The sequence below is a fragment of the Anopheles moucheti genome, chromosome 2 (genome assembly GCF_943734755.1).
Source record: "Anopheles moucheti chromosome 2, idAnoMoucSN_F20_07, whole genome shotgun sequence".
Lineage (NCBI taxonomy): Eukaryota > Metazoa > Arthropoda > Insecta > Diptera > Culicidae > Anopheles > Anopheles moucheti.
Window position 1 is genome coordinate 86,044,321 of NC_069140.1, and position 144,179 is coordinate 86,188,499.

Genomic DNA, 144,179 nt, shown 5'->3' on the forward strand with positions numbered 1-144,179 from the left:
AGTTTCTGGCCAAGTACACGGTATACACGGAAGCAGTGAGAGTGAAGATACAGCGCACGGTTAATGTCTTATTCATCAAAAACGTTGACACATTTTTAATACGACCATAGCTGCCAGTTGGCGTGAGAGTTCCGGACCGTATGTGTCACTGCTAGTGACGTAAGTAAATGGCAATGAGGCAAAAACCGTGCCATGTGGAGCACAACGTTCGCCACGAAGGATGTACACAAATGCATCCATTTAGTGGGGTGGAAACAAAACCGTACCGAAGCAATCACTTTTGGCACGGAATTCGTGCGCCTTTAACGTCTGAGCGAGTTGAGATGTTGTGGGCTGATGCCTCATGTCGACCACGGTGAGGACAACTTGTCTTTACCCGCACTGCTGCAGTGAGTCCTCCCGCTGAAGTGTCTAGCAATTCTTCCAGATTCCATTCGGCCCGCCCTCCCCCCGAAACCCAAGAGCGTGGACAAGTAGCCGTCGTCATTCGTCAAAATGAAATGCTCAAGCATTGTTTCGTGCTGTCGCTTTGTTGGAGCATAAATTGACACGCATCACGCTAGGGACGGTTTGCGCTCCGGTCGTACGGCTGACGGGAAACGAAAGTAGAACGAAGGCAGGAAAAATACTCCGGGAGTATTACGTAAAACATTAGCCAGTTGTTTTCGGGATAAAATTCCAAACTCCCACTGGTGAGGGTGAAGCATAAACGTTGGACCGAAAGCGAGCGCCAGGTTCTCTTCATCAAGCGCATGATGGAGTACGGTATGGATGATCTCGTTTGCTGCGAAATTGCGTCAGGTTGGGAAAGAGCTTTCCGGTGGCTTCATTTTGTGGAGCGTTGTTACTGATACCGTTACCCTGGCAAATTTCTTCACCCATTCACGAAGGTTAAATGGAACCGGGGGCAAAATGGCGAGGTGGCTTCTTGTGCTTTAAGTGGTGCCCCTTTTTTTACACCTAATTTCATTGTGCTGGTTGTGGATGGGTTTTTATTATTCCCGGTCGCATCAATGCACATTCGAGGATTAATTCGTTACAGCTGCTGCAGTTCGAAGATGAGATTTTATGTTACTGTTTTTGTGATGGGATATATATTTTGTTGCCTAAAAACTTGTTCTTGACTTTTGTTAATTTATTCATTAATTTACAATGCATCGTTACACAATAAATCATTATTAAGTACTTTAATAGAGTTTTATGCATCTGATTGCATACTTTTTGGCGCAGAAAGTGTCTTATTGTCGTTTATCTCGCAACCTGTGCTAATAGTTGTGAGTTTAGCAAATATTTAGATTGATAATAAACAGTTAATCAAGTTAATTATAATTTTTATTGAATACAAGAAGCATTACAATGTGTTAACTTCAAAATTTATTCGATATTGATAGCGAGATAAAAAAAATCGATTTCTGTTAATTGTTGTTAACGGATTATTTTAATTAAAAATCAAGATTTTATTTAATTTTAAGAACGTAAAATGTGCAACGAATCATCTGAATGCAACGAATTAATCATTAAACGCTTAAAATAAGCATAAAAATATTGGTTGAATAAATAATATGATAAACTTCTGTTCTGTTATTATAATTAATGCACTACACCATTAAGTAACTTTAACTACTTAATTAGTTTAAAAACATAATTATTTATTTTATTATTCTGAAGCCGTCGTCTATTCACTGTAGCATTTCACAGCGCACTGACATTAATTTGACCCCACAATGACATTAATAGCTTTTACGTCTGCATTTATGCAATTAATGACAATAATACTTATTTGATGTTTTTAAACATTTAAACCATTTGTTTAGTAAAGTCAGAAAGTCTGTTTTTTGCGATGCTTAAATCTCTTACCCAAAAAAAGCCCAATAACAACTGTTTTTTGCGCCGAAAATAAAGGATTAGAAGTAAAATGATCGCTACTATCGTTCGCTAACACCACTCGCACGGCTTGTGTCGGCTGCAAAACGGGCTGCAAAGTGTTCAATCATCGTTTCGCTAACAAGTAAACAATTTTCTCATCAAACCCGATTCATTCCTCCTCACTGGCCAGGGTATCGGATTTTTGGCCCCCCCTCTCCAGCACCCGGAATAGAAAAGCGCATCGTCGAAAACCATTTCCCTTCAGCTAAGCCAACACTCCAATCATATTTATGCTGCTTTATTTTACCATCTCGACAATCGGGCACTAGGCGGCGCGTACCGTTTCACCATCATTTACCAGATTGTTGGCGCAAAGCTTTCCTTCGCTAGGGGATTTTTTTTTTCGTTCTCCTGCCTTATATTTGACTTTCTTTAGGAGTCGTTTTTATTCTCGGGCAGCCATCGTTCGTCGTTCGGTGGGGCCCATTCCCAAAAACCTTCATCCCAATTACGACCGGAACTCGGGGCAACGAAACGAAAAGAATACAGAAACCGAAAAAAAGGAACATCAGCCCTCTTCGATGGGCTTTTCTCGCATCATGAGCTCCACAACACATCCCTTCATCACTAGTTTAGTGGGCGAAAAGCTTCCGATTGCGCTGAGCACAGGGAAAGAAAGAAAGAAAAAACACACCCACAGCCCAAAAAGTGCTGAGATGCACAAAAGGAGGAAAAAATATCCAAAATTTGCGCATTTCAATTGCAAGGAAATCCGCCCGAAATGATGATGCACGGGTGGAGCAGTGGTGGAAGCAGTCCGCAAGCGACAAGTGAGCTTGAAATCCCAAACTTCTAAAGACCCCCAAGGATGGGGAAACCGCCAGCCCTGCCCCAGCGTGTGCGCCCCCCGGGGATGCGAGTCGAAGAACGGAAAATAATCAGAGACACATGCAATCCGGGTGAGAGGTTATCTGTAGACTCATAAATCTCACCATTACCGAGCACCGTCGTGACCGGGGGCGGGGGGTGGGGCCAAAAACGGAAATGTTCGGCCCCGGTGTTAGAGGATCGGTTGGCGTTCCTGTCTACACATACGTACCACATACACTCACACACACACACACACACCCGGGTCTCGGAGCATCCGGAAAATCAGTCAGCCGTACGTATATTTTAGCATTCCTCTACCCAAGAACTCAAAAGCAGAACAAAAAAAAAAAGGATCGCAGCACGCGCCCATACCCCAGAAAACCTGCTCGATGGGATTTTATTTTGGCAGCGAATATGCCCAGCCAGGAATTATCTCTTTATTGCCGTTGTACAAACATTTGAATAAATATCAGCGTCTGAAAAACGGCAGATAAAAATGGATTTGATTTTCTGCCCTTGCCATCCCCCACCTCTCTTTACGAAGTGCCGAAGCACGGGCTTAGAATGAAACCGGCGATCCGGTGATGTTGTGGAATGCCGGGAGAGAAAAAAAAATTGATTCGAAAAGGATTATGATGATTAACCGAAAATTCCACCGGGTCTTTCCTAGGTCTTGTCGGCATTTTCCGTCCCTCGGTTGGATTCTGCTTTTTTTTTTGCTTCTGTTGGAAGAAAAAATGAAATAAAGGCAAAGGAATAAAGGGAAAATCATACGCGTCACTATAAACCTCGCTCGACGTTATCCAGGCGAACAATAATGATAATAATAGCAATAAAAACAGATAACCGATGCAGAGCCATGATAAGGGAGCCACATCGTTTTCGGATGCTCCCTATACGCGCACCGAGATCATCCGGCCCTTTGTGTCCACCCCCCCATTGGGAAGGAAATGGAAACCGAAAATCATCCACTCGATTGGCATTGGCATTATCATTTTAATCTACAGTGACAGTTTCATCTGTGCCTTTCTGATGCTGATGCTGTTAAAATTATGCAGTTGCTTTGTTAAGCAAACGACTTGCGACGAACACAGCGAGCGCAACATAAAGAGAGAGAGAGGGAGAAAAAACCAACCAACCCACCACTCACTAGAACGATCGTACAATGGAGGCGCCCAGTCTTTTTCGCCTTGTAGCCCGGTGAAAGCGCTACATAACCGAGGGTCCCATTTGTAATCACATTATGGGTGGAGGGGCGGCATCAGGGTGGGTGTGGGCGGTGTGGTTTCGGTGTGAAAATTTCATTACGGCCTACACCAACGCCAACGCAGCCAGCGGTGGGCGAGGTGTTGGGATTTTCTTTGCCTTCCCATTGCCATTCAGCGGCGCGGTTTAAGCGCGGTAAGCATATGGCCACCGTGTTTACGCCGTCGTTGTCGCCGGAGTGACGAAGACGATTCCTCAAACCCCGGGAAAGTGTGACATACGTTGTTACGGTGGTGGGGCCCAGAACGTAGCGAGATGGAGGGGATGATTTTTTGAGGAAGGGAATGCTCGTGAAGGCGAATGTGTGCTATTATTATTTACACCACAATACACACACACGGCAACAAAGGCCGTACGGTGAACGAGCACGGCATGTCCTTAAAAGTGAATCTCTCCGACCTTTTGTGGGCTGATGATGGAGAGCCTTTATGTGATGGTGAGGATAAAAAAGACCACACGCACGCACACATGCATGGCACGAACAAAAACGGCGATGTACGCTGTGTATAATAATATGAAAATTTATGCGATAATAAATGTGCTGAAGATGGAAGATGACGTCGAGCTCATTTCATGATGCCCACCCGCGTTCCACCTCCCCCCCCGAATCTCGTTATCAGCTCTCGGCCGGGTGGGTTTCCGTACCATGGTGATGGGTTTTCCACGATCTTACACACATCTTTATTCCATCCGTTTTTGATGGGTGCATTTGCAGGGGCTGGCAAATTGTGGATTGATTTAAGATCTCCAGGGGCGCCGAAGGCATGAAGCGATCATGCGAAGTAATCGTACAATCAATGCGATATGGCAATGAATAGACTGAATTGCCTTCTTTTTTATTCCGGATCCACCGAAATTCCGGAGCCGTGCTTACGGAAGTCTTTTAAAAAGGTGTTGGCTATTATGAAGAAGAAAAACACAATTAGTCACAATCTATATTTGTATAGAAATAGGAAAGAATTTATAATTCTTTATCCATTAAGAATATATCAAACCAGAATAAAATCGTTAAATTACCCTTAAATAACCCTTAATTTCACGGATAATTTGAGTGCAAGTGAACTGAAATTTAGCAGTACTTAATTCACCCTTTTCATCAATTTTTCCATATTTTCATTGGGTCTTTGAGTCATGCCGACTTTCCCTTTATTTGTCACTTAATTAAACATGATATTTGTCATAGAATTAAGAGTGATAGACGATAGATGTACCTTATTCTAGTCTTCTAGTGAAGTGTTCTCGAAGGTGTCGATATTTAACATTAGTGACAACGAACCTTTTTCATCGCAATGGCTCCTGTGTGTTCGAGTGTTATGACAATTTAACAGTTCCGAGTGATTTAAACCATCCAACCGTCGGTTTGAACTTACATGTTTGAAAAGTCGATAAAATGAAAGAGATGGTCGTTATTGGTTCATATGATAAGTGATTTTCCCTAATTTAGAATAGTTTGAACTTGTAGCTACGTAAGGCAAAGTTGAGTTATGTTACATAACTTATGCAAGTTTATGCAAGTTATCAAGATGTGTATCTATGAATGGATTTCAGCAACATAGAACGAGCTTGGGTAACGTCAACCAGTCTATTCTTTCATCATCATCAGACTGTTATTTTCATTAACCCAGTTTTCAGTTCAGATGAGCACGATTTTATTCTTTTTTTTGTATTCATTTGCATATGCGATAAACAAAAGATCAATGCCTGACATTTTTGACTGTATTTACTGTATCCTAGCTGGATAGTCAGTTCTTCGTACGGAGGACTGGTCCTAATGCGGTTTTGTCTCTATTTAAATACTTTAATTGAATCGAGGCTAGAAAATCGAACAACATATTGAACAAAAAAAATGAATCAATTGAATCAAGAATTGAATTGAGTAAAATATACAGAAGAGAGCCGTCTATTGTCCATCGATCGCGGGATGGTGAATAGAATTTCCCGAATATTCGGATATAATATACGGAATGTGGACACTACTCGTTTATTAAACGTTACGATTAAAGGACACAAAATTATACGAAATTGGTACTTTGGAAACTTTTTGAATGAGTATTAATATTAAATATTAGCGTTCTTCTCTTTGCCTATAATGCACCAGTTCTATATTCGGACCCTGGATATTTGACGATCTTCTATAAATATTAACATAAGTTTTAATGTATCCAAACTGAAGAAATAATAATTTGAAATATTAGAAACATAACTACACAAAACGCTGCGCGGACAATAAATCGTGTCTAGTCGTGCAAAGCTTGCTGCCAAACCACTGCCGGCCACTAAGTATGTGAGAATGTTCTAATGAAGCTTCGGTACGATCTTCGCATCGTATCGCACGGATCAGGTTCGTGGATTTTCGGTAGAGAATTATCCAAAACGCCACACATTTAGCAGATAACCACCCTCCGGGCGTTGTGGTCAGCCGGTCCCGAAACCAGGAACGGAGCCTCGTGCCTCCGATTGGAAGATGGCGACCGAGTGATGTGCTGTCCGTGCCGTAAAAAGCCGCTCCCGGCAGGAGGCTATCGATACGCTTCCGGGACACAGTGCCCGTTCCATAAAGCGTGTGTGCTGCTGTGGTGTAGTATCGAGTATGTGCGCCATTTTGTCGGAAAGCGTTCGTTCTAAAGTAGCGCGTACCAGAAAACCAACACCGCCTTACTGGTGCTCGCCGTACCGTCGGATGGGACGAAAACCCGTACCGGGAACCAACGGTAAAGGCGTTCCGAAAATGGGGGCCGAAGTAATGGCGCACGTGAATGTCGTTAATTTATTTGATTTATGATTTCGCCATGAGCCGGTGAGACGATAGACAACGAGACCGGGCGGAGGGGTATATCTTCACCATCTCGTTTTCCACGGCACCCGGAGGACTCGGTCCCGTTGTGTTGTGTCTTATTGTTGTGCCGTAACATTGTTGTTGGCTCATCGTTACGTAGCGATGGAGTGGTGGAAAGTGCTGCTACACGCCATTACACCGTGTCCGATCGTTCCGATAGATGAAGACGACTGTTCACTTTCCACAATGTGGGGGAAAGCGAAGGAGAAGGTCCCGCAGTGTCTTTGAGCGTAGCATATTCCTTCACACTTTTTGTTCTTCGTCCATCAAACATTACATCCGCCCGGGCATCGTGTTTCGGGCATCGTTTCACGTTCCACCATAAACGAGATCATTATGCAAAATGGGAATCATCCGTGCGACAGTTCGCACATTGTCAGCTTTTGTCATCGTGCTGCCCCGCCAACCCAACTTAACCCCTTTTTTTTGTGGAATACATCCCGCCCGTCTGGTGTGGTGCATAAAATTAAAACAAAAGACCAAGGGGGCGGTATTCCGGTTGGCTAAGATTTACTGGTCACGATAAAGAAATTAAAGCGAACACTCTCCATTACTGCCCAGGCGTCGTTTTTAGTGTGTGTGTGCGTGTTTTTTACTCGCCCGTTTCGTGGTGGTTTATTATTGAATTCATTTGTGTGCCACAGTGGCCAAAAGTGACTGGCGGTGAAAGCAGTATGATGCGGTGGATCGTTTATTTTTTTTCTCTATTTTCCCTTTTTTAATGATCATCTGCGCCTTAAGATAGGCAAGCATATTTTAAAGCCCATCCGGAAGGTTTTCATTTTCCGCTCCGTTTCCTCACAGCTTTTTGGTCACAGCCGGAAAAAGATGGGTCGTTTTTTTTTGTAATGTGAATGTATGTGTGCAAGCCGAGGTCACTTAAAAACACCACTAAACGAGTTTTGCTTCGCCATGTTTTCGTCCATTTGTTTCGCCGGTTGGGACCCGGTTGTGGGGATACCGTTTACGACATTTGTCTCACCGTTAAAGTATTCCCATTTTCCACCTTCCTCACTGGGAACTGCCCGGGAAAAGCGTGATGGAAGCGCACCATGATCGTACTGATAAAAATATGCCGGAGCGAAACAGTGAAAATGAAAGTAATAAACATTAATGCACACACTCGATGATGCCCGAATGCGATATGGCCCCCCCCCCCCCCCCCCCCCCCCCCCCCCCCCCCCGGTCTCGGGCAGGGAGCGCAATGGTGTGGAAGAAGCGGGAAATTATACCTTTTTTATCGATGAAAAAGCACTTGAGCCATAATGTGGGAGTTCAGGCGTGTGTGTGTGAGTGCATGATCAAGATATTGCGCATTGTTCCTCGCCCGCGTGATGTAGCATGTGTGACACCGGACTGATATGCCCCGGGACTCGCTCGCCTCGCCTCGCCATTCAAATTTATTGCTGATTTTTCATGCTGCTATCCGGGTGGCACGGTACCGCCACTGATGCGGCGGTGTTGCGTGGGGACGCTTTTTCATTTGATATGCAAAAGAAGTAATTTCACATTCGCGCTGCCTGGGTTTTCCGGTGCGCCGGAAGCAATGAATTGATTTGCTGTGGTGTCGTAATTCTGTGCTTCTTTTTTGTTTGTTTAAGTATCTTCACCATCACCGATCGTATCCGTGGGAGGAAATGGGACTAGCGATGATTGGCAGTGAATGAAGATTACCCGAGTTGATTGCTCAACCGTTGATGATCTACGGAGGTGGCATTAACTGGGGGAAATGGTTTACACGTACGCTATCATCCTTTACCTTATCAATGGGAGCTTCAAATGCCATCTGAAAGCATATAATGTAGCTTATGTAGCAGTTGTGATGTTGTAGCAAAGATATACATTTTCATTCCATTCAATTTAATTAATTGAAGTAACAATAAAAACACAAGTAAAATAAATTGTGTAAATTGTAAAGGTCATTGGAAATAAACTGAGTTCAATAGCAGTGGCGGAACAAACGGTAGGTGGAGGAGGCGGTCGCTTAGGGCCTCCCCGTGATGGGTAGAAAATTCTAAATAAAAAGGTAAAACATTGATCAAAAATAACCATGGTTATAAAAAACATTTCTTTCCATTTGATAAATTAAATACACAGAAGAATATCGACTTTGTGACTTTGAAGTATAAACGAAATTGCACCAGGATCTCCAAATGTATAGTACCAGGAAAGCATAAACGGAAGCGGTAGCACCTTGTACAGCAATTTTGATTGAAAACCGCCGAAAGGTATGCAATATTTAAACACTAACTTTCCCGTTGGTGGAGAATTTTTTTTCGAAAACTACCAGTTTCCGAATTTATAGTACCAGGAGAGCATCCACGGAAGAGGTAGCTCCTGGTACTGCGCCGTAAGGTATGCAATGTTTAAACACTAACTTTCCATACAAACCAGCTGTTTTCAAATTTCCGACACCAGGAGAGCATGTTTTTCAAGAGGTAACACCTAGTACCAGCCGAGCAAGATGACGCGCAAGATGGCGCCCAACTTCGTACTTGCATGCAACAAACTTGTATGCAAACTTGCATGCAAGGTTGCATGCAAGTTCTTGTATGCAATTTCTTGCATGCAAACTTGCATGCAAGTTTGCATGCAAGTTTGTATGCAAGTTTGTTGCATGCAAGTACGAAGTTGGGCGCCATCTTGCTCGGCTGGTACATGCAAGTTTCTTGCATGCACCAAACTTGCATTGCAAGTTGGTTGCAAAGTTAGTGTATAAACATTGCATACCTTACGGCGCATTGCATTGCAAGTTGGTTGCAAAGTTAGTGTATAAACATTGCATACCTTCCGGCGCAGTACCAGGAGCTACCTCTTTCGTGCATGCTCTCCTGGTACTATACGTTCGTAAACTGGTAGTTTTCGAAGAAATTTTCCACAACCAACGGGAAAGTTAGTGTTTAAACTTTGCATACCTTTAGGCGGGAAAAATTACCAGATGCTACCTCTTCCGTGGATGCTCTTCTGGTACTATACATTCGGAAATCCTGGTGCAATTTCATTTATACTTTTAAGTCACAGAGTCGATATGCTTTTTGCATTTAATTTATCTGACTGTGCAAATAGACTTGCAGCGATTTTTCTAAGAGCGAAATTTCGCAAATTGAGCTAATTTATACGCGTGATGAAAACGACAAGCCGTTTTTTTATATATGAAATTAGCATCGCATTTCATCGAATAGCATCGCGAAATGTCTCACTGAGAAAAATCGCTACATGTCTATTTGCACGGTTATGTTTTCCATTTAATTTCATACGAAATGTAGCTAAATTTGTAGGCTAAAACCCTTTTTTTTAACATCGAATGTTTCCCTTTATGGTAATAATAGTTTCGATTTATTCATCACGTCGCGTAAATGATTTCTCCTCATTATACAGACAAAGCGCCACATTCTTGTTTTCGCTGATCATTAGCCACATCAAAACCCCATTCAACACATTCGCACTGTCGAGCGGTGCTGTTGTACATCCCCGAGTACAATTCATCGAACGAAGACGCAACACCGAATGCACAGCGCAAATTAGTACACCCTTCGCGCGCGGTGAGGTACCCAATTTTCGGAAAATTGCATCAATAATGACACAGCACTCTAAAGGCGATTAGCCACGCGGCCGACGCTACATGTGCCGCAAACCTCGAGTTGACTTATATTTGTCCGTGCTCGTGCAGTTGCCATTTCAAAGCGCGGGCGATTGTCATGGTGAGTGTTTATTAACGAGATGGCACTACTAACTTGCAAACGGCTGACTGATGCGATTTTCACCCAGCGTGGCGTGGGTGGCTTTGTTGTCATCCCGCCGGGATCTCGCGCTGTGTGTGCTCCGATTTCCCGACTAGCGCCCACGGATATGGCAGCGAAATGATAAATCGCCCACAGATAAAGTGTGCGCCCGGGCCCGGGAGGTTTGAAAAATCGTCCAACCACCGTTGGAACTTTGGCCCGATCGAACAAACGAACGTGCAACGATACGGCGTGCGGGTATCGCCATACGTGAGACGTCTTGCGCATCCAGCGTTGTTCCGCGCGCGGAAGTTTATGGTATGTCATTCTGCACAGTCTGACGATGACGATTTCCATAATCGTACCGCCGGTTTTATGATGGCGCATTCGTCTTCGTACCGGGGGCGCGCGCTTGCAAACGCGAAACGGTTCCGTTCGGCCCGGCACGACGCCAGCGAAGCCAAATTATTCTGTTGAGTTGGTTTTAATACGAGATTATAATTATACACGACGATCCGGCTCCGTACATGGGGCGCGAGTCGCCAACTGGAACTCGCCGTGCTACGAATCTCACCGTTTGCAGTAATTCTAATTAAATAATTAGACTCCTGCGGTGTTCCAGGGTGCCCTGAAGTTCGAATCCGTTCTAACCCGCTTCGCTCGGTACCGTCGGACGATTCGCATTGGTTTGGTGCCCTGCACAAACAATCTCCCCGGTTGCGGGTGCCGTCCGCCGGCGAGGGGCGAAAGACTTCCGCATTCGCGCTTGGCACACTTTTATTATTATACTACGCTTAATCACGTTATTTGAAAATAAATTGAAGAACTTATTTCTCGCCTCTCGTGGTACCGGCGATGTCAAATACACACACACACAGACATATACACACAAACAAACGAATACCACCCTGGCACCGTGGCCGTCCCTGCCGGGATGGTGAGTTTGAATCGCATCACGCGGTGCGCTTATAATGATGGTGACGATGACGATGACGGTGGTAGTTGGTAGGAACTTTGGCGCAGTCCCTCTGCCAACCCCAACAAACCCCCGGCCGGGGCAAAAACCCTAGCAGAAATAATACCGCAACGCCGCAAGATAAGTAATTGTGTGGCGAAAATGAAACATACCGGAGCACCGAATAGAGGCGGTACGGTACGGTTTTGATAAGCTGGGGCTAGGGCAGATGCATCATACAGGTCGGAATAGGTTTTGCGGATGGTGGTGGCACAATTTTGGGGCCCAACCCTTGCCGCGTAAACGAATGCGGGACAGGTTGGAAGCAAATGTTTGTCGCGATCGCGTATTAACATTTTCGGATGCCTCGGCCACGGCGACGACTTCACTTCATTAGAATGAATAATTGACTTTCGCTGTAAATTGTGGCCATTATTTATTTATTCATATCACGCTGCGAACCACGCTGGCGAGGAGAGGAGAGGTTGAAAGGGATGGAAGGGGGGGGGGGGGAGCACGAATGACATTTAAATTATGATTCATCGACTTGCCTGATTATTATTGTACTGGTTGGGTGCGAAAGTGCAGCAGAGTAATATAAATACGCAGCATCCCATCGGTCTAACACCGGTGCGCAACAGTGTTTTATTCGGTATGGCTAAATGGGTCTGTTGGGTGGCGGGGTGGATACATTATTTATGTTATCGTTGCATTTTCGGCCGGATAAGCAATCGTTCGTATGATTGATACGGCTTACTTATGAATTTTCCATTTTCCATTCGCGAGCAGACGCTTGTAACGGAGCGAAACACGCCGTTACATTGATCAGCTGAATATAGTGTATTAAACAATTTGATTAAACAGTGTGAGCAGAATATAAATTAGCTTAAGTTTTCGTCGTCAGTCTCTGTCAAACGAGACACTGTTGCAATTCATTTAAACTTGACATTACATTTCGATGTAGATAATACTTTATTAAACCTTACTAAAACAGGTTTTTCGTACATTGTTTATTAGAGTATTTCGATAGCTGCTGTTAAAGGGAAATGAGAAACATCAATCAATGTCTAGAAATAGCTTAACTTTGAGTTTTCGTTTTTCTTTAAGCTTCGTTCAGAGCAACGCAATCTGATAAACGATTTAAGAGGAGTTTCTAGGAATACAGCTTTCGAAAATGCTTATTTTATTTATAGATTTCGATTTCAATAATGATGATGCATAAAGGTATCTAAGACTAAATATAGTGACGATACTGTCCTAATAGACACCTTTCCGAAGAGTTTTAGGCCTAAGTTGCGAGATCTCATTAGGCAAAGTGTTTTCCGAAAAGTATTGCCTGCTTCGGTAGAACCCGAATTACGCAACAGAGTGCAAAGTAAATACAGGCTTATAGTGTCAGACCGATTTCCCGCTGGCGAGGTCAATGGATACGCTTTCACAATGAGACGAGCACATATTCCATGTTACGCTTCCTCGGCCATCTTGTTTCAGATTAGAGTTTTCTAAGTATTCCTATTATTTAGCTCCTGGAAGAAGACCATATTAGTGTTAAATAAAATAAAAATAAAATAATGTTAACACGAGTGGGAGCCTGATTCACGGGAAGTATTGTTACATTTTCCTGCGAGGCATGCCACAATAATAATTTTATGAGAAATTAAAATAATATGGTTAACTTTTATGAAGGAAATATAAGATAATAGAGCTTTATTGCAAAAAAAATGATAAATGGTGTACAGTTCTTTCCGCTTTGACCGTCAGTTTGCGAATCCTCACTCGTGACGCCGCGAGTCACTTATTAACCTTTCTTCTCCTTTTCTCTTACTCTTTCTACCTATTTCTGTTTTTCTCCTTCCCTACTCTTTCATACTTCCATGACTTCATTACACTTCTACTCTTCCATGGGTCGCTTCTTTGTTCATTCCCACATTTATATGCTTATTTTTAAACCTTATTGGAGACGTTATGGATTAAATAGCAAAAGAAAAATTATCCAAGAATAAATTTAGCTTTCTTCTTCCCAAAGTGAGCTTTCCCTTTATTTAACGAAACTTGACATGCGTTTGTTATGAATATTACACGACACTGTAGTGGTGTAAGCTGTATTAATAGAGACAGTAGTGTTCTAAACTGAAGGGCAAAAAGCTGAAGGCAAATTAAAAACTAATTTTTGGTTTGCTTACATTATACCATAACCAATATAACCTTTTTGACCATTTCATTGTGCAAGCAGCGATATTTATCATCATGTCTTCATGAATTCTATCCAACCAACTCCATCAAGGTTTTCGTTTCATTTCCATGGCAATGTCAGCAAGCTGTAATATTTTGACTCTAGTTATTACTAAAATAAAACTATATATGACTCGGGAAGCTACATCAGAAAGAGAGAAAAATGTGCATTAAACAACCAGCCAAGCAATAAACTGCGCACCATCGAAAACTTTGCAATATATTATCGTTTCAACCAACCACACCACATAAATCCCTTAATTGCTCCAATATTCTTCAAGACCGGGTTCAATTGGCGCAAATAGTCATGGCCCGTTTGTGTTTCGTTTCGCTGCAATTGAAACATAAATAATTCAACCTTAATAACAGCTTTGCATAACACTTCGAATGAATCGCCCAATTCATAACGCAACGTTATAATTTGATTGCTAACGCACACAGTGTTTTGCCAATTTTTGCCACCCCCTAATCGTGTAGTTGCCACTCGCCATGCAGATGATGGCACGATCACAACTTGATAGTCATCTTCTATCTGCTGCCGCGAGCACAAAAAGTACAAGAAGAAGAAACAAAAAAAAAAAAACACACACACACACACACACAGGCAAACAAAACCGTCCAAGTTTTGCTCTATTGTTCCGTACGGCGTTGTTATGATTACCTCGCCAAGTATCTACCAGAATTGTGGGAAAAAAGGAGAACCAAGCATGCCCCACGCACCAAATTACCATTTCCACGAACCATTCCCACCGTTCGAGGCCACGCAAAACGGTTTCGTGCGGCCTATACCTACTGTGTTATTTTATCATTTATTTATCAACGGTTAAAATAAGCTTGAAGTTGTGCGCAAGAAAATCCGCCACGTGCCCGGTGTTTGTAACAGATAGCGGGCGTGCGGCCCGCAGCCTTCAAGTGGCACACACATACACAAAGCACACCTGGTGCAAAGCGGAAGGAAAACTAATACCATGTTTTATTACCAACAATCTGGGCCGCCCTCCGCGTTCTGCCTCTCGGGTGAGTACGTATGGCATAACCTGCTAGGGGATGACTGACTCAATGGGGCTCGTCTTTGGCCACCCATAAACAGCTGAACCCAATCTGTTGCGATGCGCCGTGAGTTTTCCGGCTGCTAATGAAATAAAGTATTTATTTTTTCATTTACTTCCACACTCCCGCGGAATTGGATGGAGGTCGGAAATCGGGGGAAAAAAATAAGGTGTTTGTGCCGCACATTTGGGGAGGCTTGTTCCACCACCGTTTGGAATAAATATTCCAAATCCGGATGCGCGTAAGCGGGCACGCCCCGTGCATGTGTCGAGGTTTGGTGGGTTTAAAGTTATCTCTGGTTATGGCGCCGAATCGCCAGCACCAAGCAGGCCGTGAATAAATCAAAACACTCTTCCGGCTAACTCCGAAGTGCACAAAACCGGCTCACGCTTTTGCCCGGCCAGAGATTTAAGTTTTTTCCCCACGCCGTTTCTTTGTTTTGGGGATTGTTTTTTTTTTTTTTTCGTTGGCCGTGTGAGTTCTTCCGCTTCTGAGCTTTATCATTCGAATTAACGTCCACTCTGTTTGAGATTGTTTTTCTGTATGTTTGTGTGTGTGTGTACTAATAGAATTGTTTGTTGTTTTCTTTCTATTCTTACAGAGCGAACACCGAGACCGAGCGAATGGAAATAAAGGAAATCGTGGAAAATTGTGGCTTGAGGTTGGGATGAAACTAACGTAGCCATAAAATGAGAAAACCAACCACCGATGAATTCCGTCGGGGATTCGGAGATGAATCCAAAGGACCTGATGGGATCGTCGTCGTCCACGTTTTCCACTTCCCGCGCTTCCCGTGTATCTTCATTTTGCCTCTCTGTTTTTTTTTTTCGCTTCCTACAAGTGTGTTTAAGATGAAAAGCAACGAGTGAAGAGGACTGCGCACAGCGATCTGTTTTTTTTTCATCACAAGTAAATAGAGAACCTTAACAGCAGGAACGGACTGGAGGCTGGTGGAAAGATTTGTTTTCCATCTGGCTTTCATCCGAGCAAAAGCACCCGGAACCGTAACGATCCGTTTTCCCCGTCAAAGTCCCCCGGAACTGAAAACCCCCCCCTCCGGCGGGACTGTCCCGGGTGGCATTAATGATGAATGTGATACCGGTGTGGCGATCGAAAACCCCGAACCAAACGGAAACCGGCCATCCGGCTTTTTTTCCGGTTAGGATCTCCGGTGCCGTGATTTCTCGAAGATTTACCGGACCGGGCGAGAATCGCTGAAGACGGTGCGTGTTGGAACACTGGACCGGAAATAGCACGGTCTGCGATAAGAGTGGTGAACGATAGCGCAGCAGGCGCTGGACTAGTGTCCATTGCCGTCTTTTGCTTTCGAGTTTCCATTCGGGTTTGCTCGGAAGGGTGGGTTTATATGTGTGTGTCGAAAGATTGCATCCGGAAGCGGGCGAAACGAACGTACATTACCAAACTTCTGCAGCGTACACTCTGAAGTAGCATTTTTTTTCTAACGTTTTTCCTCTCGCTTTCTATTTGCCAGTGCTTTGAAGTGCATCTGAAGTGAAATTAGTGTCCACCGAGCTGTTTCGCAGCTTGCCGAGAGTGCTCGTTGAAGGGAAGTTAGCAGAAAATTGTGAAAATTCCAATTGCTCGATACGCGCGGCTAGGGCAGTATCGAGTGTGGTGCTGTGTGTATGTTTGAGTGAAAACGCGTTTTGTGTGTGTATGTGTTTGTGTGGCAAGATGAGAAAAAATTGTCCAACGCGGTGCAAGAAATCGCTCGAGTGAACCCCCAAACAGGAAAGGGGGGAGGGTTTTTTTGTTTTGTTTGCTCGCGCAGAAAAAAGGAAAACGTGTAAATTGTCCTGTGTGTCCCCTGTGTATAAAGCAGCATGAAGCGTCGCGTGACGATCGTGTACAATCCGGTGCAGCCGGGCACTCGTCACCAGCCGCATCATCAGCATCATCATCATCATCATCCCGCAACCCTGCATTCACCATCGGCGGGAACGTTCCCATCCGGTGGCATCCACTCGACAGCATTAGCATCCTCCTCATCAACGTCAGGTTCCGCATCCCAGCACACGATCAGCACCCTGTGTCTGTCCTGCATGGCAACCGCGCCCAATCCCGCGTCCGCCTACCGCTACACGCCCTCCTCCATCCCTGCACCATCCGCAACAGCGTCCTTTCCGTGCCAACGGTGCTGCTCGATATCATCCATTTTGAAATCGTCGCCGGCGTCATCAGCGACGCCGTTGAGTGCCTCAGAAAAAGCAGCACAGATAGAAGATGCTCTTAATAATAACCACCACCATCAACATCACAACCACCACCATCATCAGCAGCAGCACCAAACCCACCAGCATCACAAACCATCGACGGACGGATGTTGTGCGGGCACGACCGAATGCACCGCCCAGCGACATCCGGCGAAACCGGCGGCCTCGCCCGAGGGCTGGTGCATGTACCTGGCCGTCGGGCTAATTGCGGCCCTGTGCTATCTGAACGGCATTCAGGGTGACTTCGTGCACGACGACATACCCGCCATCACGCTCAACAAGGACGTGCTCGGGATCGGGCCGGTCGCGCAGGTGTTCCGCAACGACTTCTGGGGCACGCCGATGGCCGACCTAAGCAGCCATAAATCATACCGTCCGCTGACCACGCTGACGTTTCGGTAAGTTTGATTAATTATTTTCGCACTCCATACTCCCACCGCGCTAGGCGCGACGCGAACCCTAATCTTCCCCGACCGGGGCCCCTTGGACGGCCGGGTTGGAAGAAATGGGTAGTTTTGAAGTTTTCCGATTCCGCCCCGTGCTGGGGCGGAAAAAATTGGTACGATGAATGGAAAAAGTTTGCAAAGCAGAGAAGGAAAAAAAAGGAGCACCGATCCCTTGATACTTCATGTAGACATAAGCATGTGAGTGAAAATGGAACGGCAAGAAAAAAAAATGTATTTTTGGGTTATAATGTTAAACCCGACTCTTTATGCCTTTCCCCGTTAAGAGACGAACCCGGGAGAGGAGTCGCTGTGGGAACAGAAGGAGAATTCGAAAGAAAGATCAAATAATTTTTCTGACCTGGCGCTGGCAGGTTGTCTGGAGTGGTTTAAAATAATTTCAACTTGAAGGTTGCGTAGTTTCCCCACCACCCGCCTTTCGGGCGTGGAAGGGTTTTGGCAATTGTTTGACCTTTGCTCGGTGGTTCCATTTATCAAAACTTTGGGCGACACTGAAGCTGTAAGCTTGCTTTTGGAGTTGGTTGGTTGTTTTTATTGAAAAAGATAAGAAATTCATCTTTTAAAGCGAGCTCGGTTTGGTTCCTTTTACTTTCTTTAAAGTTAATTTTGAGCGAGGTATATGGGAAGCGTGACAACACAGTACAAGCTCCATTCGATTTGATATCAAATCAAAGGAATGAGTTTTCAAATCGGACATGTATGGCAACAATCTGTAAAAGTCGAAACTGACACAACTGACAGAAAAAAAGTTGATACAACTGTCATCCAATGTTATGCAATGTTTTGACGTTATCTGTCAATTAGTATGACATGTCACATGTATTGTGTATCTGTCATTATTTGTTGAAAATGGCGATTTATAAGATAGAGAGTAATTTCGAACGCAGAATTCATCTGAAATTTTGTGTTTTGAACAAAATAAAAAGCTTATGGCAAACATGTTTGTTTCACAAAACTCGAGCCTACGTGTGGTATAAAGCCTTTGCAGAGGATCTAGACGAAGTCGTTGATTTATCCCGATCCGGCCTTTCATCTATCTTTGAGTATTTTAGTAAAATGTAATATTATGCAACTAATTGGAAAACTTATTCCCAGAAGCGACTGCATGTTCTGGTCGATGGTATAAATAATCCTATTGCCTTTAAATGAACAGAAAAAGCATACCGTTTTAATCAATTTAATCTTTGTAATAAAGTAACACTCTATGTTAATCCAATTAATACCAATTATTAATTTTATAAACAAATTCCATGATTATATGGTTATGATCATATTTTCTTTCTCCCTAAATATCCTACAAAGCTGACATTTAACAGCAAGTCTAAAAGCTCATTCAACCTATTGCATCCTGGTCACGGCACCATAAACGTTACAGCTAAAATCGATACGTTTCTGTTGAATTTTAACAAATAAAGCACTTTCAACCAGTGATTGGAATACAAAATGTCGAAACGAGGCGGCATTTAAAAGGTGGAATCAATTTAAACATCGATGCCATTTGCAACACTTCAACTACATGCCGCCTTTCAGCACACGAATCAATCTTTGGGTTGGGTTTGAAATCAAAATGCAAGACGGTTGGTGCTGTGAACAAGGAAAAGCTCTTCCATTTCCATGCCAAACGTGTGGCACACTGTGTGTGTGGCCCTCACACTCTCACACCCGTGCAAGCCACACGTCACACGGACGGGGGTTCGAGTATGTGGCTTTGATTGCACTTGAACCAATCATAAAACATGCTTGCTGGTCGTTGCAAATATCCTTGACAAATAAGTAAACATTTTTATGAGCCATTTGACCGCCCAGCCGCTTAGACTCATGCTGCGTGCCGGTGTAGGAGTTCGTTCCGTTTTGCCCCGAAGGATTGCCGACTACACATCCTCGCCCTCCATCCCTGTCAATGGGATATGATGAGGTTGCACAATTTCCTGCCAGCATTCATTCAACTTTGGGTGTTCTTTTCTGTGTATGTGTGTGTGTGCGCTTGCTTTGGTTAGTGGATAAGGCAACGAGTCGACATCGTCACGATTCGATTTGATTTGATCTGATTGCGATCTTGGTAAGTGGGTACCACCGGTCGGACAATCACACCGGCAAAAGGCAACGAGTGGTGTTCGGTTCCGGAACTTCCCAGTCCGAAACCGACTGGGCGTTTGTAAGGGTAAGCATTTTTTTCACACTTTCAGTACCATTTTCACCCGGGGATGATGGTTGGGTAGCGCATCACATCTCGACCTGGGAAAGTTATGCTATATGTGGTCTGGTATGCCGTCATATGCAGTTTTGCAGAAAAGAAAAAAAAAACCGAGCAGCAGATCGTCCGACGGAGTGGACGGGGCATTGTTTGCGTGAAGATTCTGCACGTAGCTTCCCGGACGTTCTGTTTGGGAAAAGGTGGATCGTTTCACCTCAGCGCTCAGCTTTCACCAAGCAGGGGGCGCCTGCAGGGATCCGGTGTTCCATCCATCTCAGTGGACGCCCGGGTATGGAATTTCTTGCCGCATCATGGACCGGGGGGTGCTTCTTTTTTTTCTTCTATCGTACCACCATAGTTCACGTACATTCTTGCCTCGGCATGGAAGGAAGATGAGAAATTTGAGCAATGGTAACGCAATATTTACCATAAATCTCACATCCTGCACATCCATGCCATTGGGCAACACGTGAGCTTTGTAGCCCGGTCGGATCACAGCATTGCAATGTGGGTGCAGTCCACATTCAACCACACGAAATCGAATATGCTCGGCGTTTGAGGGCGCGTAGGATGGGTTTAATAATAGAGCAATTTTGAATTAATGTTGAGCTACTGCATGAGGTAGATTTCACGCTCGTATAGTAACAGTTTCAACAAAATTAAACGCATTGTTAGAGCAGCACATTATTGAAATGGAAATAATTATTCGGACAAAGCGCTATTCAAACTGGTGCAATTGTACTTCAAGTTCAGTTATAAAATTTACAGCAAAAAGGATCAGCTTACCGGGAAAGTTTCATAACGAATTCCGGACAGAAGTATATTGCTTATCTTTGCTCACGTGCCACTTCGCCGGTTGAGGTACCGAGAGCAAGAGATTAGTTCGAGAGACTAATTGGATTATGAGTTTTACTCTGGTCAATAAAAGACTCCCACCCCATTTGCAGTGCCGCAGGGTAAAAAACAATAAGACCTCACTCGTGTAAGCCTCAAAGAACAAGACAGATCATTAATAGAAACATCCGTGCAAACTACCCGTACGCTCGAACTTGTTCACATCACCATCACGACGTGGAATTGAGGCGTCGAGAGACGTTCACCTTCAACGCTTCTTCGCTCTTGAACTCTTGAAAATAAAACCCGCATATCAGTACCGTTTATTTACCGGTTTTAAACATTCCGCTCGATTTCTTTACGATAATTATTTTGGACCCGGGAGCACCGGGAGTGCGCGGCATAAAGGCGGCAAATAATGCCTAGACGAGCATTATTCGCCAGAACCACCCCGAAAGGGGGGCCACACTATTTCTGAAGGGCCTTTTTTGGGTGAAGCCGCCCGAAAAAGGGCTGGCTGGTTTAATTACCAAATCCAAACATGGGGCTCGGTTCGCAATAATGAAACTTTCTGCACCCCGAAAATGGCCACGTCTCATCGAAAACGACGGCAAACCCTTTCGGGTTGTTGGGAAAAGTGGAGCAAAAAAAAAAAGCAACAGAGGAAACAGAAGGAACAGTGAGCGTAACTGGATTTCATCGGCCTCGTACGAATGTTGGCTCACACTAGTGAAAAGGTGATTTTGGCGTGCTGAAGGCATAAAGGAGGTTTGTTGGGAAAAAGCGCAACCGGCGTCGAAAATGGATGAAAAGGGGATTTCCTCACTGCCGGGCGATCCGGCGTCGTCGTATGTGTCATTTTAGCCGTTTCATTAGGTTTTGATAACGCAACCGTTTTCGGTTGGCCAGTTTGACGGGTTGGAGAGGATCCGGAAGGGTGCTGGTGCTGGCAAATAACAACAAGCAACTTCCCTTCCAGTTTTCTCACCCTGGTCTATCCAGAATGCCACCGGGAAGCGTACGCAACAGCCCTCAGTATGCACGTTCCGCTCGTGTGCTCGTGGGGTCAAACATTTTCGCATAATTTATAAATATGCATGAAAGCTTTCACGGGGTTTTGGGAATACTTTCGCACGGTGGCATCATTCGCACGGTGGTGCGTTTAATGCTGAACTTTTGCACTGCTGACAGGGGAGTGAGAAAAGTTCGGCGGTTCGTTGATATAGACGCTGGGTCACTGTTAGACAAGGCTGCCCTTTTGCCTGGCGTGTACAACCAGAAAATGCCCGTGAAACGTGTTACCGTGCCGAAAGCCACCAGCAAGGGTGGGCGCACTGGGTGGATGAGTGGCACATGCATGAGCAGGCCCCATTTATTCCGATCGGTCGAAAAGTGAATAGCGTGGTCAAAAATTATTATAATGAATGACTGACAGAACCGGCTGGCACAGAACGGCGGGTCTGTGTGCGATGAAGCCAGCTGCATAAATCAATACAAGTGCACTTGTTTTAATGCAAATGAGCACACTATGTTGTGCCGCGTCGCAGGTGGAGGTGTTGGATGTTTAATAAACTTCGGCGAAATTGTGGAGCAATCAAGACAGAGAATTTGCAACTCTTGAGTAACGTCAATGTAGCAATTCTGGTATAAATCTTTTACAAAGATGTTGATTGGCGCTAAGAAGCTCTTGAAGATGGCTGAAAGACTCTATATAGATACTTGTAAATTTAAAAATTAAATGCTGGATGGATATTTGTTAACTTAAATACTCTCTTTTCAAGATTGTTTCTTTTCATTACTTTTTCTAAATTATTTATGTTTTGAAGTGTGTGATGTAAAGCAATTTCATTAAGTAAGGATTTGTACGAAGTTTAACAATTGTTGACGAAAGTTTTACCTCGAACCAAACGGAGGCGTGTTTTGTGGAGCTTATAAAGATTTTAAAACCTTATTTGCAGTTAACTTTCGAACTTTGAAGTATCGTCTCTTGATCAATGGTTAATAGAAATAACACGATTGCAACATTTTCGAATATTTTTTTAAGAATTATAGAATCTATTTTTAAAAAAATATTTCTAGATCCTTAATGTAAAAGGACGCAGTGGGCTACAATTAGCAATGAAGCTATGTGTAGAAGGAATTTGGCCTTTTTATAGACGACTTCCTGCAGCGTCTCCCGTTATTAATGCAACGTCTTCAAATATTTTTACATAACATGCGATCGAATAGGGCATTAGAACATGTTGCGTAACAGAAGTCACCCAGCTATGTTCCTAACAACATTCTAAAGCTGTGGGAATTTGCCTTCATTTTATAGTAACTAATTGACCACTTCGACGAACGAAGGAGGAACTACGCCTCTCATATATGCCTCTGAGACATGGACTTTGTCTAAAACTGTTGGCGTTCGAAAGGAAGATGCTCATAAGAATTTTTGGCTCCGTCTATAAAGAGGAGCCGCTACACTGATGAAATCTATGCGCTGTACGGCGAACTCACTGTCGTACAGCAGATTAGACTCGCCAGGTTCCGGTGGGCTGGTCACGTCATGAGAATGACACCGGCCGACCCAGCCGGAAAAGTCCGTCTAGGTCGTCCATATGGCCAGAGGAAACGTTTTAGGTCCAAATTGAGATGGAGTGATGGCGTTGATGTGTTCGCCAAAAAGACCAGGATAATGAATTGGCAGATGAAGGTGCAGGCCAAAACCGCGAAGCGGTTGTAGCGACGAATAAGACACAAGACAAGAATTGACATTTACACACATGATCGATCAATCACCTTCGATTGCTGCTGTCATAGATATAGGATTTATCAAGTTATTGTTAGTAGTTTCATATTGTCAAGCGAACAAATGTGGCTAGAATTTTTATTATATAAGAGTACATATTAGCGAGGATTAATGTATTTATAGAGCTTTTAGGGAGCGATGGAATTCGTGGGCAAATTTTGGAATTATGTGGAAGTCCTACGTGAGTCCTAGATAGTGGAGAGTGTTTTTTAGTAAAACTATTTAAAACGTCTGTAGAAATAAAACAAAGCTCGTCTTAGTAAGCTCTGTTCATTACTCCATGTTGAGCGTTTAATACCAGCTCGGAAATGTGAACTTTTTGTATATAAACATCGTATAATATACTTTGAATCTTGATAAATCTTCTCGAAATTCTCTGCTAAAGCAGCCACAATAAATCGGAAATAATTCTCCCATCCCGTTTTTATAAACTCTCTTTCAGTGTCTTTAGTTTTAACTTTGGCACCATATAAAGTGACCCATCTGCGTTAAGTTCTCTTTTACCGTCCGCACACAGCTGGCAAGGCTTAACCGATGGCATCTCTTAATTACACCCATCAAAGCCCGGTGGGACAGGAAAGTGTCCATAAAAAGTGGGCCTCAGTTTTGATCTCTATAACCCGGCTCAAACCGGTTCCGGTTACGGGAACCGTCTACCCCTCCGGACGTCTTGGGGTGGTTTTTCTTTTACGACCGTTTGTGATCCTTTTTTTTTTTGGTTGTTGTTGCGAGGAGCACCCACTCGAAAGGTACCCCAGCGCCAGTATCGACCTGCTGACAGTAACTTACCGGAGTGCAGCCAACTTTTGTCCCTCGTGTGGCGTACCGACCGATTCGATTAGGGATGATGGAATGATGGGTTTTTTTTTTGGTTTGGTCTCGCTTCTTCTAGATGAGCCAGCCCGGCCGGAGGGCAAATGCATCAATGCGGGTCGGGTCTGCAGTGGAACCGGGCGTGGAACGTGTTGAAAGTCGGCAAAAAAAAAAAAACCACCCCGCACCGAAAGTGTCCATATTTGTGTCAGCGCTCTCTTATTGATAGCTCTCCGTTTAAGAGCGTTCGAGATGTTATCGGGAAGTACGTCTCGTATAAACACATACATACACCCACACACACACACACACATTCGGCAAACGGAGGTCACTTTGCGAAACGGAGATGGCTTCTTGATGCAATTTCATTTTTAAGGATCTTACGTGTCCCACCATTACGCTCTTTCGTTTGCCCAACCCCCAGATGATCGATCGAAAATCGATCTACTCCGTTTCCCGCTGGTAAGCTGAACCCGGAAATAGGTTTGCTGGCAGTTTCGTGTGAGTGCGCCTGGCCGTTCGGAACGGAGTGCCTTTTCGGCATCCGGTGCACATCCGGGTGGTTGTCCGGGGGCTTGATGTATCGGTTTGCTAGATCGACTGCTTGGTCCTGCCTTCCCACGAGCAATCCTATCCGGGTTTTCGCTTCTCTACCATGTCCCTGTGTCCCTCTGTGTATGTGTGTGTGTCCGGGTTTCCATGCACGTCACCCTGCCTTTTCAATGTGTGATGATTTATTGAAGGCATTTGAAATTCTAATGTAAATTGAAAATCTGCCCCTTCCTACCGGAGGGCGTTCTCCTCGATGCCATGCCAGCAGCAGATCGGAATGTCTGCACCGTTTTTCACCGGGCACACGATGACACGATGAGACGATTGAGCGAAAGCCTGATGATATTGCAATCATTGCTGCCACCCTGCAGCGGGCTCCGATGTGATGGGCTTGTCCCTGCACTGCACTTTATCCGCCCATGTTTTCACCGAAGCTCCCATATCTTTGTTCTAGTGTCACCGTCATTTTTATCTCCCTCTCCGGTGCACAGTGTGTGTGTGTGTGTGTGTGTGGACGTGGTGTGTTTGTTCATTTGGCAAGCTTCTATCCGGTGCGAAGTTCACATCCGTGCGGGAGACAGAACTCTCCGTGTGCAGCAGAATGCAATTTTCCATGAGCTTAATAATGCTCTCAAGATGATACTATTACGAGCAGCTTAATGCTGTTACCATTTCGGTCAGCCCGTCGGTGGCAACGTCGTGTTCGTGAGCAGGGCAAACTTTTCCCCCTCCCCGCCTTCGACTTAAGCCAACTTTGGCGCTTGGTGATATTGGATGTTACCCAATTCGGCCGGGTATTCTCTCACACACCGTGCAAAACAAAGAAAAGCAACGAATAGTAACATCACAAACCGAATTTCCCGAAAGCACACGGTATCACACACAGGGACACATTCGGACGGGTGCATCAAATATCGAACCGGGTCTCGATGGGAGCAACGATGGGAAACACAAAAAAGAGCCCCCTTTACACACACATACACAATATCCTCCCATACCGGACGATCTTCTGTCACACAAGAATCGAAAATCAACCGACGAAAAACTTGCCCGGAAGTTGTCCATTCCGGTGGGAAATGGAGAATGAATACGATTCGATTACTTGATGATTCCGTTTTTTTTTTTGCGTGCTTTCGTACCAATATTCGTTCGGATAACAAGCGAAACCCGGCTATCGACCCGACCCGGGGTGCGACCAGTCTGCATCCACAGTTCCGGCAACGAGTCTCGCTATGATTGCGCCCTGCGTTAGTGTTCCGTGGGAGCGAAGGAAGAAGAAAGTTCGACTATCTTGGTGTGCATCGATAAGTCTTTTGGCTTCGATGCGGGGAACACCGAGGCAGTGCCATTGATTATTATAGTTTTGCAAAACAGCACCCAAAACTGTACGCTGTGCTGTGCGAATCGAAACGCTGAAACCAAAAACCATCCTTCGGTTCGGTAGTGCATAAAAAAGAAAATAAAAAAAAGCATTTTCACACCCACCCCTCGTTGGGGATCGTTTTGCATACGAAAACAATACACTTGGAAATAGTTTCGGGGTGGGTTACTTTATACATTTATTGCTGATGGGATTGGAATGGTAAGCGGCATGGCAATGGGTAACTCTTATTACGCTGGATGGGCTTTCCGATTTCGGGAAATTGAGGGAAGTTTTTGCGCGTGAAACTACCCAGTAAGCAGATTCTTATCAGTGGCTTAAGGGAGGGAAGTTTTGTTTTATGTGATATGGAAAGTTTGGAGAATAGTTCGAGAGTCATTGTCGAGAGATGCATTTCGGTATTACTGAGCTGATGGAAAATATGCCAGGTCAGGATGGCCGGGAATTCGGGGCATGAAAATACAATCACTAACCTTTTTTTCTGACTTAAAATAAAGCTAAACTAATTACTATTAGCAGGAGTAAACGTGATCTAGCTTAGAGGTTCCAACAATTCCAACAGCTAGTGATGCGAAAATCCACTCAAATTTAAGATTCAATCCAAAAGGATGCGGTTTTCCCATGCAAATCCTTTTGGTTATTATTGGAAGATCAGCCAGGACATATATGTTATAGACTAAACTTAATATCTACTAGTTAAACAGTAAAGGGTGGGACATTTCCTTGCCTCAAAATTAGGATGCACCTTATCCCGGATGAACTCGGTAGAAGTAACTGCTTCCTTCATGAGTCCTGCATGATCCTATCCTCTTTTTTTCAGGTGGGCCATCTCAAGCGTCCTTTGGTCGGAAATAAACTTAAATAGTGCCGATCATAGATAGTCAGTCTTCCCTGCGTTATCGCACTTGAGAGCTGATGTCTCAGATAAATATTTTTCGTATTTATTATTGGCGTATCAGAGCAAATACCTTTTTAGGAAAAACGCCCAGTTGCGTTGAACTTTTGAGGCAACTTCACCCTATCAGTCTTGCGTTGATGAATGTTGAACGTTGAAATTTGATCAAAATGTTAATGAACAGTACTGACAAAACTTGCTTCCCGAAAACCCCGAAAATGGATCCGAAATTATCCTATTACAGATGCCGTCTTGAACTCAACCGGATCTGGAAAGAACTGAATTTGAATCTCAATACGATCATGAAAAATCATTCTCATGAAAGATTTGAATCTGAACACTTGTTCTGTTTCCTATTCCCAGATTCTGAATATGATCCAGATGAAGATACGAAATGAATCTGAATATCCCTGAACTCAGGATCCAAAAAAAATGCTAGGTAGTTGAATAAACCCAGATTGATCTGATCAGGAAGCGAAGTCCAGAACTCGATCTCGATCAAGATACGATTTTTTAGAACAATTTTCACGAAAGCATTTTACAGTGAAGGAACATGCGGAATATTATGTTCAATTATTACTTTATATCATAGCTCTACAGAGTGCACGCAAAATCAAGTGCGAAATATTGACATATTCGTTGTATTCTTCTTATAACATTTATATTCCAATTTGAAATTGAACTTTTCAAGCTGCTATTATTTAAGATGCTGACTAAAAAAGGTGAATCAGGACTATCCATCTACAAACGGACGTCTTTTTTGAGTTTATTTCAGCTCTGGACCGTTGACAACAAGTCCAGCTTTGGTTCTCTTTAGCTAGGAAATTATGATTAAATTTAAAAGTCCGGTTATAATTTTTTGGTCAGGTTAACATTTATTCTAATTGTTTTGTACCGTGATCGTGCACGTAAAATAAATGGTAGACTTAAAATGTCTTTGACCCTACGTTGTGTATATTTATCCGTTTTTCAATTTACAAAATGCTTAGATAGCGAGTTGGAGCGAATCGAATAAGACACGTGCTCATATCCAACTCAAAAACTCTTCTTCTTCTTTTTACTCTCCTCCTTTCTCTCTAATCTGACATCTTCTAAACGCCAGGTTGGACATTTGACATTTGACGTTTCGGTGTCAAACACTAATAATAAAGTTTCTTCTTCCTCCTTCTGCAACTGTCATGTGCCAGCTGTAGTTGAGGATGATCCATTCTAATATCCAAATAATCGACGTTCTGATGTACTCTTCATCGAGAGCATTTGATTAGCCGATTGAGAACGTTGCGCAATACCTTTACTCTTTCGAATTCGATGCGCGAGTATTATAATTTTTCGGTACTGTTTTAAGTAGTTTAAAATAGCAAAATTTCGCTTATTGAAAAGTTTCCGGTGTGATTCAATTTCAGTTTACGATTCATGTTTCAATGAACGTTTTAAACAGCAAACAGTGAACCACTTCTAGTTTATTTCATTTTCTTTTCCTCGCTATCGTAAACTTCTCTTTAAATAAACAAAGCCGAGCAGGAAAGAAGAAAAAACCCAGCCCGTCCACACTTCAGCCCGTGGCTTCGTGGTGGCAAGGCAAAGGGAAATATTTCCCAAGCACACACCACCGGCAACCCAAACTGTCTCGCTTCACCATAAAATTTCGATCGTAAAACAGTAGCGAAAAACTTTTGCAATAACTTTGTGTAAGGTAGTAAACAAACAATAATAAGCGCACTTCCGGCGCTGATGAATCCTTCCACCGAACTAGTCGAACGGATGAACGGTTCGCTTTTGTAGGGGCGGTTTTTTTTTCTCATCCCTCCTCATCCGCTTGTAGCGTACAAGTGGCGTTAGTTTTGTGTTGGTTTTTTTTATTTTGTTGTTTTTTGTTGAAGGATTTCATTTTTGCTATTTTTTGAACAATTTTTCTACTCCATTCTACGGTTGTTTGTTTTTTTTCGTTTTTGCTTCTTCACAAGCAATCGAGTAGTGAGTGGGGAGAATTGTTTTAGCTCCATCATCATTCGTCAGATGCGAGAGTTACACCATTCCATTCCGACGGACCGTCTGTTAGTCGTCGCGGTCTCATTCCGGGTAAGGAAAACCACTTCGACGCAAACATTGTCAACAAAAATCAACAAGGCAACAACAAGGATTGCAGTTCGGCAAAAGGGGGGTGGAAAAAGTTGCAACCATTTTGTTTTTTTTTTTTTGCACCGTTCCGTACTGCAGCTATGGTTGAACTTTGAATTTAAAGTAAGTTTATTTTATTTCATCTCTCCCATTCCCAAACAAACCACGTCCTCGCCCGTCCCTTATCGGGCGCATCCCCAACGTTCCCGGGGGATGATACGGTTGGCATCCGCATCATGGCAGCAATTCATTAGATCGGTTTGATAGATTCTAGCTGTGTTTTCTGTTCCGTTTCGCTTCGGCGTTTCATTCGTGCTTCCCACCGGACGGGATGGTTATCGCTTTCTTCCGTTCCGATCGGTGTGGAGTTGAAATTTATTTTCCATTACATTTCATCACGGCAGTGCCGGGGTTGATTCGCTATCACTACAATTTGTTGTTTGAGCTTTGCTCCTTTTGACCCATCCGCCTGTTTAGCGGAAGCCCTTCTGTGCCTGGTTGGCTGTGATGGTTCCTTTTTTTTTTCTTCGCCCTTCATTCAGCCTGTACATCTTTTGTTACTGCCAACGAGCATGATTTAGTGAGAGCACACAGAAAACATCCCTTCAACGACATTCAGCAACCATTCCGTGTATTTGCGGCGTTGCTTTCCGCTGTGCAGCGAGTACCGTCTCCGGTTCATCGCTTCCGCCGCGCCGCATGACATCTAGACCCCTCCGAATACATTCAACATCCCCATACAGCGCGCCACGAGCAAAACCTCAAACGAGTCCACCCCTTCTCGGTGGGTTCATGTCGAACGGAACCGTCGTCTTCGGAGGTTTCAACTGCGTGTTTACCCTGAATTTAGTTCGTTGCGATTATTTATTCTGTCATCCGTTGTTTGCCATTTTATTCTCACTGCCACCGGCACACGGTACGGGGCGCGTTTCGCGGTACCCGAAAACCGACAACCCACCCGACCAGCAGTTTGTTTGTTGACGAAGCGCTCTAGCGCGCCCGTTGGTTTGGCGGTCCCGAGCCGGGGCCAAACTACGAGGACGGAAAGGGGTTTTTGGGTAGCGGGGGGAGCTATGCTTCAGCACACCCGAATACAGTGCGCCGGCACGGGCAGGCAAAAACGAAAGCAAACCGAAAATGCGTCGCCCCCGGTACTACCCGGGTGCCACTTGTCGATTGCATGATGAAAAGCGTACCGGCGGCCATCCATCCGGTTTGTTTACCGTTCGCACCAGGCTAGCAATAAACAAAAACTGATCCCCACCGACGGTGGAGGTGGACGGGACATGTCCTTTTGTTTGGACTGTAAAATACCGTGGCACGGTTTTCTGCATGTGAGAGCACCGGTACGTACGCGTCCACGGGGCGCATCCGTACGCAATCCGTAGCAATTGTCTTTCAGTGAGTGAAAACGGTTCGCAGTTCAGCTTCGGTGCTGGGGAAGCACACACGCCGATGGCGAAGAAAGAAGCACGCCAAGAAGGAAGCACGAAAGCACTAAACCATTGCCCGGACTCGAAAAGCACCAGGCGTCTCCATGTTGCTGCACCGGTGAGTGGAATATTTTTCGAGGCGAATAATTTATTTATCGCATTACGGTTGGCAGTAAAATTAGTCGTTGCATGTCGTGGCGCAGTTTTGCGCGTTTGCCACAGCAGCAGCGAAGCAGGAAACTAGGGACAACAATTCCTGGATTTTTGTTGTGCCGGTTCGGTTCGTAGTTATCGATATTAAAGCATGATGGAGACGCCTGGTGTTTGGTGGAGATGGCGTGAGTCGAATCGAATGAATGATGGTTTTCAAGCAGGAAATTTGACAGGACTTTTGTCAAAACCGTTTTACCGATTTCAATGAGCTAACATGGCAAGTAAGGGACGCTGGTGGAAAGTAAATGTCCAAACAGATGCAAAATATTACCCCATTTTCTTACGCAACCGGATTGAGGCAGTAGGGAAGGAGGTTTTCATGATAAAGAAACTCCCAGCCCTGCACAGCCTACTACAACATCAAAAAAGCCAAGCAAAGAGTCCTGGCATGCCCCAAACTCCTCGGATTGAGAATCAACACACAAAAAAAAAAACGTGACAAAACAGCGTATGAAACAGTTTCGGTGGAATTCCGGCATTGTTGCCGTGTCCGTTTGCCCTGTCACTGATTTATGAGTCAAAGGCTGGGAATTAATTTGTCATAAAACAAATTAGACGCTGTACAAATTTATTGACAGGAAACAGCAGCCCGGGCTTCCCACGGGCTTACTGGAGAGGTTTATTGATTTCACGTTTTTTTCGTCGTTCTTTCCCTTTGGCCGAAATGTACGTGACCATGAAGACATGCTCGGAAGTGTGGAAAGGAAAACGGTGTATTCGGGGTGGTACGGATTATTAATTGCTGCAGTTACGGGTTGTTTTATCAATTTTTCGTTTTCGTGCGCACAAGTTTGATTGGTTCGCTTCGCAAGACACTTTATTTTAGGGGTGTTGTTTTCTGGAGCGGTTTATGTATACCTGTGTTGTGCTGTAAAAGGTTTAAGTGGAACTAAAATTCTGCTTCATCCATTATATACGAGGGAATTGCAAAATGTTACTGCACATGGCATGAACATTTGTAGTCCATTTAGGAATGCCTCAAAATGGGGAGCCAGTGTACCTTTTTCATTTCTTCATTTTCCGATAGCCAGGTCCCTTCAAGATAAAATATTATTTTGCCATAACAAAGAACCCTTAATTACTTTATTAAAATCTTGTGTTTACAGGGTAATCGATTCTCATTTTTCATTATATTACTAGTCATACCATTTGAGAATCCAAGAAAGTGCTTGTGAAAAATTAATGATTCTTTTATTTAATAAAATCACATGTATTTGACATACGCATACACACCTTTAGTAATTTATACATGAAAAAGCAAACAAAGTGGTTAATAAAGAGTTAAATAAGTGTGAAGACCATGCTTATACCGGATGGGGTAAGCGGAATCTTTTAAAGAAATGTCTAGTCTTCCCACCGTTCGGTTTGCAACTGTTTTCTTTATATTTTTCAGGTTCAATGAAATTTACATTTACATGAGTTCATTTTGCTGTATCTTGTGAGTTCCTTACACTGCTCTAGATGAGTTATCAAGGTAATTAGATATGCCAAACCAAAGGTTTATAATTCCTGCAGCTCATTAGCCCGTGTTACTTATAATAAATTTAATTGAATATAAAATTTCTTGAAGCAATACGGCCTGGCCGTTCCTGAATAAATAAAAAAAAATTGGATCGAACAGTGCGCTGTTTATTTTTTTTAAATTGCGGTGGGTTTTTCGAATCCATTTCAAACGTGCTTTGCACGCAATCAAATTATTACTAAAATTACCCATTGAAGTACTACTGGAATTAAAAGCACTTTTAAACCATAGTCCATTGCAGCGATGGCTTGATTGGGTCTATGTTACTTGCATTCAATTCGATTAGTTTTAGTATGATAAATTTACTTTAGTTTGATAAATACAGCTTTATGAAAAATAATACTCTGTGATGTAAAAGCTATAAAAAAATCTTCATAGAACACTCATGCCAAATTGAATGAATTGCATGTGAATGTTCCAGCAAATGAACATTTGTTTCGGGTTTGTCCATGTGACCATAAAGCAACCATGACAAATAAAACATATTTCACAAATTGAAAGCAAACGGACCTGGTCACACTGAAAATGCCTCATTCAACCGATAAATTGTCTGTGCATCACACGCACACATACACACGAGCAGGAAGGTTGTAACAAAAAGGGTGCGAATGGCCGGCTGTTGACTGGAAACCCTCATCAAGTGGAACGAGTTGCAATTTAAACCACAAACGCTCACGCACACACACAAACCCACGAACGGTCATCGGAATGCACCAAAAATTTCATCCACAATTTTATGCAAGCAACGAAACAAAAAAATAACGTATCTATTCAGTTGATTACTTGTACCAAAAACAGAAAAAAACAAAAAAAACCCAAGCCGCCCGTGAACGAAACTATAGTTTAAAAAATAAAATAATGCAACAAACGGTAGCAACGGATATGCGCAAAAATTAAACCCCAAAACGGCGACAGAATTGGAATGGAAAAAGAAACAAAAATAATAAAGCCAACGTGAGACACATTGAAACCAGATGGCACACAAGACGAATCCCGAGCGGACACAATACGGATGGCATCCCCGTTCATAGCCACCCACCATGCATGCCCATATTCACCGCCCATCACAAAAAATGTGTATGGTTTTATTTTTATGTTTTCGGACGAGTTTATACGCGCGCGCTAGCCGAGGCGTGGTCACGCGGAAAAAAAATTGTTAAACATAAAACAAAAAAACTGGCTCCAGTTGGGCCCAAAACAAAAAGCAAAGCAAAAAAAAACGAACATGGGCTCACAAGCAAAATCATACAATGTGTCAGCGCGTCACTATGTCGCGGGCGTGTGGCGTACCCCGGTTTCCCCCCATTCATGCCACCGCCTTTTGCGCTGGCAGGTTTTTATTATTTATTATTCCGGTTTCAGCATTATCGAATAATAATGATGTTAATGTTCAAAACATAAATTTTCGTTTATTTTCCGCCCAGTTTATCAATAACCCATTTTCGGCGTGTGCGTTTCCCCCTGCGCGCGCGCGCGCCCGATTTTTCGTGTCGACATTTTTTTTTGCTGCGCTCACTTCCTTTTGCTTTTCGTGTTTTTTTGCTGTTGTCGTTGTCAACTCGTGTTTGCTGCACCACACCATAACCATACCCGGGCATACGCTTAATGGGATGACGTGCTGGCGTGTTGAGCTGTGGGAAATATTTGGCTGGAAAACGCGCGCGCTTCGGCGAGCTTTTCCGTCCCGTGGGTCGGCGGAAAATCCCCGAAAATGACCATAGCCGTAGGGCCGTGTTTTGGGGTGGTGGGAGGGAGGGGGTGGGGGGGGGGGGGTAAAATGTTTAATCGTAGCATTTCGGAAAATGGCGCACAAAAACGCCACCCCAATGCAACGGACGGCGGTACCCTTTTTTTTCGTGGGGTGGGAGGGTGCAAAACCCACTGCCTGACCTTTTTTGCCCTGAGGTGACGCCCTGGGTGCGGGAGAGCGAAGCAACCGGGGTGGGACCAGGTGGGAGGTGTTTTAATGAAAGACCATGAGCGTATAAATCAGCGGTCACCATAAACGCCATAAAGCTGTCAGTGCAAGTGGCCGCATTTAGGGGCGAAAAACCGTTGGTGCCGGCACCGAATGCGAGCGAAAGTAAATGAACGATCAGGTCATGATGGTGCATCCGGGAAGCGTCAGTCGCAGCACACCAACGGTGGGAGCAAACGAAACAAGAAAAAAAAACATGCCACCAATGGGTGCTTCTTAATTTCGCACCCACCCCCACCTCCCGGCGCCACCGAAAAAGCATCGAGTTGGCCCGAAAGTTTTCCCCGGGAAAATGCCGGGATGACGGTGCACATTTGCCTCGATGACGTTGTTGTCACGTTATCGGTGTGCGGTGAGCAAAGCGTTTTTCTCACCCTCACCTAGTTGTGGGGTGGCCATGGGGCCAGGGGGTGGTAAAAGTTTCTCAATGTTTTCCAGCGCAAAAGTCGCTCGATATGCAGTTCGCGATGGTGGCGTCATGGCGCGAGAAAAAGCCAACGTTCGCTCGGAAAACCTTCGAATGCGTCGTTGATCGTTAATAGATTCATTAACGATAACATCATCGATCGAAACGCTCAACCACGGCTCGTTTCGTTGCCGCTTCCTTATTTGCCACCGAACGCACCGTACCCGGTTCCGGAACGCATTACGCGGGTGTTGGCGGAAGGTTCGGAAGGTTCGAGAGTCTGGTGCTGGTAAGCAGCAAACGGTTTGGCTGGTAAAGACGAAAAACAAATTCAGATTCCCGGGGTGCCGGGAGTCGGTGTTAATTACAGCCCAAAAGTAAAAATCATTATCATTAGCGCCGAGACTCGGGCACACGATGGCGTGGGAAATGCGCTACCAGCGCCAGTGTGCCTTTCCCGCCCTCTGAATTACCTTCACTTCCTCCCCCCTGCCTGGGGGCATTTGGGTATGGGGGGGAGGGGCAAGTGCAAAGAAATGACCTTAATTATAGTTACTATTCAAATCAGCGCCAAGCAAACACAGACCGGCCAGAACGGCTCGGGTGTTTGGGGCATGCGAGTTGGGAAATGTGTTTATCGGTGACACAGGATGGTTTCGTGGAAAATTAGATGCACGTAGCGCCGGCGGGTTGGTTCGGTAGAGCAAAGACCATCGGTGTAATCGTTGGTTGTTGGTTCTCGGAAGTTCTTTGGGTTCTCTCACTTCCCTAATGGACCAAGAGCAGGCCACCAATGCACGTTGGGCATGTGGTGGAATAAAAACTTCAAAAACTTTAGCGGGCAAACAAATTGTGCTTGTTTATTATGTTTAATTATACTAGGAACTATTTTCACCAGTGCACAAACCAGTCCAAAATTATATTAATTATTACTTGTGGCTCTTCAATGTACGAAACTTTCTGAATCGGGGACCATTTTTGGCTAAAACTTCTGATGCTAATGGAAAATTTTCTGCTTGATGTTGAATACTTGTTTAATGAAGCGAGGAGATGAATGAGATTTGCTTTAATTGATTGAAATTTATATTGGAATAGTTTGCGAATGTAAATTATAATAAGATATTTTCTACCCAATGTTGTACCAAGTACTGGGCGCCTCCATTTTATTCGCTTTATACATATTGATGCTTACCAAGAGAGTACAAGAGTAGGCTTGGAGAATTTGTTTTTGTGGTTAACTGAACAAAAACCAGTTATCCTTATATTGAATTAATCCTTATATTGATTTGCATTATATTGAAATTTTTAATTAACTAAGTAATTAATTAATCAATTAATTAATTAATTAATTGAATATATAATATTTATATAATATAAATAGACTGAGAAAATGTTATTTTGAATGATTTTAACAGCACATTTTGTGCTCAAGAAGGTTTATACGAACACCAATTTGTTTAAACTTTGTAAAAAGGCCTTTGTATCATCTTTGTACTCAAATGGCTTTTTAATCAAGAATTATAATTAAAATTTATAAATAAATATATTGTTTTTGTCAGTATTGGTTTAACAATTTCCCAATGTGCAACGCTAAGGAAAATCGAAAAAAAAACAACAACGTTAGATATATCTAATGAGGCTTCGAGAAAGGAAGAAGCTGTATAGAAGAGCATGGCTTCTCACCTCCGGGGGAACCAACACTGCCCCTGCTGTACGATAAGTGATTATGAGCCCAAGTAAAGAAGAGCTGTAGGCAAAAAAAAATCTCCCAACAAAGCGACCGAGCGGCTCATTAGGATGGACACGAACATCAAACGCATGTCAGCTGCCGGGCGCAGAAGTCTCACGACCAAACGCGGCGAATGTGCGGAAGCGCGTACGCTGATACGCATCTGCTGTAGTTGTGTGGGAGCGCTAGCATCCATCTAATTTTACACTCTATTGAGACATTTCAATCAAAATGTTATGATTACGAGCACAAACGGCCATGGCGCGGTGTCATGAAGTCGAGTGTTTGACGGTTGTAAAATGAAGTCATAATAATTGGTGGCACTGGGGCAGGGACTGTGTGTTCGATTCAAGTGCTTCAGCAGATGAATCAGTGAGGAAGCGGATAGCAATCTGATTATTTTTGTTAGTCCAATTAAATTTCGCTGCTGTTTAGCGTGGAATTCTGCCGTTTGTTATTGAAACATTCAAACGATTCCGTCCTGTATTTCCCAATTTCCACCGTTTGCAATTTCAAATGAAAGCCATTGCCTACGTGCATTATAATTAATTCATCAATTTTCAAACACTTCACAATGCTGAAACACTTCACTGTTCCGCTCGGCCCGGGCCGCAGCTTATCGTTCCACGTTGCATGAAATATAATCAACCAGTAATTTAGCGAACAGTAAGCATAATGGGGTTGTGGTTTCCTCAACAAGCTACTGCTAATGCTGCCAGTCGGCACGGTAAGCCGAGATGCATGCTGGATCGAAATAATCCACTCAGACGCCCGACGGCTAAACGCAAGACGGGCAGCAACCATGCGCACACTCCAACACACGCACACGCTGAAAGCATTTCGAAAATTCGGTCATACTATTGTGGAAGAGCACACTCGAAGGTTCTGATTGACTTTGATTATTCGACCGACCTTGCGTTACGTACCCGTCGACCGGTGGAACCTCCGCACGGGCAAGGATTGTCCAAATGGAATTATTAAGAGCAAGTTTCACAAACCCGACCACCAACTTTCTCCTTCATTTACGTGCCGGCGTGTGTGTGTGTGTGTTTGTAAGTGTGTTACAGCGCGGAATTTAATTAATATTGAAGCTTATGAGAGAGCGGCCGTTCCGTCTTGCCAGCGCAACGGTTCCTGTGAAAAGTCAAAGTCGAAACAACTTCGCAATGGAGAATGCACTGTAACCCGGTTTGCCCGTACAGGGAAACTTTGACTTGCCCAAAACAACCGATCCACGGCGGCATGTATCAACGTACCCATTTGCCAAACGCGTGTATGCCATGCGGGTCTCACTGCATGAAGGGAAAAGCAGAAATAGTTGATGAAAAACATTGTTATAACCATTCCGGGGGTAAAGGTAAGTTGTGAATTCCCCATTGGCAAAATGTTATGAATTCCTCCGCAGATTAATAAGCTTTTATGCGTAAGCTTAAACATGTAGAGTTTAATAGGAAGATATAGAGAGAAGAGCTTGATAATAACAAACTTATAAGTCGTAAATAAGTTTTTGCATCACTTAATTTTAACGCTTAATATTGATATATTAATAATAATACGGCGAAAGCCGTCATTATGGAAATATAAATAAATAATATTAACAAATGTCAGTAAGAGAAATCATCCAAACTAGAGTGCAGATTTGTGACTGTTAAGATTATGTTGAGAATTATTGAGTATTATCATGGGAACTGCCGCTTTAAAACGTTACACCGTGTTGGTATTTGAATAGCTATTTGAACCCAGTGTCATGTCTCATGAGACGTAGAGTTCAACTCCTGTATATAAACGCGGGTATGAGAAAGTCAGGAAAAGAAAGATTTCGATCAAAGCAATCATTTATTGTAATAAATAGACTTGAAAATTTTCCAAATGAATCCTACACAATGCACAATGCCAAGGTCTGTGTAGGATAGAGGTCGAGTAATAGCCAAGATAGAGGTTCGCCATTTTGGATTTCATTTGACGTTTGGACGCCCGTGTAAGATGTATAATATGCTACCCCACACTTAGTGTTTCAATGTATTAGTGACACCTTTTCTTTGCGACTAGTAGGCTTGTTTTCAATATCGCGAACTATCACGTTGTGCTTCGTCTTAACGACGAATTTTCCTTCGTTTTAATTGCGTTTCAAGTCCAAAAAGAAAACTGGTGACGGTGTTATGTAAGAGTGTGTAGCCACCATCATATATAAATATATATTTACGTTCATTGTGTTTTCCAAAATGCCTGCAACGTGTTCAGTGTCAAGCTGTAAAAATAGCCACTCTACGATTAAAGAAAGAATCAAGATCATGCTTCACAAATTTCCAACCAATTTCTTCTTACTATGACCGGCCCGTTTAATCAACACAACTACACACAAAATATTTGAATGGAAAAGGGCGTCCAAACGTCAGATAACGTGTAACGAACTTTTGGCTACTTGTCAAATCGCTCTATATTACTAAACCTCTTTCCTACACAGACCTTGGCACAATGCTTTAAATATAAATAGCAAAGTATAGAAAAACTTACCCTGAATTTACCCTAACCATGAATGCATAAACTATTTTTCATTTTCTTGGAATTAGTTTAAAGCTAATTTTTTCTTTCCATATTTTCCTTCCGGAAAAACGTTCCACATTTTCCTTCCGGAAAAAGATGGAAGATTTTAGAATTTTTTTAAATCTTTAATATGTAATTACTACTAAAACTGAGAAATCAATGCCATTACATTAATTGCGGCATATGTTCTTTTCATTAAGCATAAAAACAATCCGTTTTCCACGCTATTGTGTGTGTAGCATTTCCCCTCAACACTTCATTAAATGCTCATTTTGGGTAAGGCTCCAGCAACTGGCCACCAACAATTTATGGTTCATTATTGCAATGGATTCAATCACGGGCCTCGGTAACCATTCGTCCATCCACACTCAATCCATCGGTCGGCCATATTTTACACCAGTAACCAATTCGCTCGACTCACAATTAGGTGTGTCTAGCGGAGGGGGGAAAGCGAATAGTTTTGCCATCCCGCCGGAAGGAAAATCGGCAGCCTGGTAGCTGGCACCGGCGCATATACAGCGGCCACAAATCTTGATCTACGAGACTGGCCCGGGGTCTGGACGGTTGGCACACGAATGCCATCAATCAGTGCCGGTCCTCGGGAATGCAGTGATTTAGATTGTCATCCACCTTGGTGCGCCGGAAGCAGGACAATCTCCCGGTGGAGGGAGGGCAGTTTCTTCATCCCCTCCCTCTCACCATGTCAGGCCTTTTCCGGAAGGAAATTCATAACGTGTAAACATAAATCTAGATAGCAATTAAGTTGGCAATAAAATCAAAACGATAACGGGCAACGTTCGAAGCGTCGTGTGCACCGAACGCTCCGGAGAACGAGTCAGAGAGATGACGATGTGTGTGTTTGGATGTTTGTGATTGTGTGACAAAAGTGGGCAACAGTGGGGTAGGGTTTTGGTTGAATCGATCTGTGCGTACGGGTGAATAAATAAAGACTTTTCAGCTTCACCGACGTTCCGGCAGTGCCCCCTGGGGAGGGGAAATAGTGTAAAGAATAGTTGCACACGATGGAAGGACGGTGGGAAGGGGAAGCATTACAAGGGGAAGGTGCCGGTCCGGAAGTCCGGAACCGGACGCACACGCTGTGTGCTGTGCTGTGCTAAATACCGACCGGGACCGATTATGTGCAGCTGAAGCCGGTGTGATGCCCGGAAACCGAACCCCTTCATGTGCCATAAATTGTGCCTTTTGCCCGGAATCGGTAAGCCATTTGCGGTCATGTAGACTAAATCGGTTAATGTTTCAGCTTTACGGCTGCGGCCTGCGAACCAAACAATGGTCGATTGTTCGGTGGGGTTTGGCGAGCGTTACCGATACCGATCGAGCGCACGTGATGGCGATAAGGTAGAAAACCATTTAGTGGCAGCATTTCCTTCGCACAGTAACTTTTCCACACCACACCCGGGGCGGCTGCGGCTGGGGTGGGATGGATGGGAAAGGCTCGTTGGCGTTGGTGAGAACAACATCCGTTTCCCGCAATTCGATTTATGTGCCCGTTTGTGAATGTGTGTATGTGTGTACGAATGGCGGTACGAATCGGTCGCGTATTCCAAGAAACCAGACGGTTGCAGTTGCAATTGTTATTGCTTTGGCATCGTCCTCGCCAGGTGGCGCTCGGCCGTGGCCGGCCAGTATAACATTTCTCTCGCGCTGGGTTTTGTTTGCACTACCCCCCCGAGGTAGCGGTATTTGACTTGTGTCATAATTCTCGAAACAGGCGAACGCTTGTTTGGCTTATTTATTGAATTCTAACGCTTTGCAACGCTTCGCCAGTAGCAATATTGCGGTGCGGTGCAGATTGATTAAAGTGGACCACCGGCCAACGTACACCGGGAAGCACTGTTGGTTGGCGTTGTTGCTGCGCTATTAATTACCCTTGATTGATTTCCTTTCTGGGCTGCAGTTTTGAGCTGCTGACTCCAGCCAAGAAGTCGACGGTTTCACTCTACGCAAATAGAAGCTGTTTGTGATTGTGTTGCAAAGTTTGTGCACGCTAATGGATGAGTTGTTTGTGTAGATCGATGATGGGTTTTAAGAAAATGGCTCTATAATACTATTACCTACTTCCGTATGGTGACGATAAACGCCTGAATGTATGCAATACCGCTGAAAGCGCTATGTTTAATTCGTTGGTAGCTCACGGAGCTTTTCGCAATGTGCCATAGTGGTTGTATAAGTAATCCTTAAAGGATGCGGACATGTGACGAATTTAACTGCAGGGGTATAAAGGGAGTGAGGATTTATTTGCTAATGTCCAATTATTTTGGGTGTTAAATATGAAAGCAATCATAAACATACCAATCGAATGAACTAATAAACTAATAACGAATAACTAGTAAAGAATAAATAACTAATCAAAATGAGACAACAGTATGTGATTGATTGGGTATGAAAGAGTAACCACTTGAAGTGAAGAGGCATTCTTTCCTTTTTTTCAAACCGATGTAAAATCAGCAAAAAAAACATAATAACCGTCTGAATTCATATGAACACAAGGTTCAGGAATTGAATAATATTTTTTAAAGGTATAATAACCAATGTTTTGATAAAATCAAAAACAATATTTTCTACTTAAGACCTAATTTTGTCAGCAAAAAAATCAACAATGGGAATGTTGGCATTTAGGTAATAGACATGCAGACATAGATTAAGATACATAAATTAAGGCGTACATATTTTTAAACTCTCGAAAAACAAAATGGAGTAATCCTTATCATGCTTTTTTAAAGAAATATTTGTTAAATTGCTACCATAAAGATTTCAACCCTTCTAACCATGTTATATGAATCAGCGTCTAACATCCTTCTAACCAAGTTATATTAGTAATGGTAAAAGATGTATAAAATTGATTTTATTTGTCATATAATGAATATCGAAATCGCAACCAAAACATGATACAAGTACACCGAGTGTGGTTTTGAAAAAAGAGGAGAAAACCCTTTTTAGGTAAATTCTGCTTGTCCCCAATGCTGCTTAAAGCCACTAAACCAGATAAAATGTTGAGCCATTGCATACTTGTAGGCGTTATAGTGTAAAGTGAAGTTTATTATCATTTCGCAGCACATTTGTTTGAATCTAATTGTCTAAAGTAAGTTGAAAGCAAGAAAAAAACTTCTTCAAGTAAAGAAAACATTATTATAAAGTTCAATATCATAAAAACTTGCAAATTGCAAATGTTTCACCCATTGGACGATTTGCATCATTTCCTTCCCATCACATTTTCATTGTTTAACATTCACCCACAGCACGTGCTAATGTTGCTTGTCTTGTGATTCCACTTTTTCTCTCCTCCCTTTTCCAACACAGCCTCAACTATCTGACCTTCGGCCTGCGATCGGTATGGTTTCATGCGACAAACGTGGCCCTGCATGCTGCCGCCACGATGCTCTTCACCCGCGTCTGCCTAACGATAGCGGGACTGCGGCGAAACTTTGCCATACTGGCCGGCGTCCTGTTTGCCGTCCACCCAATCCACACCGAGGCGGTAAGTACGGAACCTCATTGGCACTGGGCACCATTTTTTTCCCCATCGTTTCGTCTCTTCTTCCCACCTTTTTGTTTTTTTTTTGTTGCCCTGTGACTGGCGAGACACAGCACTGCCAGCAGGGAATGAAATTCCCTTTCGTTCGGTTCGCTTGCATGTTTTGCGTGTGTCCCAACCGCAAAGTGTACAATCCGACCCGGAAGTGCAAAAACGAACCGAAACTTCCGGGGCAACTGATATTCTTGTTTCTCACCGCAACACCGTCCGTTTGCCGTCAAAAACCACCGGGCCTCTGATCAGTGTCTGGTGTGCTGGTCAAATTGGAAGGGGATGGCCACTGTGGCCACCGTGATGGCTTCCAGACAAGTTGGGCCTCGGGTGTCGGAAGCAGAAGCGGATGCGATTTTGCACCCCAATGAGAACAGGGGGGATCTCGGGATGCCGCAAGGCAAACAGAGGGCCATGACACACGGACCCCGAAACGATCCGCAATGGGAAATTGAATCAACAGCAGCGAATGCAAATTCGGAACCCCGGACAAAGACGGCACACCGACGGGCGATGCAAAACTGCGAAAGAAAATGGTGGAAAAAGTGTGACCACCTTCGACATCCCGGAGAAGAAACAAGACTGGGAACCGAACTAACATCACGGACTGAGTCGATGTTGTTGCAGCGAAGCCGTAGCGTCGATGGGTGGAAGTACAAGCCACAGCAAAAATATGTGTACGTATAAAAACCCATCAGTACAAATGGATAATAGAGCGAGCCGTTGGCTGCTTGGCCACCGAGCCCACGAGATGGTCGCCCGGCAGCAGGGTATAAAAATAAAGTTTCACCGTACCGTGGCAACGCTGGAAAGTGGAAAATATTTTGCACCAGCGTCGCATCGCGAAAGTGAATGAAATATTTCGCTGCACCCGCCGGGAAAATCCTTTCGACCGGACGGTGCAGACGGGCGCTGGAATTGTGGATTTGGTTCGGTGTATTTTGTTTCGCTTTGGTTTTTCCCGTTTTACACACGGCCCGCTCATTTCCCCGTTCCATATGGTGAACAAATGAAAAATTGTCGCTCGCAGCTGTCCGATGCTGTCCGAACAGGGTTTGTGCTTGTTCTCAGAATGTTTTACCCTCGCTGTTCCCGGACTCCTTTCCCGAGGGGTCTGCGCTTGGGAAGGCACACCAAAGAAACGCAACTGACCAAGCAATGGTTTGACACCGTCAAACACAGATAGAACGAGCGGCGGAACAAAAAAAAACAAGAATGAGGTGACATTTTGCAAACGAACAGGTTCGATACAGGCCGGCCATGTTGCTGCGTTCCTCTGGGTCGCTTGGACGAATGAAGCTTTCCTGCTGGACGGTGGTGCTAATCAACGAAAAGGGTTCCATCCAACAGCTGCAGAAGCAATGCCACCAATTTGCGTTTGCTTCGTTAGGAAGCGTTTGTTTGTTTTTCGGTTTGGGGTTTTTTTGTTTGTTTGCTGTATTTGTTTGGACCAGCAATTTTGATGAGTGCAGAATAGTTTCCCGCTGTGGTTGGCAAAACTTGCCGAATTCTAATTTAAAGTTGTCGGTTTTTAAATGGCGGAAGCGGAAAGGATTACTACGGTGGATGAATTCCAAATGTGAAATTTGTTTCTTTCTGTCATGTATTTAATATTTAATATTTGCTCTTGTACAAAGGTGGATCAAATTAAATAATTGTAATGTAATGAAAATAACGTATCCTAGTCAGTAGGTGTGGGCCACGAGAGCTGACAAAAACTTGACAAAAACTTGACAAAATGCTGACAAAATTTTGCAGCGCTTGCTAAGTAAGGCATTATGTTAGCATTATTAAATAAGATTAAATAAATAATATTTTATTTTGCATTTAAAGTACATAAGCTTGATTTTTGAATTGCAATTGTAATTGATGAATTGTAATTTATATTTTATCATTATTCCTCAAATCTTTTAATATTTACGCAAAATATGAAAATATGAAATCAGTTATTTCTGTGTTAGCAACTGTCGAAAGCTGCCTCGTTCATGTGGATATTGTTGTCAATTTACTTTGTCAAAGAGCACAATTGTGTGCGCGGCAACGGTATAGTGGGTTTTCGAAGAAGACCGGCTTATTTTGTCACTTGACAAATTTGTCAGCATTTTGTCAACTCGCGTGGCCCTGCACCTAATGAATAAAAATGACTGCCTGGATACATAAAAAGGTATTGCTGTTCGATTTTTCACCCTCTGCAAATCTTTCTTTGCATGTGTTGGGGTTATTGTTGCGGTGCATGTGAGGGTCTCACTCACTTAGCTCATTTGTGTGAGTTAGTGAACCTTTTCCGCTCTGTTGGATGAGGTACTTATTTGAAATTATAATCTTTATGACTAGAATAGTCAAGATCGACAAAATATCTCGCACTTGATCGACAGCCAATACACGATTCGGTGTGGCGTGAACGAGCAGTCAAATCTGTCTTGGTATTAGTGCTCTGCGTAAGAATTAAAAAAGAATATTCACAAACTGATCCTCATCAAAAATAGGGACCTCACGAAAGCGTCTCACAAATGAGCGTCAGAGCAAATGAGGCGGCTCATGATACCCACCTCACCCAATGAGAAAAAAGGGACCCTTTTTTGTCAGCTTTCAAATGAGCCTCACTAAAGCTGAGGTGATTCTTGACATCACCTCACACAATGAGAAAAAGGGGACCCTTTTTTCTCAGCTTTCAAGGCTGAGGCTCACAAAAGCTGAGGCAGTTGACGACATCACCTCACACAGTGAGCAAATGAGGGACCTCTTTTCTCAGCTCATTCAATTGAGGATTTTGATCAGCTCTGCTCATCAAAATGAGGTAGTTGGTCACAACACTAGTTGGGGTATTCGAGCAGAGATGACGAATCTTTTTTGAGTAGAAAAGATCGACCAACTTTGATGGACAACACAAATTTAATACCATTTTTGATACTATTAGACCAAAGGTTGTTTTGAGAAATAAAGTAATTATTCTGAGCTATACATTACATTTCGCCCACTCATAGAACGTTCTTTTATTTAACTATCTATGATTATCTACATCAATACAAGCGCGTTGACTAAGGCCAGAAAGTAGATCAATAACAATCGCTCTAAGTCTTCGATGGATATTTTAATCGCATGGATGTGACTATTCCTGTCTAGAAGATAAACAACTATCATGGCAAACTGGGATAGCAATATCCTTGAACTTGGTGCGGAAGAAGTGTTCCGAGTAATGCTAAGCTGAGGATCGAAAGTTTCCATAGCCCCATTGCTATCGATAGAAATGCATATTCTAGTAGTCTGCCAACGGAAGCCCTAATAGAACTTTCAACGAGACAAACTACTTTGCATGCCACTACACCAAACCAAAAAACTAACAAGCTCTTTTCCAATTGCCCTTGCTCGTGCACTTGAGCTGATCGCCCTCTCCAACACACACACACCCCGTCTCTTAAGCCAATAAATAATAGAAACTTTTTCCATCTCTTTGATCCGCTTTCCTGATTGAACCGAGCCCCGACATCGATCCCGCCTGGGATGCATCGGTGCAGGCCAGATTGGAACCAGATTTAGATCGATTTCCGCAGAAAAGGGGTAGAACACGCAACGGCACCTTGACAGACGATGTGCTCTTAAAATCGAGCTTACCAGCAAAACGAGTTCCTCCTACCGGGCTCCTACCGAGGCCGATGGCTTCTTACGAGATGGTGCGCTTGTCGAAGTAAATCAAGCGCACACTTTTCACCCACCCCGGTACGGTTGGGGAAAATCGATAGCTTAAAACTATCACCCATTCCGGAGCATCCTTTGACACTTACCACACGCTGTCAGACATTGTCCATCCCTTCCCAAGCGCCATTTGCCCGCCCGAGCCCGCCCGGTTCTCCATCAACCGTCAAAGATGGTTGGCGATTATCTTCAACACGAGATGGAACGTGCGAAAAAGGGATGGATAGGGCGAGGGGCCCGACTGTCGTACCATCCAGACTGCTGATGTCGCTTTCGGACAAGATTCCACATTTTGCACGATGTCTTCGATGCCACTCGGCTCGCAGGTCCTTGGGAATTGAGGTTCTGGTTAATAGCTACAAACAGACCGTGACCGTGCCAGACACACGGGCAGATGGTTCTACGGCCATGCCGCTTACTCTCGGTGGGAGCACCAAAATCGATAGCTTAAATTGACAAGTTAAATACCACGGCACGTTTGCCCGATGTCCGAACCCTTAGCGGCAAGGGCACGTTCGCCGGGAACCATCATGAAGGAATTTGTTTTCCTTCATGTCCACGGCTTTGACTGTCCCGGTGCGGATGTGTACGGGTATCTGGTTCCCCAAGCGTTTCATCCATTCGGGCCATTCTCCGGGGCCGTTGTCGGTCGACGTCAATGAGCAACGATTACGATGGTGACGATGATCGTTAACCGGAAAGAAGGTATTCCATCCGGAGTCCGCAGGGGTTTCCCTTGTGACACCGCGATGTGGTTACAGATACTAGACGACTGTTCTTCTCTGGTGCGGAAAAAGTTTACCGCTTCTGGCGGAAAGTCATCATATGACTTCCTATTCAGTTGTTCTCCGCTCCGACAGGTAACGTCCGCCGGCGCGGAGGTGAGACAATTTATGAATACATCGTTAGATCGGTGTCCAAACAGAAACCCCGGGTTGCAATTTGAGTGCTTGGGGATATCGCCAGGCCACCCGTGGGCCAAGAATCAATATTTTATTCCCACCCCCCTCGCGTTCCAATATATTTCCCACGGAAGTGGACGATCCACCAGCACGCCCGTTTACAACGTCGTTCCATTTTTACGACTCGCCTGAATCGGCAATTAATCGGTCAATCGTTGTCATTAGTGATAAAGGCGCCCGCTGATGAGGGTGCGCGCGCCCCGAAGGTGTACGGGGATCGATTTTATTTTTCCTCCGACGTTTTCGTACCTTTCGGCCCCGGGTTTGAATCGTGTCTGGCGAAGACACGGCCACACCGAAACACGGCGAACGAACCAACTGATCAAAGCTTGAATTTGGGGCACACGGTGTAGTGAATGCAGCGTTTAAAGGAAACTTTCGCACGAAACCAAGCCCCGGGGTTTGGTGAAGCGTGTAGAAAATGGTGTTCTGTGGGCGCTTTTCCGTTGGCTTTCCATCGTAGCATGCAAAATTATGAACGGACATTGATGCCGCAACATCAAAGGAACCGTTTTTTCTTTTTGTTTTCCTTTCGCCAAACGCCAATCAACCGTATGTTTTCGATCGTGATTGACAGCGTTTGGCGTGTTGGATATTTTCCCTTTTTGATATTGCTGGCGTTCCTTCTTGGTGGTAATTGAATTGGCTGTAAAGTTTATCGCTGATTTCTTAGAAACGCATGGTCTAACATTTATTGATCATCAAACAGGTGTGGGAAAAAAGCGGGACAATTATTTTAATTAATTTTTTTTTTGTCGTGCTAATTAATCAATTATGTTACGCAGTCGGTGTTAACGATTGCTTTTCCATACTGTTGTTTGAATTGTCGATTTTAAACGTTGGTTTACATCAGCATGGTTTAATTGACGAATCAGGGTACAACTGATACCCTGACTACCACGGACTGTGTATTAATTTCACGTCCTGCTATGCGATGCTACATGATGTGGCGTTTATTATTACACTATATAACAGTTTTGACGGGATTTTCTTTAAATTATGAAGCATATACATAAGCTACTCTGTTGGGTTATTCTGATTTAAATTCATGGTCCTTAATGAGTCTTGGTACTGAACGAATTACTCTGAATATCTGTATCTGAGAGATTTATGACTCCACGAATAATAATTTCCCACAGATTCTGGATTCCTGAGATGTTTATTCAATATATTTGAATGCTCAAACATACATGAAGCGTTAAAGATTATGAAATAAAGCATTAGCTTATGCAGGTTTATGCATTTTTGATTCTTGAAAACTAAGTTCAACACTGATTAAATTAAGTCACCTAAGTACTACTTGAACTGACTTTGTTTTGCTAGTAACTATTCTTGTTCATGATTAGTAAATACCGTAGATTTGTTTATAATTCGTGAGGGTGGCCTTACAGAAGTCGAAAATCCTGGAGAATCATTTAAATTAATGAAGATTCCTGAAGACGCATGAATATTTTGAGAGACAATGCTGATGATTTAAATTATTGTTCACTGCGAATTTATATGTAAGACATTTCTGAAATGATTCTTTGGACAAACAACTTGTTCCAATAGATCTATTTCTAGCCTTGATCAAGCAAGTCCTACATTTCGGTGTAATATAGGTATATTCGATACAATGTTTCTTCAAAATTCTGGAGCATGTCTGAGAATTTTATTTGAGAAAAGAATCGAAAGAGCTTTCTTGAGACACTGTCATGTGTCATGAGGTCCTCATGATCCCTGGCCGGTTTGAGTGTTGTGTTTGTAAAGAGGACAACTTTCGGAAGTAGTCCTATATGGCACATAACTGTATAGCTCACACTGTAACTCTCAACGTCCAGAAAAAGTTGGACATCATAGTAATAAGGCCTTCAAACAGCCTCTAAATGATTAGTAGATAACGAAGCTCTCATGCAGCACCGGACAACCATTTCGTGCATTATGACTTCAAGTCTTTAAAATTAAAACACACGAAGCATTAAAGTATGCTGCTCTTTCAAAGCCTCAATAAAACGATCAACTTCAATTAAAAAAAACACACACACCCTCAAAAAATATCATGCCGAGAGCGTGGCCTCCATTTGACGGTTCAGGTTCAGCCCACCAGCAGTGCTCGTGACGTTACAGCAAACCGCGCCGCTATTCTTTCTCATCTAGCAGCGTTTGTTTTGCTCTGTTTTTGCAATTAATTTCATTGTTTTCTTTCGCTTCTATTAAAAGCAACTTTCCTTCGGCCATCCTTCCCGTTCCAGTCACGCTATTGAGTGTGGGGGGCTCCATGACGCAATCATTGCTGTGGCGATATTTTTAAACGCCACCGTGTCACCGTTTCGCTGGCCTGCGATTTGGCTTTAACTTTCACTTCCCGCGCTTCTCGCTGGGATCTTCCCTGCCGGGCGCCTCCACCAACCAGTCCGGTGGCAGGCTGAAAACCAATTCCATTTTATTATCAGTGCCGCTGCTTTTTGGGCAGACGGAAGAGATGTTCTCATCATGCTTCGGGCAAATCTCAAATTTTATGTCTTAACATTTTCAGTCCCCCACCCGTGGCACAGCATGGACTAACTAACCGACCGTTGGGTTTTTTTTCTCTTCTTTCACTCGCTGTTTTTTTTTTTGCAGGTGACGGGCATCGTGGGACGTGCCGATGTGCTGGCGTGTATATTCTTCCTAATTTCGCTGCTGGTTTACCACGGGTAAGTATTGCCGCCAGTTATGACGTGCCTCGTTTTGACCGTCGTTCCGGGGTCGTCCTGGTTTTGCGGCGTAAAAATGGTGTTCTCGCTTCTCGGTATGAAGAAGTGCTTTAACCTACCCGCCGTTCCGATGGAGATGGAACCGTCGATGCCCGAAAAAGTCGTAGTCCACACAAATCCACTCATGAAAAGCCTGCAGAAGCGCTTACGATTTACTGGTGCTCTAGCCAACGAAAATCATAAACGTCCAATTCAACGAAACGATTCTCACCGGATAGCTTTCCGCAACTTGCGCGCATCAGACATGGGGCTGGACAGAAAGAAAAAACACAGTTCTATACATAAGTTTGGAGCTCGTTTTTTTTTTTGTTGTTGTTATATGCGTGTGCCAGGAACTACCGAACACTAATCCCGACCGCTTCCCTGCTGCCTCCCCCTCAAAACGAATCCCCCCCGCCCCGGTGCGTATGTCAAAAAGAGGTCAAGCATATATTTGTATGCTGCGCAGCGTCTGACCATTCCCTGGACAGTCGTCCTGGGCCAAAACTTCTTCCATCTTCGTTCCTGTTCTGTTCACTTTTACCCTACGTTGTGTTTTATTATCTTTTAACAATGAACAGTCTTTGTGTTGGCTCGAAAGCCAGGACTTCCTCGAAGGGCTCGAAGGCCAGGTCTTCCTCGTTGGGCTAGAAGCCAAGGTCTTCCTCGATGGGCTCGAAGGCCAGGTCTTCCTCGATGGGCCTAAAGCCAGGCCTTTTCGAAAGGCCTAAAGACACGGTCTTCCTCGATGGGCTCGAAGGCCAGGTCTTCCTCGATGGGCCTAAAGCCGGATGATGAGGCTGTGAGAGCCGTCGTGCTGAGGCTGCGAGAGCCAACGTGGTGAGGCTGCGAGAGCCAACGTGTTGAAGCTGCGAGAGCTAACGTGGTGAGGCTGCGAGAGCCGACGTGGTGAGGCTGCGAGAGCCGAACGTTGTGAGGCTGCGAGAGCCGACGTGGTGAGGCTGCGAGAGCCGACGTGGTGGGGCTGCAAGAGCCGACTTGTTGAAGCTGCGAGAGCTAACGTGGTGAGTTTGCGAGAGCGGATGGAACTGTCCTTAGTCCTTGCGCGTTCACTAATAACTGACTTAACCCAGCGCAGGATCCCCTTTTATACCCTGTTTTTCGGGTGCGAACGGATCACTCTCGGGAAGCATCTTACGCTCTGGTAGCAAAATGTTGTGCTTGCTACAGTAAGCCGTGCGCTAGGCGGAATTTCTTGGAAATTTGGTTTCTGATACAACATACCGGCCGCCTTGAAATACCCAGTTTTCAACTAATTATCCTTAGCGCACTCCAATGAGCAAATCTTTGATACTGCCCTTTTTATGACACCAGTTGGTGTGCGTAGCGTTGCCACGCGGTTGACTTCATCCGCTCCTGGATGTAGTTCCAAGATTCGAGCCAATGGCCATTGCACAGCGGGTAAATGCTCATCTTTGATGATAACTACATCTCCTACATTCAAACGCTGTTCATCTCGTTTAGCGCGGTGGTTAATGTTGAGCGTTTTCAAGTATTCTTGTTTCCATCGTTGCCAAAGAGATTGTGAATATCGCTGGAGAAGTTGGTATCTACTTAATCGATTAATAGGAATTTCAGTTAACTGATGTTCAGGCAACACTCGCAAATTACCCTGCGTTAAGAAATGCGCTGGCGTCAAACATGCCAAGTCGTTTGGATCCTCTGATAAAGGTAGTAATGGTCGCGAGTTTAGGCAGCCTTCTATTTTTATCAACACGGTGTTCAACTCTTCTGAAGTTAATAACGCTGTGCCTAGTTGACGAACAAGCTGAGTTTTTACTGCTTTGACAGCGGCTTCCCACAAACCACCGATGTTAGGTGCACGTGGTGGTATAAGATGCCATTGAATACCTTCGTTGGACAAGTGTGATGCAATCTGCTGAGAAGGCTGGTCTTGATGCAGCATCTGATATATGACATTTAACTCATTTCTAGCCCCGATGAAATTAGTTCCATTATCCGAATAGATGTGTAATGGTTTTCCTCTTCGATACACAAATATGTCAAGCGCCATTAGGAAGGTAGGAGTGCTTAAGTCATGCGCCAATTCGAAGTGAACCGCCTTTGTGCTGAAACATACGAACACACAGACATAACATTTTCGAGCCGCTGCTTTTCGATGAAGTGGTTTAAGCAAGAATGGACCACAGTAATCCAGTCCTGTACTAGTGAAAGCACTGGAAGGTGTAACACGTCCAATCGGAAGCTGTCCTTCTGGTTGAAGAATGGGTTGCGGATTTGCTCTAGAGCAACGGTAACAGCTCCGTATGGCACTGCGAATAGCTCGTTTACCGTTGAGTGGCCAATACTCATCTCGAACAACAGCCAATGTTCCAGATACGCCCAGATGCATGGATTTGCGATGTGTGTGTGCTAGAAGCATTCGTGTGAAGGGATGAAAACCAGGAATGACGATTTGATGTTGAATATCGTATGACGCTCCAGACTGTCGCAAACGTCCGCCAACTCGAATCAATCCGTTTTCGTCAATAAATGGACTGAGTAGTTTTAACTTTGAGGAACGAGGGATTAAAATACCCTTTTTTAAGCATTTGAGTTCGTCAGGAAAGATTTCAGTTTGAACGAGCTTAACTAACACCATTTTTGCCTTACGCAATTCACTGACGGATAAAGATTTACTTGTCAGCTTGCTTTGAGGATTGCGAGAATTGTTCATGAACCTTAAACAGAACCCAATAACTCGTACTAACGTTGAAAACGATGAGAAACGTTGAAATATCTCATTAGGTTCTTTGGCTTGTGACGCCAATGTTATGACGCAGGCTTTCCTTTCATCTTCGACTTGCTTGGTAGCAGAAAAAACATTCTGAGGCCAACATGACGTTGGTTCCTTTAACCAAAAGGGACCGTTTTTCCAGAGGTCGCTTTCAACGAGTTCGTTTGCAGACATACCACGAGATACAAGATCAGCTGGGTTGTCCTTACCAGCTACATGTTGCCATCTTCCGTCTTGTGTTAGCTCTTGTATTTCAGCGACTCGATTTGCCACAAAGGTTTTCCATGTTCTCGGTGGCGACTGTAGCCACTGAAGTGTCACAGTAGAATCAGACCAAAAAACACTTCTATTAATCGGCATTAACAATGCCTTTTTGGCTTTATCAAACAATCGAGCAGCAAGCAGCGCAGCACATAATTCCAACCGAGCAATTGTAAGAGGCTTTAGGGGTGATACTCTGGATTTTGACACTAGTAGACTTACCGCTGTTTTGCCATTGATGTCTTCTGTTCTGATGTATAGACATGCTCCATACGCCGCCTCGGATGCATCAGCGAAGCAATGTAAATCTACTTGTTGGTACTGCGCGATAAATGCAAATCTTGGAATGGTTAACTTCAGTATACTTGGCAATTGATCACAAAATGCAATCCATAACTTTTGTAAGTGATCGAGAATTTGCTCATCCCAATCCGACGTTGATACCCAAAGAGCTTGCATTAAAATCTTTGCTTTAACGATGACTGGAGCTATGAACCCTAAAGGATCGTATAGTTTAGCTATTGCAGATAATATGTTTCGTTTCGTGTAGGGTTCAGCCTTAATAGTTGCAGAAACGTTGAAACCGAAAACATCAGCCTGTGGTTCCCAACGAATTCCAAGTGTGTTGATGCTCTCATCTTCGTCGAAAACCTTTGCAGATTTTGTTCCCAACAACTCTGTAGGAAGATCATCCAAAACAGGAAGCGAGTTCGAGCACCATTTCCGGAATTTGAATCCACCTTTACGAAGAAGTACATTTAGTTCATCGCGTAATTGAATGGCTTCTTCAATATCATCAGCTCCTGCTATCAAATCATCGACGTATAGCTGCCGTTTGATGGCATTGGCAGCTAGTGGGAAGGCTTCACCTTCGTCTTCTGCGAGCTTTAGGAGCGTTCTTGTGGCGAGATAAGAAGATGGTGCCAGGCCGTACGTAACTGTGTCAAGCTGATAGCTTTGAATGGGTTGGTCAGTTTTGAAACGCCATAAAATTTGCTGTAATGATTTATCGTCAGGATGTACTGATACCTGACGGTACATTTTTTCGATGTCTGCTATTAAAGCAATCGGAAATTTACGAAAGCGTATTACCAAACTCAACAAATCGTCCTGTACTACCGGACCAACTAATAATGCATCGTTGAGAGACTTGCCAGTAGTAGTAACTGCCGAACCATCGAATACAACTCGTAACTTTGTAGTAGTGGAAGCTTCTTTGATGACCGGATGATGTGGAAGATAATACGTTGTTGTCGAATCAGGCTTTTCATTTGTAACTAAACTCATATGGCCAAGTGAAATATATTCTTCCATAAAGCTGTTGTATTGAATTCTTAGCTGTTCATTCCCTTGGAGTTTACGTTCTAATGAAGCAAATCGTCGTAGCGCTGCTGTCTTCGAGTGCCCAATCATCTGCTGATATTCGGGATGCTTTGGTAGCTTTACAATATATCGCCCATGGATATCACGTGTAGTTGTGTCTTTATAGTAATCTTCACACCTTTGCTCGTTTCGTGTGAGCATGTTCTTTTCTTGCAATTCTTCTATTTGCCAAAAACGTTCCATCTGTTGCTGGATGTTTGGAACTACTGCCAAATTACAAGAAGCATGCTGAACTTCTGTGGATTGATTTCTTGTTGCCAAACCAGTGACAATCCAGCCAAAGACGGTTTCTATCATTGCCATGTTCGAATGTGGTATGTTGAATCGCCCAGACTTTAACAAGTTGTAAAACAGACTTGCGCCAATAATCATGTCGATTCGACCAGGAGTATTGTAATGAGGATCTGCAAGCGCTAGCTGGGTTGGAATATCCCAATCGACCGCTGAGTATGGAACCGATGGAGTGTCATAGGTTACTCTTGAGACCACGGTAAAGTCTAAGACCGTTTTGAACGTCTCACATCTCGATTCTATTGCTGCAGTTATTTCATGTCGTGCACTCGATAGCGTTCCATTGATACCTCCAATAGATATCTTAACTGGCCTGCGAGAAGCACGTAAGTGCTGGCACACTTGTTCTGAAATAACGCTTATTTGCGAACCACTGTCTAGAAGTGCTCGCACAGGGTATTTCTCTCCATTTAGGCCGATAACATTTAACATTACTGTAGATAACAAAACGTGTGTAAAACCTGGTCGGTTGGTCTGAGTGGACGAGGCGTTAATGGTAACAATGGGCTGCTGGACATCAGATGATCGTAAAGGCTTGTCATTCTCTTGTAAACCGGTGTGTAAAAGCGTATTATGATTTTGACCACATATCTTGCAAACGTATTTCGAGGTACATTTCTTGCTTTGATGGCCTTCGCTAAGGCAATTGAAACATAGACGTTTCTGGTTGACCATATTGCGACGATCTTGTACATTAAGAGTGTTAAACTTTGTACACTGATAAATTTTATGAGCTTGGCCACAGGACGCGCATTTCGTTACACTTGTGGATGCTGTGTTAACGAATGCCTTACGTTCTTGAGGGAATCTTTTACGTTCCCCGATCATTGATGTTAACGGCTGTGCGTTTATTCCCAAGCTTTCATACATGGTCGAACGTCGTTTGATAAACTCGATCATTTTAGTGAGCGTTGGTTGCTCTTCGGGGGCAATAGATTCTTCCCATGCCTTAAGAGTGGCTTTATCAAGCTTATCACTCAGAATTTCCACCAAAATGGTACTCTTTTTGTCAATTGTTTCTCCCAATTGTTGAAGGATTTGTAAATGTAATTGAAAATCATTTACCAGTTTTCGAAGAGCTTCGTCACTCGCCTGACTAACTCTTGAAATTTGCAACAAGGCACGAACATGTCGCTTCTTCAACAAAACCTTGTTGGAATAACGTTCAACGAGCGTTTTCCAAGCAATTTCATAGCCATCCGTCGTGATAGCGATGGCCTGTATCAAACTCGCAGCTTCTCCTTTTAAGGAGGCCTTTAAATAATGAAACTTCTGTATTTCATTAATTTTATCCGAAGTATGAATAAGGGAGTTGAAACTATCATGAAAGGTTAACCACTTTTTATAGTCTCCATCAAACTCCTCCAGCTTAATGGATGGCAATTTTACTCCTTTCAGATTACATGGCACTTCTTCCTTAGATTTTTCTTCTTCTGTCTTGTGCTGCATGGGAATTACTTGAGACAAAATGGCTTTAGTTTTGAAGAATAATTCTTCCATCTCTGAGGTGGTCATATTAACTTTTGTCTGTAATTCGCTTGTTATAGGCAACGCACATAGTTCGTCAACAGCAGACTCAAATAACTCGAATACCTTGTCTAGTCTAATCAGACGATCGCCTACTTGATGCTTTTGATCTTCACTATAGCCTTTAGCGAAGCTCTCTATGTTACGGAGTGAAATTACATACCTTTCCAATCTGTTGGTCTTCGTGCGAATGCGGGTTTCTTCACTCATTGTGATGCCTTGTTCTTATTCACTCTTAACGTCGACTGAAGGTTTGTGTTTCACTATTATTCCGTAGTTTGGTTGCTTCACTGGCGATACGAAATTGAGTCACTTTTTAGCGAATACTTTTCGATACGTATTCTGAGCACTACGCGAATGTTTTTTTCCGACACGTATTCTGATCACTACGCAGTTGCTTGTCCAATACGTATCCTGGTCACTACGCACCAAATGTTCTGTTCACTTTTACCCTACGTTGTGTTTTATTATCTTTTAACAATGAACAGTCTTTGTGTTGGCTCGAAAGCCAGGACTTCCTCGAAGGGCTCGAAGGCCAGGTCTTCCTCGTTGGGCTAGAAGCCAAGGTCTTCCTCGATGGGCTCGAAGGCCAGGTCTTCCTCGATGGGCCTAAAGCCAGGCCTTTTCGAAAGGCCTAAAGACACGGTCTTCCTCGATGGGCTCGAAGGCCAGGTCTTCCTCGATGGGCCTAAAGCCGGATGATGAGGCTGTGAGAGCCGTCGTGCTGAGGCTGCGAGAGCCAACGTGGTGAGGCTGCGAGAGCCAACGTGTTGAAGCTGCGAGAGCTAACGTGGTGAGGCTGCGAGAGCCGACGTGGTGAGGCTGCGAGAGCCGAACGTTGTGAGGCTGCGAGAGCCGACGTGGTGAGGCTGCGAGAGCCGACGTGGTGGGGCTGCAAGAGCCGACTTGTTGAAGCTGCGAGAGCTAACGTGGTGAGTTTGCGAGAGCGGATGGAACTGTCCTTAGTCCTTGCGCGTTCACTAATAACTGACTTAACCCAGCGCAGGATCCCCTTTTATACCCTGTTTTTCGGGTGCGAACGGATCACTCTCGGGAAGCATCTTACGCTCTGGTAGCAAAATGTTGTGCTTGCTACAGTAAGCCGTGCGCTAGGCGGAATTTCTTGGAAATTTGGTTTCTGATACAACAGTTCCGTTTGGCTTCATGCTAGATTAACACAGCACCACCAGCACCGGTGGTGCAGTATGTCCGTGCGGAGTTTTGGGAAAGGGAGAACTCCCATCCACCGACACGATGAAGAGATAAAGATGTTATTGGACCAGCGCACTGGCAAGGCAAGCACTGTTTGGACCAAGGTGTTAAAAGTTTTCCGTATATGTTCCTTTCTTCCTCTTGTTTGCTGCATTGAGCAACTTTTGCGGCAACGGCTCGGACGTCTGGACAGATGAAACCTGACGTGCCGCGAGTTGAAGAAGAGTTGATGAAGGTGTTGATACAAATCCCAAAATAAGATGCACATGTACAAAGGCATTAGAGCTGCTAATCCCTGACTGGGTTTTTCCCCATTTTTTTTTTTCGTGGTCGTGATAATGGTTGTGGCAAGAGTTTCATCACAGACTTCAATTAATAATTTGCTCGTTTTGTTCGTTCCAAGAAGCCATTTTGTTCTTAGAACATCGTTTACATACGCTTGAACGGCTTCAGCGTATATCCAATTTTCCACTTAGTGTGTTGTAGCTTCAAAATCACGAGAATTACCCAAAAACCTTCCGACATGTCGTTTGCAGGCGGGCACTAGGATAAGGATTTTGGGAAAAAAAAACCATTCGCACAATGCCAGAGCGACCCCCCCGGGGGGCCAAGTTAAATCCTTTGGCACCTTCTAAAAGCTTTTTCCCTCTGCGAATCATTACGTCAGTGGATAAAGTTCTATTACGCTCCGTTCTGAAAAGCCTCCTTGGTGGGGGTGGTTAAGGTCCTCGGTGGTTTTCGAATTTTAATGGGCCACTTTTTTGGCTTTCCCTTTTTTTTGTGGCGAAGTCGTACACCAAGCGTGCCGCTTTTTCCGACGAAAGGTCCATCGAATGAAACTTAAATTCATACGCATTTAGCATAATTGCTCAATTGGCAGCATTTGGTGTGTCCTCCACCCCAAACAAAAAATCTTCTACCACGTTCAACTCTAACCCAAAGCCGACGATCTCCACCGTGAGGGTGAGTGGGTTCGATGGTGAATAATAAAAAAAGGCAAAAGTAGAACCAACAAAAAAAAATACACACACAAACAGCAGAGTAAGGCCTCCCGGCTCGGTACACGCAACACTTTGATCTAAATCGTTTGCGATGAAAGGTGGCCCACGTGTGTTGTGCCGTACGGTTTTGAAGTGTTTCGGAATGTTTCCATCAACTTTAATTGCGTGGTGCGTGGTACGTACGTGAGTTGCAGCGGTCTTTCCGTGACAAAAAGAGGGAAGCAAATGGATTGAAGGGGGCCAAAACTTTTACTGATAGGTCATCATAATTCAACCAATTAGTGTGTGTGTATGTGTTTGACCGTACGCCATCGCTCACAGGCACAGGGAGTGGAGCAAGCGCAAAAAAAGCGGCTCATTCGCACAACTCTTCACCGAAGGATTTGCGAAAGTGATTCTAGGTGGCTAGGCCAAAAGCAAACCTTTTTCCCAATTCCTGCCCTTTTCCATCCCCGTTCTGTGAATATGAATAATTCACGAGGGTGAGAAATCGACATTTTAATTTCTTCATGTGAAACGGCACGGAGCCGTGCTACTGGAAAAAAGAGCTTTTGCCAGACCGAGCTGGTAGATTTTATGGTTGCATTCGTTCAGGTGCACACCCCCATTTTGAGCAGGTGTTGACCTTTTTTGGACAAGAAAACCTAGAAGAGTGTGTGTGTGTGTAAGTGTGTTTTGATTTTTGAGGTCCTTAAGTTGAAGGTTTGTTTAAGGTCTTGGTCGAAAGTGGCACCGAATGCTACGGCTTGCGTCTGTTAGTTTGTTTTTGTTTTGTTTCTAATTAAAAACGAACAACGATGAATTTGTGGGCCCCAATGGTACGAACGGACGCGGGTGCGGTGGGGGGGGGAGGGGGGGTTTAAAAGAAAAGCAAAAACAACAGCTGGTGCTGGTCACCACAGCAAAGGAAAAACAATTGTAAAAACACCATCTGCCGCCTGCACGAGTGGTACTTCTTTAATGTTGCAACATTCGCAGCCCTTCATTTTGGTCGATGGTCGAGGAACAGTCTTGTTCTTCCTTTTAATTTTAGCTTTTTTTTTTCTTATCACATCTTCCCCTCGTTCAACTTGAGAAGTTTTCCGCTATTACATCATGACAGCGTTTTTGTTTGTGCATTGTTTAAGAATGGTTAGCTCAATAAGCAGCAGCAGCAACTCGACGAAGACGAAGAAAGAAATGGTGTACAAAGTAGTGAAAACAACAACAGCACAAAAGAACGTTAAAAGAAACTTGACTGGTGAACCAGTATGGTTAGTGTTTTAAGAAAATGAGACAACACTCCGGAAAACTTGCATCCCTCTTGCAAGTCTGCCTCGACTCCACGCGCGGCAACCGTGCCATGACTGTTGCAAATGACGAAGAGTGAACTTTTACCTCGCACCAGCGCTTGTGTCTACCAACTAAAAGCAACCACCACCACCAAGGGCGTGCGTGGAATGTGTTGAAGCTTTTTCCTGCCCTGTCGATGCACCACCACACTGCAGGCTGAAGCGCATTCAAACCCAGCGAAGCAAACGCTCCGTAGCGGATGAGAGCTACTTACCGAAGAAGTATGACAATGCACCCAGCTTCCCTTTTTGCTTGGTTTTCCACCGTGCAGCAGCGGAATATTCATCACGAATGGAAAAGACAAAACCTCAATCGGATCGGTTGGCACACGGAAGGACGGCCCTGTTTCACGGATTACAAGTTGCCGGTCCCGTCCGTCCACGGAAGGGGGATCTTCCTTCCTGTTGTCTTGTTAGTTTAATTTTTCGTTGTGGCTTTACGGGTAAAATTCGCGGGGGCTTACTTTCATTATTTAACATTTTCCGCCAGCAGCTTAAGCGCCGTGAGCTAGTTTTGTGGAGTTGGCCAGTTTTTTTTATGTTTTTTTTCGTTTTGGTTTTTTTTTCTATGACGAGCAGTTCCATCAGCAGAGTGAAATGGAACGCAACATAATTAACTTGACGATTAAAATGTAATTTACTGCTGGGAATCAATTAAAAAAGTGCCGGCGAGTCGCAATAAAACGGGGACTAAAGTAATTATCGAACCATTGTATTGGGTACCAAAGTAAACATTCATCATGTGCTGCTGGCCAGCTGGTGTTTCAGCAGCGCGCAACATTTATTTTACTATTTGCATGGTTTATTTCAATTTCGCTGTACCTTAAAGTTGAAACAGCAGAATGACAGTGACATCCTATGACAGCTAATACTTAATGGTTCATTTAAGCGAATACTGTTGTTTCACTTGTAATATTTTGATTTAAGGAACACGAGTTCTTACTAACTAAGTGATAAGAGCAATTCAAATCGATTGGTGTATATTGAGTTCCAACCATTAAGTTGACTCATTTGTAAGCTCACAAAGGTAACTTAAATCTTCACCCAACTCACTCACTGTTACTTATCTCACTTGTGAGTTTTACAACTCACGATCAATTAAAATGTTTGTGAGTTGATTACCAAATCCTGCTATTGTACGGCAGTGGGCTGTACCAACTCACTGCACCTATACGATGATGGTCGGGTATAGTGATGTGATTATTTAAGAGTTTAATAACTTTCTATAAGAACATTGCATCGATATTGGATATCATAATTATTATAATACTAATAAGCCTCCATAACGATATCATAACTTATAGGCCTGCAAAGTTCCTGGCTGCACGGGTTCAGCCGGTTGTCTGAATAAGAGTTTATATGACTATATGACTTTATATTTGAATGGTTTAATTGGCAAACAGAGAAATAAACACTACAGATTTTTCCTGTCAATGTCACACACTATTATTCGCAAAGAAAAGTAAATGATGTATTATGAAGTATAATGATAACACTTCATCGTGCAAAAATTCCGTCTGACAAAATAGATGCTCTTACTTGGCGTCAACGAAAAAACACAACAATACCAGTGCCATTCCCAACCAGCCAATATCGATCCCTTATCTGATCCCAATAGGATCCCAACAAGCAAAACAACATGCTTTCTCACACTGCCTAACAAACATTCGATCCTGTCATAGCGCGAAAACACATTGGTTGAGGTCTAATCCCAACAAAATCCCTATAAAATTCCATTTGGACCCAACCCCTATAGAACCCCAATCTAGAATCTCAAACTGATCGAATCCTTTTAGGATCCCATCCCAATCGGATCAAATCCCTTTAGAATCCCAATAGGATCGAATCCTTTTAGAATCCCAAAAGGTACCAATTCCTTTAGAATCCTTCAATGGATCCGATCGAATCCTTCAAGGGATCGGATCTTCGAATCTTCCAAATCTCAAATCTTCCCAACACTAATCGGGTGACTCTCGTACCTATACGGCACTGGGTGGTTGATTTGGGTGCATCTTAATTTGGGCTTCAACCATTCATTTGGATGACCCAAATAGGGATGACCCAAACTCTCTACGGTTTGGGTCGTTCGGTGTCATTCTCATGACAGTCTGCCACATTGTCCTTCCACACGTTCGGCGCCAAAAAAACCCTTCTGTGCATCTTCCTCTCGATCGCGGCTAAAATGGATTCGTCAAGTTTTGAACAAAGTCCATTTCTTACAGACGTATGACAGAATATAAATAAATAATCATATAATTCTTTTATAAAAGTAATTTCTTAAACATGTCCTATTGTCGCGTGGTCTATTTACAGCCGTTGCCATGAACCCGACATGAACTCGATATGGCTCAGCATTGTGCTCGGTGGGTTGAGCATGCTGGCGAAGGAGACGGGCATTACCGTGTTTCTGCTAAACGTCGCGTACGACACGTACCGCAACTGGCCAGCCCTCAAGCGCACCGTCCAGGATATGCGCTGGAGCGAGGAAACGCATCAGTTCGGCCGCCGGGTGTCGCGTGTGCTGCTCTCGATGGGTGTCCTGCTAGCGGTACGGTTAGCCCTGCTGCAGGGTTCGTTACCACGGTTCTCGCAGCAGGACAACCCGACCGCCTTCCATCCGAACCTTTACGTGCGGTAAGTAAAGTGAGCGCGAGTATCGCTTCCATCCCCCCCTGTGTTCCAGTGTTCTAATCAGATCGAAACTCATTTCGTTACAGTTTGCTTACGTTCTGCTACCTGGCCGCCTTCAACTGGTGGCTGCTGCTGTGTCCTTCCACGCTCAGCCACGACTGGCAGATGGGTTCGATACCGCTCGTTACCACGGCCAGCGATCCTCGAAATTTGCTCACATTCATTGCGTTTGGGGCGGTGCTGCTGTTTGCTTGTCGCGGGCTTATGGATTGCGAGGTAATTAAAACATATCAATTATTTATTGCTTTCTCTCGAAGCCGGTCCATCCGTTGGGTCGATGCTGGTCGATTTCGTCATTCCACCATGCAATCCACTCATCATCCCAAAAGGGGTAACTTTACAGCAGCAATCGATACTGGCACGGATCAGCCGAAAAACCCCGTACATCAAATACAAATGCTGTGATGTTTGAGTTTAGAATGCGATGGGTTTCCGTCCGACAACACCCAGCCTTGCTTGTGGTACATATTTTTCGGATTCATTCCATTTCGACCGATGTCTGTCATAATGGCAAATGAAAAACAAAAAAAAAAGAATCGAAACGTGTCTTCCGTACCGCTGCTTACTCGATTGCTGTGCCCATTGCATAGTTGTAGGCGCAAAGCTAACGAGCACGCCGGGGATGCAACGGATGATGCGATCGTCCCGGCGTCTGTTTCGACATGATTCATATTGCATGCAGGGGAAAATTGTATTTGCCCACCGGTTTTGTGCGTTTTGCATGTTGGTGATGCTTTTTTTTTCGTCTGTGTCTTACCGGCGTCCTATCCACTCTTTATTATTATCCCAACGAGCAAGTGCACGTATTCGTTGGGCTGCACATACCCTCGCCCGATAGTGGCAACCGATTGCAATCAACTGTGCAAATATTGTATCATGTGCGGAACGCGCTGTTCCCGTTTTCGATTTCAACACACGATTGCAGCGCGCACTATAAGCGAAAAGTAAAGCGAATAGCACCCAACAAAAAAAAAAACACCAAACCCAATAGAGGACCCATCGGCATGCCGGGGCGATGGATAACGCGCTTCCCTGCACGTTAAACCGTGCCCGGGAAAATTGTGCCCGCTTCTGTGTGTGAGGATGGTGGAAAATCCGGTTCAAATCAAACCACCGTACAAACAAGCTTCGCTTCAGCATCAGCCGGCACACGATTGATTGATGTAATGCATCGATTATTTATTGATCACTGCAAGCTGCTTATTGACGTTAATTGCCCGGCACGGTTGGACGGAGAACTCCATTTGCAAGCTCATCACGTTTTTCAGCGAGCATGCACCGCCAACGGGATTGAGGTCTCGACTGTGAAGTTTATATTGTATGCATTTGGTTCTCTGATGGAAGAGTTTTTTTTTGTTGTCCTCATTTTAGGTCCTATAGATTTTTATCTGCACTTTTGCTTCCATCGACGTTATACATGATTGCATTTTTCGTTAAAATGTTGTCAGCTGAAGCTTTCATTGGCACACGTAATGCTCATGTGATTAGGAACGGGACAAATATTTCTGAATACTAAAATAGTTCTGATCCTACTCTACTACTAATACTACTAATATTACTAATACTACGAATACTAACATAATGATGCAATGGAAAATTGTAGTAGATGAAAAGAAGTCTGATTTTATAGACATGCTACATAGAGTAATACTCGATTCGAGTTTAATACTTACACATACCGACCTTATAATTATTGGAAACTTAATGTCAATATACAATTCGCACAGGTTGACAGACATTTTAATCTTCAGCCCCTAAAAGGGCCCTTCATCCCGACAGTACTCGAGCAAAGCAATTTCATTTTGCTTCAAATATTTTTGTGCAGCGCCTAAAAGTATGCAATAAAAAGCACATTAAGCTTTTTAATCGTGTTATCCAAAATAATTCAACGAGATTGTTATGAAATACTTCAAAGGCAGTACTGTTCGATGTGCACTGTATAGAAAATCGTTTGTCTATAAACGTTACTCTTTCAACATAATGTTTTCTTCTCATTTAATCATCTTTAAATTTGTTAATTAAGAATAACTATTCAGTCGTACTTATTTTTTAACTGCTTGAGGCATCGATTAATTCAGTTAAAAGATTTGTCACATTTTTATATTTGCCACAATGGCGTAAAACAAAATGTCACAAAACCCCATGGGAACGACGGTCTCGGGACAGAGTATAAAGTAGCGTAAGGGATTAAAGGTGGAGAGCTTCGGTATTATCCGGCAAGAGACCCGCAATTAACAGGAACTTTATCTTACTGTCGAGAGAATCTAGTTCCAGTAGTTGACAACGGCTAGTAAAAGAATGCGTAAATCACTTCTGTACCCTTTCGATTCGATCCACCTGTGTTGAGCATCGGTTTCCCGCTTAACTTGTCGATGTGAGAATTATCCTTTTTTAGCTTCTTCAGTTAAAATAACGAAATAAATATATTTTAGCCTGAAATATAAGGAATCGTTCCTCAGGCTTTTATCTCATCGTTTATTGACTGATTTACGCGATCAGTTAAAGTGCCATTTTTCTTAAAGCTCATTAGTCACAGGAGAGAGACGAAGTGAGAGAAAGTAAGATCATGCGAAATTCAAGGCCAAAATGCTGTTGAAGGATACTGCTAAACGCGAGGAAATCTTAAGCTCGATAACCGATAATGTCACCAGGCGGGTGATAAGACCGCGGGTCGTACTTCCGCAAAGAAAAGAGGAGCGCAAGCTTGGCTTCATCTCACTGAAACGAAGTGACATTTTCCCTGAATTCCTAGACCACGGCTCTTTCCACCCGATGATGGTATTTCAAAATTCAATTCCTACACCGGTTTTCTGTGCCAATGCGAGGACGGCCAGAGATTGGCACGCTGATTGGCACGCGGTTCGTATCGTGTTTTCCACGGAAGCCCAGTCGGGCGTGAAGTGCGAATGTGCCGTGACTCGATACAGTCAATCTCGGCATCCACTCAGCTCATTAGAACAAATGGGCTTCATTTTCCAATCGTTCATTCTTAATTTCGGCCAGCCGGCAAGATTCGTCGATGGGTTCTCCAGCCCTACCAGCCCCGCTCGTACGCTCGAGGCCTAATGTAACGCCCAACGGTAACGCGGAACAAAGGAGGGATGACGAACGCAAAAAAAAACGGAACACTCGAAAATGAAATAAAGACCTTGATGATGTAAGTGATCGGGAGACGCCGAATGGTAGCGATATCCTTGCCCCAGATGCCCACCAAGCTGCTCTGCCTCCGAGCTATCGTTGATTTATCTCTCGTTTAGGTTGAGATTTTTCTTATCCTCCCCGCGTTGGTAGCGTGCCGAAGCAGCGTTCTGCTTCATCTAATTTCCTTGATCCAAACACATGAACACATCGTACTGCCACGGGGAGCAACTGCACGGCAAAAGCAGCTGGTGGCGTGACGCGTTGGCCATTACCTAGTGAGACCACTTCACAAGGCCCCATACCACACTCAAACCGAGCGCACTTATTCGTCTTGTGTCGGCACCTTTTTCCGGCGGGCAAACCGAGGCTGTGGGTTGGGTGCAAGGTACCGCCGGAACCACATCAAATTATTCTGTTTTAATGCCTTCGCCAGAAAACATCAGTTTCAGGCCTCGTCCGTATCTTTAACCTCGTTTCGGACGACTGTGAGTGCCTGGTCCGTTTTCGGCAACTATCGGCAATACGATTAACTGCAGGCACAATGGACGAAATGGAAGATGTTGTGGTAAAAATAAAGGACTTTACTTAAACCATTATTATATTACCTCAATACCGCAATCGGATAACTTAAAAGTATTAATATTAAAAGTAAAGATTTCAATTGAAATCTGTGTTTCAACTGGATTCAGACAGATTTTTATAAAATTCATATTTATTTATTCATATTTGTTAAAAATTGCCTACCAAAGCTACCATCTTTAAATGCAAATAAAAATGGCCATGCGTAATAAATATAAATCAACCTAATATTACTATCCACCTTGAAGCGTATGTGTCACTGCTTCCATTGCAGTCACTCAAATGTCCTGTCCCTGTGTGCTCGTTCGCACACGCGATGATGATGTGCGCAACCGTATCACAAATACTTCACCGCGGCAACGCGGCTGTTATGTGTTATCAATCAATCAGGACAACTCTCTTTCGGTGAGCCCGGCCTTGCCTTGCGGGTGTTAGACGGCCCCTCGCAAGCTTGCCCGCTCGCTTGTTAGTATTGTTATTTGCGGCTGTTGATTGATGAGACGCAACGATCAACACCAAACAAGCAACGGCAAATGACGGAACGTGCGGAAAACCGCGTTCGGTGTGTGTGTCAGTGTGTTGCGCAGGGAACCCAGGGAAAGTGTTGCGAGCGTTTGTGAGCGAAAGAAATCTGACTCCTTACCGCGCGGCTTTCGAGCGTTCGGGCCGCGATTGTAGTGGCAGCAGCAGTAAATTGATAAGTGAATTAGATAAATGACGTTTTATGTAACTTTTACGTATTTTTATTTTTGTTGGTTGGTCCACGGTGCTTACCATAACCCACCCTGGAGAACCCACTGGTATACGGGGGAATCGGGTGTTTTTTTTTTGTTTCGTTGTTCGGTGTGAAGTGTGCCATAAATTTTGCGACCGGTTCCAAGTTTCGGCCCTGTCTGTGACCGGGAGTCAAGTTGTAGCGAGCTTCGCCCTCGGTTCCCAGGGTTTTAGCTTGATTGACAGGCCTCGGTGGCTGGGTATTGGTTTTCGGATCCGCTTCCGCTCGACAGTTGCAATCGGGATTACGTCAGCTATAAATTGTTGTTTTCGGTGACGACACCGACATATGATCACCGAAATAAACGTACAACCCTGTCACAAAAGGCGAAAGGCCCGACCAGCAGCCGTCGTCGTACGGGAGGTCTCGTCGATGCCTGATGTTATCGAGTACAATCTAACGACAGGCGAACCGAAATCATGACAGCTTAAGATAAATGATGTACTCCCGAGCCGTGACCAGAATCTCCCGGCAGCACCCGGGCGTTGGGAGGGAAAGAGGGATGGTTGTGAGGGGTGGCAGAAAAGGGAACGATACAGATACAAGGAAAATATGTCTTGCTTCACGCCATTCGGTCAAACGATAAGCTTTGTGAGGTTGCGAAATGTATAAGCCCAAGCACACAAATAAGCCGAACGAATAACGAGCCATCTTGCGTGAATGAAGGAATTGAGTCAATTCTTGGGCACAGCGGTGTCAATAATAATGCTCCGTAGTACGGTTGCCTATTTGCTATTTCCATGAAGATGATGCATCTACTGTCGATGAGCAATAGGTCTATTGCTTTATTATTCCGTAACGTGGTAAGCTCTTTTTATTATTATGAAGTTCTCCGAAATGAAACTTCAACATCGAAGAATTGTTTCTAGCGTTGCTTCTTTCGGTTGCCACTCAATGGCACAGTGCTGGGCAGTCTTGTCCGTCACAAACATCACACACATCGTGATCGTCCACTTGGTACATGGTGATGGCACTCAGCTCTGGAGAAGTAAACAACACAAAAAGCCACACCAGGTCAGTGTACAATGCAGTGGGAAGTTATGCAAACGTCACTTACTTGGATCGTAATAATCATGCACTAGCACGTAAGCCGGACGTTTCAGTGTCACCTTCGTCCGTCGGAACGCAGTAACCTTAAAACAGTTCCGCTCCGTACCCATGTTGTTGTAGTACACGACCACAGACGTTCCACCGAAGCGTATTTCGATTTTCTAAAATAGCAGCAAGGCGGTGAGAAATATTGTGAGTTCTATCCCAAGGTCTGTGTAGGAAAGAGGTCTAAGTAATATAGAGCGATTTGACAAGCAGCACAAAAGTTCGTTACACGTGATTTGACGTTTGGTCGCCCTTTTCCATTCAAATGTTTTGTGTGTGGTTGTGTTGATTAATCGGGCCGGTCATAGCAACAAGATTTTTGTGTCGCTGTTTTTCAGTTTTATTTCGGAATAAGATCTGCAGATCTTATTGGCGATTGGTGTTAGGTATGATTGGTGTTCAGGCCAGGTGAGAAGGCAGAGAATTGGATTTTGTAAAGCGATCATTTGGCAACGAGTAGGTGAGGCTCTTCACATATGAGGACGAGGATGAGCCTCATCATATCTCACGATTCACAGTACTGCGTGAAAGTCCGCGATCAACCCTTGGTTTCAGAACACTAATAGGTGATGACCACACATCACTTTATAAAACTTATCAACAGTTTGCTGTTTTAACTAAAGGCAAGCAAAACGAAGGAAAACTTTAACGACCAAGCTAATTGTGAAACTTTGCGATATAGTAAACAAGTAGTGTTACGATCCCGATTAATCAGACGTTTGGGCAAGCGTCTGACGTGAGAAAGTTAATTGGGTCATGAGCGACCGTGACATAGGAAGTGCCCAGTGAGATCCTCAAAAGCATATGGAAATAAAAATGAGATCCCGATTAATCAGACGTTTGGGCAAGCGTCTGACGTGAGAAAGTTAATTGGGTTATGAGAGAACGTGACATTGGATGTGCCCAGTGAGATCCTCAAAAGCATGTGGAAATAAAAATGAGATCCCGATTAATCAGACGTTTGGGCAAGCGTCTGACGTGAGAAAGCTAATTGGGTCATGAGCGAACGTGATATTGGAAGTGTCCAGTGAGATCCCCAAAAGCATTTGGAAATAAAAATGAGATCCTCGCCAGAGGATATAAAAGGAGCCTAACTTTGTGGCTCAAGTTCTTGCTCGCTTTGTTCTTACACCTCTTGGTCTGCAGACAAGACAAGAAACCCCATTTGTGAACCCCAACGGATCTTTTCAGCGCCAAGAATATTTTGAAAGATATAAATTTCGACAAACTCCAAAAAACACAACGTAGGACATCTCCCGGACGGAACAAGTAGGCTAGACGCAAGAAATCTTACGCGGGCGACCAAACGTCAAATGAAATCCAAAATGGCGAACCCCTGTCTTGGCTATTATTTGACCTCTATCCTACACCAGACCTTGGTTCTATCGCTCGTGTTCGCTCTTACCTGAATGGGATTATACCTGGTGGTGTCGATGATACGTTCCCGCTCGGTGGTGTAGCCGCTCGGGAAGTTCACCTCCACCAGCGCCATGTTGGAACGGCCATCCGACAGCTTCGGAATGAAGCTGGAGCACACTTCAAGCTCTAGCCGCTTTCCGGCATTGGAAAGCGATTGTTTCAGCGTCAGCTTAAAACTGTTTTCCAAATTCCGCAAATCAACGCTGTACTCGTAAGCCACCTGCAGCAACCCGAACCCGATGCCGGCCACGTTAATTTGCAGCTGCAGCGAATCATCAACGCCTTCGGCGTGCTGAAGTTTTCCAATGTCCTGCGAGTTGACGCGAAACTCCTTCTGCCGCCCGGAGTGTACGAGCTGTACGGAGTAATCGTTCCGCGCGGGTGAAATCTTTTCCGCCAGCTTGGTCAGTGCCTTCAGGCCGACGAACGTGTCCTGCGTGCGCGGGAAGCTGCCCGGCGTGTAGCGCTGCTTCACCAGCCAGCGCATGATGGACGTACCGTCGACATACTTTTCCGCCTGCACGAAGGACAGCAGTGCGTAGGCGGTCGTTTCGATGCCGTTGGCGCTCCGCTGCCAGTATCGCTCCGTACCGTTCTGCTGCACCGAGGACATTCCGATGAGTTTCTCTAGAAATCGGTCCCGTGCGGTGTGACCCTGCAGCATCAGCGCGTACGTGGCGATGGCCAGATCGTACGAATCTTCAATATTGTCCAACGCGCCGGTCACATACTTGATGCCTTTCGCAATGGCTGCCGCATGCTTGGTGGCAGCATTCGGGTGCTCCAGGAAGGATATTAGCACGAAAGACGTTAGCGCTATTCCCTGGCGCAGTCCGCCCTGCATGTCTTTGTGGAAAATGGGTCCCACCTCGTCGAAGCGGCCCGTGGCGTGCTGGCGCGCGGCAAGCCAATCGTACGTTTTCATCACCATGTCCGGTTCGATCTCGGCAATGTGCTTGGCAGCCGTGGCGAGCGTTTTTCCAACGAACGCGGTCAAAAACACAGCGCCACCACTTTTCTCCCAAAGCCCAAAAGATCCGTCCGGCTGGCGGAACCGCATCTGGTTCTGATAGCCAGCCTTGAGCAGTCCCGTCGCCTTTTCGGTGAGCCGTTTGTCGGCAGACCCGATCGAGGTCGTGTAGTCGAGCACCTGGACGATCGGTACGAGCCGCATCATGTTCTGCTCACCGCACCCAGTCGGTACGGACAGCAGACTCTCCAGGTTGTCCATGACCGAGGTGAGAATGTTGGCTGCGGTTGCGAAAAATTAGTCTTAATTCCCGGTGGGCTGTTAGCTGCAGCTGTCTACTCACGTGTAAGAATGAAGTCAATCTTCTTGTGGCCCGGGTCTGCCTTCAGGTCAAAGTCTAGATTTATGGTGAAAGATTGATTGTGGTAGGTATTGTGGCAGAAGAATCGGGACACCATTTCGCGCTTCACCAAACTATCCGGAATGACCCGAACGACGCTTTCGATCGTATCCGTAGCAGGATCGATTGAAGCCTTCACTCGCACAGTCATCTCACCCAGTTTGCGAGCTTTTACTGGGAATGAAACGACGACTCCGGTGCCTGACGATACTAGAACCGACTTCGTGTGGCTTGTGTCTACGAACAAAAAGAAAAAAAACGGAAAGAAATGTATACAGGGTAACCCGCAATTCTTTGACAATTTCCCATCAATTTTTGAATTCGTCCCGAGATTTTTTGACAGTTTCCCATATATTTTTGAATTTGTTCCGCAGTTTTTTTATTGGGGCGGTCCGGTGATGTTTAGGTATCGGCGCCGGTCTTCACACGACAGGACCAGTTCAAAATCCCGTTTAGATCAATTTTCTGTACGCTGGACAGACTATCCGGCTACGGATATGTAGAGACGAAGAAAGCCAGAAATTATAGGCCTAGGCCTCTTGAGGTTCTTGTGCCCGGTACACAAGAAGGAGAGATGTTGAAGGTGAATCAAGCATTTAACCAGGCAGCTCCTCCGCAGCGGTCGATTTTCTCTAAACTTTTATCACCTCAAAGATGAGCTACGGAGGGCAACGGTTTCCCATTAATGCATCTGAACCTGTGACCTTCTCTCCCTTATCTGTGGTTCAAAACAATTGCAGAATGCTGCTGTTGGTTGTTGGTTGCTGCTGATGGTTAAACGAAAGAACATTTATTTAAAATAGCATTCAAAACTATTTGTGAAACCGTCAAAAAACCTCAGAAGGCATCCAAAAATATATGGGAAACCGTCAATAAACCTCGAGACGAATTTAAAAATATATAGGACGCATTCAAAAATTGATGGGACGGATTCAAAAATTGATGGGACGGATTCAAAAATACCTGAGACGCTATCAAAAAAACCTTGGAAAACTGTCAAATTGTGGGAAAATGTGGGTTACCCTATAGTTGGAATAGCTCCGAGCTCAACCGAAAAAAACAGCTTACCGTCCGCTGGTTGTCCTACGAATTCCGTCTGATTGTCAACATTGTACAGTGTAATCGATGCTTCATGTTTTTGAGGAAAGTTGCTAAAAATGATAAACTGCAACTCCACCATTTCACCCCGCTTAATGGAGTACGGTAGGTGTGGTACGATGTAAAACTTCTGCACCGTAGCCAGTTCCAGTGGTTGTTTGATGATGCCCAAACCATACACGGGATGTACCGAGAAGCCCGTTAGCAGCCAAGCGGTGGTCGTGTCGGGGACGATCTCCTGCATCGTGGCGCTTCCTTCGGCACCCAGTTGCGTGGTTTTCCACAACCAAGACTCAACGAAGTTGGTTCGAAAAGAGTCCAATTTGTTCGCAACTCCTGTGCGACTGATGATCCATCCATCTCGTAACAAATTTTCACTTGCTGCAACGAAAGGTTCCTTTTAGTGGTTTTAATTTTGTTTGAGGCAAAGCTAGATTCCCGTAAAGCCATACCTCCCTCGAAGCGAATATGTTCCATGGTGCGAGCAAACAGGGCCATGCTCTGAAAATAATGGAGATCATTCAATCAATCTATTGCTAAAATACTTACTTAAATCCCTGAGCAGAATTCAGTACTGACGTGAAAGAAGTCGAAATCATTCGTTCGCTTGGTGTAGAACTCGCTGAAGATCTCAAGAACATCGCTCCACACAATATCGTGTGTCGTGCCGTACTGGAGCAGACTCTTATCATACGCCGCTAGTGCCACGTAAGCTCCTCCACGACCGTTCATGTTGAGTTGCAGTTCCTCACCAGGCCTCACTTTAGTTTTATCAATTTTAAGGTCAAACTGTGCTGTGCAGAACAATGGGTAAAACATAAACAAATGACCCATATTGGCTAAACACTTACTAAACCCATACTAACGTTGTTAAGGAGATCCTGAAAGTCCGCCTCTAAAACATCGTACAGGACGACATTTTTCACCACTGTCGCAACAAAAATTTTAGACCTCGGCATCATATCGTCCGTCGATGCTATGCGAAGCGTGTACGGGGTGACAGCGTTGGGCTGAATGAAGCCAGAACTTACGATCTTTCCTTTCGTCACCACGTAGTAGAGGAAGAAGGCCATCTCTTCGTTGCACGTCACCGTCAAGTCAAGGGATTTGCCCAGCTTCACTCTAAAAACGATACAAAAATTACATTTCGTCGACATTTTGCAAACAAAAAAGGCAAAACCACTTACTCTGATGCTAGTTCCAGTTTCAGGAATGCTTTTCCCGCGTCGCGTCTACTGATCGTCTCGAAAAACAACAACTCACCATCGATTTTTACCTGTTGGCGATTGATGGAAGCTTTCAAACACTGATAACACGATCGTACACTTCACGCTCGATTGCAAACCACTCACGGTGATGTCGATCAGCTGTGCGGATGCGTCAGGCTGCAGCGTTAGTTTAATCGCACCCGCGTCGTCGCTCGTGTAAACCGTCTCCGAATCAGCAACCGTTCCTTCCGCCGTCACGCTGGCAGCAATTCTTCGGGCGGGTTGTCCGTCCCGGTACAGCAATCGCAGCACGCAATCAAGCGGCTCTCCGGCACGGAATTCGGGCAGCGCTTTCTCGAGCTCCACCCGGTACTGATGTTTGTAGACAGCTATTCGTTGTTCTTTGGTAATCGACTTACCTGGAAAACACAAAAAAAAAAACCGGGGGGATCTATTCTGGCGCTGTTCCCGGGCTCGGGATGTTACCTGTTTCGTCCTGGGTAAAGGTGACGTTCACACGCACATCCTGGGAGTCCTCGAACACGTGCAAGTATTCGTTAAATCGAAGCTCTACCTGCGCCTTACCGTACACGTTCACCGTCTTCCGTTGATCGAGTTTGTCGTCTTCCAGGTAGAGCGAAACGGTAGCGACACCCTTTACCGGTTTCCCCACGTAATACCACGCGAAAATCGTTAGATCGAGCCGCTGATCCTTCTCCAGCGGGATGCCGTTCGGTCGAAGCTCCACATCGAACAACGCCAGCGCGTACTCCTGCACCTCGAACGTTTTGTAAGCCACCGCGTGTGGCCCAACGTGGACGGTGATGGTGTAGCGCCCCACCAGCGGTACGGTGGCGACCTGCAGCGCCGCCTCGAACACGCCCACGTGCAGTTTGGCCGTGGCCCACCGGCGAATGACGTTTCCCTGCGGGTCACGCACGGTGATGCGGGCGGTATCGGTGCCGGCCGGCGGTTTCAGCTCCCCGTCCAGCACTATCGCACGGAACTGCACCGCGTCACCGGGCTTGTAGATGGGTTTGTTCAGCTGTATGAAGCCCGTAAATGGGTTGCTAAGATGCATCAAATCCGCTGCCGTGTGCAGCTTAAAGCCGTTCTCTCCATCGATGGCAATTTTATAACTGCCGTGCGGTAGATTATTGGGCAGCTGAAGCGAAATGTGGTGTGTTGATTGGACAGCATGTCCGGGTACGCTAATCACACTGACTTACCGGGAAGTTTATTGCTGTGTTTGCGAGAGGTTGCAAACGAACGGATTTCCTAAGGCGGAGCAGCTTTTCTCCGGTGGTGGTTGATGTGCCATCGAGCTGGACGATCACACTCAGCTCGTTCTTACTTGCTTCAAAATTGCTCACAATCAGGGTATAGTTTTGACCCGACCGGACAAAGTTTGGACCGATGATAAGAATTCTGCCCAAAAAGTGGAAAAATACGCTCACCTTTTATCAACTTCCTTTAGAGCTTTCCGCATCCGGTCTTACCCTTGACAAAAATTAATCAACACTCCTATTACCAACAGGCGCAATGCCGTCTTGAGTCGCTTCATCTTAAAGCGAAGCTTCAGCACCAGAAGGCAGCGTTCGTTTCAGCCAGCTGCCAACGCGAGACTAAAACCGCATGCATTTGCAAAACGAATGTTGAATAATGCTCCCGGCTCATTATCACTCGGGGGAATCCCAATCCGCACGCCGGCTGAGACGGTGATAAGAAAAAATTCCACCGAACTAAAAACACACAACACGCTGATAATCGGTTGCTCCGTTTCGGTTGGTAGACAATGTTTGAAAATCAAAACAAATGTTACAAATGTGGATTATGTATAATCGGTGCGATAGGCAATGTTTACCATTACCATTATGGGTGGTGGTTAATTAATCTGCGTCCTCTCCGATAATGTTTTTTTTTAAAAAAAGAAGCCGGCACCGTTTTACACTGACCTCATACTGTTCTCTTTTCCTGCGAAGAGGAAAAGTTCTTCCTTGTTGTGGTTGAAGTGTTTATTTTTGTTTTGTTTAAAATGATTATAGCAATCAACATTGCGATGTTGATGACTCCAAGATCGTGAGCGCCAGCCCTCTTGCGCGGATATTACTCATCCCGGGGCGCACTGGCGTGTGCCGCTGTTGATAGCGAACAAGCGCTTACCATTATCAAGTAACGGCGACCTTCGTGACTTCGAGTTTGAGTGTTTCACGTGCGGCCACTAGGATGGGTAATTGTCGAGGTCTTGTTGAGATTGCGGTTCGGCATTGGGAATCACCAGCCGTCAATCTTGACCTTGCTGCTCCAAATGACCCTCCAAATGACCTCAATGCCGATTTGTTAAAGTTAATGCCGCCAGGGAGTAGGTACCACCCCTCCTATCAGCTTTAACCTTTTTTTGTTAAGCTTTGAGTTGCCCCTGAGTGTACCTCGATTCACAGCATTCAGTGAACCGTCCGCTCATTATGCTTATTGAAAGTTATTTAGAACAACAGACGATTAATTCAACGAATTAGTCATATGGTGCAGTTTAAATCTAATCATAATATTTATTATTATCGTCTTTCGACAAATCAACTTAAAATAACCAAAACCAGTGGAGGATCAATCCCCTTGGAGGCCCAGGGCGGAATTTTTAAAGGGGGGCCTATAATTTTGCTACGACATTATCGGTGTTAGGGAGGTGTACTTCAAACATGATTTAACAAAACCAGCAAAGTCTCGGAAAGAAAGCTCCTTTGCGTACATCTCAGAGTTCTGTTGCGTAGCCCTGTAAACGGGCCTAGTAAGCTAGTCTCTATATATAAACGTTTGTATGCGCTGAGGAGAATCATAACGCCACTACTTGGATAACATTTTCTACGATTAACGTACATTTACGATTCCTGATTAGTCCAACGCCTTCTACGATTTTTCGCCCAAGGTACAGTTTTCAATCGGTTTACTTTACGGTAACAATCAGAGAAATTTCTTAGAAACCAGTTTTGCTCATGTTGATGTTTTAGGCGATGAATAACACAATTGTTTTCAGATTTGCAAAATGGAAAGCATGATTTTCAAGAGGTGACACCTGCAGTGTGGAATAAATTTGCCCATCACTATTGCATTGCATACTATCAAACCCGTGAAAGCGATCGCTAGTGTAAGGAAGATGGATGAAACGGAAAGCATCCTTCATCTCGCTCAAACTTTCCATTAGCTGGTATGAAATTCCATACAAAACCAGCTGTTTTCAGATTTCCGATACCAGGAGAGCATCCACGGAAGAGGTAGCACATAGTACAGCAATTTTTCTCGAAACCCGCCGAAAGGTATGCAATGTTTAAACACTAACTTTCCCGTTGGTGGAGAAAAATTTCTTCGAAAACTACCAATTTTCGAATGTATTGTACCAGGAGAGCATCCACGGAAGAGGTAGCACCTAGTACAGCAAAACCGCCGAAAGGTATGCAATGTTTAAACACTAACTTTCCCATTGGTCGAGAAAATTTTCTTCGAAAAGTACCAGTTTTTGAATGTATAATGCCAGGCGAGCATGCACGGAAGAGGTAGCTCCTGGTACTGCGCCGTAAGGTATGCAATGTTTATACACTAACTTTGCAACCAACTTGCAGTGCAAGTTGGGTGCATGCAAGAAACTTGCATGTACCAGCCGGGCAAGATGGCGCCCAAGTTCGTACTTGCATACAATTTCTTGCATGCAAACTTGCATGCAATATTGCATGCAAGTTCTGTCATGCAATTTCTTGCATGCAAACTTGCATGCAAGTTCTTGTATGCAACATTGTATGCAAACTTGCATGCAATATTGCATACAAGAACTTGCATGCAGGAACTTGCATGCAAGTTTGCATGCAAACTTGTATGCAATATTGCATGCAAACTTGCATGCAAGAAATTGCATACCAGAACTTGCATGCAATATTGCATGCAAGTTTGTTGCATGCAAGTACGAAGTTGGGCGCCATCTTGCTCGGCTGGTACATGCAAGTTTCTTGTATGCACCCAACTTGCACTGCAAGTTGGTTGCAAAGTTGGTGTATAAACATTGCATACCTTACGGCGCAGTACCAGGAGCTACCTCTTCCGTGCATGCTCGCCTGGTATTAAACATTCAAAAACTGGTACTTTTCGAAGAAATTTTTCTCGACTAACGGGAAAATTAGCGTTCTTGGTCCTGGTGCAATTTCGCTTATACTTTTAAGGCACAAAGTCGATATTCTTCTGCATTTAATTTATCACATAGAAACAAATGTTTTATATTACCAAGGAAGATGTTTTTGATCAATGTTTTACCTTTTTAATTTAATTTTGTGCTTCAAATTAACTCTGCTGTTAAATTTCCAAAAATCGCACAATCGGCACACATTTTTTGGGGCCTCCAACACGGCGAGGCCCTAGGCGACCGCCTACTCCGCCTACCGTTTGATCCGCCGCTGACCAAAACAATCTCTTACAAACAGTATTCCTCGATCATTTTTCTTTAAAGCAATAAATTAAGAAATAATTATTGCCTTAAACCTTTACTTTCTATTAGGCAATTTTAATCTACAATTGACAAATTTTATTTCGAAAATTTGATTTCTGTTCGGACCGGTAGAAAGAGCCTCCGACTGAACAGGACACTAGCACACCTTTTGATTTAGTGTTCGAATGACAAACTTTATTTTCAACTCTTTTGTGCTTATATGATTGTTTAGCTTACATTTTAGCTTAATTTTAGCGCGCTCCAATTTCCTGTATACATTACTCGGTCGCACAAACGATTTATGTTATGTTTATTATGTTTAGTTATGGTTTATTTATGTTTATCATTTTAGTGACCCGGGTTTCCAGGGTTTTCGTGGTCAGTTTGTCAACTCGAACTTGGTCATTGTCGGGTTAAGTTTCTTCTTGTTTGGTGAACCGTTAAACTACGAGCGAGTTCCATTTTTAAATCCGGCTTGTTAGCAACACTGATGGATGTAAAATATTCATATTTGTTATTTTATTTTATATTTTATTTATATTTATTTTTTTATAAATATATTTTATAAGAAACAATGTTTGATGTTTCATTGCAATGAAATTGTTTCACTGAGACAAAGCAACACATCAAGCAAACCCTTCCTTCAAACCTACAACCTACGATTCGCTCAAACTCCATTCTTCGATTGATGCATAACCTCCTGTGCCGATGGACCGGAGCCATTGATGTGCTTCTTGTTACGCAAACAGTGCCACTCAGTTCATTATCCTCATTGATGCTGACTTCGTTAGGAAAGTGGCCGGAAAGTTTTCGAGGTGGCCCACATTCCACTACAAAACCTACCTTCTTCCTGCGGCACCAACGCACCCATTCGCTTTGGCACTGTTGGTTAGTTCGGTTGGTCCGGAAAGCGGATCGGCCGATGCGCCCCCCAAACCAAACCGATTCGTTCGTGCGTTAGAGGATGCGTAAAAATATCTGTCAGCACTCTTCATCACGTAATTCAATTGGCTGGTAAGAGAGGAAAAAAAATAAGCAAGCAACAAAATGGCCACCCCGGAGTCCCGGGACATTCTGGGGTGGGAAGGGTGGTCAGTACGGTGCGATAACTGAATAAACACTTTGCTAACGAAAGAAAAAAAAGCAACATTTCTTGTGTTCGGTTGGTTTTTTTGTTTTCCCCCGCTCACACGTGCAAGAGGCCGCCTCCAAAAGTGCTATAGAGCATCCAATTGTCTTGCGGCATATTTCATGGTTCTTAGAAAGTGTCCCTTTGTGTGTACGTGTGTGTGTGGGAATGAGGGTGATGTGTACCGCAACTACAAAGAAGGCATAACATATGGATGCGAGTGTGCAGCTCCCCGTACGGAAGATTTCGGGAAGTTGTTACGGTTCCATTTAAGTTCGCGTATACAGTTCTCCAACTGCGTCGGTTGCTACAGTGGCCGAGAGCGCCAAAAAATGGTCTTTGATCTACCGAACAGCCACAAAATGGACTGCTTGAAGTAGGATGACTTTATTGCTGCTGCTGGACGGACAAAGCCGGGCCATGCTTTGACCGACGGAAAATGAAAGCAAACGCGCGTGGCCCTGGGGTCCACCCCAATGACGTCTTGCAAGATACGTCGGGGGGATAGAAAAAACAAAACGAGGGAAATGAAAGTTGAAAGCAAAAGTGAACATCTTATCTATCAATCTCATAAAAACACTCGAATCATTGCTCGGTTATTGCTTTTCTTCGCCATTTTGCTACAACCTCCGTAATGGGCGTTCGTGTAGTTCGGGTCCGGGGGCGAGGTGAAGCTTCATGTAGCTACGACTAATAAAGTAGATGTACGTACGTACACTGCACGATAATAAATACCCTCTCAATACGTTATCTTCATCTTGCCATTTAGAGGACCCCGAGCGACGAAGCAACGGAGGCCCCGTACGCAATTTTATTCAATGAAGTTATACCGGGTGGAGTCGACATGGGTGGGCGTCCATAGAAATACACGCTCACACACACACACACTCATATGAGCGGTTGCCTGAAAATGGTCGTTCCGAAACCGCAACCCAACCTTCATTCACCCAGTTGAAGAATGTGCCCTGCGCGAAACCGGGGCGGGTTTTGTCTCTTACATGCGGGGCACAAAGCGGCACACGAAGGGACGACCGAGCAATACCATAAATAGACGAAATGAAATTAGTCGAGGATAACATCGAGAAGGATACTTAGTAATTTCCTTCGTGCAGTTCGAAGGATTCGCAACCCCGCAATCAATTCCCTTTTTATCGGTACTGCCCTGCAGGAAAAAAATAATACATATCTACGGTGTATCTGCACTGGCTCTACACCGAAAACTTTTGCACCCTCCGGGGTATCCTCTGAGGGTGTGGTTCGATACGGCAAACGGATGCTACCCCGAACCCCCCAAACAGGAGGCCGATTCTGTCTCGCAGGGATAGAAATTAATTTTTCACACTCCTTTGCACCTTTTCCTGTGCTCGAGCCGAAGGGTGAGGGTTTCACCTTTTTCACAGGAACTACGGTAATCGTAAAATTGAAGCCCTTGGCCGACTGATGTGTAAAGTTTTTCCCCGGGAATTTTCCCTACCGGTCCCAGGCAGGTAGGCGGCATCCACCAGGATAGGCATTTCGGGGTTGTGGTGTAACGGAGCTAACGAAGCGGTCGGTTCGGTACGATAGGTGTTCGTCGACAAATCGGTCACAGCGGATGGAACAGAAAGGGGTCTGACTGGATGAGGATGACCTGCCGAAGCATTTGAAAGCGTCCGGAAAGCTCCAGTGCGAGTGGTTATGTTATGTGGGATGTACCACAGATCGGTGTTTTATTAGCTAACGATTGTGGTTTGCGCCGGAAAGCTGTAAAAGATGTGCTCGTGAATTGGTCAAGAAAGCGAGGGATAAAATAAATATTAAACTTGCAATTAAAGCAAGAGCGTTCCTTTAAATGGTGTGAGTGGTGTGTGTGTGTGGGAATTTTAAGCACAGATCATTTCCAGCGAAGGATTATAAGCATGATAAGAAACATTGGCCATGCTTTCCAGCCTTTAGCTTTTAAGTTTTAATGAAGTTGTTTAATAGGGGTCACTCAATCAAATTAGGTTCAATGTGACTATAATATGGTATTCGAAGACAAATAGTAGACTGAACATTAATAGTAATACTCCTGGTTATTCCTGGTCAGACTGTTTATGCGCTGTTAAGTGTGTTTTCAAACTTCTTAATTAAATCATTTTCAGGATTTATAGCAACAAATCATCTCGTTACCAGTATTGAGATGACAAAGACTTCACTTATCCTAAATTAACCTTATGACTTCCAGAAAAACGATGCTTCACCAATCCTTTCCATCGTTCTTGAGCTGTTTGGACAGTTTTGTTGTTCATTCCGAAACAAATCGATTTTAAGCATGAAGATTATTACGAAATATTTAGCCAAGTACCCAATTCCGTGGAGTTAATGTTTAAGCTATCTGAAACAGATAGGAGTACAACATCATCATTGTAAGTAGGCTGTATAAAAGAACAGTCAAGAAAATCCGTAAACAGAACATGAAGAAAAGAAAAACAGAAAAGTTAAAGAGGTGTAAGTAAAGGAATATAAAAAATAAGAAAAAGAAGAAGAAGAAGAAGAAAAAGAAGAGGAAGAAGAAAAAGAAAGGCGAAAGGAAGACGAAAAACAAGAAAAGAAACGATGGGAAGAAGAAAAGAGAAGAAAAGACGAATATGATGATGATGATACAATAGATGTCCAAGAATTGGAGGAAGAATAAGAATTGTAAGACTATTAGTGTCCTCAGTCAAGTAATTGCAGCACATCAAATTGGAAAATATTCGATGAAGTATTTTAGTGTAATGGCATGCATTCGTTGTAATTTCTCTATGATTTTCTGTGAGAAAAATTAGGCGAGAACACGTGTTTTTCCATCTCCATGTTCAAGAGATTCATACTACATTTATATTAGATATTATTTTTTCAGTTAGCGAGCTATTAGTTATCATTGTGTTAAGAAAAATGTTCAAACTTTCTTTAAAAGAACTTTTTACCACGAGCTGTTATCTTCGTTTTAATATTCTAAACAAGATAGCGAGAGTGCTCGCTTCGGAGTAAAGTAATCAGACTAAATGTTTTCGTGCAATCAATGTAATGAAAAAGACCTCTTAACTGGCAACTGAATAATTCAGCCACCGATGGCGAACCAAGGGGTGTTTGGCCGCTATAAAATAGCTCAATAAACAGTTGCTCTAGGGCAACGATTTACCATTTCCCGCACAGTGCAATGTGACGCGGTCGAGTAGCATCGGCAGTACGCCGGCCAGGACCTTTACCGCACCGCAATTAATTAGGAGCAAAACTAGCGAACAGGGTAAACATTCAGCCACCTTTATCGATGGTGCGCCACGTGTTGCCCCCCCCCCCCCCTCCCTCCCCCAAAAAGGACGACACTTAATTGAAACTTTCTCCAGCGCGTGACCCAGCGGGCACGAGATGCCGAAAGGGGCGAAAATGCGTGCACTGCACAATAAATAATTGATTCGAAAGGAGCACTTCGTTAAGGGCAGTTCGACATTCTTCCGCCAGCAGCAAGTTCCGGTGGCCGATGGGTTGGGCTGGGAAATTCTATTGAGAAGGGAAGGGGGCTATGGGTTTTCTTTTATTACCGTGTTATTACAAGGTTGCTTTTCACCTTCGGCCCACCAAACATTCGGTGGGAATCGTCACGCAGTCGGGGGCAGGTTGGCACGTTTCTCCATCGGCGAAATCTCGCATCATGGTGCATGGTGGAATAGTTCGACCAGTGCGCTAACAACCAGTGTTGAGAGTTTGGCAAGTTTGGTGGGCGCTTGTGGCCCATACGGTGCGTTTCGGTCTTGCACTCAAAATATCCTTACCCCGTCACTGTGCCTCGTGGCTGCTCCCTCAGACATGGTTGGCCGGCCCGCGGTAAGGTTATGAATAAATTAAACAAAGTTTTAGTGAAACTTTTCCTTCGCACGCTGGGCGCCCAGCATGGCGTCAGCAGTCGGTGTAATAGTGTGGACCTGGCAGTGAAACGTGGCAAACATGCTCCACCCACCGGAGGTGAAAAACGCCGGGCACGCAAACAGCGCGGACGGTTCTGTTTTCCAATTCACCAGCCATCATTACTCTATTATGGTTTCGTCGAATGACTCGCTGCGTGCCTGGACGGATGATGGGGTATGTGGTTGATGTACGTGCGTGTTTGCGTTTTTACGTATCCGACGACCTCCTCTTCCATCTTCGGCCATGATTCGGCCATGGTTCGGGACTGCTCAGATGGGCGAAAAACTTTCCTATCTCATTCGTATTCATTAGGTAATACATATATATATATATATCGAAAGCTACTGAATTGAGCGGTGGGTTTAACTCCGGAAAGCCTCCCCATGAAGACGCCAGCGGGTTTTTTTCCCCCGCTTTCGGAAGGTGAAAGTCACTCTGGAGTCTAACCAAAAATTGACTGCTTTCGTGTAATTCTACCGCCAAACGAAAGCTGTTACAGACAGACTTGAAAAATAAAACTGTTCCTCCCATCGCAGTCAAAGCTCTTTTATGGGTGAGCCAGGAAAAAAAACACATCCCCCGAACACGTTTCGCTCGATCGGTTTTAGGTTTAGGAAGAAATGAGGACAGAGAGAAAGAGAGAGAGAGAGAAGTCGAAAAAGAAACGACGTAAAAATAGCTGACTCGACCCGCATACCCGACAGACGCTAAGCAGTATGCGTGTGCCTTTACCGACTGGCGTCTATGGGGGAAAACAGCACTGATTTTCGCAGCTTTTCGTGGCCATGGTGGAAATAAAGAAAAAAAGTCCTGCCACTGTAAGATATCCAGCTTCCGGGCTTCGATATTTTCCACAAAACCACACCCAACCATTCGATGGCCATTTTCCTTTTCCCTGTTTTGTTCTCTGCCCGTTCCATCCTGGCGCTGGCGAAACTGACTCCGTCTAGTTCCACGCTGCCCGTGTTCCGTTTACATTCGTTCACGGTGGGAAATGTGCCTTTTTTTTTTTTGTTGCTTTACTCTACAGTTTGTTATTTTCTCCTTCTATTTCGCAGCATCAACGTCACGTGCCGGCGGTATTAGGGTTTCTATTATTAGTGCTACCGTTTCTGCCCGCCACCAACCTAGTCGTAACGGTGGGCTTCGTCGTCGCGGAGCGAGTTCTCTACATTCCAAGGTAAGTGTTTGAGGTTTGTGTTTACAGTTTTTTGCTTTGCTTTTGTTGCTTCACTACCGCCCGCACTCACTCACTTCTTGCCGGGTAGATTGGGAAATAACTCCACGGTGCAAACGATGCACCAGACACGGACGCTACCATAAAGAATGGAACACCTTATCGCACAGCGTGCCAGCATGGTCTGTTTGAGCTTCAAAGGAAAAAGGGAAAAGCACCAACAACAACGAAAAAGAGAAACGCATTTCCTGTGCGGTTACTTCGTGTAATTCTTTTACCATCTCTTTTGCCGTTAGGTAGGATTTTTTTCTTTGGCCATGGCAAAAAAGAAGCAAGCTTCAAACCCAAGCACACACCACTTTATCACACGTGCAGTAAGCGTATTAGTGGAGGTAGGAAATAAAAAAAGAAAGGCTCAAAGTTTCAAATCGTACCAATTACCCAACCGGGCGGACGAAGCGAAGAGCGTCCAAACTTTAATTGAGCCGAGCTCGGCACAGGTTGGCTGTAGGGAAATTCTTCCCGCACGTAAAGCTTTTACCTTGAATGAGTTCATGAAAAGGAATATAAGTTTGTCCCTATTTTGGGCATAGTTTATAATCAGTACGTGGTTTGACACTGATTTACAGCGAGCTGATATCAAATCTGCTTCGTTGAAGTGGTGGTCCTTTGCACACCTGGTGCGGAGGCGTACATTGGGATGAATATATATTATCTTTGTGTTTGCTGAAACAGTTTAAGCCGATTACAACAGCTTTGTATTTATGTTGCGTGTACTTTAATTTACTTTGAACATATTACCTCGTTGGAAAGAAGTATAAGTGTACCTTCCAAAAAATGATTAGTTAAAGAACATTCTAATTGAAATTATCAGATTTTTAATCAAAATTGATACAAGAAGTCCAGCAAATTTTATATGGATCAGCGGCGGATCAAACGGTAGGCGAAGTGGTCGGCCTCAACAAATTTGTGCCGATTGTGCGATTTTTGGAAATTTAACAGCAGCGTTAATTTATAGCAAAAAAATTAATTGCAAAAGTAAAAAATTGTTCAAAAATAGCTTCCTTGGTTGTTTTAAACATTTGTTTCTATGTGATAAATTGAATGCAGAGGAATATCGATTTTGTGACTTTAAATGTATAGTACCAGGAGAGCATAAACGGAAGCGGTAGCACGTTGTACAGCAATTTTGCTCAAAAACCGCCTAAAGGTATGCAATGTTTAAACACTAACTTTCCCGTTGGTCGCGAATTATTTCTTCAAAAACTACCAGTTTTCGAAAGTATAGTACCAGGAGAGCATACCACGGAAGAGGTAGCACCTGGTAATTTTGCCCGCCTAAAGGTATGCAATGTTTATACACCAATTTTCCATACAAACCAGCTGTTTCCAGATTGCCGATACCAGAAGAGCATGTTTTTTAAGAGGTAACACCTGGTACCAGTATGTTGCACAACACATGTTGCACAACACATGTTGCGCAACATATGTTGCACAGCATCTGGCATGCAAGATATGTCGCGCAACATATGTTGCGCAACATCTGACATGCAACATCTGGCATGCAACATCTTACATGCAACAACTTGGGATTGCAACTACCGGCTTGCTCGATTGGTACCAGGTGTTACCTCTTGAAAAACATGCTCTCCTGGTATCGGAAATCGGAAAACAGCTGGTTTGTATGGACAGTTAGTGTATAAACATTGCATACCTTTAGGCGGTTTTCGAGCAAAATTGCTGTACCAGGTGCTACCTCTTCCGTGGATGCTCTCCTGGTACTATACATTCGGAAATCCTGGTGTAATTTCGTTTATACTTTAAGATCACACAGTCGATATTCTTCTCTGCATTTAATTTAATTCAATGATTAAATAAATCTTCTTTTTGCCTTACATTTAACAGATATTTTCAGTATTAAATGGCTGTTTAATTAATTATTTATTTTATTAAATTTATTTATTTACTAACTATAGATAAATGAAATAGATATCAAACTAAAACAAATAGAAAATCAAACAACAGACGAAATGTTTTCCCGGAAACCATTTGTAACTATTTACATACTTCAAAAGCACCATTACTTGTAACTGAGTACAGATCATTAAGAATAAATGGCTCGCCCATCGCTTGTATCGTGTAACTACAGCTCATCCTTCCGTTACTTTCTTTCATCTATCACCCAACCAACGCAGCATGGGCTGCCTGATTCTGGTGGTGTACGGTGCCCAGCGACTCTGGGAACGTTCGGACCGTCTGCGTAGACCGATCCTGCTGCTTGCAATCGTGCTTCTGGCGGCCGGCTGTCTCAAAACCATCGCCCGTAACCAGGACTGGAGTTCGCGCGAAGCATTGCTGCGGTATGTACACACTCACATACATGCACACACTTCCCACAGCCACAGGCACAAAATCAATTAAACGCATACACCCGCTGCGAAAAGCGCTCCCATTTATGCTTCTGTTTCTCTTCCGTTTTTTTTTTGTTTTTGGATCGCCCGTCACGATGTTCCACAGCTCGGGCCTGAAAACGTTACCGCACAACGCCAAAATGCACTACAATTTCGGCAATTTCCTGCGGGACTCGTCGCAACCCGAACCGGCGATCGCTCATTACCGGGAGGCGCTGCGGCTGTGGCCAACGTACGCGAGCGCACACAACAACATCGGCACGCTCATGCCGCAGTTCGCCACGGCCGAGTATCACTTCCGGGAGGCTATCAAATATGCATCCGAGCACATTAACGCGCACTACAATCTAGGCCAATTATACAGGTGAGTGGGAAAAGCGGTCCGCCGTCTCGGTGCGTCACGGTGACGATCCGACTGCCACGGTGCTGCGGTGATCGATCGAGTTCGTCCGAGCTTGGTCTGTGGTTAGCTCCGTTTTGCGGGACACGTTACGCAAATGGGGAAGTTCGGTGAAAGTATGTGTTTTACCAGCATGAAATGGGTTTTTGTTTCTGTTGCTTCCGTTATGTGTGTGTTTTTTTTTTTGCTCTCTGTCGCCTTTGTGCGAACAGTGACAACGCCAACGACATCCAATTTGTCTCCGTTGTCTCCTCTGTTGCGATGCATCTTTTCCACACGTTTCACGCACGACCAACGCTAGTGAGTGCCATGGGTACAGAAATTTAATTAGGGAATTGGGATTACGGTACATTAAATGTTATTTCTACTGCTTCTTCATCATTTGCTCGGCCCGTTCGGCTATGGCATACATACATCCGTGCGGTGGGGGTTGGATCTCAATCGCCATTCCGCCCTTCACACTCGATGAAAGCTCGTACGGAAGTTGGCAATATTCCAAACTCAAAAAAAAAAATATAAACCATCAATTATTCTATCGAAAAGAAGTTAAAGTATCACAAATGAATACGTTTGGGAATTGTTTACGCATTCTTTTTAATAGTATAATCTAATCTTATTTCATATTACAGTGTTACTCAATCGAAATCAAAATGGTCGCCATGTCACCGGCAATTTTCATGTCATCTGTCTGACGCAACATTGATGACGCAACATTGATAGTGACAGTGTTGAAATTGTTAGCGACAGTTTTCAGATCGATTGAGAAACACTGCAAAAGAACTTTTATATTTCAATATATTTTTTATATGGAAAAAAATGTCAAGGGAAGTCAAATTCTATTTTATAATATCTTTCTGCAAGTGTATTTATCTAAACCTGTCACAAATTGACAATCGACCAAAAGGGAATCGTTGTTTCATGAAGGCTGGTTTGGTCATTTGAGATTTGCCGACACTACGCTGGGTAGCAAATCGCTTTACTGCTCCCCCCCATGGTGGGGTCAACCTTTTTTCTCGCCTCAATTTATAAGATTCAATTAATTTTCCTGTTCAACCAATTGCTTGCTCGGCACTCAATACAACCCCCCTCCCCACTGCGAGTGTGAGCCGTGGGAAACGGGGTTTTCTCTTCGCAACGCAGGCTTCGTTAGCAACCAAGTGCTAAAAGTGTGGATGGCACTTAAAACCCTGTTTGCTAGCGACACAACGAACACAGAGTGGCGGACGAAAATGGAACAAGAGAAGAAGAATAAAAAAGAAACACCATCCGCTAAGAAACCACCATCCGGGCCTTGGGGTGCCTTGTGTGCCGGGGGCCAGCTGTAATTGTGATGGAGAAAATTAAAAGCACGATCACGGGACCGCACCGGCTCAAAACCCCATCTGGAGGCCTTTCGTGCAGGATCCGGCGACTGGGCCCCCGTTTGTGCGCCGTTTGCAAACTGCTGCTGCAAAGCTTCGCCCCGTTACCCGGCCACCGCGCTACTGTTTCTTCAATTATACTTTAATCCTATCGTTTGCTTAAATCTCCCCGATCACCTCGGCGCTAGTGGAGCGCCCGAAAGTGTTCGCGTTTCGTGCACATCTTGCGGAAGTCGGCTACAAAATGTTGTTCTTTCGCTGCCGTGCACTATGGGACGGTCAGTGGACAGATGGCAGAACACTAATTTAATGTGTAGTGTATTGAAATGTTATTGCGTTTGAATTATGTTTACTTTCTGATAGTGCTTTGTTTGTATAAAATCTCGATAGATGAGCTATTTATTGCCAACTTCAAGAAATTACTCACAATAGCAATAATTTTTGGTGAAAATGGCACTCCTTGACAGCAACCATGGCATTGTTTCGTAGAGCAAGCGAAAGCTCTAAGTAAAAGAAATATTTCCCCCACCCAAGAAACATCTTCTCCCGGACCTCTGCGAGCTACTTTAGCTAGCATCGTCATCCCTATTTCCACGAATCCTTCCTTACGGGATCAACTCGTAGTTCTTCCCGGCGAGCAAAAGTGGCTCACTTACACACCCTGGCTCGAAAAGCTTCGCCCGGATGCGGGCGGTCCCACTTCGCCTTATCACGATCACGTCCTTTTCATGGCGCTCCGAACAATCGAAAGACGCCAACCCTCGATGGCGTGGTGTTCGGGACCAGGTGTTCTGCTACTTAAAAGATTAGTACCAGCTTAGAAATTATAATTGCTCCCTCGGTGTGTTTGCATTAATTCTTCCATCCCAAGTGTTTTTCCGCGTACGGTTCGCACGCCCTCCCGCATTGCCACCACCCGTATCGTTGCAACATCTCGAAACATTATCTGCGTGGCGCTTTTGCCTGTTTTGTCTGGTGGCGTGTGTGTTATAACTTCGCCTCTTTCAGTCCACCCCCCCAGCCACGGATGCGTGTCAATCCTGCCGGCACGCTTTTCAGTAACTGCCGTACATGACCTCAACAAATAGACACTTTTATGCATCGGTGCAGTGGAGTGGAGCTACTTTCATGCCGAAGTGAAATGAAACGAGAGGGTATCTGTGTAATATGATCTGGCTGGTGTTATGCCCGAGATGAGCCACTTGTGGGCAGCCTTCCACAGGGTGGCAGATAGATGTGTCGTCTTTTGAATGATAACCGCAGGTAATGTACGTGTAAATGTCGAATCTGTGTTAAAGGACAAGTGCTGGTGGCTTCGTGGAGCATAGAACAAGAGAAGAGTTATTTAAAAGTTACCAACCCGTGCGGCTCATTGGCTGTTACAATGATAAGCTGTTGTTAGTACAAAGTTGCGATTGATACTCCATCAACTGTGCAACTACAGTTTAAAAGTTCAGTAGTGGATGTTGGCAATATTTCAAGTAATAAGGCACCATTATAAAACTGGTTAACAAATTTTCTAATGTTTATTTGCCCACTTTGAATCTAAACTTCATTAAAATTTACTGTTAAAATGATATCTATTTCTAATCCAGAATTCTGGACGTCACTGTGATAAAGCAACGTGGTACGACCCGCTTCTGGGTGAAGGTTTTCAAGAAGGATGTAAGAGAGCCACTTCTACCCACGGGGAAAAACTACGCGTATAGAATACCTAACAGAACCCGTTTGCCAACTGGTTCTGGTTCGCTTTAACTTGAGGGTTTTCTGGGATTATTTTCACCATAAGCCAAATATGTCGCCTGTAAGACATCTTAAGTGAAGCCGCTCGACAGCATGATGGTAACGTCGCCGATCTTCACACGAACGGACCGGTCCAAAATCCCATCGGGGACACAGGCCTGACTATCCAGTTGCGGGAAAATAAAGTCACAGAAAGCTCAACATGGCCAGACCTCTTGAGGTTGTTGTGCCAATAGAGAAGAAGAAAAAGGCATCTCAAGGACTCCAGCTCAATCAGAATAATATTTGCCAGTCTAGATTGTATGTTCATTGTCCTTGTCTATACAAAACTGTCACAAGTATCGCGAAAGCTACATTTAACAGGTGGGCTGATAAATGTTTGGCCTAACACATTTATCGCGCTAGAAGATTTTTATCCAAATCATATTTCGTTTGTACCAACCTTCAGACGAGTTCTGTCAACATTTGACAGCACTCGGACCATAACCTAGTGAGCTAGAGCAATTTGTGTGTCGCAGCTTTTGTGCTTTAAGTAATCATGGAAAAGAAGAAATTTCGCGTAATGATAAAGTATTGCTTTTCGAAGGGTAAAAATACAGTTGAAGTTGGTTTGATGAAAGAGTCTTTGGACACTGTTCCACCAAAATCAATCATCAAATATTGGTATGCTAAATAAAAAAGTGGTGAAATGTGCGCTGAGGACGGTGAACACAGCGGAGGCCCAAAAGAGGTGGTTACAGACACAAACATTAAAAAAAAATCACAAGATAATTAAAAGCAACCATAATGTGAAGTTGATCGAGATAGCTGACACTCTAACAATGTCTAAGGAACGTGTTGAACATATCGTTCACGAGTATTTGGATATGAGAAAGCTCTGTGCAAAATGGCTGCCGCGCGAGCTCACATTCGGAAAAAAAACGAGTTGATGATTCGGATCAGTGTTTGGAGCTGTTTAAGCGAAATAAATCCGAGTTTTTGCATCAATCTGTTATCATGGACAAGTCTTGGCTTCTCCATTTCACTCCAAAGTCCAATGGACAGTCATCCGAGTGGACTGGACGCGATGAACCTGCTCCAAAGCGGGTGAAAACGCAACAATCAGCTGGCAAGGTTATGGCGTCAATTTTATGGGATTCACAAGGAATAATCTTCATCGACTATCTTGAAAAAGGAAAAACCATTAATTGCGACTATTATATCAAGTTATTGGAGCGTTTGAAGGACGAAATCGCCAAAAAACGGTCGCATTTGAAGAAAAAAAAAGATTTGTTTCATCAAGACAACTCACCGTGCCACAAATCAGTGAAAACAATGGCAAATATTCATGAATTAGACGACGAATTGCCTCACCACTCATCGTATTCCCCAGATATAGCTCCCAGTGACAATTTCCATTTCTCAGATCGCAAAAGGATGCTCGCTGGGAAGAAATTTTCGTCAAATGAAGAGGTGATCGCCGAAACAAAGGCATTTTCTGAGGCAAGGGGCAAATGCTACTACAAAAAGGGTATCCAAAAATGGAAAATCGGCTATAATCGGTGTAACACCCTTGAAGGGATGTATGTTGAATACAAAAAAATAATTTGGCAAAAAAAAATTATTTTACTGTCATAGGCCAAACAATTATCAGCCCATCTGTTACACTAACCTCAATTATGCTTAGACCCACTTTCATAATAAAATGGCAAACATGCTAAAAGACCCCCGTAGCATCGGTTGGAACCTATAGACGACTATTTTTATATCCTCCACAGTCCTCTGCATTGTAGTTTGTTGACAGGAATAAATCCACGACAAATTTGTAATCTAAAGTAAAGAATTTTGGCTTCTCACATCAATATTTTCACCCTCTTCTTCCAATCATTTAAAATTTGTGGCTCAAATATCAAAGCTCCTACTTTGAAGGACCATTAAAGAGATCAACCGTTGCGTTTAGGAAATTTTGGAATAGTTAACTGAATATTCCATCGGACTTGATCTGTAAAAATTACAAAGTCCTAAAATCGCCCTACGTAGTTCTCCATAAATAAATTAATATATTCTCTCATAATACGTGATGATGCTTGGAATCACAATTCATTAAGATAAATCCTATTATATCCTATTTTTCCTATATTAACTTTCTACGACTTTTAAAAAGTGAATATGGAATTCCAACAAAAAAGACTTGAAAATCATCAAAAAATAAGTAAATGTTCAGAAGAACCTTAATAACTACTTCTTATAGGAGGTCATTTGGGACATTGATAATATATAAATGATTACAACCCAGTACATAGTATAGTATACTTTGTACAGGATTACTTTAGATTCTTTTTCGAAACCGTTGTGATCAAGTGATATACTTGAAGACTTGAAGAAACTTGTACAACCCAGAGACATATTAGCTGCTTTGGCTGATAGTAAATTTGTTTAAACTAGCTAATCGGCCCGGTTACAGGGCTATGCAACAGAATTCCGTTATGTACGCAAACTCAAAGATGTTTAAAAAGAGGTTTCCTTCCCAATTGGTGGAAGTTGTTAATTTTATTTTATTTAGTTTAATAACTCAAATTTCTCACCTCGAGCCACTGCCTGTATATGCCTTAAGTCTAGTAGGCATTCGCATTCATGTACCACTGATTACCCAAGTTTTTTCTGACTTTTTCCTCACATACAGTATATTTGAGTAGTAGTGTATTTGGTAGCGGCGCAATTCGACAGGACCGGTACAAAATTACATACGGGCCAATCCAGGAACAACTATCCAGGTTACGGTTAAATCAAGTTAAAAAAGCCCAGAATTAGCAGGCCTGGATTTCTTGATCTTCCGCTCAGTATGTGTAATGGATTATTGAAGCACAGGCGATCTGCCAAAAACAAATATTATCCTACAAAACTCTTCTTGTCTCGTAAAAACTCCAAATATGGACGGCAACAATTCTGCAATCGCAAACCCGAAATATCCGAAACCCGATGGAAGGCTGTTCTATTGGCTGATGTGGTTTGAACTGACGATTGTTGCCTATGATTTTACCGAGATTTTCATTCAAAAGAACTTTTCTATTTGCATTTGATGGCGTTTTAGCCATTGGGATTTGAGTCCACAAAATTCTGCGTCTTCAGACTCCTGGTTGCCTGGTTTGATAAATTTTTCTCTATTTAAACAGTAAACAACATAGCACAACAACAGCAAATGTTCCTGAAACACTCTCGCATTTCTGTTAGTAAAAAACATCGAATCAAACAGTGAAACAGCTTTTTTAACAACTTTATAAGTTGCTGTAAAACATGGTATTATTTTCTATGCTGCTATTTTCGTGTATTCAACGACCATTTCTGGTCTTCTGTGATTTGGAAGCGTTGGGGCGGCCCGGTGGCTTGTTGGTAGCGACGCCGGTCTTCACAGGAACGAACCGGGACCAAAATCCCCATCCAGGACCAATCCCCCATACTTTGAACTTAATATTCAGCTACGGGTAAACAAAGACGCAGAAAGCCAGAAATGGCAGGCCCAGACCTCTTCAGATTGTTGTGCCGATAGAAGAAGAAGTAGTGAGTGCTGCGTGCGGGGGTACGGCTCGAATAGGGTTTTTGTACCAGTTTTGTTGGTTAAGAAACCATTCACCCTGTATCACCTACCAAAATTTAAATCTTTTTGACAATTAAACAATTAAAAACATTTTTAAATAGCGCGTCTGTGGACCTCAATATGTGTAAAAAACTTCCATTTGGTAAATCCATAGTATACATGGAAAAATATATTGTTGGCGAGAGAATCATAGAAGGCGTTGAACGAAGAGATGTGAAATCAAAAATGATCCATGGATGTGGGAAATAATGTTACCATGGAAACGTTATGCGTCGCCTCCAACTAAAATTTGTATAGCGATCTCTCCCGTTTTGAAGGTATCTTTCATCTTTAATTTGTTTATTTTATATTAATGTTTACCAAGGAAAAAAAAACTACATTCAATGTCTATTTTTAGCAAAGACTTTTTTTATTTTTATCAGTTTACCACACCGTCTAATGTAAAAAAAACAACCGAGGAAAATCTTTTCCCGTGCAGATTGTGCAGTGCATTTCATGCAAATTGTAACCAAACGCCAAATAAACTACAAAATTAAAAATTCATGTCGCTCCAGGAACAGTCACTGGCAAGTGTTGTCAACACCAAATTAACCCAAACCGGAGCTGACAAAACCCCTGGCAACAGTTTGCAAGTCGTTGCCGGTTGTAACAGCGGTCTAGCAACAGCAGCAGCAGCAGCAAAAAAAAAAACACTGCAAGCGCTGCTAGCATAAAAGTTCCCGTTGCCAAACATCGTGCAAACGCTTCGAGAGCGCTGTCTTTCGCGTACCGAATTACAGAAAGCCGGTGGCGACGTTCGCGCACTGCCATTCGTGTGCTGGCCGAAAGTTTATTCATGCGACGCTCGCTAGTACGCCAGTTTTATTCGCGAAGTACGCAGAAAAGGTAGCGTTGTGTCGGGGCGCGTGTGTTTGATGGTAAATAGTTTACACTTGCGAAACGAATGCCGCCCCGCAATGGTCGTCTATTTTCCCTTTTTTATTCAGTAAAACTTTCATGAGTGGTACGTGTGTGTTTTTTTTTCTTGTTTGTTCCTATTCGCCGCTCTGTTGCGTGTCGTTTTTGCGTGCGCGTTGGATCGTTGAAACGTCGCGCTAACGCCCGTGCGAACTTTCGGAACTTTGCTGTGTCGAAGAAAGCCACCCCGTTCCGTTTTGGGTCGGTATGTCATCAAAATTAACGACAGGATGACAGTGCTGACAAAACAGAAGAAACCCCTCCAAAGCGCGCGCGGACGTACCGTACTAAAAACAGGAACAGCTTACATCATCATCCTCACGATAATGATCGCCGTCATTATTGGCTTTTCGAATTCCAACACCCACCCTCCCGCCACGAACGTGCGCCCTCCTTTCGACTGCTTTAATGGGGATAAAATCTTCCAAACACGCTTTATTTTCGGGTGAGGGAAATAAATAAACCAGTGAGCACAGCGATGAAGGGAAAGCGAAATAAAAGCACATCCCAATGAACGTGAGCGGTCGAGAAAGGCCACAGTGTAGCCAGCGTGGTACTTCGTTGGTTTGCTTTTGATTTTAGCTCAATTTGTATGAACTTACGGTTAGCCGCCGGTGAAGTGAAGCAGTTAAATGGATACAAGGACTCACCACTCGCCCCATCACACACACCAAAGTAAAGACCAGTACCAGAAACAGATGAAAAGGATTATAAAATATTCATCTACCCGGCCAGCGCCCAGTACCGTGAGGTGGAACTTGTTACGAATGGTTTTGCAGCACCTTCTATCCGTTTCGGAGTGCGAAAGATAGCGAAAAAAACAAGGATGTTTTCCTTGTAATTTGGCCGACTGCCATTAACCGTGCCCGTACCCGTTGCGCCCGCATTCGATGAAAGGTCCGTTTCCTTTCCGATTTTTATCGAGCTACCAGAGCAGCACCTTTTTCCCCCCTTTTTTTTCCGTGCCATTTCTAATCAATTTTCTTCCCTTTGCATCCGATTTTGCTTTTCTTCCGTCCGTTACGTGCCACGCTACAGAAAATCGAACCGAACGACCGATGCCATCCGGATGCTGGAACGCTGCATTCAGCTGGAACCACTCTTTACCGCGGCTTACCTGGAGCTGGTGAAGCTGTACGGTGGACAACCGGCGGCTGCCGGTCGGCTGCTTGCGCGGGTTGTACGGCTCAATCCCTACAATGCGGACCTCCGCCGGCAGTACGGCGACTGGCTGATGGAGCAAAGTACGTGTAAATTATTTATCCTGCCCAACCTGCCCTCTTTCCCTCTCTTTGACGCCGTTGCGGCCATTTGTTATTTGTTCCCGGGGTTTTCCTTTCCGTTCTGGCCCGCTGCTTTGCCCACGGGGGCTTTATTTTTATTGGAGTTTCTTTTTTTCCTTTGTTGCGCCGGAAGCGCTTGTGTGATAGGGCATGATCGATAGCATTAGCACACGGTCCCAATCGCATACCGTCGTTATCCTTTTTATTTATACTTCCATGTTTCTAATTTCTCGTCTCCCTTTTCACCAAACGGCATCGTGCGTGGAACAGATATGCTGCTGGAAGCGTTCAAACAATACCAGGAAGGGATCAAAATAATGGAAACTCATCAATTATCCGTGATTGGAGCCTGTCGCTGTCTACGCAAAATGGGACAACAGTCGCGATTACATCAAATGGTGCTGAGGTAAGTGTGATATGTTCCGACGCCCATCTCATTCAAGCTATCCGGATGGGGGTGGTGGGAAGGGTGGGGAGCAAAGGGATGCCCCCAACAATGGTGGATGGGAATGGATTGCCGGTACGGGAAAAAGGCTACAATTTCATTACGGATTCGACCCACCGCCGGGACATTAATCAATCGTTCCGAGTGGAAGAACTTAACGGCCCGGAAGATGGCAAAGGCGATCATTGATAGCGGGCGATGAAAGGATGCATTCCATTCCTGATCAAATCGCTAAATGGTACGATGATAATTTTGATTGTTTAACAAATTTCACCACACGGCAATACGTCTTTCTTTGGGCGCTAAATGGTGCAGCAGTGCCAGTGAAGAACGACGCCAGGCACGGATTGTAATTGATTGCTTTATGGATGCCACTTTCGCACATTGAAATTGAATAACAACTTGCACAAAATTAACTCAGTTGTATTGTTTAGTCATGCGTTATTTGAGGAAAAAGCTGCCATAAGCAATTGTTTAAACATTTCACTATAAAAGCGTTAAAATACAATATTTTTTTATTTATTAATAAAAAACTTATCTGTAGGAGTGTAAAACCGCACTTTTTGCTATTCGATACTAATTTGCAAAAAAGGAATTTGTTCGTTGGATTTCGTATCAAAAATGCTTTAAGTTAAAAATAATAAATAAGTTTTGGCAGCTTTATTTAAATGAAAAAAAGACATGAAGTGTATATCTTTCCCAATAATGTCTCGGAATAGTGTGCAGGGGAACGATTTAGTTGAGATTTGGTACTGGTTCCGCCTTGTTGAATTGAAGTCTTCAAGACTTTCTAATGGATGAATGATAAGCGTCATATAACTTTTCATAATAACAAGTCAAAATAGTATCGTTAAGTTTGATGCAAATAGCACGGTTTAATCAGCACTATTGATGGAATTCATTCTGATAAACCCTCAAATAATCATCTCTAGTTATGACAAACAGCTTATTCCTTCGCCATGAAGACCTTCACAAGATAAAACACAGTTTTGCTAGTGTTTTCCGAATGTTCTTTGCCAATTAAATCAATTCCAACGATTCATGGAAGCGTGGCACGATCGAGATGAGTTGCTCGGTAATAATCATCACGCAATAGCCCTTGAGCTCCTTTTTGGTCGGGAATTGAAATGAAAAAAAAAAACGAACATGCGAAACCATGCTCTCAACCATGATGGGTTTAGTATTTTCTGTGACTGCAGCAAGAGACGAAGCTGGGGCGAAAGAATGAAGGCGTTGCACGTGGCAATCATAACCTTTCTCTCGTGCCGCCTGCTTGACTATGATTGCACCTTTGCGGCGTGGCTCTTACAAGCACCACAAGCGCACAACTTCATTTTAGTTACAGGAGCAAGTGCCATGTTCCTGCAGTTGCCGGCGGGTGAAGCAGGGTGGTAAAGGTTGCGGGAGTGTAATTTATAATTCATTTTCTTCACTGGCAGAGATGACATCCTTGATCCCTGTGACACCGTAATATTCCGACGGCGCCGTCGACGATGCTGATGGCGACGACGACTGTCCAAAGCCGGTTTGGCTCTTGGCGTTTTTGTCGGATTCGCACTTCGTCGCATTTCCATCGTAGCGCTGCGTAGCAACCATGAATGGTCCCCACGGAGGACCAGTCCGTTGCAGGGGGGGCTGGATGAGCCGAAAAGCCGAAACGGGGGGGGGGGGGCTTTTTTCCCGGGGTGTTCGGTTGTGGTAGTGGCTTGTACTTTCAAGCCGCCGTTCCAAGCCAGTGCTTTCGTCTTGCTTTTGTGGCACAGCCGGCAAACCTTTGCCAGGCGTCGTGATGCAGAGGTGGCTGAATTTACGAGCACCCTTTTTGGATGGGGCTGGCTTGGAAGCAGAGAAAATCCGGTTCCATTCAACGGATTTCTATTCGTATGCTGCACGGTGAGCCTTCCGCAAAACTACACCGATGGGAAAAGCAGGCGACGGTGTGGCGGAAAAGAAGGCAAGCAAGCGAAGAAGACTACAGAATGGAGTGCCTGCGCTAAGGGTAGCTGATTTTATGCTTTACCACCCATCCGGATCCCTTTCGGCAACGTTCCGCATGCACTGCGAGTACGGTTCGCGCTTGCCAAACAAATAGAAATATAAGGGAGCAAAGGCAACGATTGGGTGGAATCAACTCGTAACTCCGTCCACACTTGCGCTCGCGTTGCGCCATCCCCGACCGAAACTAACCGATGCGATCCGCGTGCGTCTATAAATCTTTTTCAGATGGCAATTTATAGTTCGCTTATCGAACGGCGGCATTCCGATACAGAACGATATCTATCTCCGTGATTGGAGCATAAAGCACGAGCTTCGCAACCGGGCGATGATATACGACAGTGGAAGTAGCAGCAGTAGTAGTAGCAGCAGCAGCAGCGGCACCACCACTGCCGGCGGCACCACCACCAGCAGCAGTATTGTGAAGGGCAACAATGCCCCCATCGCTAGTCGGGATGCCGAAAGCATAAAAGATTGCGTAAGTGATTTTCTCCAAACCACTGCTTGGCAGTGGTGCAAGTTTGATGGATTTATTTTATGTTTTCGAATTTTTTATTCACTTCCATCCATATCTTTATTTTTCAGTTTCATTTAATACGACGCAGACGCCTGGAACTTTTCATGAACTACCAGGCGTCTCCATATTTAGTGTGACATCGGACAGTTAATGAAGAATGCTTTGGGTTTGAAAGATTACTGATCGAAGTTCTCCATTAATTGTTTCATTTCATGTTTCATTCATTTCATGTTTCGAATTTTTTATTCTCTTCCATACGTATCTTAATTTTTCAGTTTCATTTAATTCGATGGAGACGCCTGGTACTTTTCGTTTCATGAGCTTTCAGGCGTCTTTATATTTAATGTGACATCGAACTGTTAATGAAAAATGTTTTGGGTTTGAAAGATTACTGATCGAAGTTCTCCATTAATTGTTTCATTTCATGTTTCATTCATTTCATGTTTCGAATTTTTTATTCTCTTCCATACGTATCTTAATTTTTCAGTTTCATTTAATTCGATGGAGACGCCTGGTACTTTTCGTTTCATGAGCTTTCAGGCGTCTTTATATTTAATGTGACATCGAACTGTTAATGAAAAATGTTTTGGGTTTGAAAGATAATTGATCGAAGTTCTCCATTAATTGTTTCATTTCATGTTTCATTCATTTCATGTTTTGAATTTTTTATTCTCTTCCATCCAAATCTTAATTTTTCAGTTTCAATTCATACGATGGAGACGCCTGGTACTTTTCGTTTCCTGAACTACCGGGCGTTTCCAAATTTAATGTGACATCGGACAGTTAAGGAAGAATGCTTTGGGTTTAAAATATTACCAATCGAAATTTTAGATTCATTGTTTCGGTTTCCTCAATGCTAATTTATTTCATGATTTCGATTTTTTTATTCATTTCCATCCATATCTTAATTTTTCAGTTTCATTTAATAAGATGGAGACGCCTGGAACTTTTCATGAACTACCAGGCGTCTCCATATTTAGTGTGACATCGGACAGTTAATGAAGAATGCTTTGGGTTTGAAAGATTACTGATCGAAGTTCTCCATTAATTGTTTCATTTCATGTTTCATTCATTTCATGTTTCGAATTTTTTATCCTCTTCCATACGTATCTTAATTTTTCAGTTTCAATTAATAAGAAGGAGACGCCTGGTACTTTTCGTTTCCTGTACTACCAGGCGTCTCCATAGTTAGTGTGACATCGGACAGTTAAGGAAGAATGCTTTGGGTTTAAAATATTACCAATCGAAATTTTAGATTCATTGTTTCGGTTTCCTCAATGCTTATTTATTTCATGTTTTCGGTTGTTTTATTCATTTCCATCCATATCTTAATTTTTCGGTTTCATTTAATACGATGGAGACGCCTGGTACTTTTCGTTTCCTGAACTACCGGGCGTTTCCAAATTTAATGTGACATCGGACAGTTAATGAAGATGATTTGGTTTTGAAAGCTTACTGATCGAAATTTTCAATTCATTGCTCTTGTTTCATCAATGCAGTCTAACGCACATCCCAGCAAACGTACGGAACCACGACCACAGACGGAACCGGCCGAAATTAGCATACGAATTCTGCGCACACCACACTGCAACCGATCGGAGCATCTTCCAAACTCGCTGAAAGCCTGCAAACTAGCGACGGCATCCTCGGCGGCATCCCCACCCGAACCCACCGCCCAAAACTCTGCCGCCACCTCGCACACGGGGAACGGTAGTGGAAAATCGAAAAAATGGTCCAAAGCGCGCCACAAACCGAAACGGCAGCAACCAGCAGGCGCTGGGCTCGATCCTAACGGGGCTCTCGCACCGCTGCTCGTGTCGAACAGCCTGCTCGATAAGCTGTAACGGACAGGTACGGCGAAACGGTGCACGGCGTGCTCGGATGGGTGGCGTTCAACCGAACCGGATTAGTCCCAGGCAGCACGCAGCAGCTTCGTGATGATCGATAGTGATGATTTTATTTCCCCCTTGCCAATGGAATCCCCGCCGGGATTTGCACCGGGGATGAACTGATTTCAACAAGCAATGGCACAAACAAACCAACAACAACAGAGATTAAAAAAAAAAACACACACACACGGACAAAACGCAATGTCCCGCGCATAGTATGATAAATCGCATTAATATTACTTGTAAGCGATGCGGCGTACACGGACCGAAAAACAAACTGTGCATGTGTGCGGCAGGGTGCAAAACGGTGTCGCTAAAGTGAACATAATAATCACTCAAACCGATGCGACCGTTTCCGGTACCGGCGCAACTAATATTTTACCCCCTGCCCTAGTGCCCATTACGGTAAAGGGGCGGGGGGGGAGGGGGAACTCTAGGAGGGCAAATTGTAATTATTTTAATCCATATGCCTGTGCTTAACTACGCTCGCTGCACACAGCCTGTACATTTTCGGTAACGTGGTGGTAGATAGGTGCGAGATAGATAAGCGAACGCGATTATCCCTATATGCGCGATCTGTAAATACGCACATCCCCAATCCCGGGTGAGATCGAGTGGTAAGTGAGTGAGATGCTAGTGATTAGTGGCGCAGTAGGCGAACCCGGCACGAACGAACGAGCGTGTTTCGTGCGCTTCCTAGAGTAACGGGCTGCATAGCAGTGGGAAGGCAATATTTCGATTCTAATTCGAAACTCCGATGCACATGGGGTGGATTCGAGTACCCGAGTAAGTTGTATAAACAGAAGCTAAGAAATAAGACTGTAGTGATGGGAAGAGGCACGAACGCGAACGGCTTACCAAACGGTATTATTATTTCATCTGTCGTCTCTAACAAGCTCAAATGGTTTCGATCTGTCAAGTGGCAGGAAAAAAAAATCCACCTCTCCATTCAACCGCTCGAGTAAAATTATTGTTTCCATGCCGCTAAACGCTGCTCGGGGATGTACTTTTGCGGGGTTGATTTTTGTTCGGCTTCACCGATGCCATGCTGTGAAGTATCGTTTTTCAAATTTCCATCACGCAAACGCAAAACCGAGATCGGCAGCCTGATGGAAATGAAACGGCTCTATTCACTCGAGTGAGTGCCGAAATTAAACGAACTGTAAATAGCATTCCCTTACGTCCCGTAGATATGCCGTGTTTAACGAGGTGCCGCATTGCTTACTGCGATGAAACGATGGTCAGCTCATACCGGACCAGATTCGTCAGCGTTTGAAAAGGGGGGTTTTGTTCCACTTTTTTTTTGTTATAACCCCCTCAGAGCAGAGAGTGGGGCGAAGGCGCTGGAGAGTAACGAATTTATTTCGGCGACGCGTCACCGCATCGCCGTCAGAGCAACGAACCGCAATAATGACCAGCCATGAGACTTCTTTTTTTTTGTTTCAAGTATGTACAATACCACATACAACATGAGCCAAAGTAGGCTAGAGCTTGTTTGAGTTTGCGCGTCCTACTTGGATGTCGTTTTTTCGCAAATGCAAAAATACGAAGGACGCAAATCAATTACAACCAGGTAGGGGGCAGATCGAAAGTAAAACAACAACAACAACAACAAAAAAAAACAGACACAAAAAGCATCGCGCTCAGTAACAACTACCATAAGCTGTAAATCGACTCCATAATTGGACGAACTTGCCGCAAAGAGAGAAGTAATGTGTAAATGAAAACAAGACAGAAAAAAGAGAGAGCGAGAGAGAGAAAGAGAAAAACGCAAGCAACGCTTTCGTCAAACCCCGTCACCTCGGTGCGTTTGATGGTGGAAAGTTTGAAAGCGCAAAAATGAAACAAACACTCACAAAAGAAAATCGTCCGAACGATGTAGCGAACTGGGAATTGATTGGGCCACAGAAACGAAAGGGCAGCAGGTGGTAAACATGGAATGAAAAACAATACTGTAAACCGCTAAAGCGATCAAAGCGATCAATAATAAAACAACAGCATTTTTAAATAAAATTTTCACAAAAATCATAAACCCTCTCGGTGTTTTGGATGTTTTTTGTTTTTTGGTTCCATTTTTTATTTTGGGTTTTTTTAAGTTTTTATCATTCCCGATTTTTTTTTCTCTCACTTAAAAAAGGCGCAATGGTGGTGGCTCATTGAATTTCCGTCAAAAAAAAAAGCCGTCCGTTTTGTGCTGCTGTGTGGCTGTCTTTGCTTTTCCACTTCATTTCGCTCAGTGCGATTGTAATAATTGACGAATGCACAATGATTGACAGTCCGGGTACGTGACAATGCACAGCGCTGTCCTATTGAAATGGTGTGACCGGGCACTTGCGACAGACCAGCAGTGCAGGAGCAATTATCTGTCGGTGCAGTCATATGAAGAGGTAATATTTTTGTAAATGTTGCATCGTTAGGAACGGCTGGTGAATATTTAAAAAAAAATGGCGAAATATTTTGTTTTACTTGGCGAGAAAAAAAAGGTACTTTTGCAGCGAATGTCAATCAATGAGGTAAGTGCTTATTTTTAACAGAATCCATACCACCACGTTGAAAATTGTACGTTATATGGTATTCATTTTCAGGCATGCAAATTTGTGCTACATATGCTATTTAAAAATAAACTTGGGTAGTTTTCTTCATCGTTGGTCAAAATGAATTAAGTAAAATGATTAAATAAAGCTTTCTGCAGAGTTGGTTCAGACGGTTAAAAAACCTCAATTTGTGTTATTGATTATGGCGATTAAGGCTTAACATACGATTAGGCCGATGCTACTCTAGAACACAAAGCAAATTGATGCTAGAGTTTATTCGATCCAAGAACACTGAGGACGGTCGAATATAACACATCCCCGCGGGAATACGAGAAGTCCCCGGGATAAAGTGATTCGAAAGTATTTCTTAATCATATTAGACCAGGATTTAGCTGTACCTTATTCGTGTATCAGTGGAGATGACTCCTTGTTCAGAACATTCCTTCGTACCTTATCATCATGATGACCATACCGTTTTTTACGTTATCCTCAACCTGGCACCACACGTTATATCGTCCCTCCACTGTTTTTCGGTGAGTTCCTATCGTTTTTGTGTTATTCGGCATGACGACTCCGAACAACTTCTACGGGGACTTAACGTCCTACACCTTTCACAGGGTGCGATGATGCGCGTTTCATATAAAGCTTACCGTGAGGGAATTGGTTGTCATCTAAGCGATATCAACCTTAATGTTAGCATAAGTTCAGTCTTCAGCTAATGGGGAAAGACTCCTCCGGGGAAAGAGCATCCGGTGATAAATTTGGGCAGTGATGTTGGACGATGCGAGCAGAACATTCAATGAAATCCCTGTTCTACGACACACCTGCATGGCGTTAAGCGAGTATGTGTAGATTTAGACCACCACTTTTAAACGCCAAGGCACGATCAAACGTCAATGAATCCTTTGCTTTGTCCTAAAAAGATTATCGTCTTCATTAGAAAAAGGCCTCTCGGATAAAGTTGTACCTCATCGTTTGCCCACACATTGCTGCCTAATGAGGTGTTGAGAAGTTGCAAGCTTTCTAAAGCCTTCTCGAAAGGATTGGCTGTTATGTTGGCGGAAGTATACATGTAGGAACGGGTATTAACGAAAATGCAAGTTCCTTTTATTTCATGTGCATCCGACATCGGAGAGTTCCCGCACCAGACTGGCTGACTCGTTATCCTCGCTATCCCACTTCTGACAACCGTGTTGCCAGCTCTCGCCTCAACTGTCACAAGGACAGGGTGATTCATTTCCTACATACATAATGTACATAATCACTTAAATAGTTCAGCAATCAACCAAATTCAGCATCTTTCTCTGATTCACTAAACCAGTGGATTCGTAGTTCGATAGGATGACTAAATCCGACACTTCCATCGAGTACTTAACTGGTAACCGGGCGCTAAAATATTGATTTTAATGCATCTTCAACAATGTTCACGTATATCCTTCAAGTTCTCATGGTTATCGATGAGTTGAGAAAACGATAACAAAAAAATAATCCACTTTTTTCTAACTCCCAATCATTGTCATTGTTAGTTTTTCATCCACACGTAGAAACCGAAGCGAAAACGATTCACTGTCCAGCCGCGTCCGTTCAAGTCCATAACTCAATCATACAGCGTAATGACCACCGGCTCCGTAATCTCTCCGTAACCCTTCCCAGTGCCCCGTGGTGGGCCGTTTTCTTTCCTCCTTCCCTATACGGAGCATAAACAACACGACAATCGAGCAACGGAGCCAACGGATGCCGGGTTCTCGAAATATGAGGGAATATAATGAGCTTGTGGTACGTGACTTTCACTCAAATGGTGACAAATTAGAGCTGGGCAAAAAGGAAGCGTCTGATGCGCAAGAAAGAACACCAGCCGGATGTGTTGTGAAAAGTTTATATAAACTAACTCTACCCGAACTGTCACGATGTGTCCAACAGAGAGAGAGGGAGAGAGAGAGAGTGTGTGTGTGAGAAAAAGAGAGACAAAGACCTGGGTATGGTTGTGGTGGTTCGGTTTGCTGAAGAAATGTTGATAAGAGTAAGCGAAAACACACCAACCGACGGTACCGTCGGTAATGTTTGAAGAAGGAATGACCAGGGAAGAAAAAAGGATGTGTTGAAACAATGGCGAAAAAGCGCTAGTTCCAGCCCGGACACAGTCGGGGGCAGCATACGGTACGGTGAAGATAACTAACACTATCCAAAAAAAACCCCCCGGTACTGTAGGTTTGCACAATCAGGATGAACCACGGATGCCGGAAGGTTTCGGTCCACCCATCCCACCTCGAAGAACGTTCAGCGAATGGCGAATGAACCAGTGTCTACTTCCGGGATGTACTGACTCCCGTACCTAAAACGGCACACGGATGTCCTGTACCTGCAAAAGACCAGCACACACACACACACACACACAAACACACAGACACACAAAAACCTCCAACTTCCAGCGTCAGACCATGTTGCGATGAAGGTCTTTCCGAAACACCCGAAACAGTTATGAAACAATCTAAAACAACTCGTAAACCCACCGCACTCGGGATCCCTTGCCGTACCCCCCTCCCCCACCCCACACACACACACACACACACACACCGTAGCGAGACATCCTTTCGCTTGAAGCAACGGGGCACACACACACACAGAAAAAAAAGCGATCATCGGGTGGAAAGTTTTCCCCATTTCGGCAGACACAATAACCGGCACGCTTCCGCCGGTGCCGAAGCGGTGAGCTTCCAGAAAATTGTCTTCTGCCATCACAGCACCATCTGCGAGTGCCGGTGCGCGCTGCTGGACAGCACTGGAACGTTCCGTCCCAGAAGCGATTCCGTTCCCGGACAGCATGACAATGCCCTTCCGCGCCAGATCGGGAAGAACCACTTTCCCGGTAGATGAAAGCGATAGAGCACGACGCCATTTGTTTGTCCAGTCGTGTTAAGCTTTCTGTACGACCAAATGGGAAAACCGGCACCGGGGTGGGTGATACTGGTGCACAAAAAAAAGTGCTTCAAACCAAATTTTAATAATTTTTAATTTTCTTCTCTGGCGTAGTTTTTTTTGTTGTTGTTGTACCTTTCACTCCTTACCTCCGTTTCGTTGCTACCGATGCGACACTGAGTGGTGTGATGTTGACAACTCATTTCATTTATGGTTGTTGTTTCAGTTTTCATCCGCACTGTTGACAGTGCGGGGGCATGCGGACTACGACGGTAGTTAAGGGTTTGGAGTTTCAAGTGCAGAAACCGTAAAAGTTTTTACTTTTATTTGTATACAACCATTTATGTGAAGCACTGAGACAACGCCGAAAAGAAACTGAACTGAAATGGCAAATTTTCAACATTTATTTCCTTAAATTTCAATAAACCAAAATCCCACTTGTTCAACTAAGATTTTTTCAATGTTGCATTCCGCATACAAAAGTTCAATTGAAAGTTTTGAAATCAATACGTTTGTATTTATTAATTCTCTATATGACCAAAGTAGAGCATTTATAAAAGAATCAACGAAGAAACATCGATAGCATAAAGGTTGTAACACATTACAATGAAACGTTATTAAATTGTAAGTTGATTGTTTACGGTTTTTTTTTTTTTTAAATTGTTTTGTCATTATTTTAATTATTTTAAACTTGGAGTCATGGAATAAAAAATGCGACTACCTAGAAAGAAAACGATGACGGCGTCATGTTGCGCTGCTTTATGTATTTTTAATCATTTTCAGTGGAAACATGCCACTTGAACATACCAAACAAACAAAATGGTCACCCTATGCCCTATGCAATCAAATCCATTGGAAAAAAGTAGAATACTTTAAAACACATTTTTTTTAATACAAACCCAAAGGGATTGATAAAGGGGTGTAACGAATCAAATTAAATTTTGAAAGCATACATGTCAAGGGATACTCCATTAATCACGTAACGCTGGTAGCGGGAAGAGCGTTACCCGAACCGTTACGATTTGTTACATTGAAGAGTATAGGGTTTCTTACGTTATGCAGCATAACACCAAATGGATCTTAAATCACGCATCGTAATTTAGGTAATTTTAAGAAGCTTTAAAGTATGAAAATGCCTTCCAGACTGACGAAATTGAAAATACTGCAGCTGACGATGGATTTTAAATTACCGCCATCGACGTGCTTTGTGTAAGTGTTGTCACGCGACGTAATTTGCAAAACATCCACTTGGGTTTGTATTAATCATGCTGTAAACAGATCAATAAAATTATTTAATTTTTCAAATGGTGTTTTTTTATTGATTTATAAACAACAATTAGAAGGAGAAACGCAGTAAATGGATGACCCCTCACAAGAACATTATGAATTTTGTTGCCAATTTTAAAATAAATTTGGAATCATCGAATTATGTGTATTTTAAGTTTGGTAAGATAATCGCATACATTTGCTATATTAAGAAATATCAATAAGTATGAAAATGTTAGTTTTACGCATTGAAACAATAAAATGCCAGATTGCATCTTGTGTATTAAATTCTTGATAAACATTTTGTTTTCAGCAAAGAACTCACCAAATGACTTAAAAGTTCCCTGGAATTGACGGCGATTTTCCTTACTAAAACTTTATACTTTCAAGCACTGGAAACCAGCACCCTAAATATCCCGACAAAGTTAAGAAGGTTGGAAGATTTATGCCATTAAATCACAAATTCTATCAAAGTGTTAAATTTTCTAACAGCAAAACTTAAGCCACCATTTCGTATTAGCTGCAGCTTACAAAATCCCTTTTCCATTTACAAAGATTCCAAGCGTATCTGCATACAGCACACCCATTGTCCGTGCATTAAGTAATCCACTGCGCTACAAAAACCTGCAGCGGTAATACGATCGCCACGGTCAGCAATCTGCAGCAACGGAACGGTAAAATTTCTTTTCGCAAAAAAGCACCACACATGTAATCTTTTGAAAATTATCGGAAATCGGAAACGTTCATCGAAGCTCGTGGGCACGGACACGATGCATAAATCAACCTTTGTGTCCGAACCCGCTAACGGGAGCCGGTAACGAACCGAACACTACCGATCCAACCTCCAGCACTGCAGAACCGCATAAAAATGGGCTCATTGAAAGGATTTCCTATCACGTTTCACACAAAATAAAGCTTCTCGACTTCCAGAGCTCACCGGGCTCGGTGTTTCGTTATCCTTCCGGACCGCGCAGTAGAATGGGACAGAATCGTAGGTCAACACGTTACGTGAGTTAGTGGTCTTTGGCGTTTTTGTTGTTGGTCCAGACGACGTCCTACAGTAATGGGAAGCCATGCTAGCCTTGTGGTTTTTGTGTCTGAGCTTTCGGGCTGTTTTTTTTCACATGTCTGGCTAGCCAATGTCTCGTTCGATTCCATAGTCTAAACAACGGACGCCGGCAAGGATGCGCCGTTGCCGTTCGCGAATACAACGGAAGTGGTTCGAATGGTTCAGTTCATTCCAGTTAGCCCGCTTCGAAGCACGGACCAGACAGGAATTGCTGAAAGATGTCCTAATGCTTGTGCTGAACGTGCCAAACCGGGTGGATGCTTGCAGTGAAAGGTTACTGGAACCTTGCCTTAAACGAAAACGAAGCATAAATCCACTAGAAAAAGAGGAGAACGCATGTTTTTTATTTCTTCTTGTCTCTCCAGCATTTGCCGCTCAGTGGACTCCATTTCGGAGCATTATCTGTACCGAGCTTCCGGGAATGCTAGTGCCAACTGGATTTTCGTCGCTTCCAGAACTACCTAGACCTGCCCTGTCCGCTTCGTGGACACCTTTGACTTCCACCACTTTCCGGTACGGTGGACATAAATCTTGGCGAAATACGTTCGCCAATCTTGCACGACTCCGCGCTGCACTTGGGGCCATCGGGTTGAAGAAATCCCACTCGAAAATCACAGTCCACAGTGCGAAAGAAGTCGTAGCGAAATGACTGAAATGTACGCGACTGAGGAGAACCCAGCGGGCAGGAAATATAAAACGGACTGGCTGGCCTTGGAAGGACTTGCTGCAAAAAAACAAAACACAGCCACCGAATGCATTCCGTGCCTGTTTGACGGCGACCAGGTTCGAAAAAAGCGTTGCCACTTGACCAATGGTATTTCGGGTACCATCGGCAAGACGCACTGCCGTTAACGAGCACCGGAACCTGCTAGCGCCCAGTGGACAAACCCAAGCACAGTTCATGGAGCAACTTGAACCACCATAAACTCTCGCTAAGGTCAGGGAGCCACAGTTAAGTAAACGGGACCACCCGGCTGGGACCGCGATGATACTCCAGGCATGGACAATCAAGCGTTTGGCACAGTAAGCACGCTAACCGAAATGAAGGTGAAAACGATTCGGCAATGAAAGGAACACTGTAAAATCTTACCACCAAACGGAATAAAGAAGATGATGTTCGTGCACGGCAAAAAAGGAGTGGTACAAATATGCTTCCCTTTTATCGCGGTACAAATTCAAATTTCTGCTGGTGTCAATGATGTCAGTTACGGCAAAACTCGTCCCGTTGGTTGGTGACGTTGATTTGAGAAGCAAAAAAAAAAAACCGTGATACGGAATTTTGTAAATTTTCTACTTCACCAAAAGGACTGTGTGTCTCGGGCGCCGTTCTGTTTGATACTGTTTATTCACTTGTCAAAAGAGTTCATTTTACAATGCTCGGTATCGATTGTCCAAAGTGTCTAGTTCAGTTCTTACTTTGAAATATTTCATGAAACGTTTCCCTAACTATAAGTGCAATCAAATTCATGAAACTATTCCCTTTCAATTATTGCAAATTATTCCCTTTAATTTTCCACATACATAGAAGCATCATGTCCATTGATCAGTATATTACATTGGGCTCATTTGTTCCCATTAGCGAATTTAACGGGATGAAATCTGCACTAAGCCAAACCTGGCAACCATACATTCTTCTCGTGTAAAACTGAATTTATTTCGCCTTCCAACGTTCATTAAAATTGTGAAAATTCTATCAAATGCACATCGAACACCGGCGCACGCGTCGAACGCAACAAACCTCAACAGCATTGCTTGTAAACATCTACAACTCCACTTGAGAAACAACTCCGGTTAACCAACTCCCATCTGAATTACACAAAACAACGTTTCCACTGTGCCCGTTTTGCAGACTCAACATGACGTCTGGAACATGAACATGAACATGAAGGGCTGGACTTCAAGGAGATTAGAGACCGAAAGCGACTGATTCTTCTGTTTTAATGGCACTACCTCCGCTACATTACTTTTTTTCGTCACACTTCATTCACCCTTAGCTCGGGGACAGTGAGTTCCGAGTACGTGGGATCGAACCTAGTGGGAATTTGGTCCGGTCCTGTCGTGTGGATCCGGCACTACTTTCAAATGCACTTCCAAATGTTATCACCGTTAAATCATTAATTCCACTTAACACCTGAACTGTTGGCCATGCTTGGAAAGCTTTAGGCCATGGTGTGATCCGCAAAGCACGTAGATCACTATTTGTAACACGGAGCGGACAAGCAATGTCTTTCTCTACCGTTATCAATAAAATAGCAGTGAAGGAAAGTGCGCCGAAAAGGTGAAGATCAGACGATAACGGACATCCTATCGGACACCTTCCGAGTAAACGATCAGTCGATCAGGAACGCTTCGACAAGAGATACGATGTAGGCTACAAGATGGAACTCGAAAAGTATTGAAAACGTTATGGTAACGCGGCAATAAATTTGTACGAACTCTGGCTTAGTGACTTCCGCATGTGTGGAAGAACAATGAATCGCTATAATGACGAACTCAACGAACTGTACGACGACCTCTCTTTCGTACTACTTCTTTATCGACACAACAACCTCAAGAGGTCAATGCTTGCCATTTTCGGATTTTTTTCACTTTATTTAACACCGGGATAGTAAATAAGCCCTGCGTCACCCATGAATGAGCATCGTTATGTCATGAGAACAACACCGGATGACCCAACTAGATGGTTAACGATAAAAAATACTGAGAAAAAACAATAACTTGGACTTACTCCAAGCGACAATTTAACGGAATGACGCTTTAACGAAAATGTTACAAACAAGCGCATCCAAGCCGGTTCGAGCAAAAGGTTGAGGCATACCAAGAGGTTAACATCTGTATGCATAGCAACTTTAAAAGAAATTAAGGCGCAGACAGCGAAACAAGCGATTATGTGTCAGTGCTAAGGCCAAATGTGTGGTAATACATTTGGTTCAAGTGATCATACACTTTTGCTTAAAGTAAAACAAACTGTAAACATTCAGAATTCAGAACTGTAACATATAATTTGCAACCAAACAAAAACACAATAAACATCAAATAAACAATCAACTTTAAACAATATTTTGCTTGCTTCAGAACTAAATATAATCTTTGCTGATAAGGGCAAGTTGCGCCTAAAGCTCAGTAACCTGTGCCAATCACGCCGCCAACGTTGCATTGCGTTAGAAGACAATGAAGTTGAAATATTACGTTAGTCTTCTAGCATAGAAACTGTTTACTTCTTTCACTGTTATCAGTGGCAATTTGGCGATAGGAATGCCCCATTAAGAGCACAGCGACAAATATTGGTATGTATGGTTCATCCCATCATTCAGTGTGGCGAATCTTTGATTATGTCCATGATTCAGTTCAATCTTAGACGCCATCTGAAGCAGACGCAACTTCGCACAACGCTCGAACAACATGTGGCAGTTCGTAAGGTCAAGTATGCTTACGGTGATAATCTTCATAGGGGCTGCTCATGGGTAGGATTCAAGGCTCTAGTGATTGCAGTGTTCGCTACTTAACATTGGTTTGTGAATAAATGCCCTGTGGTGCTTCCGTTTCAGAATACTGGTTGTGGGCCCCAAATTCATTCGGGCCAACCAGGATTACACGGTTGTGATCAGTAACTTTAAGTTGAACATAAGCGAAGTAGGCCTGATGCTGCGCATGGACGGTCATACCATTAACGGAAGTAGTGTGCTGAACTCAACAAAGTCGGTTGATGTGAGGCGGAATATGAACAAAGTGATCACCTTCAAAGTAGGCCGAGCTAGATTCAACAGACAACTGAGTGGAAGTTGATCGTTTACTCTCTTGCAGATGCCTGCGGACTTATCAGCTGGAAATTACAAACTTACCATCAACGGGCAGCGTGGCTTTGGCTATCACCAGGAAGTTCCGTTGGTATACCTCGGTAAATCCATATCGGGTTTAATACAGATCGATAAGCCTGTGTACAAACCGGGCGATACGGTAAATTTTCGTGTGATAGTGCTAGACACTGAGTTGAAGCCTCCTGCACGGGTAAAGTCAGTTCATGTGACATTGCGTGATCCTCAAAACAAGGTGATCTGCGAGTGGACTTCCGTCAAGCTGAACGCCGGAGTGTTCGAGAATGATCTACAACTTGCGCCATCAGCAATGTTTGGAATGTGGAAAATCTCGGTACAGGTGGACGGAGAAGAGCTCGCATCGAGAACGTTCGAGGTGAAAGAGTATGTGTTGTCCTCGTTTGATATAGAGGTGATACCGTCCGGCACTCCGTTGATGGAGCACCGGGGGTTGAATCTGACAATTGCAGCCAACTATCATTTTCGCAAACCAGTGAAGGGATTAGCCAAGGTGGAGCTGTATTTGGAGGATGATATGCTGGACCAGCAGAAGGAGGTCGAAGTGTACGGCATGAGGCAGGTGGAGTTGAGATTCGTTGGACACTTTGATGAACAAGAACATCAAAAAGATGTGTTTGTAAAGACGACCTTCATCGAACAGCATACAAGTAAGGAGTTTGTTGTAAGAGTTTTGGATGTACTCATCATTTCCTTGTTCATTTGGTTTAGATCGTTCCGTGGTGAAAGGATCTCATATTACTATGTACAAGTACAAATATCGCGTGGATTTGATAAAAGATATTCCTTACTTCCATCCGGGACATCCCTTTAAATGTGCGCTTCATTTCCGATACCACGATGGAACACCTGCCAAAGGTATCACCGGTAAAGTGATCATACTCGATATCGAATATGAGAAAACTGTCACTAGTGACGATAACGGTTTGATCAAACTGGAGCTAAGCCCAGGGAACAACGTACAAGAGATGGTTATTACCGTAAGTGTATTTTCGATGCTTTAAACAAATTATACTCATGCACAGAAATTGATTTTACAGCTTGAAAACGATGACGGTTTCTACTTTGACGAAACAGTTCAAAATACAGGTGTGGTGTCAAATGCGTACATCAAACTGGAATTGAAATCAACGTAAGCAGAACTTAGTAAGAGCACGGATGTTGTAGTTATGGAGAATATTGTGATCTTCTATTTTCCGTCTTCATTTGAATCGTTTGGTGCAAGTCCAGGTATCGTGCAATGAACCAATGACGTTTTTCGTGTACTACGTAATGAAGAAGGGCAACATTATCGATTCCGGTTTCATTACAACGAACGAACAAAACAAATATCCCCTTCGGTTCATTGCTTCGGAAAAGATGATTCCGCAGGTCAAAATAATAATAGCGACTGTAAAGAACGACAGAATGATGTTTGACTTTCTGGACCTCGATTTCGAAGAGCCCCGTAACAAAGTAAGTAAACAGAAATCTTGTACTCTGTCAAGCGTTGGGACTTCTTATCATCGCAATTGTCACAATTGTTTATTTGTTTTGTTGTTAAATTTGTTTTAACCATAGCTTTTATTCCTGTAAAATGTACAGTCAATGTACAGTCTATCCTCGCTGGTTGATAATCACTCGAACTTGATAGTTGAGCTTTTAGCACCGTACACATTGAAGAGACACTACTAAGAACCGCCGCGCCTGACAGTTGGCGTCTTGGCACAACGGTCTTTCGTGTGATGGTCATCGGCGTGACAGCTACTATCACCACGGTCGTCGGTCTCGCTGACCGTTACGACGGTCGCTACAAGTTGTTTCAGTTTTTTAGTTGTCCATCATGACAGATTAGGGACTAGATGGAAAATACTTCGCATCGTATTGACTGAAGTCAAAAACTCAACGAATAAATCTGGAATATGTTCCAGTTCAAGCAAACTATATCGTACTAATTGGAAAGTGCAACCTACTTAGTTGGCAAGTCACCGAACTGTGGTGTTGAGAGCCCCTGGTTGTCATTTAATGTGCCTGGCAACCTGGGACGATATGACAGTTTTGATAGCGCGGGACAATGTAACGTCAGTGTCAATAAAGAGTGAAAGAAGAACAACGAGTTTTCGTTACTACACGATTTATTAAGGTGCCAACTAACAAATAACCCATCACTCTAACTACTAACAAACCCAACTAACAAATAACATAGACTCTACTCAAGAACACAATGATGTTCCATTAAACGTTGAAACAAAACATCGATCAAAAAATGATTCTTACTTCAAACCAACACAAACAATTGATAATCATGTCAGCCTCATTGAAAACGCAACAAGCCAGCTTTAGTTTACACATCTTCTGTATTCAACAGATCCGTTTAAACCTCAACAAACAGGAAGTAAAACCGGGACAACAAATAGAGCTCAGCTTATCCGGACAACGAGGATCATACGTGGGATTAGTTGCATACAACAAAGGTTTGATGTACGACAACAAGAACAAAGATTTGTTCTGGGAGGACATCATGCGAGTGTATAAAGGAATTGGTCCGAGCGTAGAGAATGAGTTTGACAAGTTTCATGTAAGTTCGAAAAATAGTTTGAGACATATTATCATACTTCATATTTGTGCTCACTTTGTAGAGTATGGGACTGTTTGTTAAGACATTGGATGATATCGAGTTTAATGAAGCTCACGATATGTCAGCACGGGATGGACATCAGATCGTGAGCAATGCGATCTCCAAAACAGTCTCGTACCGGACACATTTTCCAGAATCGTGGCTATGGCAAAATGTGACATTAGGAAAGTATGGTACGCATAAGATGATCGAGACCGTCCCAGATATGATGACGTCTTGGTACTTGACGGGATTCTCGATTCATCCGGAGTATGGTTTGGGCATCATTAAGGAACCCGTCCAGTTAACAACGGCTCAATCGTTCTACATCGTGGAAAATCTACCGTACTCTATCAAACGAGAAGAAGCGGTCGTTTTACAGTTTACTCTGTTCCACAATCTTGGAGGAGAGTACATCGCGGACGTGACACTGTACAATGTTGCCAATCAGACGGAATTCATAGGACGACCTGTGGAAGGTGAATATCGTTGATTTATCGTTGCGTTGAATGATTACACTACATTGTCTTGCTTCCAGACCTAAGCTACACCAAATCCGTGAGCGTTCCTCCGAAGGTTGGTGTACCGGTCTCATTTCTGGTAAAGGCACGAAAGCTCGGCGAGATGACGGTACGAATTGAGGCAACGATTAACACCAACCAAGAATCGGACGCACTGGAGAAGGTGATCCGAGTTATGCCAGAAAGTTTGGTACAGTCAAAGATGGAAACCCGGTTCTTCTGCTTTGATTCATACACCAATCAAACGTTCTTGATGAATTTATACATCAACTCGCAGGCCAATAGTGGTTCTACAAAGATCAAGTTCCGTCTGAATCGTAAGTATAAATTGAAAAGAGTTAATCAATATCGTTCCAATATAATGTTTGTTTGTGATTACAGCTAATTTGGCTACAACTGTATTAAATAACTTGAATTATCTGCTTGACGAACCGACCGGTGATGGGGAGGAGAATATGGTGAACTTTGTTCCAAACATAATGGTACTCGGCTACTTGCATGCTATTGATTCGAAGGATCAGGATCTGATTAATGATGCAACGTATTTGTCTCAAGAAGGCTATCACAATCAGATGCGCTATCGTCAGACTGACGGTTCGTTTGGTGTGTGGCATTATGGTGGCAGCGTGTTCCTAACCGCCTTCGTTGCAAAGTCGATGCAAGCAGCGTCCAAGTACATAAGTGAAATTGACACAGCTAAGGTCGAGAAGGCGTACGATTGGCTTGCCTCAAAGCAGCATTATACGGGTGGGTTCGATGAGGTCGGTTTCGTATTGTACAAAGATATGCAAGGTGGTTTGCGCAACGGAATTTCACTGACATCGTACGTGGTGACTGCACTGCTAGAAAATGAAAACGCCAAAGTGAAGCACGCGGTTGTGATTCAAAAGGCAATGAACTATTTAAGCAGGCAGGTGAAATACATAGAACATCCCTACGATTTGTCCCTAGTGACCTATGCGTTGATGTTGAATGGGCACAGCATGAAAGATAAAGCATTTAAAAAGCTCTTAGACAAGTCTACTGCCACGAATAACGGCACGGAACGGTACTGGTACACGGCAAATAGCATCGAGGCTACCGCTTATGCTTTGCTGTCTTTTGTCATGGCGGAAAAGTATGTGGACGGTATACCGGTGATGCGCTGGTTGGTGAACCAACGCTACGTTACCGGAAGCTTCCCGCGCACTCAAGACACCTTCGTGGGACTGAAGGCACTGACAAAGTTGGCGGAAAAAGTCTCTCCCTCACGAAACAACTACACTATACAGCTGAAATTTAAGAAGACTACGCGATACTTCCACTTTACCTCGCATGACCTCAACGCGTTTAATTTCGAGGATATACCGGAGGACACGAAGAAGATGGAGATCAACATTGCCGGAATCGGGATCGGATTGCTGCAAGTGATCTATTAGTACAGTTTGAATCTTTTGAATTTCGCGAAGGGCTTCCAGCTGGATCTTGAGAAACAGAACACGGGCTCCGACTACGAACTACGACTGAAAGTTTGTGCCAAATTCATTCCGAAATTATTTATTCCTCATTCGAACATGGCACTCATCGAGGTGACCTTCCCCAGCGGGTACGAAGTCGACCAGAATCCAGTGAAAGAACTGACTAACATAAATCCCATACATGTGAGAAGATTTCAATGAAAGTGAAGATAAACATGATATTCAATCAATTCAATCCTTTACAGCACATAGAGGTTAGGTATGGCGGCACATCCGTTGTCGTGTATTACTACAACATGAGCATCGAACGGAACTGCTTCACCGTGACGGCTTACAGGCGGGGCAAGGTGGCTATGAAACGTCCAGCATACGTAGTCGCTTACGATTATTACGACAGAAGTGAGTGTATTAGAAATGATGTTTTCACACTGCGGCACACATTATTTTATCGTTTAACATCTATTTCTTTTGCTGTTTAGATTACAATGCCATTGAAATGTACGAAGTGGATGAGCAACCTGATGAAGAATAATTGTATGTTTAACTGCATTAACTGTTAATAAAACATTCTATAACCGCACTTTAAAATTGTTGAACTGTTTATTGAGATTATCGATGGACCGATAGACTCCTTGGACGCCAAATTAAGGGTTAGTAAGGTAATTAAGGCAAAAGTAAGGTACGAGCTTAGACGTACAGTGGATAGTAACGCGGCTACAGAAATCAGTAGCCAAAATTTCCGGCTGAGAAGCGGCACTGGCGTCGTTGAAGGTGCGGCACGATTTCACGAAGAGGTCGGAAGAGCCAAATGATGTTCTCGTCTCCTCGTATTGATGAGCATAGCAGTCATTTACTAATCCAGCCGTGAAACCCAGTCTAGCGCGGTGAAGATTTTCCGCTAAACAGTGCAATAGTCGAGTCCATGAACCCAGGAACGAAGCGCGAAACAGGATTGTGGTAGGCCACCATACAATGTTTGCATCCTCAACCAAGGAACGGCCGAACGAGCAGTACAGCGTACTGATGCAAGTGGGGTCGTGGAGATCACGAGTCATTCTGATGTCCAATGCAAGCACCCTACTATTACTACCACGTGGTCAAGCTGGTCCTCGAAAGAGAGCCTGGTGTAAATATGATTCTTGACATATCTTCGCTGATCCATGGTCAATCCCATCACATTAACGAAATTTGTTGGGCTCCGTGAGCGGCTTGGAAGTGTTAAACCGTTGTGTTTACACCAGGAGATGAAATCATTCAAAGAGGGTCGCAGCCATACGTGGTACTCATGTTCACGTATTATCCGAAAGTTTTTCGCGTCGACCACCTACAAAAGGCATTTGGCTGCAGGTAGTACCGAACACGCTGTTCCTGTGGTGTAAAGCAGGAACAACAAAGGCCCAACGTTATTGCCCTGTGGAACACCGGACGAAACGTGAATAGGCCTTGACGTAGACGAGCCTATCCTTACGGAAAATGACCGGTCAGTGTTGTATGACTTCAGCCACAGTATTAGGATTCAGGGAGACCAAGCACATCGAGTTTCGAGTGGAAGGCCGCCTCAATATCAGTAGCAGACGTAATTCCGCGCAAATGCTAGTAGGGGTTCATTAACGGCCAACTCAAACCACCTTGCAATAGACGCAGAGCGATGTTGATGGTGACCATGATAGTTGATGGTGATGATGACCTTGCAGCCCTTCTTGTGAATAGTAGTCAGCAAGTGAATCACGAAAACTCTTCACGAGAAGCAAGGCAACTGATGTAGAACAACGCTATGCAATGATCGCGGGAATGCCACCAGAACCACATGAAGGCGCGGATGAAGGCTTGAGGCGGTTTGTCGCCCGGGTGGCAGACTCGAGATTGATTAACGATAGCATGAGAGGCAGCGCGTCGACTGTAGTATTGATGAGGGCAACAGCCACAACATTGGCATTGGTAATGTCAGATGCTCGCAGTGAACCTTGCCTTAAACGAAAACGAAGTATAAATCCATTAGAAAAAGAGGAGAACGCATGTTTTTTTTACTTCTTGTCTCTCCAGCATTTGCCGCTCAGTGGACTCCATTTCGGAGCATTATCTGTACCGAGCTTCCGGGCTTAAAAAGCGAAGCTGGAACTTATGCTTGAGGGGCCCCTGGAGAAAGTCTGACCGCGGCCACATGGGGATTGATCCGCCGCTGCCCGTACATTTGGCCAAAGTGACCATATACTCTTGCTTAAAGTAAAACAAAATGTAAACATTCAGAAGTCTCCTCATTTTGCTACCAAGCAAAAACGACTGCATAAGTAAATTTGCTCTCAGTTCCGGAAAAGGGGACGAAGCGTCTAAGGTGTTATAACCCGCGCCAATTAAACCGCCAACGTGGAATTGCATTTGAAAACCAATGAAGTTGGAATATTGCGATAGCGTTCTAGCATAGAACATGTATGCGTATCATCACCCGTTAATGTAGCAGGTCGACTGCTATCAATGATGATTGATCTAAGAGAATTCCCCATTAACGGCACAGCTTCCATGATAGCGATGCAAGCAGCTAACGGTTTAGTACAATCTTAGACGCCATCTGCAGCAGACGCAACTTCGTACAACGCTCGAACAACATGTGGCAGTTCATAAGGTCAAGTATGCTTACGGTGATAATCTTCATAGGGGCTGCTCATGGGTAGGATTCAAGGCTCTAGTGATTGCAGTGTTCGCTAGTTAACATTGATTTGTGAATAAATACCCTGTGGTGCTTCCGTTTCAGAATACTGGTTGTGGGCCCCAAATTCATTCGGGCCAACCAGGATTACACGGTTGTGATCAGTAACTTTAAGTTGAACATAAGCGAAGTAGGCCTGATGCTGCGCATGGACGGTCATACCATTAACGGAAGTAGTGTGCTGAACTCAACAAAGTCGGTTGATGTGAGGCGGAATATGAACAAAGTGATCACCTTCAAAGTAGGCCGAGCTAGATTCAACAGACAACTGAGTGGAAGTTGATCGTTTACTCTCTTGCAGATGCCTGCGGACTTATCAGCTGGAAATTACAAACTTACCATCAACGGGCAGCGTGGCTTTGGCTTTCATAAGGAAGTTGCATTGGTATACCTCGGTAAATCCATATCGGGTTTAATACAGATCGATAAGCCTGTGTACAAACCGGGCGATACGGTAAATTTTCGTGTGATAGTGCTAGACACTGAGTTGAAGCCTCCTGCACGGGTAAAGTCAGTTCATGTGACATTGCGTGATCCTCAAAACAAGGTGATCCGCGAGTGGACTTCGGGCAAGCTGAACGCCGGAGTGTTCGAGAATGATCTACAACTTGCGCCATCAGCAATGTTTGGAATGTGGAAAATCTCGGTACAGGTGGACGGAGAAGAGCTCGCATCGAGAACGTTCGAGGTGAAAGAGTATGTGTTGTCCTCGTTTGATATAGAGGTGATACCGTCCGGCACTCCGTTGATGGAGCACCGGGGGTTGAATCTGACAATTGCAGCCAACTATCATTTTCGCAAACCAGTGAAGGGATTAGCCAAGGTGGAGCTGTATTTGGAGGATGATATGCTGGACCAGCAGAAGGAGGTCGAAGTGTACGGCATGAGGCAGGTGGAGTTGAGATTCGTTGGACACTTTGATGAACAAGAACATCAAAAAGATGTGTTTGTAAAGACGACCTTCATCGAACAGCATACAAGTAAGGAGTTTGTTGTAAGAGTTTTGGATGTACTCATCATTTCCTTGTTCATTTGGTTTAGATCGTTCCGTGGTGAAAGGATCTCATATTACTATGTACAAGTACAAATATCGCGTGGATTTGATAAAAGATATTCCTTACTTCCATCCGGGACATCCCTTTAAATGTGCGCTTCATTTCCGATACCACGATGGAACACCTGCCAAAGGTATCACCGGTAAAGTGATCATACTCGATATCGAATATGAGAAAACTGTCACTAGTGACGATAACGGTTTGATCAAACTGGAGCTAAGCCCAGGGAACAACGTACAAGAGATGGTTATTACCGTAAGTGTATATTCGATGCTTTAAACAAATTATACTCATGCACAGAAATTGATTTTACAGCTTGAAAACGATGACGGTTTCTACTTTGACGAAACAGTTCAAAATACAGGTGTGGTGTCAAATGCGTACATCAAACTGGAATTGAAATCAACGTAAGCAGAACTTAGTAAGAGCACAGATGTTGTTGTTATGGAGAATGTTGTGATCTTCTATTTTCAGTCTTCATTTGAATCGTTTGGTGCAAGTCCAGGTATCGTGCAATGAACCAATGACGTTTTTCGTGTACTACGTAATGAAGAAGGGCAACATTATCGATTCCGGTTTCATTACAACGAACGAACAAAGCAAATATCCCCTTCGGTTCATTGCTTCGGAAAAGATGATTCCGCAGGTCAAAATAATAGTATCGACTGTCAAGAACGACAGGATGATGTTTGACTTTCTGGACCTCGATTTCGAAGAGCCCCGTCACAAAGTAAGTAAACAGAAATCTTGTACTCTGTCAAGCGTTGGGACTTCTTATCATCGCAATGGTCACAATTGTTTATTTGTTTTGTTGTTAAATTTGTTTTAACCATAGCTTTTATTCCTGTAAAATGTACAGTTAATGTACAGTCTATCCTCGCTGGTTGATAATCACTCGAACTTGATAGTTGAGTTTTTAGCACCGTACACATTGAAGAGACACTACTAAGAACCGCCGCGCCTGACAGTTGGCGTCTTGGCACAACGGTCTTTCGTGTGATGGTCATCGGCGTGACAGCTACTATCACCACGGTCGTCGGTCTCGCTGACCGTTACGACGGTCGCTACAAGTTGTTTCAGTTTTTTAGTTGTCCATCATGACAGATTAGGGACTAGATGGAAATTTGAACGATTGCGGAAAATACTTCGCATCGTATTGACTGAAGTCCAAAACTCAACGAATAAATCTGGAATATGTTCCAGTTCAAGCTAACTACATCGTACTAATTGGAAAGTGCAACCTACTTAGTTGGCATGTCACCGAACTGTGGTGTTGAGAGCCCCTGGTTGTCATTTCATGTGCCTGGCAACCTGGGACGATATGACAGTTTTGATAGCGCGGGACAATGTAACGTCAGTGTCAATAAAGAGTAAAAGAAGAACAACGAGTTTTCGTTACTACACGATTTATTAAGGTGCCAACTAACAAATAACCCATCACTCTAACTACTAACAAACCCAACTAACAAATAACATAGACTCTACTCAAGAACACAATGATGTTCCATTAAACGTTGAAACAAAACATCGATCAAAAAATGATTCTTACAACAAACCAACACAAACAATTGATAATCATGTCAGCCTCATTGAAAACGCAACAAGCCAGCTTTAGTTTACACATCTTCTGTATTCAACAGATCCGTTTAAACCTCAACAAACAGGAAGTAAAACCGGGACAACAAATAGAGCTCAGCTTATCCGGACAACGAGGATCATACGTGGGATTAGTTGCATACAACAAAGGTTTGATGTACGACAACAAGAACAAAGATTTGTTCTGGGAGGACATCATGCGAGTGTATAAAGGAATTGGTCCGAGCGTAGAGAATGAGTTTGACAAGTTTCATGTAAGTTCGAAAAATAGTTTGAGACATATTATCATACTTCATATTTGTGCTCACTTTGTAGAGTATGGGACTGTTTGTTAAGACATTGGATGATATCGAGTTTAATGAAGCTCACGATATGTCAGCACGGGATGGACATCAGATCGTGAGCAATGCGATCTCCAAAACAGTCTCGTACCGGACACATTTTCCAGAATCGTGGCTATGGCAAAATGTGACATTAGGAAAGTATGGTACGCATAAGATGATCGAGACCGTCCCAGATATGATGACGTCTTGGTACTTGACGGGATTCTCGATTCATCCGGAGTATGGTTTGGGCATCATTAAGGAACCCGTCCAGTTAACAACGGCTCAATCGTTCTACATCGTGGAAAATCTACCGTACTCTATCAAACGAGAAGAAGCGGTCGTTTTACAGTTTACTCTGTTCCACAATCTTGGAGGAGAGTACATCGCGGACGTGACACTGTACAATGTTGCCAATCAGACGGAATTCATAGGACGACCTGTGGAAGGTGAGTATCGTTAATTTATCGTTGCGTTGAATGATTACACTACATTGTCTTGCTTCCAGACCTAAGCTACACCAAATCCGTGAGCGTTCCTCCGAAGGTTGGTGTACCGGTCTCATTTCTGGTAAAGGCACGAAAGCTCGGCGAGATGACGGTACGAATTGAGGCAACGATTAACACCAACCAAGAATCGGACGCACTGGAGAAGGTGATCCGAGTTATGCCAGAAAGTTTGGTACAGCCAAAGATAAAAACTCGTTTCTTCTGCTTTGATACATACATCAATCGAACCTTCTTGATGCATTTGGACTTTAACTCGCAGGCAGACAATGGTTCTAGAAAAATCGAGTTCCGTCTCAATCGTGAGTATAAATTTGTATAATAGTGTATCCTTTTCATTTCACGCATCTGCTTATTTGTGTTTTCAGCCGATCTGCCTACCAATGTAGTTGATAACTTGGATAATCTGCTTGCACCTTCGTCTGGCAATGGAGAGCTAAATATGGTAAAGTTTGTACCGAACATCGTTGTGCGTGATTACTTGCATGCTATTGGCTCGAAGGATCAGAGTCTGCTCCATAAAGCTACCAATCTGCTGCGCCAAGGCTATCACAATCAGATGCGTTATCATCAGACAGATGGTTCGTTTGGTGCGTATCAAAATGCTACTGGTAGCGTGTTTCTTACCGCCTTCGTTGCAAAGACAATGCAAATGGTGTCGAAGTACATCGATGTGGATACGGTTATGGTCGAGAAGGCGTACGATTGGCTTGCTTCCAAACAACACAGCTCGGGAAGGTTCAATGAGGTCGGTTCCGTCATTCACAAAGGTATGCTAAGTGGTTTGCGCAACGGCATTTCACTGACATCTTACGTACTGATAGCGCTCCTAGAAAATGAGAACGCCAAAGTGAAGCACGCGGTTGTGATTCAAAATTCAATAAACTATTTAAGTGGCCACGTGGAAAACATAGAACATCCCTACGATCTGTCCATAGTGACATATGCGTTGATGTTGAATGGGCACAGCATGAAGAAAATGGCACTTGAAAAGCTTGTGGGAATGGCAACTCCCTTGAAAAAGGACGGGAAACTGTACTTGGACACGGCAAATAGCATCGAGACTACCGCTTATGCTTTGCTGTCCATTGTTTTAGCAGAAAAGTATGTGGACGGTATACCGGTGATGCGCTGGTTGGTGAACCAACGCTACGTTACCGGAAGCTTCCCGCGCACTCAAGACACCTTCGTGGGACTGAAGGCACTGACAAAGTTGGCGGAAAAAGTCTCTCCCTTGCGAAACGATTACGCCATACAGCTGAAGGGTATGAAGCCTTTAATTTATGGCTTCAAACAAATAACAATAACGGAAAATCTCCACATAAAACCTGAAGATATCTACGTTCAGAACAATAGAGACATACCGGAAGACACTGAATGGCTGGAGATCAACATTGCCGGTATCGGTTTCGGAATGCTGCAAGTGATTTATGAGTACAGTTTAAATCTAAATAATTTTGATAAACGACTGAAGCTGGATATAGAGAAACAGTACACGAGGTCCAACTACGAGCTACAGTTGGAAGTGTGTGCTAAGTTCGATCGGTTTTGGTCCAATGGAAGTTTGCACAAGGTTATGATCGAGGTGACCTTCCCCAGCGGGTACGAAGTCGACCAGAATCCGGTGAAAGAACTGACTAACATAAATCCCATACATGTGAGAAGATTTCAATGAAAGTGAAGATAAACATGATATTCAATCAATTCAATCCTTTACAGCACATAGAGGTTAGGTATGGCGGCACATCCGTTGTCGTGTATTACTACAACATGAGCATCGAACGGAACTGCTTCACCGTGACGGCTTACAGGCGGGGCAAGGTGGCTATGAAACGTCCAGCATACGTAGTCGCTTACGATTATTACGACAGAAGTGAGTGTGTTAGGAATGATGTTTTCACACTGCGGCACACATTATTTTATCATTTAACATCTATTTCTTTTGCTGTTTAGATTACAATGCCATTGAAATGTACGAAGTGGATGAGCAACCTGATGAAGAACAATTGTATGTTTAACTGCATTAACTGATAATAAAACATTCTTTAAACGCACTTTAAAATTGTTGAACTGTTTATTGAGATTATCGATGGACCGATAGACTCCTTGGACGCCAAATTAAGGGTTAGTAAGGTAATTAAGGCAAAAGTAAGGTACGAGATGAGACGTACAGTGGATAGTAACGCGGCTACAGAAATCAGTAGCCAAAATTTCCGGCTGAGAAGCGGCACTGGCGTCGTTGAAGGTGCGGCACGATTTCACGAAGAGGTCGGAAGAGCCAAATGATGTTCTCGTCTCCTCGTATTGATGAGCATAGCAGTCATTTACTAATCCGGCTTCAGTCTAGCGCGGTGAAGATTTTCCGCTAAACAGTGCAATAGTCGAGTCCATGAACCCAGGAACGAAGCGCGAAACAGGATTGTGGTAGGCCACCATACAATGTTTGCATCCTCAACCAAGGAACGGCCGAACGAGCAGTACAGCGTACTGATGCAAGTGGGGTCGTGGAGATCACGAGTCATTCTGATGTCCAATGCAAGCACCCTACTATTACTACCACGTGGTCAAGCTGGTCCTCGAAAGAGAGCCTGGTGTAAATATGATTCTTGACATATCTTCGCTGATCCATGGTCAATCCCATCACATTAACGAAATTTGTTGGGCTCCGTGAGCGGCTTGGAAGTGTTAAACCGTTGTGTTTACACCAGGAGATGAAATCATTCAAAGAGGGTCGCAGCCATACGTCGTACTCATGTTCACGTATTATCCGAGAGTTTTTCGCGTCGACCACCTACAAAAGGCATTTGGCTGCAGGTAGTACCGAACACGCTGTTCCTGTGGTGTAAAGCAGGAACAACAAAGGCCCAACGTTATTGCCCTGTGGAACACCGGACGAAACGTGAATAGGCCTTGACGTAGACGGGCCTATCCTTACGGAAAATGACCGGTCAGTGGTGTATGACTTCAGCCACAGTATTAGGATTCAGGGAGACCAAGCACATCGAGTTTCGAGTGGAAGGCCGCCTCAATATCAGTAGCAGACGTAATTCCGCGCAAATGCTAGTAGGGGTTCATTAACGGCCAACTCAAACCACCTTGCAATAGACGCAGAGCGATGTTGATGGGGACCATGATAGTTGATGGTGATGATGACCTTGCAGCCCTTCTTGTGAATAGTAGTCAGCAAGTGAATCACGAAAACTCTTCACGAGAAGTAAGACCGGACTGATGTAGAACAACGCTATGCAATGATCGCGGGAATGCCACCAGGACCACATGAAGGCGCGGATGAAGGCTTGAGGCGGTTTGTCGCCCGGGTGGCAGACTCGAGATTGATTACCGATAGCATGAGAGGCAGTGCGTCGACTGTAGTATTGATGAGGGCAACAGCCACAACATTGGCATTGGTAATGTCAGATGCTCGCAGTGAACCTTGCCTTAAACGAAAACCGAAGTATAAATCCACTAGAAAAAGAGGAGAACGCATGTTTTTTTTACTTCTTGTCTCTCCAGCATTTGCCGCTCAGTGGACTCCATTTCGGAGCATTATCTGTACCGAGCTTCCGGGCTTAAAAAGCGAAGCTGGAACTTATGCTTGAGGGGCCCCTGGAGAAAGTCTGACCGCGGCCACATGGGGATTGATCCGTCGCTGCTCATACATTTGGCCAAAGTGACCATATACTCTTGCTTAAAGTAAAACAAAATGTAAACATTCAGAAGTCAGAATAGTAATCCTCATTTTGCTACCAAACAAAAACGACTGCATAAGTAAATTTCCTCTCAGTTCCGGAAAAGGGGACGAAGCGTCTAAGGTGTTATAACCCGCGCCAATTAAACCGCCAACGTGGAATTGCATTTGAAAACCAATGAAGTTGGAATATTGCGATAGCGTTCTAGCATAGAACATGTATGCGTATCATCACCCGTTAATGTAGCAGGTCGACTGCTATCAATGATGATTGATCTAAGAGAATTCCCCATTAACGGCACAGCTTCCATGATAGCGATGCAAGCAGCTCACGGTTTAGTACAATCTTAGACGCCATCTGCAGCAGACACAACTTCGCACAACGCTCGAACAACATGTGGCAGTTCATAAGGTCAAGTATGCTTACGGTGATAATCTTCATAGGGGCTGCTCATGGGTAGGATTCAAGGCTCTAGTGATTGCAGTGTTCGCTAGTTAACATTGATTTGTGAATAAATGCCCTGTGTTGCTTCCGTTTCAGAATACTGGTTGTGGGCCCCAAATTCTTTCGGGCCAACCAGGATTACACGGTTGTGATCAGTAACTTTAAGTTGAACATAAGCGAAGTAGGCCTGATGATCCGGATGGAAGGCCGATCCAATGATGACAGAAGTGTGCTGAACTCAACAAAGTCGGTTGATGTGCGGCGGAATATGAACAAAGTGATCACCTTCAAAGTAGGCCGAGCTAGATTCAACAGACAACTGAGTGGAAGTTGATCGTTTACTCTCTTGCAGATGCCTGCGGACTTATCAGCTGGAAATTACAAACTTACCATCAACGGGCAGCGTGGCTTTGGCTATCACCAGGAAGTTCCGTTGGTATACCTCGGTAAATCCATATCGGGTTTAATACAGATCGATAAGCCTGTGTACAAACAGGGCGATACGGTAAAATTTCGTGTGATAGTGCTAGACACTGAGTTGAAGCCTCCTGCACGTGTAAAGTCAGTTCATGTGACATTGCGTGATCCTCAAAACAAGGTGATCCGCGAGTGGACTTCGGGCAAGCTGAACGCCGGAGTGTTCGAGAATGATATACAACTCGCGCCATCAGCAATGTTTGGAATGTGGAAAATCTCGGTGCAGGTGGACGGAGAAGAGCTCGCATCGAGAACGTTCGAGATAAAGGAGTATGTGTTGTCCTCGTTTGATATAGAGGTGATACCGTCCGGCACTCCGTTGATGGAGCACCGGGGGTTGAATCTGACAATTGCAGCCAACTATCATTTTCGCAAACCAGTGAAGGGATTAGCCAAGGTGGAGCTGTATTTGGAGGATGATATGCTGGACCAGCAGAAGGAGGTCGAAGTGTACGGCATGAGGCAGGTGGAGTTGAGATTCGTTGGACACTTTGATGAACAAGAACATCAAAAAGATGTGTTTGTAAAGACGACCTTCATCGAACAGCATACAAGTAAGGAGTTTGTTGTAAGAGTTTTGGATGTACTCATCATTTCCTTGTTCATTTGGTTTAGATCGTTCCGTGGCGAAAGGATCTCATATTACTATGTACAAGTACAAATATCGCGTGGATTTGATAAAAGATATTCCTTACTTCCATCCGGGACATCCCTTTAAATGTGCGCTTCAGTTGCGATACCACGATGGAACACCTGCCAAAGGTATCACCGGTAAAGTGATCATACTCGATATCGAATATGAGAAAACTGTCACTACTGACGATAACGGTTTGATCAAACTGGAGCTAAGCCCAGGGAACAACGTACAAGAGATGGTTATTACCGTAAGTGTATATTCGATGCTTTAAACAAATTATACTCATGCACAGAAATTGATTTTACAGCTTGAAAACGATGACGGTTTCTACTTTGACGAAACAGTTCAAAATACAGGTGTGGTGTCAAATGCGTACATCAAACTGGAATTGAAATCAACGTAAGCAGAACTTAGTAAGAGCACGGATGTTGTTGTTATGGAGAATGTTGTGATCTTCTATTTTCAGTCTTCATTTGAATCGTTTGGTGCAAGTCCAGGTATCGTGCAATGAACCAATGACGTTTTTCGTGTACTACGTAATGAAGAAGGGCAACATTATCGATTCCGGTTTCATTACAACGAACGAACAAAGCAAATATCCCCTTCGGTTCATTGCTTCGGAAAAGATGATTCCGCAGGTCAAAATAATAGTATCGACTGTCAAGAACGACAGGATGATGTTTGACTTTCTGGACCTCGATTTCGAAGAGCCCCGTCACAAAGTAAGTAAACAGAAATCTTGTACTCTGTCAAGCGTTGGGACTTCTTATCATCGCAATGGTCACAATTGTTTATTTGTTTTGTTGTTAAATTTGTTTTAACCATAGCTTTTATTCCTGTAAAATGTACAGTCAATGTACAGTCTATCCTCGCTGGTTGATAATCACTCGAACTTGATAGTTGAGCTTTTAGCACCGTACACATTGAAGAGACACTACTAAGAACCGCCGCGCCTGACAGTTGGCGTCTTGGCACAACGGTCTTTCGTGTGATGGTCATCGGCGTGACAGCTACTATCACCACGGTCGTCGGTCTCGCTGACCGTTACGACGGTCGCTACAAGTTGTTTCAGTTTTTTAGTTGTCCATCATGACAGATTAGGGACTAGATGGAAATTTGAACGATTGCGGAAAATACTTCGCATCGTATTGACTGAAGTCCAAAACTCAACGAATAAATCTGGAATATGTTCCAGTTCAAGCTAACTACATCGTACTAATTGGAAAGTGCAACCTACTTAGTTGGCATGTCACCGAACTGTGGTGTTGAGAGCCCCTGGTTGTCATTTCATGTGCCTGGCAACCTGGGACGATATGACAGTTTTGATAGCGCGGGAGAGTGTAGCGTCAGTGTCAATAAAGAGTGAAAGAAGAACAACGAGTTTTCGTTACTACACGATTTATTAAGGTGCCAACTAACAAATAACCCAACTAACATAGACTCTACTCAAGAACACAATGATGTTCCATTAAACGTTGAAACAAAACATTGATCAAAAAATGATTCTTACATCAAACCAACACAAACAATTGACAATCATGTCAGCCTCATCGAAAACGCAACAAGCCAGCTTTAATTTACACACCTTCTGCATTCAACAGATCCGTTTAAACCTAAACAAACAGGAAGTAAAACCGGGACAACAAATAGAGCTCAGCTTATCCGGACAACGAGGATCATACGTTGGATTAGTTGCATACAACAAAGGTTTGATGTACGACAACAAGAACAAAGATTTGTTCTGGGAGGACATCATGCGAGTGTATAAAGGAATTGGTCCGAGCGTAGAGAATGAGTTTGACAAGTTTCATGTAAGTTCGAAAAATAGTTTGAGACATATTATCATACTTCATATTTGTGCTCACTTTGTAGAGTATGGGACTGTTCGTTAAGACATTGAATGATATCGAGTTCAATGAAGCTCACGATATGTCAGCACGGGTTGGGCATCAGATCGTGAGCAATGCGATCTCCAAAACAGTCTCGTACCGGACACATTTTCCAGAATCGTGGCTATGGCAAAATGTGACATTAGGAAAGTATGGTACGCATAAGATGATCGAGACCGTCCCAGATATGATGACGTCTTGGTACTTGACGGGATTCTCGATTCATCCGGAGTATGGTTTGGGCATCATTAAGGAACCCGTCCAGTTAACAACGGCTCAATCGTTCTACATCGTGGAAAATCTACCGTACTCTATCAAACGAGAAGAAGCGGTCGTTTTACAGTTTACTCTGTTCCACAATCTTGGAGGAGAGTACATCGCGGACGTGACACTGTACACTGTTGCCAATCAGACGGAGTTCGTAGGACGTCCTGTGGAAGGTGAGTATCGTTGATTTATCGTTGCGTTGAATGATTACACTACATTGTCTTGCTTCCAGACCTAAGCTACACCAAATCCGTGAGCGTTCCTCCGAAGGTTGGTGTACCGGTCTCATTTCTGGTAAAGGCACGAAAGCTCGGCGAGATGACGGTACGAATTGAGGCAACGATTAATACCAACCAAGAATCGGACGCACTGGAGAAGGTGATCCGAGTTGTGCCAGAAAGTTTGGTACAGCCAAAGATGAAAACTCTTTTCTTCTGCTTTGATTCATACATCAATCAAACGATCTTGATGAATTTGGACTTCAACAAACAGGCAGACAATGGTTCTAGAAAAATCGAGTTCCGTCTCAATCGTGAGTATAAATTTGAATAATAGTGTACCCTTTTCATTTCACGAAACTGCTTATTTGTGTTTTCAGCCGATCTGCATACCAATGTAGTTGATAACTTGGATAATCTGCTTGCACCTTCGTCTGGCAATGGAGAGCAAAATATGGTAAAGTTTGTACCGAACATCGTTGTGCGTGATTACTTGCATGCTATTGGCTCGAAGGATCAGAGTCTGCTCCATAAAGCTACCAATCTGCTGCGCCAAGGCTATCACAATCAGATGCGTTATCATCAGACAGATGGTTCGTTTGGTGCGTATCAAAATGCTACTGGTAGCGTGTTTCTTACCGCCTTCGTTGCAAAGTCAATGCAAATGGTGTCGAAGTACATCGATGTGGATACGGTTATGGTCGAGAAGGTGTACGATTGGCTTGCTTCCAAACAACACAGCTCGGGAAGGTTCGATGAGGTCGGGTCCGTCATTCACAAAGGTATGCTAAGTGGTTTGCGCAACGGCATTTCACTGACATCTTACGTACTGATAGCGCTCCTAGAAAATGAGAACGCCAAAGTGAAGCACGCGGTTGTGATTCAAAATTCAATAAACTATTTAAGTGGCCACGTGGAAAACATAGAACATCCCTACGATTTGTCCATAGTGACATATGCGTTGATGTTGAATGGGCACAGCATGAAGAAAATGGCACTTGAAAAGCTTGTGGGAATGGCAACTCCCTTGAAAAAGGACGGGAAACTGTACTTGGACACGGAAAATAGCATCGAGACTACCGCTTATGCTTTGCTGTCCATTGTTTTAGCAGAAAAGTATGTGGACGGTATACCGGTGATGCGCTGGTTGGTGAACCAACGCTACGTTACCGGAAGCTTCCCGCGCACTCAAGACACCTTCGTGGGACTGAAGGCACTGACAAAGTTGGCGGAAAAAGTCTCTCCCTTGCGAAACGATTACGCCATACAGCTGAAGGGTATGAAGGCTTTAATTTATGGCTTCAAACAAATAACAATAACGGAAAATCTCCACATAAAACCTGAAGATATCTACGTTCAAAACAATAGAGACATACCGGAAGACACTGAATGGCTGGAGATCAACATTGCCGGTATCGGTTTCGGAATGCTGCAAGTGATTTATGAGTACAGTTTAAATCTAAATAATTTTGATAAACGACTGAAGCTGGATTTAGAGAAACAGAACACGGGGTCCAACTACGAGCTACTGTTGGAAGTGTGTGCTAAGTTCGATCGGTTTTGGTCCAATGGAAGTTTGCACAAGGTTATGATCGAGGTGACCTTCCCCAGCGGGTACGAAGTCGACCAGAATCCAGTGAAAGAACTGACTAACATAAATCCCATACATGTGAGAAGATTTCAATGAAAGTGAAGATAAACATGATATTCAATCAATTCAATCTTTTACAGAACATAGAGGTTAGGTATGGCGGCACATCCGTTGTCGTGTATTACTACAACATGAGCATCGAACGGAACTGCTTCACCGTGACGGCTTACAGGCGGGGCAAGGTGGCTATGAAACGTCCAGCATACGTAGTCGCTTACGGTTATTACGACAGAAGTGAGTGTATTAGAAATGATGTTTTCACACTGCGGCACACATTATTTTATCGTTTACCATCTATTTCTTTTGCTGTTTAGATTACAATGCCATTGAAATGTACGAAGTGGATGAGCAACCTGATGAAGAATAATTGTATGTTTCACTGCATTAACTGTTAATAAAACATTCTATAAAAATGCTTGGAAATTAACATCTTAAACAAGATTGATATGGCTTATCTTAATGTTGTTATTTGTCAATGACTGTGTGTACTCCCATGCTCCCAATGGTCATCTGCTCTTCACGGACGACCTCAAAATGTTCCTTCCGGTGAATTCGTCAGCGGATTGTTGCTCGATACAGACTTTCCTCAACAACTTTTCCGCTTTGTGTCGTAATAATGGCCTGTTACTCTGTCCCGATAAATGTTGTGTTATTTCTTTTGGAAGTTCAATAAAGAATCCGTTCAGCTACACCCATCATGACACTGTGATAAGTCGAGTGTCTTCAGTAAAGAACTTGGAAGTTTGGCTTGGAAGAATATGCAACGTTTAGAACGATAGAGGTTTGACACGTTTGGAGTTTGACACCGGTGGCTGGTGTTCGACAATGTATACATATATAAATGGAACTCAGGTAAATTCTATCATTTGCGCTTTGGAAATAAAGAAGATCGAATATCGAAATAATTGTTCAACTCTGCTGTGTTTCTTAATTCGAAGTATTCGTTCTACTCCGCCATGTCTTTTAACACGATCCATCTTGGATTATGCCGCCGTTGTCTGATTTCCCCCCGGCTCGACAGCAATGGCCAGACTGGAGATTCACCCGAGTGGCTGTTCGTCGCTTCCTTACGGGGGTTATCACATCCCTTAGTAGATAAATCATATTTGTAAAACCCTGGCGGCAAACAAATTAATTTGAAATTAATAAATAAAATAAATGGTTGATATTGCATTCGCTTGATCATTCACTCTTTCTCGTTATAAAATCCATATCTACACTTCTGAAAATGCAGTCGAATGACAGCAGATCGTGCAGTTTCCAATCGAAATCATTTTCGTGGATCAGTTCGGATTCAACACCGCATCGTGTCGGGTCGACATCACGATTTCGCCACGAAGCACCCGTCTTTAATATGAATGTAAATCGCATATGCAACCAACCAGTCACAGAAGTGGTCAAACTCTTCCACTTCCAAGCGTGATCTAAGTAACAGCTGCTTCTACAACCCAGCACCAACTACATCGGCACCAACACCGATGGCAACCAGGAGTTTTGAAATGAATGCGCAACACTTGGTAGCACACCGAACTGCAAACGTGCACTCGGGTGTGCCATGCACAATCCATTTGTCTGACCACGGCTGGTCGACTTCCAGTGGCCAATGGATTGCCGCCTTCAGGCGTCCGGCGAAAGTACGAAAGCATAAATCTCAAAAGCGTTGTCTTCGCCCCGTGTCCCGGGCTGCCAACCAGGCTGACCCCTTGTTGACAGCGGCTCGGTCAGCTAACGGATAACTTTTCGATCTCGTTCGTGTGTATTGCATGGTACTGCGAGTGCTTGCTTGCAAGAACCGTACAAAAGAAGCCAAGCAGGACGCCGGTATAGTCGGAATGTTTCTTCATATCGAAGCGTGCCGGGTGCCGGGGCAATGCATCGGACCGTTGCATAAAGCTGGTGGCATAACTTTGTTCTTAAATCTGCCCTTGCCATCACACATGCTGCCAAGCGTGAATGTTCGTTTCCCGGTGGCCGGTCCCACACCGGTTGGTGTGGATTAAGATTGCAATGGATCAAACGGGCAGCTTAAATGCGTCGCACTATGAAACGATTCGATACGTGTGGAACGCACGACAGCGAATGAAATTAAGCGGTTTTTGTTTTATGGAAAGTAGCTTGCATTACTGGACACCGTTTACGACTGATAATGATAACACATCGCTTAAAAATCAAGATATTAGTTGAAAGCACTTCAGAAAAATCAGCCTAAGAGGACTTTTTTTTGCGACCATCGCTTATATTTAACAATTATTATTCATGATCATAAATATATGAATCATATTGTTGCTGACAAAACTGAACATGAGGAAACAAGTACTATAAACAATACTGAGGAAACAAATCAAATCAAGCAAACAAACTGGCTACCATAACAATGTAGATTACTGAATAAGAGCTCATACAATTATTACGTAACGCAAAAATTGTGTCAATTTTCGATTCCCTCTCCCCCACCAACGCCGTAGGCAGCTGCAACGAGGTAAACTCCGTTGGAAGCAACTGTTACCATCTGAGTGATATAATATTAAAATGCACCAAACATAAAAAGCTCCATTGAAATAAATCCATCGTTTCGACGAAACATACGTGCAGTAGGGATCAACTTAATTAACACGAATGCCACATTACCTCGTACCACAAACATCCATTTGTGTGTTGCAAAATGTATAGCTCTTGCCCCCGCGCCAAAGGAAAACTTAATCAGAGAAGATGATGATTTTCGCGAAATAATCTATCCAAACGAGAAAACCAAACTGTCAGCCCGGCATGATGGATTGCAGTGTTTAACGAACCCTTCGTGTACAGCTGCCATCGTGACGGGGCCCGACCGTCTGGTAGAAAAATCTGTCAACAAGCGCATTGGCGCGTGCGGCGAATGCAGAGCAGTGGCAGAGATGAGGTATGTCATGGACAACGGTAAAGTTCATTTGGATGCTTCTTATTATTATATCATTTCACTTATATTCCCCCAGTGCAGCGTAGCTTGAGTGTCACGAACATGCGGTCGGAAGCGTTCGAAACTCACCGGGAACTAAGAACAAGAGGATAGACTCTCCTGTCTGCTATGTAATGCAGCTCTGGAAGGTGCCGTGATTCATATCAGCACGACGTACTCAACTATGAGTAGGTCAAGCGATAGAAATGAAATGACCTTTGTGCAAAATCGGTGCTTTTGAAGACACAATTTAGCGACAACGACTGTAATATGTCCCGACATCATACCGAATTGCCTTGTGCTGAAAAGTGAAAGCAAAGTCCATCCGCCAATGTTATTTTCTATTTCGAATCCTTGGCCAGTCAACAGTCCATCCGTTTGAAGGGACACTTCGCTTGAGATTTGACCTTGACAGTCTGTATGGCCGCATCTTAGAACCAACGGAGAGAGAGATTAGAGTTCTTCAGATGAAGATGTGCCTGTTGCATACTGCGATTGCGCTTATTATCACTTATTACGAGCGCGTAAGTTGTTCGTGTTAACATTCATCCGGAAGCCTTGCAAATGCCTCCAAAATCCCTCGCGAGCTGGGCGAGTCCAAGTTCAAACGTTCGCTTACTCTTTCGCGCCATACATTCTGATGGGAGCATCAACTTTGAGTGGATATTTTGAGATTTCATCTCAAGTTACTTCAAGTACCTAAAGAAAGAACATTTGCTTAGTCGCTAATCAATAACTACACAAGAATTATAGCTAGGTGCTTGAAAAATACGAAGACCTAACGCTTCATAAGAAAGGTATTCAAAGTCCATTCTTTCAAATCAGTGAGATGCAAACATAAAACGATGCCGGCGTGTGTTCAGTTACTTAATAGGTAATGTATCTAATAGCTCGTTGCTACTGCTCTATTGTCTTTCGACACATACAAGGGGAAAAAATAATTTGAAATATTTTTAGCACAAGCCCAAGAGGATAATTTTTGGAAGTTTGGGAAGTTCGTCCGAAAGTCTCATAAATGTATAAAGTATAAATGTCTCACATCTCACAGTCACACATGTATAAATGTATAAATAACGATTCGAATCTGTAAATACAAATCTTTAAATTATTCGAAGACAGCGGCGGATCAAACGGTAGGCGGAGTAGGCGGTCGCCTAGGGCCTCGCCGTGTTGGGGGCCCCATACAATTTGTGCCGATTGTGCGATTTTTGGAAATTTAACAGCAGAGTTAATTTATAGCACGAAATCTAATTAAAAAGGTACAAAATTGATCGAAAATATCCTTAGATTTTATATATCCTTGGTTAGATAATTTGTTTTCATTTGATTAGCTATATCGGCCCGGTTACACGGCTACGCAAGAGAAGTATGCAATGTATTCAAACTCCTTTTTCTTTATCGGCACGACATCTTTAGGATGTTGAAGTCTATCATTTCTGGCTTTTTTACTTTATTTAGGATAGTCAGTGCTGCGTACGGAGGTTTGGTGGCTCAAATGAAATTTTTCGGTGGTTCTGTCTTGTACAAATCGACTGCGCTACCAATACACCATCTGGCCGCCCCGTGAACCCTTATATGTCCTTTTATTTCAACCTATTCACGTATTCTATTTCTTGAACGGGATTTTTTCATCTGTTCGTAAATGATCCTACCGTTAGATGCTAGAATAGAACCATGCTTGTTTTCACTTTCGCAATATTCGCCAGCTATTGCCATTGCGATACTCGTGGTGTGGTATCTTTCACCGATTGAACCGTGAAAATGTCCTGCCTGCGTGTTTCGAAACAGTATTGTGGTGGAGTATTGTGTTTATAATTTCGATTGTCACAATTTCTGCAAGTTTGCAAGCCGGTAATGATGTTATAACCGACACAATCTGTCAGTGTACTACGACATAGCTAGCATTGTCATAGAATATGAATAAAATCATATTGCAATCATTAGAACTCTCTTTTTCGTTTGATATTTCATACCTCATGGTTCTTGGAATACCATTTCTGTCTTTCTTGATTATTACTTAATCGAAGCTGGATTGTAGGTTCAGCTTAAGTTCACCAAACTGTCCAAACACTTCATCATATCTCCGTGTAGAATACTGTTCAAAGTACATTGTTGTAATCTCGGTAACATTTGCATCGTTGTAAGACTTGAATTGTTCTAAAATTTCGAATTCTAAATCCATACGGTTGAAGATCATCACCGCGAAATCGTTCATCTAAATTAAAAAAAACAACACGAAAAAATATACTTGAAGAAATCAAGTATGCATTGATATAAAAACAATGTATTCAGTGAAGAACCTGTCATAGAAGTCTTGCTAAAACATTGTTGGCGATATCGTGCGTGCTGAAAGCGGTCTCGTTTTTTTGCATTGAAAACTCAGTTTGTTTGAGAAAAATTAGTGAGTGCTTTGGGGTGTTGTATCCCTATAATTGGCTACTGACTATCAAATTGTGCCTGAGGAGCACGTAGTGTGTTTCATATTGATGTAAATGTACAAGTGTAAACGAGACGAAATTATCGCAAGTGTCATCACAATGAGCGAAGAGATCGGCCCAGAAATTCTTGGATTTTTTGACGCACGTACAACCGACCTAAAATTGGAGCATCAAACTTAATACGCAAAAATCAAGCGAACGATCGAAATTCACATTAATATGTGCAGAGCCACGAGAGTTGACAAATTTGTCCAATGACCAAATAAACTGGGCAACTGTGAAAACCACTATACTGTTGCCGCGCACACTATTGTTTTCAGATTTCCGATACCAGGAGAGCATGTTTTTCCAGAGGTGCCTTCTGCAGCTTGGGACAAATTTGCCCATCAAAATTGCTTTTGCATACTATTAAACACGTGAGAACGAACGCTAATGTAAGAAAGATCAATAAAACGGAAAGCATCCTTCATCTCGCTCAAACTTTCCGTCGGCTGGTACAAAATTCCATACAAAACCAGCTGTTTTCCGATTTCCGATACCAGGAAAGCATCCACGGAAGAGGTAGCACCTTGTACAGCAATTTTGGCCGAAAACCGCCGAGAGGTATGCAATGTTTAAACACTAACTTTCCCGTTGGTCGAGAAAAATTTCTTCGAAAACTACCAGTTTATGAATGTATAATACCAGGAGAGCATGCACGGAAGAGGTAGCTCCTGGTAATGCGCCGTAAGGTATGCAATGTTTATACACTAACTTTGCAACCAACTTGCAATGCAATACGCCGTAAGGTATGCAATGTTTATACACTAACTGTCTATACAAACCAGCTGTTTTCAGATTTCCGATACCAGGAGAGCATGTACTTCAAGAGGTGACCCTCAGACACTCAGGCACTCAGTCACTCAGTCACTCAGTCACTCATGAGTGCCGGTCACTCATGAGTGCCGGTCACTCAATAACTCAGTATCTCAGGGGCTCAGCCACTCAGGGACTCAGGAGCTCGGGTGTCTGAGTGCCTGAGTGGCTGTGGGTCACCTCTTGAAGTACATGCTCTTCTGGTATCGGAAATCTCAAAACAGCTGGTTTGTATGGAAAGTTAGTGTTTAAACATTGCATACCTTTAGGCGGGCAAAATTACCAGGTGCTACCGCTTCCGTGGATGCTCTCCTGGTACTATACGTTCGAAAACTGGTAGTTTTCAAAGAAATTTTTCTCGACCAACGGGAAAGTTAGTGTTTAAACATTGCATACCTTTCGGCGGTTTTCGGCCAAAATTGCTGTACAAGGTGCTACCTCTTCCGTGGATGCTCTCTTGGTATCGGAAATCTGAAAACAGCTGGTTTTGTATGGAATTTCGTACCAGCCGACGGAAAGTTTGAACGAAATGAAGGATGCTCTCCGTTTCATCCATCTTCCTTACACTAGTGAACGCTCTCACGGGTTTGATAGTATGCAATGCAATAATGATGGGCAAATTTATTCCACGCTGCAGGTTATTTCACCTGCAGCGCAAATTTATTCCACCTCTTGAAAACCATGCTCTCCTGGTATCGAAAATCTTAAAAAAATTGTATGCGCGACTACGGTATAGTGGTTTTCACAGTTGACCAGTTGATTTAGTCATTGGACAAATTTGTCTGCATTTTATCAACTCTCGTGGCTCTGCACCTAATGGATCAAAGAATGCTATAAAACATGGTCAATTGTTGAAAAAGTTCAGTAAGTAGAAGCTCACCACAGAAATCAACCGTTAATTTTTGTTCATCGCCTAAAACATCGACGTGAGCGAATGATCATGGAGGTAGTCTTTCAACACAAAAACTTGACCTAGCATTTTAGTTTTCAAATGCTAAAAGCTATGCAAATCTAACCGACTGTGCATAACACAAATTATTATTATTATATACAATTTGCGTTGTTTGTTTAATGGGATACACAATGTTAAACAATCCACTAAATAATAAATAAACAAAAAAATCGAAATTCACAACATAGTAAATCGCTCATTCTGTATTGCAAAACGTATGACGGGCGATTACCCCTCACAATGCATCAGAGAATTAGCGATCTCCCGCCAGGATATGCAATATATACGCGGCATACTTACGTGGAGTAATTTGATTGGATAAATTTTCCTCTGCATTCGGCTCCATCTGGGCATCATCCTCATTGATGACGGCACCACTATCTGTGTTTGTCCCCGAGCTCGATCTTGTTTCGGCTGTCTTCCTCGACGGTGTATCTTAAACATACCATGAGTGGTGGGAAACTCTCTTCACTCCGTGGAAACAGGAACGGGTACTGTAGTGGACACAATCTCCCGTGTATATTCCGTGCTACCGGTGATATCGTCACAAACACACATTACCCATCTCACCTGCAGTCGGTGTGTTGTTCCGGAACTGGTCAATACCTGGTTTACGTGAAAGGAGGCAAAGGCGCAGCTCATCGCGAACAGACATGCGTTCATACGTATGACTGAACATCCATGTTAGTGGATTGCGTATGATAAATACCCAGGATACAGGATAGACAATAGCGATTAAGTTCACCACCAAATGCTGGTGCTTGAGTGTTTGGTTAAGTTAAGTTAAGATCGAAGAAGTATAACTGAGTGTTGCATGGCGAATATCCCGGAAGCAGAGCGAGCGAAGCAATTCGATGGCAAAGTGTTCCTTGGATGCTGTAGTTGTAAATTCCACCACGTGCAGCTTCTCGAAGTTGGCGCTCGTATGATTCTAGCTCCATTTAGAAGAGTGCAGGTACAGTGGTAACTGTTGTTGGTGGTGATATAGCCGATATTCGAAGATTGTGATGGTCTGGCGGACCATTTGAAGAAGATGATTAGGGACGGCCCAACCGCGGATCAAACGGTAGGCGGAGTAGGCCTTCTTACTGCGCTTTTCGCCTTGTCTCATTTCAATGTTCCCCTCAATGTCCCTCGTCTCTCCTGCATCGTTTTTAAAATTAGAGACCCCAACTATAATTCCGCCCTGGGCCTCCAAGGGGATTAATCCTCCACTGTTCGAAGATGATCATGACTTCTGTTAGGTCGTGATCCTTTGTATATTATTTTTTTGTTAACTCTTTTTCCTACTCGTTTTTCCCATTCTCTGGATGAAAGTCTAAATTTACAGAAAGTAATGACAAGTAAGACATTCCTTATACATGTTTTTCTATAAAAGAAACATTAAAGCATGCTTTTTATTTTCAAAAACCTATTTTAAAGAGATGCTTCTAGAAGCAGCACTTGTCCTTTTTTGCAAATTATTCAAAACAGAGCGAAATTCAATTTTCACGTTCGCACAAATGAATCTTATTGAAATAATGTTCATCCCTTGCTCACTTCCAATAGCACCGTTGCCCCATTTTGGCTGTTTTCATTAGCACCACATTATTTCCTACCCCAACCCCTTGGTAAGCTGTACAGCGAGCGAAAAATGTTTCCAATGTTATTTAATTTAAATTTTCCTATTCCCCCAACCTCCCCCCTTCCACCCACGGTCCGAGTTTACCTCGATGAATTTCTATGCATTATTTAATTTGCATTAAAACCAGCAAACTATCGGCACGAATCGAATCGGCACTTCGGTACCAAAAACCGCACAGGAAAATCCAACATGCCGATTCGAACCAACTGGGAGAGGCAAAATAAAAGGGACACACACACACACGACCCTTGAGTTGAGTGCACCAGTGCAATAGAATGAGCAACACGAAACACGGTTCTATTTTTCCATTAGGTGCCACACGATACAAAGGCACAGGGGCACAGACACCCACACACTCGCGTTTCGATTGAAACATCAAAAAGTGAGCTGTTCAATATTAATTAACAGTTTCCTGGATCGTTCGTCGTTGCTTTTCTTTTCCCTCCATCCGAAGGTTGGGTCTTTGTGTGGGCGAGTTTTCATGGAAAACCGTAGCAAAGAGAGATGTGCGGAAAACCTTGAGGCTCTCGGCTATGTGTGTGTGTGTGTGTGTGTACTTTCCATCGTTGCCATTTAACTATTTCCGCCGGCATAATTGAATGCGAGGTATGAACAGAGCAAAAATGGCCAGCAAAAGATACCGTCCGACTGTGTGTGTGTGTGTGATAGTTTCTTTGGAAAAATGTTTCTTCCTCTTAGCAACCTCAGAGAGTAAAAAAAAAACACACACACACCCCATTCTCAGCATTCCATTCGAAGTTCCTCGGTTAGCACCATTCGGTTTTCCATTTGTCTGATCTTCGGTTGATTTGGTTCTTTGGCCATTTTTGTTGCAGCATGTTCTACGTACTAGCAGCAGTTGAAACAATAGGCGCTTCGGTGCGGTATGGATGGAAACGCATTTCTATGCACCGGCGCAATCCAAACCATTCGGCATTTAATTGTTCGTGATGTTGGAAGCACAAAAAATAAAAACCATCTACACGCCCAACTCGCTCCGTACGCTCGTAATTCTCTGCCAAGTGCTGAAGCAGTTGTGGCTTATACCTCACCCAGTAAGGCTTCGGGGTACATTCGGGGCCACCTTCCCATCGCACGCTGGGTTGCACATTTTTCTTGCAAGAGCTCAAACTTTTCCAGTCACTAAATTTCCCTTCATTGTGTGCGCGCGCTTAAGTTGTGTTCTTCACCATTTTCTTGCCCTGAAGCGATCGAAATGCTTTTTGTTTCACGAAACTGCTACGAAGCGATGCTCACCATTAGCTTGTCGCTTCTACGCCACAAGCCAAATGCACTGGAAAAGTGCATAAATTTCTTTAATTTTCAACTTCATCTTCACGTTCACGATGGGTGGGGTACGAAAAAGACCAACGAAACCAACATTCCATAATTCTTTCCTTTCCGTTTTTTGTTTCTGTTTTCGTTCGGAATTTTAGGCTCCTCCATGCACCGTTAATGAGATGAGCGGTGGTGAAAGTAATGCTTATGAATAGTGAAAAATCATTGTGCCCTTTTGCAGATGAGAGGAAATATGCTGAGATGACTTTTGTGTTCTGAACTCAGTCGAGGGGGGGTGTGTTTCCCCCCCAACTCTTAACTCGTTCGTCTACATTTCCAAAGCCAAGCCTGCGGTTAAACTGGGCTCATCCCGTAAACTTCCATTCCTTTTCCAACTAATCCTACTTGTTTTCGAAAGAAAGCCAATTCATCGATCCGGCGAGGGTGGCAAATGGGGGATCAGATTATTGTTTTAAAACCAACGCTGTGGCCTGATAATCCCTTTTCCGTTCCGGTCAGTCGATGTACAATAGAGGAAAGTGAAAGCAGAATGAAAACGCAAAAAAAAAATACCCCATCAAATGTACTTAGTAAACCCAACCCGTCCAGAATGGAACACCCTGTGCTTTATGAGTCTTCGAGCTACATTGTTTTTTTTGTTCTGTTAGTGCAAATTATTAATGAACGGTTTTGGGAAAGGAAATGAGCTTGCGATGGGGGTTTAACCGGCAATGACAGCAGTTTTCAATTTGCTGTTTGACTTGAGCGTATCCCTTACCGGTCCTGTTCGGTATCCTTCTCGATGCTTCCTATTTCGGTGCACGGGATTTGAATAGTTTTTCCACCACTTTTTTATCTATTTGCCTGAGTACACCCGATAGAATAACGTTAATTTTTGGATGAACAAAAAAGCGGAAACCACCAGCGTGCGGACGGTAGAACGGTGGTCGATGTAAGTGAAGTTACTTCGCTAGTGCTAACGTACCGTACCGTTGATGAACTGCAAACTCATCGCTCATAATGCTCGATCCGAATGATACACTCGATACCCGTGCTCTGCCAGCCCCCCGGCCAGAAAGGTTAGTGAAGAGCACTCATGCCCGGCACCGGAATCCAATTGTGTAGCGATTCGATTGGGTTGGGGCTTCACCCGGGCGGGGGTAGAGAAGGATGATTGTTAGTACTGTCAACGATAAAATAGCAACAACAACAACAACAACAAACGAAAAAAAACACCCCCCCCCCCCACCGATGACGATGCAGAACCAGGGACAAAAACGGGGGTTTGGTTTGGGTAAATGGGGAAGGTATGTCGCAGATCGCGCAATGTCATTCGCTGGGGGTTTGATTATTGATTTAATTCGAAACAAGCACGCTGAGTAAACATTCACCGGAGACAGTAAGACAGACACGGGCATTACGAAACATCCGCCATCATTAGTAGCGAGTTGTTGCATAACGTAGGAGGAAAGCACTGTGTCATGTTAAATGGGCTTTTTTTGTTTTTGTTTAGTTTTTATCAGACAACCCAATATTTATGCTACTTTATCCTTTCAATCTACTGCGTTGGAGTCTTCAATTGATAAAAGAAACCATTCTCATTTTTGTTTCCACTGCTTCATTTATGCAACTTAGTTTACATTAGTAAGTCTTCTACTTGAAACTCCTGTAGTTATGCAATTGAATGGTGTTAGCGTGCAAATTGCTGCAAGCCTTCTTTGTTGAGAGTTTCGACTATGTTAAAGAAAATACCAGGCAATGATTAAACTTCTAACAAAAGTAATTCAGTTTATTCTTCGGTCTGTATGTCCACACGGTTAGGAAGTTGAAACGCAATAGAATAGTTCAAAAAGGATCAGCACTAAAACCAGCGTTTCTGGCTGTCAAACAAAAAACGCATGAAACCTATTTGACGGCTGATCAAGGTTGATGAAGTAAAGGTGCAATTTGGATTATGGGACGTAACTATTTCAACATTCTTAAGCTTATCGTTCCATTTAGAGTGTTGTATCACAATGTATTTATGCGACTACTTCTTTAACAAAAACCTGATTTTAAAACAATTGAAACAGATAAGTATAAGGATAGTATGGGAAATATTTTTTAAACGCTATAAACTATTCGGTTCTGTATGGGACGATTGCTCTAGAGATCGTTAGTCTGTATATTCCTAACAATTAAGTAGCTTCGATCGTCCAGGCGATCGCAGGTTTATGGAATTGTTATCGATATTTCCC

The 144,179-nt window shown here is 43.7% G+C and overlaps 4 protein-coding genes and 1 pseudogene across 4 annotated transcripts; 4 read left to right on the plus strand and 1 right to left on the minus strand.

Moving 5' to 3' along the window:
* The first annotated feature begins 16,641 nt into the window (after positions 1-16,641).
* Positions 16,642-102,205, plus strand: LOC128309478 (protein O-mannosyl-transferase TMTC1-like). The gene is made up of 12 exons (XM_053045879.1): positions 16,642-17,429; positions 42,220-42,397; positions 49,702-49,775; positions 61,892-62,212; positions 62,296-62,485; positions 83,519-83,640; positions 85,833-85,997; positions 86,155-86,412; positions 95,122-95,327; positions 95,637-95,772; positions 98,035-98,284; positions 99,823-102,205. The coding sequence occupies exons 1-12, from the start codon at positions 16,642-16,644 to the stop codon at positions 100,165-100,167; spliced, it is 3,033 nt and encodes a 1,010-aa protein (XP_052901839.1). The 3' UTR covers positions 100,168-102,205.
* Positions 67,487-74,566, minus strand: LOC128309477 (thioester-containing protein 1 allele S3-like). Its single transcript, XM_053045878.1, has 13 exons — positions 74,454-74,566; positions 74,184-74,382; positions 73,441-74,119; positions 73,099-73,373; positions 72,934-73,022; positions 72,613-72,868; positions 72,326-72,535; positions 72,199-72,247; positions 71,717-72,127; positions 70,592-70,885; positions 69,265-70,529; positions 67,822-67,975; positions 67,487-67,744 (listed from the first exon to the last, which is right to left on the minus strand). The coding sequence occupies exons 1-13, from the start codon at positions 74,516-74,518 to the stop codon at positions 67,656-67,658; spliced, it is 4,035 nt and encodes a 1,344-aa protein (XP_052901838.1). The 5' UTR covers positions 74,519-74,566; the 3' UTR covers positions 67,487-67,655.
* Positions 102,206-111,399: 9,194 nt separating the features above from the next.
* LOC128299691 (thioester-containing protein 1 allele S3-like) lies at positions 111,400-116,936 on the plus strand (annotated as a pseudogene).
* A 2,071-nt stretch (positions 116,937-119,007) lies between these two features.
* Positions 119,008-124,606, plus strand: LOC128299702 (thioester-containing protein 1 allele S3-like). The gene is made up of 12 exons (XM_053035740.1): positions 119,008-119,069; positions 119,154-119,349; positions 119,410-120,088; positions 120,150-120,418; positions 120,479-120,570; positions 120,638-120,893; positions 121,804-122,013; positions 122,075-122,531; positions 122,591-122,890; positions 122,957-124,245; positions 124,308-124,461; positions 124,542-124,606. The coding sequence occupies exons 1-12, from the start codon at positions 119,008-119,010 to the stop codon at positions 124,604-124,606; spliced, it is 4,029 nt and encodes a 1,342-aa protein (XP_052891700.1).
* A 2,065-nt stretch (positions 124,607-126,671) lies between these two features.
* LOC128299710 (thioester-containing protein 1 allele S3-like) lies at positions 126,672-132,227 on the plus strand. The gene is made up of 12 exons (XM_053035753.1): positions 126,672-126,733; positions 126,818-127,013; positions 127,074-127,752; positions 127,814-128,082; positions 128,143-128,234; positions 128,302-128,557; positions 129,437-129,646; positions 129,708-130,164; positions 130,224-130,523; positions 130,590-131,878; positions 131,941-132,094; positions 132,175-132,227. Exons 1-12 carry the CDS (start codon positions 126,672-126,674, stop codon positions 132,225-132,227), a joined length of 4,017 nt encoding a protein of 1,338 aa, XP_052891713.1.
* The last annotated feature ends 11,952 nt before the right edge of the window (positions 132,228-144,179 follow it).

What these genes read in the sequence shown, in the direction of transcription:
- LOC128299710 (XM_053035753.1), top strand. Translation starts at nt 126,672, where the DNA reads ATGTGGCAGTTCATAAGGTCAAGTATGCTTACGGTGATAATCTTCATA. An exon ending in AAACTGGAATTGAAATCAAC is followed by an intron (nt 128,235 to 128,301) that starts GTAAGCAGAACT and finishes TTCTATTTTCAG; the next exon opens with TCTTCATTTGAATCGTTTGG. An exon ending in CGTAGGACGTCCTGTGGAAG is followed by an intron (nt 130,165 to 130,223) that starts GTGAGTATCGTT and finishes TCTTGCTTCCAG; the next exon opens with ACCTAAGCTACACCAAATCC.
- LOC128309477 (XM_053045878.1), bottom strand. Translation starts at nt 74,518, where the DNA reads ATGAAGCGACTCAAGACGGCATTGCGCCTGTTGGTAATAGGAGTGTTG. An exon ending in ACATATTCGCTTCGAGGGAG is followed by an intron (nt 72,128 to 72,198) that starts GTATGGCTTTAC and finishes CTTTCGTTGCAG; the next exon opens with CAAGTGAAAATTTGTTACGA. An exon ending in GCATGATTATTACGATCCAA is followed by an intron (nt 67,745 to 67,821) that starts GTAAGTGACGTT and finishes TTACTTCTCCAG; the next exon opens with AGCTGAGTGCCATCACCATG.
- LOC128309478 (XM_053045879.1), top strand. Translation starts at nt 16,642, where the DNA reads ATGAAGCGTCGCGTGACGATCGTGTACAATCCGGTGCAGCCGGGCACT. An exon ending in GCGGGCTTATGGATTGCGAG is followed by an intron (nt 62,486 to 83,518) that starts GTAATTAAAACA and finishes TCTATTTCGCAG; the next exon opens with CATCAACGTCACGTGCCGGC. An exon ending in CGACTGGCTGATGGAGCAAA is followed by an intron (nt 95,328 to 95,636) that starts GTACGTGTAAAT and finishes TGCGTGGAACAG; the next exon opens with ATATGCTGCTGGAAGCGTTC.
- LOC128299702 (XM_053035740.1), top strand. Translation starts at nt 119,008, where the DNA reads ATGTGGCAGTTCATAAGGTCAAGTATGCTTACGGTGATAATCTTCATA. An exon ending in TCGAAGAGCCCCGTCACAAA is followed by an intron (nt 120,894 to 121,803) that starts GTAAGTAAACAG and finishes TGTATTCAACAG; the next exon opens with ATCCGTTTAAACCTCAACAA. An exon ending in AATCGAGTTCCGTCTCAATC is followed by an intron (nt 122,891 to 122,956) that starts GTGAGTATAAAT and finishes TTGTGTTTTCAG; the next exon opens with CCGATCTGCCTACCAATGTA.